Source organism: Battus philenor, unplaced genomic scaffold (assembly GCF_028537555.1).
Source record: "Battus philenor isolate CCGP_79_NKW_IND1 unplaced genomic scaffold, ilBatPhil1.0.hap1 SCAF_28, whole genome shotgun sequence".
NCBI lineage: Eukaryota > Metazoa > Arthropoda > Insecta > Lepidoptera > Papilionidae > Battus > Battus philenor.
The window spans coordinates 10,799,201-10,943,379 of record NW_027181691.1 but is presented as its reverse complement, the minus strand read 5'-3'; the positions used below and the strand labels follow the sequence as shown (position 1 = coordinate 10,943,379).

At 36.1% G+C, this 144,179-nt stretch overlaps 2 protein-coding genes across 2 annotated transcripts; one reads left to right on the top strand and one right to left on the bottom strand.

Moving 5' to 3' along the window:
- The first annotated feature begins 37,856 nt into the window (after window positions 1-37,856).
- Window positions 37,857-138,094, top strand: mbc (myoblast city). The gene is made up of 37 exons (XM_068769328.1): window positions 37,857-37,970; window positions 70,332-70,503; window positions 79,269-79,371; window positions 80,505-80,650; window positions 81,733-81,856; window positions 83,162-83,401; window positions 84,285-84,376; window positions 85,111-85,245; window positions 86,745-86,868; window positions 88,906-89,115; window positions 90,868-90,966; window positions 92,068-92,244; window positions 95,059-95,248; window positions 96,798-96,946; window positions 98,433-98,596; window positions 99,389-99,575; window positions 100,539-100,669; window positions 101,688-101,862; window positions 117,901-118,092; window positions 119,021-119,229; window positions 119,630-119,868; window positions 120,915-121,067; window positions 122,052-122,364; window positions 122,960-123,131; window positions 123,843-124,091; window positions 124,619-124,754; window positions 125,927-126,070; window positions 127,262-127,360; window positions 129,167-129,331; window positions 130,019-130,168; window positions 130,642-130,754; window positions 131,158-131,273; window positions 132,008-132,064; window positions 132,315-132,396; window positions 132,791-132,967; window positions 134,423-134,531; window positions 135,198-138,094. The coding sequence occupies exons 1-37, from the start codon at window positions 37,925-37,927 to the stop codon at window positions 135,425-135,427; spliced, it is 5,769 nt and encodes a 1,922-aa protein (XP_068625429.1). The 5' UTR covers window positions 37,857-37,924; the 3' UTR covers window positions 135,428-138,094.
- Window positions 138,095-141,453: 3,359 nt separating this feature from the next.
- LOC137925850 (secreted acidic protein 1A-like) lies at window positions 141,454-141,810 on the bottom strand. Its single transcript, XM_068769313.1, has one exon. It carries the CDS (start codon window positions 141,808-141,810, stop codon window positions 141,454-141,456), a length of 357 nt encoding a protein of 118 aa, XP_068625414.1.
- Window positions 141,811-144,179: the final 2,369 nt, after the last annotated feature.

The following is a 144,179-nucleotide window of genomic DNA, read 5'->3' as shown; positions in this document are numbered from 1 at the left end:
AATAATATGAGGCTTATAATGTAGTCATGATTAATATAGATCGTTCTAACAGCTGATATAAATAAATGGATCCGTAGAAAAATATATCAAGGAGTCTGGCCGAGATAATAACAGTTGCCGACGTCGGAACACGAATCCGTTTTATTAATAACGATATATAAAAGCCGCAAAGCTCTCGCTTGCGTCTGTTTGTTTGTCGAATAAATAATGTTACATGTTACATTAGTGATACTTTTACAAAAATATTAAGACCGAAGAAACATTTTTAGGTCTATATATATATATATATATATGTATATATATATATATATAGACCATGTATATATATATATATATATACATATGTATATATATATATATATATATATATATATATATATATATATATATATATATATATATATATTATATAGACGTTACCAATTACCTTCTATAAAGTGATAGTATCAAATATGTAATATTAATTATTATTTTCTATTGTAATGCGACTGGCCTATAACTCCTCGTAGATCAAAGTCTGCACAGACAGATAGTTAACAATAACCAATTTAAATACATAGCAATCTGAATTTTAAAACACTTTTTCTTACCAAACCATCATTACTTTATTTATTATTTTTGAATTCATTGATTTTGGAAAGAGTAAACCATATAATTTCACAGCAATACAGCTTTTTAAAACTTTTGCACCAAGAATCAATCACCCTGTATATATATAAACTATGTACTGCTTTAATACTTTTTTAACTAAACAAATACGAAGGATTTTCAAATAATTAAACAAAATGTTAGCGCCTACTAAAAACGAATAGCAAAGTTTTACTCTTCGGCGTATTTGCTATTCTAGTTCAAAAGGCAATAGCTTAAACAATTATTTAAATTTCCCGTTATGTTAGATATTATATGAGATATTCAGAGCAGGATTCTGTGAATTATCTCATTACACGTCTTATTGCGTACGCTCTCTGCCACGCTATGCTCAACGAGGCGTGAGTTACACAAAAACATACCGCAAGCGAAACGAACCGGACAATTAGCACAATGTCACACAGAGTGAAGAGCGATGAATAAACATGTATTTTAATAATTATTATTTAATGTGTGAATAATTATAATTGTAGCTGCCACTTAAACTTTCATGTTTAATCGGCCGCTTGCTGATCCATGATTTCGATCCGAACAAAAATAATCATCATATTGATATACGACAGACTGAATACTTTCATTATATAAATAGTGTTCCGTAATGGCGTTCCGTATGAAATAGTCATGTGGTTTATTTCACACAACAGACTTTTATTTCAATTAAGATAGATCCTCTCCCTACTCCCTAAATTCTTTTTATCTAAATCAGAGTTCCCCATACTTTTTTGGGTCGTAGACTCCTTGCCATGTTTTTCCGTGTTGGGTAGACCCCCTACTTACCTGATATTGATTTCCTGTAAATTTCTAACTGTAGTGAAGTTTAGTGTTAAAAACTTAAAGTAAAACACATGTTAATTTATACATTTATTAATTGAATTTAAATTAAAACTACTCAAAATAATTTTTTTTATCTGTTATGTAAAATATACGTAACATTAAATTACCATAAAATAAACTATTAATAAAATAACATAAGCAATAAGTCAATATTTTTAGTGAGAAGGATGAACGTGATGCTTTAATAATAAATTATCAACATTTGGCGTCAATTTTGTAAGTAATTAAAATAATTTTATAAACATATATAATATTTTTTTACTTCATAGGTACTTTTATAAATAATGTAAATGTTTTGATATTATAAGATAGTATGATGTAAGTAAATAGGTACTATCAGTGTATGTGTTAAGATCCACTATCGTGGATCCCCATTTTCATTTCATGGACCCCCAATTTTTTTTCTCGCTATGTAAACCCCTTGCAGGTTGTCATAGACCCCTAGGGGTCAATATAGACCACTTTGGGAATCACTGATCTAAATAATCAAAGAAAGAATATTAAAAAAAAAAATTAGCTCTAAATGGTTTTACGCGTGTTCAGTTTCATAAATATATTGAAAACTTTTCATACGTTCGATTGAATGAAATTCCGACTTATTTCGATTATATTTATACTGAAATATAATACATTAATATATATTTAAGATAAACTCATTGGAAGATACTGGAAGCATGCTGCTTTCATATGGTTTATTTGAAATCTAAGGAGAAATCTATACCTACAATTGAATGTGTGAATAATTGTAATTATAACTGCCACTTAAACCTTCATATTTAATCGGCCGCTTGCTAATCCACGATTACCGATCAGTATCAATATAGAAAGATGATATCCTTTATACTTTTCATTATATAATACATGTAGGTGGATATAGAACCTCGTATAATTCAATACAAGCATTCTATAATAGCGTTCCGTGAGGAACAGTCATGTGTTTTAATTCACATAACTGTATTTTACTCCCAGACCTGTCCTGTGCGGCTAATTACCACCACCATCTGGGGTGTTTCGACCTGCGGTGTAAAATCAGACCAGGCCTTCTACCCACTATCTTTTTGAAATGAAATATATTTTTCTTCTATATATGAGTTCGCTATTTCTTTTCACACAAAGTCGATACTATATGGTATATTGCGAAGGAAAAGCTAAGAGAGTTTATATAAAAAGAAAGATATATATATAATGAGAAGAATAGTATATTAGAAGTATTTTGCTTCCCTGTCCCAATAATAAGACAGAGGGAGAGATAAAAAACCCAGACGCTTTTCTGAGCGCAGCTGAATCATTTAAAAAAAAATTTCCTTCGTTAAATCTTTCCCAATTGTCTCATTCGTTCCTATCGATGGGTATACCGGCCTGAATTTTAATAGACGTTGAATATTTTTGTAAATAATTTAAAAATAGATATTTAAATGGATTTTTTACGTATTAAATTGGATGGAGCGGGGCAGTGACCGGGAAATTTTAATTAAAGTGCCTTACAAGTAGCGCATCGCGTCATCTCAGACCGGCACGTTTCGTTAATAACTTCATTCATTACTCCCTTAAATGTATTACCTTCAACCCTTCCTTGCCTTAATTTTACGGTTTTTGTCCCTTTCTTGGTTACTACTACTACTCCGCTAGCTCAGTGATCCAAAGTGGGTCTTGGCCTCCGAAGCGAGAGAATTCCACTTTCCTCTATCTTGCGCCATCGTCTGCCATTATTTGACATTCAATTCGCGCAAGTCTGCCTCAACGCGATCGATCCAGTGATACCTGGGTCTACTGGTCTTCGACCCCTCGGTTTTTCCAGGTAAGCTACCTTCACGCTCCGATCCGATCCCATTCGCTCCAAGTGACCAAGCCAGCGGATTTGTTGAGCTTTATATTCTTGGTTACGTGAGGAAAATCTACATTTATTTTTAATTTATGGCATTAAGTGTCCAGAACACTGTCACTTCGTATGAACAATTCTTAGACTTCAAGCTCAAGGAGGACCCCTCGTGCTTCTGTGAACCGGGCGTGGGCCAGACCGTGGTCCATCTTGTGGCCCACTGTCCGGCGTTCGGAAGACTGCGCGCAGATTCCGAATGCCGGATGGGCAAAAAGATAGAGGAAAGGAATATCTCGGCCATCATGCAAGACGAAGGGGAGAGAGAATGCTTCCTCAGCTACTGCAGAAAGGTGGTAATAAATGCAATAGGTAAAAATAAAACAAACACTAAAATATAGAAATAAAAGGAATATAGTAGTACCAAAAATAGTGCAATAAATAGTATAAGATGATAATTACAAAGAAAATACGTGTTAAATATTTGAACAATTAATAATGTTGCAAAATAAAATAGTAAGGAAACCTAGAATGTAGTGGTTGACGATGGATATATGGCTAATGGAATGAAAGAGAAAGAATGGGAAAATTGTAGAATGAAAAAAACAGTACGACAGATAAGATGATACATGAAAGAGAAGAATGATAATAATAAAAAATACGAAATTACTAGAATTAAAAAGTCCCTGTCTCACACGAGATAGGGGAACAAAAAAAAATTCTTAGACTTACATAGGTGACCTTGGTTCTTATCATATATATTCATTTCTGAGTCAATATCCCAACGAAATTCCGAGCATATCTCTCTCCATTGCTTCCTGGGTGACCACATCCATGTGTATTTCATACGCTGCCAATTAATGTATGGTATTTATTTTTTTTACACTATTTTATACACCGTAAATAATAAAAAATAAACAATTGATATAAAGGTACAAGATGCGGTCTTATCGCTCGAGGCGATCTTTACCAGACAACCTTTGGATGGAGATGAGAGACATGAAGGAGAGGGCGGTTGAGAGTGTACATACATACAAGTACAAATAATACCAAACACACATACATATATACGCATATATATATATATATGTATATATATATATATATATATATATATATATATATATTTTATATATGTATATTTACGTGAAAAAGATATTATATAAATACGAATAAATAACAAATGCTTCACAATATCCTATCTTAGAGGCCAAGGAAGTTCTCTTTTACCGTTTTTTAAATGCTGACATCGATTTAGCCCATGTAATTGATTCTGGCAATAGTGAAAGATTTCTCCATAAACATAGTAGAATGAGCAGGCTAAGTCAATTTCAAGTTCTACATTGATCTAAGCAACTTATCATATGAGTCGCGTGAGAAAAGAAATCTAGATTTAAGGTAAGAGGGTGTAAGCGAAGTTAAACAAGATACTAAAGAGAAGGGAAAAGATGCGGTCATTCAGGCGAAGTCGTATCGGCAAACACTAGCGTATTACGAAATTTAAAAACATTATCATATTTGAGGAGAATAAATATGAACATATTACATAAATTCTGATGGCGTTCAAGTATTTTAAGTTGTTTTTCAGTGATAATAATATAACTGGTATCAGCATAATCAAGGATTGGAAAGAGATGGGGTTGTATCGGTGAAATCTTGGTAGTCAGATGTAGAAAGTTGCGTAATAGTCTCATTGACGCCGCACACGTAACAACCATTCGACTAATATGATGTTTTCGTTCCACCCCTATTTATGTGGAAACAGGAATTTTATTTTTGTTATTAATTTTTTCACTCTCTTTTATTATTTACTTTCCTCTTATTCCATTCTTTACAATATATTCGTACTCTTTCATTCCACAATTCGTTCTACTTTTCTCTTCCATTCTAATTACCTTTTATCCATCCTTAATCACTGCAGTTAGGTGTATTTACAATTTGAAATATCACAGATTTGTTAATTTAATTTTCCGCTTATATATATGTATCACATATCTATTGAATACAGGCGTTATTTTGCGGAAGTCCGTCCTAAGTAAGAAAAGGACCAATATATAGCTACTTCCGCTATGTAACAGTAGTCGTGCAATAAAGTGCACCGCCTGCCAGCCCGCTGATAAATGCGCATGCGGCAAACAATGCGAATCACACAACTGCCACCGTTAAATCACTCAACACTATTCCACCCCTCCACGGGGTATCCTCAGGTGTAATGTTACACCAACCAGTGCCAAACATAAAGTCTAGTCGGTTTCTTTTATTTATCACGGTAACAACATAAGTATTATTTACGTCTAGTTTGTTCCCTACTATATTTTAATTGTAATTTACATTTTATTCTTAGATTGTTTTGCTTACTTCTGTATAATGGGTTCCCAATTAATATGGTGTACTACATCCAAAAGTAAATGATTTCAGAAATAATAAATTACTTAATTATTGTAAAGTTAGAAGATTTATTTTCAAAATTCGAATTAACATATTTTTGTTTATTTTAATTTAAAGTGAGGTTTTTCGGCAAACTTGTAGCATCGTATTCCTCGTCGAGAATACATAGGTACAGTCGCGGCGTGTTGCTGCATACAGGCAGCGTCCAGTCGAGGTCATCTTTGAGGAAAGCCTAAAACTTGCAGTGGGCTTTTATTAACTGAAAAGATGAAAAAAAGCTATACATTACCTCCTTTAAAGCCTTACACCTATAAACAATTAGTCGATATAAATCCCTTGAGGATTTCAAATACTATGCTACGCTACTAGTCCCTCGTGATTAAGGCTTTGCAATTAACAAAGTAACGTTCAAATTATACAGGAAATGGGAACCTTTTGTCATTCCCTATTGGCGTTGGCTTTATTCCAATACGCACACAGTGTTCGATTTGCTCGTAGAGCAGTTTTCTGACACCAATCTAACTTTGAAATGAATTTCATAATCACTTTCGTTTCGAATTGATCCAACTTCGGAATTAGACACTACTATATTTTGTATATTATAAATTTATGTATTTTTGGACCTTGTTGAGCTTGTCAGAAGCTGGATGTAGGACGCTTCAAACCGGTGATTTTAAAAGTGTGTCATGCATTAAACGTTATATGACTGAAATTATTATATTTTAAGACGATCGATATAGCGAAATCAAAAACAAAATCAGAATTGAAAAAACGATCAATATCAGATTCATACTCAGTATCAGAATCATACTCAGAATTACAATCGGAATAAGAATCAGAATCATACTTAGAATCAGAATAAGAATCAGAATCATACTCAGGATAAGAATAGAACCAGAATTAGAATTAAATCAAAATCAAAATATTCTAAATTCGAATTAGGCTATTACAAGCACTTTCAAATCATCAATTATAAAAGTGTTAAAAATCTTTCTTCTTAGTTTTTTTTTCAACCTTCCAATTTAGCGTAGCTGTGGGTAAACTTGTCCCTAAGTATACCGGAAACATAATTAAGGTTGTTAAATGCAAGCAACGTTTGACTTGTCGTCAAAGCGATCTTTGGTTGAAGCCTATATCTTACTTAAATGCCTAACTAATTTTCAAGTCCTGGTCAGTGAGAGTCCAGTTTCTGACCGCAATTGCATATTATATTTCTGGCATTGTATATTATATTTCTGGCATTTTTCGTGGCCTTTTCTGGTCGTGTAATCTGATCAACCAATTCCCGCTTTTTTGCCTTCTTTTTAGCGTTCTGAACATAATCTGGGATCTTATTATAAAGCTTTATTTTGTTTTTATTATGAAACTATTTAAATGTATCCTACGTGTACAATAAAGATTATTAAATAAAAATTTAAAAAAAATACTTCATATAGTTCATATACAGAACCATACCATTTGTTATAACGTTGTAAAATGCAAGTTGCCTCATTCGTATGGGAAAATGAAACCTTTTTTCCTAATGACTACTCATATTTATCTATTTCCACCATAATTCATGACATTTATACGCTATTATTACTGGCAGTAGATATACAACAAAGCGGGAACGAATCCTGCATCCGAGATAAATGTCACGTATTTGTTAAGAATAATATTTTCTCTTTATAAAAAGAATAACAAAAACATTTCGGATTAAAAATAAGTCGCTACAAATTTTAATGTTTCAGAGTATAATTTTCATCTTAAAAATAGAGTTTTGTGGAGAAAAAAAAGAGGGAAAATAAATGGCATATATTAAATAGAATGAGAGAGGATCATGACAATAATATTGAATAAAAATTAATAATTGTATAAATAGTACATGCTTCACCCTGGTAGGGGACAATAATAGACAATTGTGATTAAAAACTCACTTAGAACTCTGAGATTCTATAAGATGACTTCTAATTACAGTTGAACCAAAATATAAGATAGATAAAGATAGTAATTGTACTATCAGGTGGAAAACTATTTGACCACGAAATTGAGTCGCCGCCCCCTCTGGAGTTTCACTACCGCCCATATTTCAGTAAGCCGATACTCGCGGGCCTACACTTGCGTGCATAAAAAACTGGTACGCACTAATATCTGTAACAAAATTTAAAAAAAAAGTGAAGATATTTTACTTACTTGTTTATGTTTGAGATTGTAACATGACGCAAGCTTTAAGCTTGTTTTGTAAGATCGTCGGTGTTTTTCAATGAAGAAGCGGATATCATGACTCGACCCGCAGTCTTCATTCTCCTGGAACCTAAGATCAAACAACGCCTCTCCGACATGATTACTTCTTTATGTTTATTTATTTATTCAGACATGACAATGGAAGGGAATTCATCATAATGATGTAATATAGTTTCGACTATATAACAACAGAAACAATTGTATATATAGATATGTATATTTATACATAAAAGATAGGAAATTAGACCTATGTCTTGAATCATCATGATATCGAAACTTAATAATTGTTAGGAATATCCTTTTGTACAATTAAGGTTTGTATCAAAACCATCTAAGAGACAGTTGCAAGAGAGGTTGAGGCGGCGGATAATTAGGCTGCTACATAATAAACTTTAATATTTGTGACGGGACTCATTGGAAGTTTCTTATCCTATCCTATGTCCAGCTATGGACGCGGTATTGTTAGTAAAATAATACATACATAAATATATATATATGTGTGTATACATATATAAATATATATATATGTGTGTGTGTGTCTATGTATGTATATATATATATACATATATATATTTCCTTGACATTTAATTGCCTAGTCAATGGCATATCACAAGAAATATATAAACATAACATATATGAAAAGATTATTATACTACATTATACACATATACTAATAAATATATTTATTTAACCTATATTCCACAAACATTAGCGCCCGTGCTTTTTTTCTACAATTACATTTTTTTTACGTCTTTTAGGCTATTTTCCAACTTTAATCATTTAAAAAATAAAAAAAATTGTATATAAAAAATAAATTTAACTCAACTTATTATTATTTTTAATTGATTATTAGTGCTTTATTGTTTATAGGCGACTAATCACATCAATAATAAAGGCTTTGAAATACAAAACGTGTCTTCATGACACGACTATTTCCCATTGACATGTGTCAAAAAGGGCGCCTATAAAATTAAAAAAAAAAACAAAGCAAAGGTAACATAATGTTCAGCCTAATCCCTATATATGGCTCAAGTTATTACTATTATTCATTCAAAGTGGATGGATATGAATTATTGATGTAGTCATGAGCATGAATAAAACGTTTAAACGTTTTCATTGTCTACTGCTGTACTTTTTTAACTCGACATTTTTATACGAAAGAAAAATTGGTATCGGATTTCGAAATTTTATCCTTACTTCGGTGGAAAATGAAACTGCTTTAGTCCTAATATATGAAGAATTTATGATCTAAAAACTAAAAAAAGAGTTAGCTTTTCAAACATTAAAACTTGATTATTATAAATCTGTTAATTATATACCTTTATTATCCTAAATTTAGTGCATTTTTAATTTCTTATATATGACACTAGTATTTATATGTCAACCATGTTATTTAATAAAACGAGAATTTTATTTATTGTTAATATTTTATTATTTATTATATTTATTTAAATATTATATGTAGATATTTAAATATATATATTATGGTGTGTTTATAAATAATTACTGTAAGTTGTAGATTTTATATTTATATATAGTGTTTTGTGATTATTTTTCTTCCCAATTTGACTTTTCTTGTTTATTACACCTACCTTGATTAATTTATCTCTGCACTGTCTTAACGATTAACTGGTAGAGAATGCCTTCGACACTAAGTTCCTCGTTATACATAAAATAAATAAAAAGTGTTTTCAATGAATTATAAATACATTAAAAAAACTTTTAAGTTAAACGGTTTTTTGATACCCATATTGTGGTGGTTATGGAAAAATATGTACCTAGTCCGCCATATTGGAACGGCGTCCATCTTGAATTTTAAATTTTGACATAATCATCGTGTTTTACTAGTGTAGCCCTTTCATTTGATACTCATATTGAGGGGGTTAAAGAAAAATATGTAATCCGCCATTTTGTATCGGCGGCCATCTTAGATTTATAATGTTATTGATTTTATTATATTGTATTGTCATTTAAATTAAATGTGTGTACCAAATTTCAGATCAATCTGACAACGGGAAGGTGCTTAAATTTCAATTTCTTATTTTGACCCAAATAAATAAACAAATAAGTTCCGTACGGGTCGAAATAAATAAAACCGTTTAAAAAAATAAAACCGTTTAAAAATAACGAGCCAGTAGTGGTGATATAGTTAAGTTCGATGAATGAAGGCAGCGCAATCGTGGTAAACATTGGCGGAGGCTTTTGTATTGCGGTGAACGGCTCTCGGCTGACATCATTTATGATATGATCATCTAAGTATACTAGTATAAGTTAGAGGATTAGATGGTGACTACGAACCAGTAGATGCGACGTGGGTAAGCAACCCACTACTTTGCCCACTCGTAGGGTGGTGAGTGACACTGTTAATAGAAACAAAACATATAAGATAAGTAGGTACCTAATAAACTGCACATACAATAACTAGTTAATTATAATAGGAAAAATGGAATAAGAAAAGAGTAATAACGTATTAAGAAAGCACAACCCAAAGAAAACTGTGATAAAAAAAACAATATGTACATAATAAAATAAAGAATAAAAAAAAAGTACCTAGCCACCTAAGAGTAATAAGATGATGGAAGGAAGGCGATGAAAGCAAGAAGGAATGAAAGAACAAAATGAAAGATATTGTGATGGAAATAAGGTAAGAATAAAAGAAATTGAGAAGTATGACAGTGAGTGAAGAATAAAGACAAAATTTTGAAAAACTTATTTGCAAACAAAGACCCTGATCCCAACAAATTAGGGGTACGAAAGGCCTCCAATAGCGGGGACCATAAAAAAACCAACCCACTACGTGAAACAAGAATATAGACGAAACTCGCGGAAAGTCACTTAACACTGATCACGCAAAACCGGTCGTGGTGATATAAAAGGGAGGTCTACATCTTGGGTTAGACGTCTACCGGCAGAGATGATGATGAAGTGATAAAGTTTTAACGTATATTTACAAATGATCTTACAACAACTTTCTGTATTGTAAATAGGCGTAAAGGTAATGTTAAGAATTTTTAAGATGTAAATGCGATTTATAATTTATAACATTTATAATATATATACACACACACACACACACATATATATATATATGTGTGTGTGTGTGTTTTAGTGTGGGTGTATGTACATATATATATATATATATATATATGTATGTATTATCTTATTAACAATAGTGCGTCCATAGCCGGACAAAGGTCTCTCTAAGAAACTTCCAATGAGTCCCATCTGAAATATTACGTATTGAAATATAAAAATAAAAAGTATACATTAGTTTTTTCATTAATAACAAAAATAACCTCTGCAATTAATTATTTTAACGTGAAATAAAAAATACCATATTTTGAATCCCAGAGCGATAATTCAAAAGATTAAAAAAAATACCTGCAGCCTCGATTCGATCTAATCGCGTAACACTTATGTTAGCGTATGCGTAAAACCTGCGCGTAGCGGAGCAATGAATTTGCCACTTTAATACCGACAAGCTACGGTGCTACGATTCGTAGCACGCTGTTGAAAAAACTTCAATTTATCTACAGGTTTTTATGAATATTTGAAACATAAAAACAAGTCAAAGTAGGAATTTAATACAAGAAAATCTAGAACTTTTTTAATTAATCATCATTAAATGTATTTTGTTGTTATATGAGCAACAAGAAGAAATGCCTTTAAGTTATACGCTAAAGGGCGGCTTAACTTATAGTGCAAGGTGTACAATACACACAGGCGCCGCTTTCTCAAGGGGCACCGCGGCGCTCCCTGAGTCAGCTAAGAGCGTTATCTTGGACCATCATGCTCGCTTAGTTGTGCAACAGAGATGTGCTGCAAGCATAAAAACAATGAGTGTTATTCTGCTGTCATAAGAAGAAAGGCCGTAACTATTACCATACTATAAGCTATATCTACTTATAAAATACCTTGTTTGAATATGAAAAAACTTTCTTGTTACGACGGCAAAGGTCAAGCTTAGGGGGCGTTACCTCGCGGAAGTCCATCCTAAGTAAGAAAAGGACCAATATTTAGCCACTTCCGCACATGCAGTGGTAGTCGTGCAACAAAGTGAACCACCCGCCAGCCCGCTGCAGAGACTCTGTGTAGCACTATGTACCTAATAGATTCAGGCGTTACTTTTCGGAAGTCCATCGTAAGTAAGATAGGGACTAATATACAGCTACTTCCACCGAGACACTTCGCGGTTGGCACTGGTCGGTGTAACATAACTCCTGAAAATGCCCCGTGGAGGGGTGAAACACGTGTTGAGTGGTTTAACGATGGCCGTTGAGTAATTCGCAAAGTGGCTAAATATTGATCCTTTTCTTACCTATTTGCATTGGTCATATATCGCCTAAAAACAGAACAGAGGGTTGGTTTATATAGTGAAATATCAAAAAAATTTTTTTAGTTTTTTGATAATAGAAAAATAGTTTAGTTCAGATAGTTTCAAAGTACAAAACGTATCTCAATGACAGAGATGTCAGTAAGTGTGAACGAAATAATTCGTCAAAGGCGGACGAGGCAAGCGGCGCGTGAAATTGACTCCTAGTCCGTCACCGACTGAGCGTTTCAAATGGTACGCATATAACAATAAATTTTCGCATCCTTCCGTGATATATAGCTAGCTTACACTACCCGCTGACTGTAAGTGACTACTTCAATAAAAACAAAGAAATTGTAATAGGTAAGGTATGAGAAGAAAGAATGGTATCGAATAATAGGAAAAATAGATATGAAAGAGAAAGAAAGAAAAATTGTAGGAAGAAAGTAAATAAAGGAATGAAAGATCATAAGAAAGATAGAGCGCAAAAATAAAAAAATTGCATGAAAAAATTATTTTATTAAAAACAAATCGCTTTCCCACAATAGATAAGGGTACGAGCGGTCCCTATAGCGGGGGGGATAAAAATAAAGTTACTCCTCCACCGTTTTACTAAAGTAATCACTCTTATATATATACATATATATATATATATATATATATATATATATATATATATATATATATATGAAATACACCAAACCTCACTTTTCGTCGTGTTTACGTTCCAAAAAAACACGCAAATTTTTGTAATCAGAAACTGCGCGTAAAAATGTATATAAATTTATTATTCTCTTTTAAAGCACAACACCCTACGTTACAGCACATTGCGTAATTGAAACTGAGCTCTTAAAATTAGCAAAACAAATTGAAAATAAAACTGTATTTAAATTGCGTTGATTTTTAGTAAGAAAGGGAATCCCTGGGTTTTGATGGCATGGCGCAATTAGAAATAAAAGTGTTGCCATCTTTTGGAAAAAAAAGAAAATTAAAAAAATTAAAGATTCGAACCCAAAACAACGCAACCTCGAAAATCTAACGACGCACAGTGTAAATTAGTACTAATTAAGCAGCGACGCAACTTCGAAAAAAACACAAACAGAAACACCGCAAAATGAGGTATTAGCGTATAAAAAAACGATAAAAACGGTACATAGTCCGAGACTTGCGATCCTAGATCGCGGCTTCAATTCTCGGAATACAATCTTATATAATTCACACTTTGTACATTAATTATACAGAATTGCCACTGCTCACAAAAAATCTCCAAAGGATGGACAGTATCGTCCTTTGCTAGCTAAGCCGAGTGTGGCGATTATTGTGTATCCATAGATAAAGGAAGGTAAGGAGTAACGGTCAGTTTACCAACGAAGCCTGAAGAGAAAGGTTCTATTTCAGATTCGTGAGCTATCAATGGTAACAAAAATCTTCTGTAGAACTATGTCGTAGACACTGAGAGGAGAAAAAGAAATAATGTTTCATAGTTAATCATTTGTTTACGTAATATATAACCTTCTCAATGATAAAGTTGCCCGTTAGTTGCAGGGATAAGTGGGCAATTAAGTCGACGACGTGAAACCCTTCGCTGAAATCCGTGAAAACATTTGTTACCGGATAAAATTATAAGGAATGGATACGTTTAACAGTAAGTCATACTAAATTATTACATTTTAAACTATGATTTAATGTGCATAAATATACGTAAACTATGTATTTAAAGTTTATTCGAATAAACACATAGCGTTCTGTTATTTTAATACTCGTTACCCCTGCTTTGTTTATGATAGTTACAATTCTCACCAAGTTCTACCGGATCTAGAAAGAATCCTACATTTTAATATATATATATATATATATATTAAAATGTAGGTTTATACTGCTGGTATATATAAATAAACGAATAAATAATACCACATTGCAATCGCCAATCTACCCGACAAGCGTGGCGATTATGATAAATCCCCCTTTAGATATCTTTGGGGCAGATCTATGCCAATGGGCGTCTAGACTTAAACTAAAACAGAGAAGTAAGTACACCTATAGCTCAGCGGTGAAGATGACTTCCTATCTCTCGTTGCCTGCTATTATACAGGTTTCTACACTTAAAAATATTTGTGCTGGCCATGTTAACTGTTCGGAACTATTGTCCGAGGTAAACTTTGGAATTCGTGCAGCAAGAACGCGTCCCAGATATCTCTTTTTTATCAACGTCTAAGACAGATATCGATAAACGTGCACCCTTATACAGAATGTGTAATAGAATATTAGTGATATTGATATATTCTCGTGCTCTCTCGTATCTTTTAAAAGACACTTTCGAAATTATTGAATACACACAATAAAAATTCAACCTCATTGGAACGTGACAATTTACCGCGATTCGTAATTATTGCGGTGTGATCTGCAGAATACGTTGGATCTTTGATCCCTGTTTAGTAATTTTTTTCTTTGTTTAACTTTAAATCATTAAATGTTCTTAGTAAGATAGTTATAAGGTAACAATTGTAACTAATATTATATTTCTAAGTTTCTAAGTTTATACTTTCTTACTGCCTTTTGTTACTGTTTATCTCCAATAAAGTAAATAGTAATAGTTTCAAATGTGTGGGCAACCATAGACATAGATTTCTCATATATTTATTTAACTTTATTTTAACCTTTACAATAAAACTTTTTTATTATAATTATATATGTTATATACGTATGTAGGTATGTTTAAGTATGTATGTCTATGTATGTTTATGTATATTTATGTTCATTTGTTTGTGAATATGTATTTTTTGTACACGTGAACTACTCATTATAAGTACTATTATTTTTCCTTACTATGGTTGTCTGTAAGAGATTGCCTTGTGTGATTAGACCGCCCATTGTACTTTTCTGTATATTATTGTATCTATATATTATGTTTCTTATCGCGTACAGTAAAGAATATTAAATAAATAAAAAAATACAAAAAACTGGGATATAATGTTAAAAAAATAAAAAGTAAAAGGAAAAGTAAAAAGTAAAAGAAACATAATTTTAAATGTATAAATTATATATAAAAGCAAAGAAATAGAAATGAACCAAATAAACAAAATGTACTACTTTTAATATATATAATTCGGGAACGAAATTCTCGCAAGTACAATAGCAAGAGCGAGTACGATGTTATTCGCGAGAAAAATGTTCCAGAAGTTTCCAATAATGGGTATCACTGGCCACTTTTGTACTTATTTATGTATATATTTACGTTAATTTCTTATTACTATATATTTTCGAGAGTCAATCACAAACTAAGCCAATATGACAACAAAAAAACTGTAAAAAAACTATTGCGATGAAGTTGGCAGAAATGTACACATTAATAAAATCGTTTTGCAACTATACTAATGACGATCAATATAAAACTTCGCGCGAATACCATCGTAAAGGACTGTCTCTCAAAAATATTTTTAATTTAATTCCAGTAAAATCTATATTCCGTATTAACTTATATAATTATCAGAATATATAAACAGAAATAATAGCTTTAATTTAGTATATAAATGGCCTTTGTAGATTTTATGTTTCTCTTATAAAACTTGATCTTTGCAGTTACGGGTTTATTCAGAAGGGGCGACGATGTTACAGTAACCGGTGTTTAATATTACACATCGATGTTTAGAAAGAGACAATCGGGTAATTTAGGCTTCGTAGAGCGTTATCTCTGTCGCACTAAATACAACGACTAACAAAACCTCACACAGGTAGTGTGGGACAGAGATAGTGCTCTACGAAGCCCAAATTACCCGATTGTCTCTTTCCAAACATCGATGTGTAATATTTATAGCCGGGTGCTGTACGTACAAGTGTAGTCGTACGTATTTAAGATACAATTCAATCGACGTGTTTTAAAATCAATTACAAAGCCCGCTGAAGTTAGATCGTTGAACGCAATCTAGATGATATATGCGCCGAATCTGCATTCTGGAATCGAGCCAAATGAATCTCGTTAAGCTGTAATATCTCTGTATTTTATTAATTTGGTCAAGCTAGCTTACCTGACATTAAATTATCTTTTTATAGTAGAGGGAGATAGAGCTGCTATTTATCAGAAGAGTTTCCACCTACATACTGACTCATCACGATATATCTAGAAACATAATACTCCGAGAGTTGAAATTTAGTAAAAATATTCCTTATACTAGGTATAATTCAGCTAAGAATGGATTTAACGAAATATTACCCAAAAAGGAAGTTAAAAATGCTTTTTTTCAAGTTCAGGAAGCAGGTTAGGTCAGCTAGTAATTATAGAAAAGTACAAAGATACATAACATATAACCACATATAGTCAAGGTTGCGGGAAACCATTAGATGTAAGTAGCAAAAGACAGATCATCGTGAGGATCTTTAGGCAAGGTATATACTTTGCAGTGGGCGTCTATCAGCTGAGATAGTAAATAGCCACATACATATACTTATTATTAGCATATGTGTAACTCCCTGAACACCCTCAGTATTCACGCGATTTCAACTAACGGAGAGAAGTCAGACTAATAACTCCCGGCCTTGAGACTCGTCTTTTAGTACTGTTGGCTGGAAATTTCTGGACTATTCTACGCCATATGGGGAGATGAGGTAAAAAAACAATATAGCCACTTGAAGGATTAGCCTCTATTGTAGTCCGAACTTTATTTCGTTTTACAGGTAGTAAATCAGCTGCTAAAAAATGCGATTAAGCGGGAGACGCTTAATAGCTAATGATGTTTCGCCGTCAGCCCCGATGGGCTCGATTATGGAATTTGTCCTTTATGTCAGATATTTGTGCGATAATCACACAATCATACAGCAATGCATTAATTAGTGAATTTACTACAATTGCGAAATAATTAACGAAGTCTTCAACCGTAGGTTTGAGTAAAGTAGTAAGACGAGAAGTAACGGCGCTCGTAATTAGATTTCACGTAATTTGCTCAACGTTGTTCGTGTAGAAAACATTTTCGTGTAAACTTTTATATATATAGCTATTAGTGTGTTTTATGTAGCTATTATTATCATAGCCTCTTTATTTATATATTGAATAATATATTAAACAAGCATATCATATTATTAATTATTACATAATATATGAATGTATTAAAAATGAAAAATTACTGTTATTAATCATTAAATTTAAATTCCAATCATAGTAAATAATTACAATATGTGTACATTTTAAATAATAAATAAATTAAAAAGGATCAAAGTCAAAATTCATTTTTATAAATGTTAAATCAGTATGGACCCCTCTATGGGTAAAGGCATCCTCCATTTTGCTCTACATCTGTCTTTCTTTTGCTTTGGTGATCCAGTTTTCACCAGCTTTTCTTTCTATTTCATCAATCCATTTTCCTTTTATTCGTTAGTTCTTGCTAGGTAGTTACCCTTGGTGTCTATAGTATCTAAGCAAGAAAAGGACCAATATTTAGCCATTTCCGCACATGCAGCGGTAGTCGTGCAATAAAGTGCACCGCCCGCCAGCCCGCTGATAAATGCATATGCGGCAAACAATGCGAATTACACAACTACCACCGCCAAATTACCCAACACTTGTTTCACCCCTCTGCGGAGCATCTTCAGGAGTTCTGTTACACCGATTAGTGCCAAACACAGAGTGTGACACTGTGTTTCGCTCTGCATGTGCGGAAGTCGCTAAATATTGCTTAGGATGGACTTCCGCAAGGTAACGTTTGATTCCATTAAATCTATAGTATCTATTATTTTTCCTTTTTTCTGTATTTCTTTTACCATGTTGTCTTTGTATGTTTAGTAGACTCCTTTTCATCACTCTCTAGCACAATTGTCTTTTGTTTTTTGGTGCCGTTATTGTAAATCTATGTCTGGCTATTACATAAAGGAATGTTATTAACGATAAAGTTTAAAGTTATAGACGACCTAGATACACAAGGGTACAGGCGTGGATGGGTACGAAGTGTCATCCAAAGGTACATACAGATGCTTGCACACAACATTCAAACAAGTAGCTGGAAAAGAAACCATTTTATTATAAACCTAAAAATATCGATAATATTGATGAACGAGCGTTGAACAGGGCGACGGAATTTAAATAATATAGCAGTGATATCTCTGCCATAACTTGCATATTTTGCCATAAGTAGCATATTTTTCCATACGTGGTATCACTCGTGGCAGACTCTGTGTTTGGCACTAATCGGTGTGGTATAACTCCTGAAAATGGCCCGTGGAAGGGTGAAACACGTGTTGAATGATTTAGCGGTGGCAGTTGTGTAATTCGCATTGCTTGCCGCATACGCATTTATCAGCGGGCTGACGGGCGGTGCACTTTGTTGCACGACTACCACTGCATGTGCGGAAGTGGCTAAATATTGGTCTTTTTCTTACTTAGGATGGACTTCCGCATGGTAACGCCTGATTCCATTAAATACGTGGCATATCTGCTAAAAATAAAATATTTTGCCATGAGTTTCATATTTTGACATAACTAGCATATTTTGTCGTAAATAGCATATTTTGCAATAAGTAGCATATTTTGCAATAAGTAGCATATTTTGCCACTGAAAGCATTAAGAATAAGCACCACGATTTAGATAATGGGCATATTTTTTGCTGTAAATACCATATTTTGAAATACGGTACATACTTTTATTTTAAATTCTATGACATATCACAAGTGATGTATGTGCTATGTTTTTCCATAAGAGGCACATTTTTTCTGTAAGTGGCATATTTTTCTCATAAGTACCATGATTTGCTGCCAGCTATTCGATTTGTGACAATATTTTATTTACTTAGAGTTATTTTTTCATGATTTTAAACAAATTTTCATGACAGGTTAATTTATTTTCGACAAAAATTAATTATCTTCACATATTTTTTGAGTTTTTGAATATAGTAGGAATATAAAGACAAGTCCACGTGATACAGTCAAAGTTTTAGAAGTGGTCTATTAGAAAAATGTTTGAGAATCTTTGGTTAACATATAGTCTTTTTATCTTATATATTAAATTCAACCGTGAAACACTACGAATCCTCTTATAAAACAAAATCAACAATGATTACTTTTTTCATTACTTATCTGTTTAGATCAGAGTTCCCCAAACTTTCTTGTGTCGTAGACCCCTTGCCTTGTTTTTCCGTATTGGGTAGACCCCCGACTTATCTGATATTGATTTCCTGTAAATTTCTAACTGTAGTGAAGTTTAGTGTTAAAAACTTAAAGTAAAAACACATGTTAATTTATACATTTATTAATTGAATTTAAATTAAAATGACTCAAAATAAAATTTTGTATCTGCTATACCAACTAAACCAATCAATTATACCAACATCCTACAATTTTATTAACATATATAATAATGTAATGTAAATGTTTTGATATAATAAGATAGTATGATGTAAGTAAATAGGTACTATCAGTGTATGCGTTGAGATCCACTATCGTGGACTCCCATTTTCATTTCATGGACCCCCAAATTTTTTTTCGCTGACGTAGACCCCTTGCAGGTTGTCATAGACCCCTAGGGATCGATACAGACCAGTTTGGAAATCACTGGGTTAACAAATCGTCTTTTTATCTTATATATTAAATTCAATCGTGAAACACTACGAATCCTCTTATAAAAGAAAATGAACAATGGTTACTTTTTTTAATTACTTATCGGTTTAGATAAAGCGATGTAAATATAAAAAATAACAACAAAAACCAGGTTTGTTGATCAGCACAAAGGAAGATCGAGGGTAATCAATTAAATCAACGTGGTCTCTTTGTGGCGACGTCAAGGCTTTGTGGGGAATACGATTTTGGAGCAAACCCTTAATTACCTGTTCACTTTAACAATCAATTGTAAAGTGAATTGTAAGCACCTGGAGAAAAGGTATGAATTTATAGAAAATAACAGTTTTTTTAATAAATTAATGGGACGCTTTAGTACTGAGAGTAACTGATTTTGCGACTATAATCATTTCAATGCTACACGGCGAAAAAGCGCTTCGTTATTTTGTCTCTAAAACTGCGACGCAGCGCTTTTGCGCTGTAAGTTTTAATGTGTTTTTGTTGTTATCCAAAACAAATAATTTATTTTTTACCACATCACTACTTGAAACAACCATAAGAGAAAATCGTATGAAATGAGTTATCAAAATTGATTGATATTTGCCAAAATGAGAGTGTTTTATTTGACAACATTAAATCTAAATATGTCCAGTAGTTTTCAGTTTTTCTTTTAGCAGAAAATGGTCAAAACAATTGTATCCTTTCATCACCATCGTATCACCATGTGACCACCACGGTGATTAACTATGTCGTGTGTCCACCAGCTTCGACTGACGGTCAGCAGCCTTTGAGCAACTGGCTTGTTTATCACGCGATGATGCACTTCGAGAAACTCCGCCGAAACAGGACATTACATTCACAAACGTAGCCACACCAAATAACGTGCCATTTGATACGCCGCGCGACTTTCGGAACCCTTTATGATTTTATTCCCGTGAATGTATGAACAACTCTACGATTTAAATCATACGAAACTAGTTACATTGTGGTTCATATTCTTAAGTTGTGTTTCGCATTATTGGTCGCATGCGCATTTATCAGCGGGCTGGCGGGCGGTTATTTATTGCACGACTACTGCTGCATAGCGGAAGTATCTATATATTGGTCCTTTTCTAACCATATCTACATCTTAACCACGCTTTTCAAATCGTACAAGATATTACAATCTTAAAAAATGCTTGTATTAAATAAATAAAAAATAACTTTCGTTTTCCTTTCATCTGTTATTGCTATATTTATTCAGTTTATGATGTGCAAACAGCAATCTGCCCGAATGACAGAGCGCTCTTTATTCTTGTGTACCCGCCCCACATTACGGGGGGACACGGCCAAATCTTATTAAGATAATAAAATGAGCCGCTTTTACGTTATTGCGTTCATATATATTATTATATATCCCTAGTGTCACAGTGACTTGTATTATTTGGGGAGTATATTCGACATTCTATTATCATATATAAACATCTTATAAGGAATTAGGAGATACAAAAGCTCAGCAATAACAACTTGAAGTGGCAGTGGTCAGGTCACATAGCGAGCCGAACAAATGACCACGGAGGCTTTAGTATTTTGGAGTGATGACCACGGACCTACAGGGATAATATCGCAAGAGCAACTTAGGTGCTCAAATTGAACTGGACAAGGTTCTGGTAAAAATGTCCACGCCGCACAGGGGATTCCCCGAGTACCTGTATAGGTTCAAACTTCGTGATCCGTATGTGAACCAGACGGTAGTGCACCTGATCGCCGGCTGTATTCGGCTCGGTAAGAGCAGAATACCAGTCTTGGTTAACAGAGAGAATAGGGAAGGAGACCATCGCTCTACTAGAGTAAAGAGTGTCGCCAGATCTTTTGGGAGTTCTGCAATAACAATAAATAAATAAATAAAAGAACAAGAATAATAAAAATAATAAACAGGAGTGATAAAATAGCTATGATATTAGAAATGTAACTATAAATTAAGTTCGATATATAGTAAGAAAATAAACAGTGAGACGAATAAAAGTATGGAATGGAATGGAAGATGAAAGACAACGAAAAAGACGAAAGATGAGTTTGGCAATTAATTGAAATTATAGAATAATTACATTGTAAATAGAGACCCTGTCTATCTATGATAGAACGAATGATGCGGCAAACATTACTCCTGAAGATGCCCCGTGGAGGGGTGAAACACGTGTTAAGTGATTTAACGGTGTTAGTTGTGTAATTCGCATTGTTTGCCGCATGCGCATTTATCAGCGGGCTGGCGGGCGGTGCACTTTATTGCACGACTACTACTGCATTGGCGGAAGTAGCTATATATTGGTCCTTTTCTTACGCGTGATAATGAGGAAACGGTGTAGAAGAAAAACACATAATGTATAGAAGTAGAAAACAATGATAAAAGCACGAAGAAACTGCGATGAAAGATAGAGGAAAAGAGCGGAAGATAATGTTTTGTATGGAAAAAGTAAAGTAAACAAAATAACTTATTTCTGTAAAAAAATAAAAAACACACTGAATTTAAAAGAATCTAGAATCAACTAGAATTCTTTCATAATGACTTAATTAAAATTTAAATAAACCCACTATATAGTTAGTCGTAACTTTCGTTAGTTATTTGTTATCTGTTGTTATCGTTGTCTTTGATATTTTCTAGCAACATAATTATATATCGAACTTCGCTTTCATAAATGTTTTGATACATTACCGCAAAGTAAATCTTAACAATTCAAGAATCGAAGTAAAGTGAGGGAGACACTTAGCTGTGGTCATCAATCATGGCGAATCAAAACTGCTTACGTCATCTTCGAGTCCTTTGTTTACGGTTGGAGCCCTAATGACGTAAATCAAAGTTGGAGAGTTATTAAAACGAAGTAAAAAATATGGTGTTTTATTTCTTAGTTTTCATCTCTAATATACTAGATAAAATCTTTTAATGTTGTTGCTTTTAGGTTATGGAATGAATTTCCAGAAGCAATAAGATGCATAAATCGCTGTCAGCTTTTAAAAATATGGTAGAGTACACCTTGGTTTCTAAAATAAGATATAGTAGAGCATTTTTTATTTATTCGTATGTATGTATATTCGTATATTTGTCCTTGTGTTAGGGACCCGGAAAATAATGCCGCATTCTTAAGTTAAATTCACACGACTACATTTGTAACAAGTTATTATTTCTAATCAACAATACATTCACCTTCGTTATCAACAACCTTTTGCCATCTAGCATGCAAATTTTCAATGCCGGAGAGGTAAAAATCAATCTTTTTTTTCTGTAAAATATAGAAACAAACAGAAACGAAAATATTTTCCGGTTCCCCTAATATAATATGTATTGGTAATACATAGTACTATTTTATCATACTTCTCTAAAAATCTACTAGATGGTGCTAGTCAATATGACTCACAGACGGCACTGATTTACCGACTCTTTTTAAAACTAATCTATCTATGTGTAATACGTACTCCACAAAATTTAAAATATACATATCATAAATATTGTGTATCTTTATTCCTAAACATTGAGGAGCATCCTACCATTGTCTTTCTGCTTTCCTAATACCACTCAGTGACGGTTGTTATAAGTGACCTACTTTTTGAACTTAATAACTTGTTACTAAAACATACACTAAACCAATCTCCTCATTACTCCCGCCTTTCTTTCCCTTTTACCATCGCTGCCTTTTCACGCCTTTTTCCTCTTTTATTCTCTACCTTCTTTCTCCAATCACTTGTACCGAATTGCTGCCTAGGATATGTTAAAGTAAAAAAAAATATGTATATTTATCAATAAAGCATTAGTGTGAAGAAGGCCTGGTCTGACTTTACGCCGCAAGTCGGTACTTCTCTGATGGTGGTGGTAGGCAGCCGCGCGGTTTTCCGCAACTGGTGGTGCGACAGATTCATCCTCAATGATTGAAGGTATTTTAATAATCAAACAAGCAGCCTATTGGTTTGAGAGACGATACAAACTTTGTGACGTGAACTGAACGAAGCCTGGAATAAAGTTGAAAGACCGAAACGGAAATATACAATGTAAATTTGAGTTGACATCTGTGAGTAAGACGTGACATAGCTTGTGAAGGCGACCGAAGCCAGGGTACTTCTACCAGGCAATGCATCTACGCTCCTGTGACTAGCGCGCGGCGCATTAGAATTTCTGTTATATACAAAAGTCCGCTGAATTACCAGTGCACTTCCACATCTTCACGCTACTTGTTAAAATATGTTATCTGTATTTCAGATTATATACATTCGCTTTTATTTCTAAATTTTTACTTGGTTATATATTAATTTATACATGCAACGTTACACACTACTACTATACTCCTTTCTCCCTTCAGTCGCTCTCCTAGTGTTTTTCATATCCCTTCTATCTCTATCTAATATTTCGGGTTTTAGTCGTTCACCTAGTCTCTACGGTCTATCTGCTATCTCTATCTGATCTTTTTTTCCTTCAGCCGCTCTCCCTATCTTTTTCCGCTGCCTTCTACCTATATCGTCTCTCTGCTTTCGGTCGCTCTCTCACTCTCTTTTAACCAACTTCTTTTTTATATCTTTGATATCGGTCACTCTTCCACTCTCTGCCGACTCACTTCTATCTCCCTCCTCTCGTTTATTTACTAAGTGGAATTTATACTCCAAAGATATTAGCATCCGCGGTTTTGTTTTAACAAATACATTTAATATTTATAACATTTTTGCATGGAAAAATGTTTACTAATTCTCTTAAACTATCCACTTTCTTAAATCATAAACTACTTAAACTTAAAGTTAAATAATTATTTTTAAACTTAAGCTCCTTTAAGAATATAGAACTTTACAACCTTTAATCACGTATCTCTTGTAATAAGATATTTTAACACAGAATTTAATTTACGAAAATTAAAATCAAATTTATGTAATTGGGTAAATTTGGTTCAATTTGTTTCGCACGTTTGGATGTCGCAGGTCGCTAATCGTTATTACCTCAAGTGAGATTACTTAGATGAAGTTATTCCGCACTTTGCGACTGAATTGCGAACGTTCAAGTTAAATTATTGAGTTAAGGAGACGAATATTAATGTGAATTATTGATCCAGGTAATCAAATTGGTTTCCCGTCGGAACACGAAGTTGGACCATGTCTTACAGTCACTCGACTTACATAAGCGATAATTAACTTGATTTTATACACTAAGTTTAAAGTTCAGTCTATCTGTTCGGTTTTATTTATCCTGTAGGAGCAACATTACGTCCTCGTCAACAGACCATTGAAAAGAGGAATTCTACAGAAATATAGTTTAGTATTTACATCAGTATTATATGAGCAACTTTATGCCAATATTAGCAGCGCATGGAAAAAGGGAATTTCTCAGAAATATAATTATTTATTTACAACGGTATTATAGGTGTAACAATACATCATAATCAGCGGCGCATAGAAAAGGGGAATTCTACAGAAATATAATTATTTATTTACATCAGTATTACAGGAGCAGCTTAACATCATCATCAGCGGAGTATCGAAAAGACGAATTCCATAGAAATATAATTATTTGTTTACATCGGTATTATAGGAGCAATATTGCATCATCTTCAGCGGCGCATCGAAAAGGGGAATCCCACAGAAATATAATTCTTTATTTACATCACTATTATAGGAGAAATATTACGTTATATTCAGCAACGCATCGAAAAGAAGAATTCCACAGAAATATATATTTTATTTACATTTATATTACAGGAACAACATTACGTCATCTTCAGCGGCTCATCATAAATGGAAATTCTATAAATATAACTCTTACATCGATATTATAGGAGCTACCCAATATGGAATTATTCCTAGGGCTAGTAAGTCTTAGATAGTAACAACACATTCGCAGTAGAAGTGTTTATATTCATTCGCGCTTCGCTCATATTAAACCAATCCTTCATACCATTATTTATTTATAAATTTTATCCAAAGGCAAATTTCAGAAGAAACTTTGATAGAGATTAGAACAAAATTGAGCTTGCCTATAATTGTCCTGGATCGGCAGTTTTCAAATTTTTTCATGTCAGGGCATGACCTGAGCCTTTCTAAAGTTCTTACGAAAGAATTAACCTCGTGTGGAATCAGCTTTCGAATTGCCCTCCTTAAAAATTAAATTGCCCTCCCCCCCCTGTGGGACATGGATCCACGTTGGTAAAAACTGCTTTAAATGGACTTACGATATAGTTAAGGTAGCTGGAATGCATTGAATACGGACAGTGCGAGGCCGGTCATTGTGGTGATTTGGAGGCCCATGCTGTGGGCGTCTACGGGCGGAAACTACGACACAGTCTAACTAATGTTAGCTGTGAAACGAGATCATAATTAACAAGACGCACATGAGATATTTTAGAAAAGACTGATTAACGTTTGTGGGACTCCCCTGTCACGTCGATCATATACCTCAGGTAAGTTTCTCTTAGCGCATAATGTACTATCTGATATAATATAACAGTGAGACAAGGAGAGCATGATTAGCAAGACGCACATGAAATATTTTAGAACAGACTGATTAACGTTTGTGGGACTCCCCTTTCACGTCGATCATATACCCCAGGTAAGATTCTCTTAGCGTATTATGTATAATACTATCTGATATATGTAAACAGTGAGACGAGGAGAGCATGATTAGCAAGACGCACATGAAATATTTTAGAACAGACTGATTAACGTTTGTGGGACTCCCCTGTCACGTCGATCATATACCCCAGGTAAGTTTCTCTTAGCGCATAATGTACTATCTGATATATGTAAACAGTGAAACGAGGAGAGCATAATTAGCAAGACGCACATGAGATATTTTGAGAAACGACGGATTTATGTATGTGGGACTCCCCTGTCACGTCGATCATATACCCCAGGTAAGTTTCACTTAGCGCATTATGTACTATCTGATATATGTAAACAGTGAAACGAGGAGAGCATAATTAGCAAGACGCACATGAGATATTTTGAGAAACGACGGATCTATGTATGTCTATCTCCTCAGTCATTCTGATTATATATCTCAATTAAATTTCACTTTACTAGGTGTGTACCATCCGATTTATCTATACAGTATGACGAGGAGACCATAATTGACAAGACGCACATGAGATATTTGAGAACAGACTGATTAATGTTTGTGGGACTCCCCTGTCACGTCGATCATATACCCCAGGTAAGTTTCTCTTAGCGCATAATGTACTATCTGATATATGTAAACAGTGAAACGAGGAGAGCATAATTAGCAAGACGCACATGAGATATTTTGAGAAACTACGGATTTATGTATGTGGGACTCCCCTGTCACGTCGATCATATATCTCAGGCAAGTTTCTCTTAGCGCATTATGTACTATCTGATATATGTAAACAGTGAGACGAGGAGATGATTAGCAAGACGCACATGAGATATTTTGAGAAACGACGGATTTATGTATATCTATCTCCTCTGTCATTCCGATCACATATCTCAGGTAAGTTTCTCTTAGCGTATTATGTACTATCTGATATATGTAAACAGTGAGACGAGGAGAGCATGATTAGCAAGACGCACGTGAGATGTTTTGAGAAACGACGGATTTATGTATGTCTATCTCCTCTGTCATTCCGATCACATATCTCAGGTAAGTTTCTCTTAGCGCATTATGTACTATCTGATATATGTAAACAGTGAGACGAGGAGATGATTAGCAAGACGCACATGAGATATTTTGAGAAACGACGGATTTATGTATATCTATCTCCTCTGTCATTCCGATCACATATCTCAGGTAAGTTTCTCTTAGCGTATTATGTACTATCTGATATATGTAAACAGTGAGACGAGGAGAGCATGATTAGCAAGACGCACATGAGATGTTTTGAGAAACGACGGATTTATGTATGTCTATCTCCTCTGTCATTCCGATCACATATCTCAGGTAAGTTTCTCTTAGCGCATTATGTACTATCTGATATATGTAAACAGTGAGACGAGGAGAACGTGATTAGCAAGACGCACATGAGATATTTTGAGAAACGACGGATTTATGTATATCTATCTCCCCTGTCATTCCGATCACATATCTCAGGTAAGTTTCTCTTAGCGTATTATGTACTATCTGATATATGTAAACAGTGAGACGAGGAGAGCATAATTAGCAAGACGCACATGAGATATTTTGAGAAACAACGGATTTATGTATGTCTATCTCCTTTGTTATTCCGATCATATATCTCAGTTAAATTTCATTTAGCTACTTGTGTATCGTCTGATATATGTAAACAATGAGACGAGGAAATCATGCTTAACAAGACGCACATAGGTCTTAACCCTTAATAGCCTACAGTTTCAATTTTGATACCAATCTTTTAAACCGAATGTTCATATTACTATTAGTTTTTTTTTTTATACATTGGCTGTACGAATTTTACTGTTGTATAATATTCTTTCAAACGAAATTAAACAAAAATCTGTTTTTCTCTTTATCTAGATCCTCAAGCAAACACAGTAATATTTAAAAAAATCACTTTCGTAAATCAGGCTATTAAGGGTTAAGACGTGTGTTATACATTGTAATGTTTTCTTATGAAATTTTTGTAGGTATACTATTTTATATGGATCATGTAAACATTTTATTCCTTCTCATTATTTGCCCTTTTGATCTGATAAAAACTGCAGATTGGCCTCTCCTTTGATGCCGTTTTTTCAACTTAATACACTTATATTGATTTAATTAGATCGCATTCCGTAGCATCAAGCCGGACAGTCCGTCCAGATGCTCACAGGGCACGAGAGATTCTCGGAGTACCTTCACAGGCTTAATCTCAAGGAAAGACCCTGGTGCTCCTGTAAACCGCGTGTGGACCAGACCGTGGTACACCTGTTAACCAATTGTCCTGCATTCGGAGGACTCCGGTGTGATTCCGAGCTCCTGTGAGGAAAACGATAAGTGACGACAGCATCGCCTTACTGATAGACAGTGACGAAGACAGGCCTGCGTTCCTCAAATGTTGCAGAGCGATAATTGAAAACGTAATTAATATGAATAAATTAGAAAATAGTACAGAAATAGGAGAAAAAACAAAATACTAATGTGAAATTAAATAACAATTTTATTATAAATGCTATATGTTATAAATAAGATTGTAAAGATATTTTAGGAGAGAAAGTGTAGCAAGAAAGGTTACGAATAGAGGAAAACTTGTCAGCTAAGTGAAGAAAAATAGAGGAACGTATGACTTAGATTGTGGCGAAAAAAAGGAGTGTAAAGAAATGAAAATAGGATTGAAAAAAAAGTGCTGTACCTCCGAAGACAGGGTTGAATGAGATGTCGACAATAACGAGGACCATTAAACAAAAGTAAAGAGTGTTTATAAAAATATTCTTAATAATTAGTAAGTAAAACATGCCGTAGCTTTATTTTCATTTAAATATTACAATACAATAGAATTCTTTCACGAAACTGTTTTATTACATATTTTGAGAGAATACACTGAAGATAAATTCGTACAAAGTACATAGTTAACTACAATAAGTCACTAACTTTATAAGGCCGAGAAAATTATATAACAACAATACTGTTTATTTATATTTATTACTTCTTCAACTTCTATTCAACCAATAGAAGTAAAAAAAGTATAAGCCTCCCCCAAAGAAGGTCTCAATGACTTCCCGTGACCCTGACTATGTCTGTGCACCTATTGAAAAGCAAGCCGACGTTGTCGCATACGCATTTATCAGCGGGCTGGCGGGCGGTGCACTTTGTTGCATGACTACTCCTCCATGTGTCGAAGTGGCTAAATATTGGTCCTTTTCTTATTTCTGATTCAATCTCACAGCGAAGTTACAAGCATGATTCTCTACCTCAGTTAAAATGTTATTCCATAGCTTGTAACGTTCCGGCAATGGCGCGGCGTATGAAATGTCACGCTGTTTGCAATGTATGTCGTAACCATATATACACGTGACCTCGAAATCATATGCCAGACATTATTTATTAAAAAAATAGTTGGAAAGTAATGACGCTCTCGTAAGTTAAATTCACGCGACTACAATTTTGAACAAGTTTTTATTTCTAATCAACAATATATTCACCTTCGTTATCAACAACCTTTTGCCATCCAGTATACAAATCAATGCCGGAGCGATAACAAATTAGTCGGTTTTTCTGTAAAATATATCAACAGAAGCGACATTACTTTCCGGTCACCCTTATATTAGCACCGGCATATACATGTAGATTAATTTTTTTTCTACATTAAAACAAAGTTTGACGTATTGCAGTAGATAAAAATACTTAGATAATAATAAATATTAATAAAACTTCACAAATTTGCATTCACATCATCAATCTTCTTCTTGAAAACAATTCTTTTGTCGCGTCGCAAATTTGGAACAGCGGATATCAAATGAACCGCAAACTCACAGAAACTTTCTGTTTATTTAAACATTTTCTACGTTATGCGACATTTACATTTGTTGGAAAATACGCTCGCGCTGATTTATGATATCTTTATTTATATGAAATAACTTTTTGCATTAATAAACATATTTTTATTATTTTTACCTAAATTCCCATTTACTTCCTTCCTAAGCCTTAAATTATAACCTTTCGTTCCCTTTTACACCATTCTCTTCTTCTCTATTATTCACCTATGTATTCTCTACTATTACCTATGATTCTCTTCCATTCCCTTTTATACCCATCCATTCTCTGCCATTCTCTTCTACTCTGTTGGCTACGTATAAATTCCTTTCAAGTCTTTTTCATTGTATTGTATTCTCTACTATTTCCTATGGTTCTCTTCCATTCCGTTCTATACGCTTCCTTTTCCTGATATTCTCTTCCACTGTATTCTTCGCTTGTCTACTCTTTTCTAGTCATTTTCACTGTGTTGTAATCCCTACCATTTCCTATGGTTCAATTCCATTTCCTTTTATACCCTTCCATTTTCTGCCATTCTCTTCCACTCTGTTCTCTACCTATAAACTCCTTTCAAGTCTTTTTCATTGTGATGTATTCTCTTCCATTTCCTTTTATACCCTTCCATTTCCTGCCTATCTCTTCCACTCTTTTCTTCACATATCTTATGGTATCTTCTAGTATGTATCTTATGGTATCTTCCGGTATCACTATATTCTTATAGTATCCTCTATTAAAAATTATAACTTTTATTTTTATGATTAGAAGGCGTATCAATATTTCATTGTTCTCCCTTTCACTTTATTTTATCTCTACCATTACCTTTTATTCCTTTCATTCACTTATTTTCCCTTTAATTACGGAATTAAGTTCAAACTACTCGACTCAACTATTAACACTGCTAGCTACACATCCAAAGGTCCTATCAGTACTTAAAAAGCCTAATACAGCCATTATCAGTTCGTTCTTAACAGGCCTGGAACCTTCATCGAATTATAGACTGCTGTCATAATTATCTCATAACATGACATCCGATATTCGACAGTGAAATTTAACAGCAACCGTTGACTCTATTTTTGATTACGATCTAAATTATACTGAACCATCATCATTGCAGCTGTAAGACGTCCACAGCTGGACGTAAGCCTCTCCAAGGTTAACAAGGCTTCATCCTTCATTATCCGTGGTATTCGTTTCAGGTCTTCAAACCTTAAGACTTCTCTCTGTTCTGGTGTATGGCCTCTTAAACACCATTTCAACTTCGTCAATCCGTTAAATTATATCAATTACGTCAATTTATTGTATTTTATATGTTATAGTGAATAAAAAATGTTGTAAAGTGAATTATTATTCAATAAAAATTTTGTTTCTAACGAGGAATCGATCAGTTATTCCGTCGGCGCTCCATTTCAAACTGTACGGGCGTATATACGTGCAATTTGGCCGCCAGCCAGCGCTCAGGTGTTGCCAACGTTCATGCAATAAGAGAAAAAAATAAATGTGTCCAAAAATTCACTTTTAAATCTACATATTCTTCTTTTTTAACTTATACATACTCCTTTATCTTGTGATGAAGTATTTAATCATTTTATGGCCTATTTTCCACTTTTACTCCACCAATGTATATTGTAAAATGTTAGATGCTGCCAACAGGTCTTATTAAAAATTCGTAGAGGCGGCCCATTTAAAGCAGTAATTTTTTTACGGCTTAAACGTGGCAATGTCAAACACTTCATAAGACGTTTTAAATTTAGTTAACTATGCAGATTTCATGTTAGTTATAAAATGCAATTAAATATTTCATGCTAAAATGGTAAAGATACAATATGACAGAATAGTTCAGAACTGTCAAACATGATCGGAAACATAACCTGCAAAATTTTAATTTTTTTTTTTTAATTATTTTCTATAATTCGCGATACATTGATTTAAAGTATTTAAATACAGTTATTAAATAGTTTTTTAATTTTCACGTTCATCGGCAGTCGTTATGAATAACTTATTTTTTATCAATTAATATATGTATTTGTCATAAACCTACTCATTTATTTCGTAATGGTACATCACTATTAACACGAACATTTAGATAAATGAAGAAATGATGAATGAAGCAGATGCTTCATTTAAATCAGTCAATTACAAGTAACACATTTTTGTTTCATTACATGCACAATCCGTAATATATTAACCATCAATGAGACGTGTAAATTATTTATAATAACAGTTAAAAACTTTTGAATGTTATTTCAACAAAAATTTACAACTTGTAAGAAGACTTGGATGGATGCCAATGATATACAGTAATTTCAGATAAGCTATACATTCTCTTTTATATAAGGACGAAAAGTTTACTTTGGTAAACAACCTGAAAGATATTATTAAAGATAGAACGCCTGTGAGAAAATAATAGCAAAAGCGTATGATACCAATTTATGGCTATTTTTGATTTTGATTTTTCAACAAAATGCAAACAAATATGCATTATGTTTTATCGCTATGTTTTTCAATAAAGCAAAAAAGGTAATTAGTTATAACTAATTTAGTTTCGATTACTAATCCCTTCTATTCTTTTTCATTCACTTATTTTTCCCGCTATTAGTACTTTCTGATACCATTGATAGATTGATAGAGTGTACCATATATTGATACACCTGACCAATCATTCTTTTTAATAATATACGCTTTATACGAAACAATTAAGAATTCGGAACGATTTGAACTAAGAGCGGGAGATTTAAATATTGTCTCTTATATAAAGGAGAATATTTAAAGAAATAAAAATTAGGTCAAAATAATAAGAATTAGTGAAGGGTCGGGTAATACCATAGGAATGCAAAAATATGTAATAATAGATAAAACAAAACTTATAAAGATGTATAGTAATTTAGTTAAAGAAAACAAAAATTAGTATACAAAAGTCAAAACATGAAACAAGTAAATAATAATGTGATAAATAATCTATGGTACTTTGGAAATGGAGAAGAAGGATAAAAGGCGATGATTGAATGAAAAGAACGGTTAAAGAATGAAATATTTCATGATGGATAAAAGTAAGAAAAACAAATCGAAAAAAAATCGGGTGCTATAAAAAATATTGTCTAGTATATAACGAAGATACCAGAACTCCGACATTAATCTCTGGCCACTGTAAATGGACCGCGAAACGTTTAGAAACATAAATGTATTATCCTTACATTAATTAAAAACTAACGCGAAGACCCACTTGTAAAACCCTTTCTCCGTTTTCCGACTTCAACGTTTAAACTTAAATAATTAGTACCTGATGAAAAACGGTCCGAGGTAATTAAGGCAAACTCAAACAGAACTCTCTTTGAACTTGAATTTTACATGGCGTTTGCTACATTCTATTCGTTACTGTAACATATAATAATAATTAAACCTTTCTATTCCAACATCTTTATACATTTTAAATGTTCTGTTATTTAGAACCGGACTTTTCTTTTCAAGTGGCATTTGCAGATTCCGATTCGAGGCCGCCTGCAAGGTATAGGCCTCCCCCAAAGATATCTATTTATGGCAGGATATACCATAACTAAGTAAGAAAGGGACTAATATATAGCTACTTCCGCTATGCAGCAGTAGTTATGCAATGAAGTGCACTGCCCGCCAGCCCGCTGATAAATGCGCGTGCGGTGAACAATGGGAAACATAATTAACATCTATTGTTTCTGAAGATGTTAATGCTGTTAGCTCTAAAGCTTTTACAGCTTCATCGGTACTGAGTTCACGGAACGGAAGGGTCCGTGAACTAGATTTAAAACTAGAAACTAAAAGCTGGGGAGGCGTCTATCAGTTGCACGGTGACGCTTGCAAGTTGTTAAGGCTCTTCGCGGTAGAGCTTTGACGGGGTGTGTTGCTGGAGTGTGCTTGCGGGTTAGGACGGCAGCATGGACCACAGGCGAGTGAAGGAGAGATCCGGATCCAACCACGGTTCGCCCATGCTGTTCGCGGTTAGCAAGCGGGTGGCCGCTCACTAAAAACGGGTGTTGTGGCGTGGTGGGTGATGTTTTGTTTTGTATGAAGAACAAGTGTGTGCGGTGTGGCGAGAGTTCTTTGGGAACCCTCTGGTGGGCGTGAGGAGAACGTCTTTAGGACGTCTCTTGGTCTTTACTGAGGTGCGGGGGGAGTAGCGTAAGACGCTAGCTATTAGAGGATTGGAATGTGCGGAGGCCGACATAAGTACCACCGTTAATTCACTCAACACGTGTTTCACCCCTTCACGGGGCATCCTCAGGAGATGTTACACCGACCAGTGTAAAACACTGAGAGTCTCGATGGAAGTAGCTATATATTAGTCCCTTTCTTACTTAGGATGGACTTCCGCAAAGTAACGCCTGAATAAATTAGGTATATAACATAACTGCTACGTCACGATTTGACGATGGCAGTGTGGAATTTTGGTGCGCAGAGGACGCTGATGTATATCCTCTGAAAACTTGTTAGTGAGCAATGGCAATGCTATATACTTAGTGCACAAAGTGTGAATTATATAAGCTTGTATTGGTGGAACTTGTGATCGAAGTCTCATGGTTCTGCTGGACTACCATTTTTTTGGGCCCCGCTGTTGGGGGCCTCTCGTACCCCTAATTTGTTGGGACCAGAGATTTTATTTACAAAATGAATTTTTCTATTATTTTATCTTTATTCTTCACTCACTTTCATACTTCTCAATTTCTTTTGCTCTTACCTTTTATCCTTCACAATATCTTGCGTTTTTTGTTGTTTCATTCCTTCTTGCTTTTATCGCCTTCCTTCTATCATCTTATTACTCTTAGGTGGCTAGGTACATTTTTATACTTTATTTTAATACTTACATATTCTATTTTTTATATCACAGTTTTCTTTGGGTTTAACTTTTTTAATACATTACTGCACTTACTTGTCTATTATTCTATTATTATTTGACTAGTTTTATTATATGTGCAGTTTATATCATATTTAGTTCATATTTGACTATTCTGTTTTATTCCTTTTAATAGTATTCCTCACCACCCTGCGAGCAAACGATAGGAATGATGGGCGAAGGTTGTCGTCACTCATCATTAAGACGATGCTCTCCATATCTACTTTTAGTTTCGCTGAAGTACCTTATTCAAATGCTTCCGTAGAAGCCTCCGCTGGGGTCGTGTAGAACCTACCGGCAATACCGCTGGTTTTCAGCCAATTACAACTTAGAAGTCAAGGAGTCAAGTCAAGAGTGACTAGGTTTCTCCTAAGCAAGCATGTAACATTGTAGGCCTTGTCATTGCTTAACATCTAGCGAGGAAGAGATCGAATGCGTCGCCTACAAAAAAAAAATATGTTTATTTTACATTAAAAAATTTATCATAAAAACTGTTTTAATATTGTAAAAATGTTTAAGAAAAATGATATGATATCTTCAAAACTGACAGCATTTTCGCAAATTCGCTACCGTGCTGATTCAAGTTAGTCCAAGTTAATTTTGGCCCCCACGCCTCGGTTTACTTAGCCTAACATTAGATTTTTTTTTAATTTTCCCGCGCGAATGACATATGACAGCAGTATGTTATTTTTTTAACCGCGTTAAAGATTGCAGGTTTTAACCACCAAGTATTTTAAAGAAAATTAAAAAAAAACTAGCATAATTATAATCAATAACGCCATAGGATGTCGGTATACGGTATTTTTTTTTTCAACCTAATGATGGCAATATGAAGTAGGGATGAGGAAATGGTCGCACGAAACGTAATGTCAAAAACTGGACATTGTTATGGCGTCGTTAAAATAGATTAAGTTTGTGTTAAAATAATTACTTTTTCACTTGTGAGCCAAAAAAAATCAAAAAAATTGAATGTAAATGTAAAAAAGGCACGGATGATAATGTCTGTAGAACATGGATAGTAAAGAAAAAAAAACTTTAAAATTCCATAACAAACTACCAAGCGACACTGTAAAATATATACTTGTTAATCAGTTACCTGCCAGTATAAGTCCTGCCAAAATCGGTCCAGCCATTCTAGAGATTACCCGTAACAGACGGACAAAAATTTAAAGAAAAATGTTATTTTGTTATATATACCGTATATATATTCGCATGTAGTAAAAAGCGGTTATTTTAATATATTACTAACAGACACTCATGTTATATATTTGTATAAATAAATTTATTGTTATTTAATTTTTCGTTTTACTATTACATATTTTCTTAAAACGTTTTTAAATAATATATATTATATAAATCCGAAGAATCGGTGGCGAAAAAATAGTGAACGTAATAGAAATTGAGTACTCTACAATGTAATAGAATTATAATGTTTTACATGTTATAAATAAAGAAAGAATAAATAATAAAGCTGTAATTTGAAGAAATTGTACAGAAAAACCTTTATCTGTGGAACAGAGATTATATATTTCGCTTTTATTGGTAAAAAGTCGTAATAAAATCTGGTTGACGTTGTAACTTTGATTCTAACATACAATATAACATTGCTTTGATTAGTTTATTAGTATTAATAAAAAAAAATGAGTAGACTTCGAGCTACTGATTTATATATTATATAGTAGTCGGGTCGTTTCAAACGCATCTCTTAGATTGACAACAAAATGACAGCTGTCAAGAGTGACTTTTAGTTGAGATGACTTTTCTCTAATGAACGCATTATGAGCTACATTTTTGACGAATAAAGTCATTCCATATTAATTAAAAAAAAAACCACCCACATAAGTACTTTATATAAAATATAGTTGAATTAATACGAGTATAAAACAGAACAGACAAAAATTAAATGAGTATTGTAGTTTGAGTTTTTCAGCAATTTATTAAAGGATTCTCTTTTAGATTAAAATATTTAAAAACAGCAACAAATTTAAAATATGAAGCAGAATAACAGAAATTAAAGGTAAACTAATTTATAAATAATTGCTGAAAGGGTGTAAAATTTTTTATAAAATTAAAATAATACTTTCAATTGACGCCTACAGAATATGAGCTTTATTCGTCAAAAATAGCACCAGATAAGTAATTTGACTTGAGACATCTATGAGGTCTATTTGATGGTATCTTATAATTGATATAATGCTCTATTCGTTGGACGGAGAAATTTCATTAGTTAGTACTAAAGAGTTAAAATCGGGTTCCCAAGTATTCTTCATTAGCATGGTTTAGAAGCAGTTTTCTTCACAATCAACATTATGTGACACATGACTTGATCCGTTATGTGAATGGCTTGTAAAGATATTGTGATTAAGTGTATTCTAAGATAAAACGAAGTAATAATAAGGCAATTAAAACCATAATAATGAATGAAACGGACACGTTTATTAAGGGTAAAAACTGAAAGCATTTTAAAATTTATTTCTAATTGGCTTCTGCTAAATTACGTCAGAAAAGGGCATTAAATCTATTTGGTAAATAAAATATATGTTGATTACACGCTTTGTATATCTAATAAATTAATTAAAAATTGAGAATATATAAAACAGCGGAATTTAAAATTGAAAAAGGTTTTATAATCCAATAATTTATTAACAATTAATTTTATTGGTTATTTAATAGCCCTGATGAATGATTTTATACAGATTATAAAGTTTATAAAAATTTCCGTTGCAGAAGGCACTTTCAAACAACCGGTAACTTGGCATAGACAAGCGTAAAATGGAGTCACACATATCATTGCGCCGCACTACGGTGATCCATAGACGTCGTGTTTTGACAAAGTTTTCAGTGAGATAAAAATGACGAACCTCGTAAGTTAAATAAAAATTACCAAAAAAAAATTAAATCGGTGTGATTTAAACATGACTGTGTGGAGAAAACTTGAAAATGAGGAATGTTATGCAGTCGGTGAGTAATTTTTTATATGTTTTAATTAGTTTAATGGGAAGTTTTAAAAGTTTTTGAGTTTCCTAATCGTTAGAAGTTCCCTCCCGCGGAGTCCAGATAAATATAAACATTGTCTCACTGGCTGCGCCGCCGTCCTTGTTCCGGTGCACATTTTGTTATTACTTTATGTAATAACTTTTATATTTTTATTAATTATTTTGTATTATAAAGGGAGTGGCCTTTGATGTATGATTAAGTCGCTTGATAAGTGATTTATAGCAACTACGGACTATGTTTTTACAGTGACGTAAATTTTTTATATTTATCTCAAAATAATACTGATATTATTGTAATAGAACTTTTCAAAATAGAAATATTCAATACATTGTTTTTATAAACATAATTTTTTTGCTTAAATTTGAAAGGCTATTTCTACATTATGAGTAATATTTACCTTAACAAATTATTTATTACAAATCATATACATCTTTCCTTAATACTGTACATATATAACCTATATCCTTATTTTAAAGAAATTGTAAATTTGGTTGGATATATTCAATGATATCTTTTGACATGTATGAATTTATACATATGTACTTATTTGTATCCTGTACTAATCAATCCAATGGACTATCCTTTCTTAGTTACATATAATCAATTTAAACTATAATAAACTTAAAAAAAAGTTATTTAAAAAACCTAGAGTTTTTTGTAGTATTATTAGATACATAACTTTGTAGGTTTTATTTTCTAATGTATAAACAAATATTTTTAATTTATTTCTAACATGGAAACTGGCAATGTAGCATTCGGCTTTTAAAACATATATTTTGAATTGAGATTCATACACTCAATGGCTGCCCTTGCAATCAATTATCTTTACAAATCAAGCTTCACTGGAATTTTTAATTTTTACATCTACTCTGTTTAGACCAGTATTTTAAAACCTTTTTTGTCCCATGCCCCTAGTCTTGTCTTATCTCAGCAGGTTGATTTCGGTAACTAAGTGACAATTCACTCTTTTTGCATCGCGGTTGGCCTTAATCGAACCAACTTAACTCCTCAAGAAATATCAGTAGACCATTGATGTTGCTGGCAATCTTGGAGAGGTACCTTGGATTTTCATGATGGGTAGCCCTGTGGGGTGCTACTCCCTTACACAGAAGTAGTACATTGTCATGCCATGTATGGTGCCTTTCTAAAATTCTTATGCCCCCCTATATAACAAACATAATTTTTATATTAAAGTGAGAGGGTTAAACTCATGTCGAGTTCACTACTAAATTGCCCCCTGGTGGAGTTTGGTTGATAGGAGTGTTTCTCAACAACCAAATTTTCATTTTATAAATAAGTTCATGTTACATTTTGATCACAGTTTTATAAATACTGGATCATAATAAAAATTGCCATAATAAAAATGTGTTATATATTCACTGTCCAACTCAAATCTAACTGACCCATTTTTTTACCACACTGACAAAAGTCATTGTTAGTGATTCATTTGTTCACTTTGCGGTCAATGAACTAGATTTTGTTAATTTTAAATATTGTTTATTTTAGACAAATATTAAAATGAATTTAGTTGTGGTTGATTATTGTTAACATTGTCTACAAAAAAAATTTAATAAAAAAGTATAAATCCTTTTTAGTAGAGAGCCGGAGAGAAATTAGGAGACATGTAACTACCAGGTTCTTCTGTTTGTAGAGATAGGGGCTGGATACTATGCTTGGGAATGATGAGCAAGTACCCCTGGACTCTGGCTTCAGGGATACCTGCTTTCATTGGCATAGACCAGGGGTGGTTAAGCTCTTTGATAGTGCAAGACATTTTTCGATATTTGACATTTTTTGTGAGACGCAATTGAATACACATTTGAAACAGGCAAAAGAATGTTTTTTTTTTTACAAAATTCATATTCATTGAAATTATTTAAACAAAAGTACAAAATATGTGTACTGAAGTTAGATATGAAGAATACAATGGCGCATGTATATGACAGTGCTCCTAATAATATTTAAGATGCTAGTTAGTTAATTGTGATCAGTCTTTGTATTTCTCTAATTTTATGTTGCACTAATTATACTCACACCAGTAATTTGTGAATTTAAATATTGAAATAATTCAACAATCAATCGGTGCCAAAAGTAATTGTTCAAAGAGCCCTATGTGGCATGCGAGCCATAGTTTGGTCACCCCTGATATAGATATTCACCTACCATTTGTTTCCATGCTTTACTAGATTATCAATATTGCTGCTAGTACAAATTTAGAAGCTTGTTCCAGAAATGAGCTGATGTTCATTCTTACAGACATACATCCTTCAGCGGGTTATATAAAGGTTACTTTTTTATTCTTCTCGCTTTGGACTTTATTGTGTCTACCCATATAATAAGAGAATTAGTGTTACAGTTATGTGTAATTTTGTTTAATGTGCCTCATGGCATAGGCCTCCTGTAACTCCTTCCACTGACATGTGCCTCTTCCTTCTCTTCTCAGTGGTGTTTGACCATGAGTTTTAGATATTATCACCTCTATATTGGTGACCTTTGCAGTATTGACCATTACCAGGGTACCGCTGCTAGGCAAAGGCCTCCTCCAAAGATATCTATAGGGTATATACCTGGTTGCCATGCTTGCAGGTGGGTTAGTGAATGCGGTCTGTCTCTTTCTCGTCTTCTCAATGGTGTCCGACTGTGAGTTTTAGATCTTATCACCACATGTATTTGTGATTTTTGCTGCGTTTTCCTTCTCTAGGGTACAACTGTAAGGTAAAGGCTTCTTCCAAAGATATTTATGGGGGATAGATCGGTCTCCACACTTATACGAGGGTTGGCGAATGCAGTGTGTTATTATGGTATGCAGAGGATGCTGCTACCTATCCTCTGGAAACTTGTTTGTGAGCATTGGTTTCATATATAAATATATGAAACCAATGCTCACAAACAATCACAAACATTAATATACAGTGAGAATCATGCAAGAATAAATTCCAGGAATCGAACCCCAGCCTATTATAGCTAGTCTCAGTTGTCTACCATTGAGCTACCACTAATCATATATAATATTAATTCACAATGAATTTATTATTTTTTAATTTTTTTGAACAGGTCAATAGTGCTTTTAATTTTGGTTTTATGGTCTTTGGGCATATTTATTTCCTAGAGGACAGTAAGTTTTATCTACTTAGAAAACTTTATAGATAAAATATAATGTATATATTTATTATTTATACATTAATGCTCTGTTAAAATACTTTAAAGCTGATTACATTATACGCTTATTATACGGACTTAAGAATATATAATATTATATATATATACATATATATTTGCATACATGTTATTTTCAGTGGTCTTACTTTTTGAAATGTAATATTTGGTGGTATGGCAATGAAGGGTGGTAGTAGGAGGTTGGAAAAGGAAAATGTAAAATTTATTTTATGTATGGCCTCTTATTTCAAGATACACAAATCAAATATTTCTTAGAATTTTTTTTATTACTTATTTACAAAGTTAAAATAATTGATGAGACAAAAGTGCGTGTTATTTAATTAGTATTAATGTAACATAATGAATGAATGTAAAATCGACCTTATTGTTATGATTTTAAAGATCATCAATTTGACCACAGATAAAAAATAGACGATATTTATCGTTTGCTTTTATATTTGTTCTGTCAATAGATGTCACCGCTGTCTGTCGTAATGGGGCTCGGTTTTGGGGTCAAGTACGGGACCTTGCGCGCCGCGCTTAATGAGGAAATGCCTTATGAACATTTGTTTGACTTAGCGATACAACGTCTGGCTTTGATTTATGCTATCATATCAGCTTACACGCTAATTGCTGAATCGTGAAGCTATAAGCTATGCTATATGCTTTTTTTGAACCTGACTGTCAAAAAATTAAAAAAAAACTGATCATTATAATTTGTTAACTTTAACTTGGTTTTAAAGTTTACGATTTAGTTAGTAAATAGTTTAAGTTTAAATAAACCGTAAGCAAAAATGTTTTAACAAAGGCACGGAGGTCGTGTGTATATAGCATCACGTATGTATAATATAGATCCTAATAATAAAAAGAAGTTACTCCAATAAGCTTACGTCTAAGCGATTTAAAACTGCTGCCTAATCCTGAAAAGCTAGCATGTAGTGGCCCTTGCTGAAGCTTCAGGAGAAACCGTGGAAGCCTGACCTTGGAAGTTGTTTCAGACAACCCGCCCTCTGCACATTCGAACTCGCGGAACTTGGTCAGCAAAAGGTCTAAAAAATAAGTTAAATCAATCTCAGATATCTCGTGTGCGTTCTGCAAATCGATAATAGTAAGGTGACTAGCACGTCTCGTCACTATAGTGCGTCGGTAGCCTTAAACGTTAGTGTGTCGCCGTCCTTATATACGACTTGTCATTTTGAGCAGAACGGGCGACGTTTCCTGTTGTATTTCCTTCTATTATCGGTGCTATGCGATTGGTGAACTTCTTTTCTGGCCTGTATTGTAGACATATTTGCAAGCTATAGGTAGCCTGTTATAACTATAGTTTGGATTGAAATTGTTTCGCAAGATGTTAATTTTTTTTTTTTTGGGATCGCATTTTCACCTCTACTCAAGTAGCATATGCAGATTCCGAAGGTTCGAAGCGGTATGACATGGAAAGCGAGCCTGACTTGTAGACCTTGATGCTGCAGTCCGTGGGCTTTCACAGCTTCATCAGAGCTGAGTTCACGGAGTTGAAGGGTCGCATACCAGTTGCATGAAATAGTTTGCATATAGTAGAGCGCTCTACCCTAGTAGAGCTGTGTAGTGTTGATGTTGTATGCGGCTTGGGACGGCAGCATGGACAACAGGTGAGCCCATGATGGATTCGGATCTAACCTCGGCTTGCCCATGCTGTTCGTGGTTAGGGAGCGGGCGGCTGCTCCCTAGAAACGGGTTTTAAAGTAGCGATGTTCGAAGGTTCCCGAGGATTCTAGATTTTTTTTATGGCCTCCGCTATTGGGACCTCTCCTTCCCCCCCCTATTTTATTGGGAACAGGGTTTTGTATTTCTTAATAAATTTTTTTTCACTAGAATTTTTATTTTCGTTCTCCTTTTCCATAGTACACAATATCTTTTTTCCCCCTTCTATCATTCTACACTTCCATCTTCCTTAATCAATCATTGCATTCCTTTCGTACATCCTCAAACACTTCAGTTATCCATTTCTATTACAGTATCACAGATTTAATTGGTTTAATTATTTTCTTGAGGACCCTCGAATGGACGGATTGGGAGGCCGAGCTCTTGGAAGTGATTATTTCCAAGGGCCCTCACTAGGGGGTACATTAGAATGGGCTGTCACTCGTCGAAAGTACTCGTCTAGCATTCCGATACGGGGGCACGCAAATTTACAATAGTCTTGGCATTCTATAGAGATGGTTCCACTGAATTTTTATGGTGACTTAAATTTGCTTATCTGTTATCTTACCGGTTCAGTCATTATCATAATGTCAGGAGTAAGACGTCTTCTGCTAGACCTTCGCAAAGATTTATAAAAGAACAGGCTAGAAGCGACTGGTATCCAGACTCTTCCAGCAACATTATATAGATGTTGGTGTGCCTTTTGAGTGGACATATTACGTCGCGTTTGGTCTTTACTTCACAACCTTAAGGTTCTATGCAGCTATGTGAGCTGTCCACCGACTGGAGAGATTCTTCTTCAGTCGGTTCGCAACTGGAACTACAGGTCTGATTGTTTGGTCTAGAGTACCACGGAGACCAGTAGCATGCCTTCTGTGGTAGAGACTGGTCATTGGTGACGGATTTGTATGGCTATGTGGTTAATTTCAGACCTCGGACATGTGTGCCTGGTTTGGTCTGTAGCCGGTCTTGCTAACGGAACACGTGGTGTGTGATCGTGGGTTTGCCTGCTCAGGCAAAGGTATATGCTAGATATTACCCACCGGAGCCGGATGTAGTTTAGACTAGATCCCGTGATGGGAATCAGGAAGTGAATGTACCAATAACTTCGATACCATATCTGGATAATATGGGAGCCAGCTGACCTTGCGTCCGGAGCGATGATTGAATCGTAATTGCATTGGTGACGTATGGGAAGCGAGTGTGCCTTACAACTCCATCACCTGCTAGGAGAATCAGGGAGTGCGTACGCGCATGGGACAACACCTTAAAGAGTACTGCTGTCAGAGACGGAAGAGGCAAGACCTACCGTAAATAGGTTTCTGCCCTCGAGCAGCTGTACTTGTACCAATTTGTACAATCTAATGGCTAGGAACTTTGGGGGCAGTATACACAAATCTGAAATAGGTTAGAAAGGTGTTAGGGTATGGTTGCACAGACTTATTAAGACTAGGGGCCACTCGGGCAAATCATGAACTGATGGCGGGCCGGCCGCCAGAAGTATAGGTAAATATTTTTTTTGGATTTATTCTGGAATAGGACTCAATATTTTTCGTATGTACGAGAGTATTATTTTTGCCGTCGGCGGGCCACCAGTAATCGACCGCCCCACCACTCCATGTGTTAGGGGGACCGGAAAGTAATGTCGTTTCTGTTGACATATTTTACAAAAAAAAAAAGATTAATTTGTTACCGCTCCGGCATCGATTTTGTATACTAGATGGCAAAAGGTTGTTGATAACGAAGGTGAATATATTGTTGATTAGAAATAAAAACTTGTTATAAATGTAGTCGTGTGAATTTAACTTTAAGCGACATTATTTTCCTGTCCCCCACATACATTAATAGAGTATCTATCTAGCCTGTTACAGGCTCTGATATAAGAAAGTTTATTGCTTTCCCTTTTTCTTCGCGACTCGATGTGATTCTATACATAGAACCCGTTTGTAGTTTTAAGGCAATGCCAGGAATACTATGTCTTGTTTTTACTTTCAATCTGTTTTCTTGTGACTACAGGATGATTATATATTAGTTTAAAAGATATAAAGGGGTGAATGTATGAATCATTTTCTGTCTATTAGTGCACAGTGATAATAATATGAGGAGTGGTAGCATAGATAGATAGAAATGAGATTTGCGCGGCTTCGAATCTCGGGATACAATTATGTATGTATTCACATTGTGAATTGATCCGAATTAATATATATTCAAATAACTGTTTGTTTTGCGTAAAATGTATATATTTAATTTATTACTGAATAATTTTTTCAAACAATTTAGTTTTTTTTTTTTTTTTTTTTTTTAATTATATCTTCGAAAATAAAAGTAGCCTAAGTTACTCTTTATTACATCAGCTACTTGCCAATGTAAGTTTCGCCAAAATCGGTCGAGCCATTCCCGAGATTAGCCGGATCAAACAGACAGGTAGATAAAAATTATAATTATGGTGTATTTACAACATGTATACTTATATGTGTGCAGTAAAAAGCGATTATTTTAATTTTACAAACAGACATTATGTTGATTATATATATGTATATGTGTGTGTATAGTAATGTGTGTATGTCTATATATATATGTACAAATGTATTAGACTAGACAGTGTAATATGTTTTAAAGTTTTTTTTTTTATTATGTACATCCTAAACTGCCATCTCCTTCATGTCTCTCATCTTTATCCAAAGGTTGTCTGGTAGAGATCACCTCAAGCGATAAGACCGCCTCTTGTACCAACAGTACATAAATTATTTAAATTTAAATTATTATTTTTTTTCCTTTTACATATGTTTCTTAATTTAATAATTTTGGTATACATTTGTTTAATATCTCCCAGAAGTTATCAGTTCATCGCGTACCAATAGAAAAATATGTAAAATATTTCAGAGTGATCACTTTATACAGGGTGATCGGAAATTAAAAAAAAGGTGTACAATATTTAAGGCTTGCTGACAAATGAGCAATACATTTATATTTTTAAAGCTTTTATGTATGTAACCAATCACCCTGTTTATACAAGGAAAATGTGTTAATAATTTTTTTTATTGAAATGTTTCTCTGGGATTCTGTTTACCCCGTATCGGGATGTGGGTGTAAGAACATCGTTTTAATATAAGCTGAAACAGGTTTAAAAGTTATTAACTCAAAAGTCGATTGCGTAGGTTGTGAAAGTAGGTGTTCGTGGATTTTGCAGTATTAAGTTATTTCTCTTTTCTGCAATATTCATTTTTGTACGCTACGGTTAAGTGAGAATATATATTAGTATATTATTCAAAACCGGAATTAATTACCTATGTACAATACCCGGCGATAAATATTGCACATCGACCTTTGGAAAGAGACAATCGGCTAATTTCGGCATTTTTAGTCGCACGATTGACAAAACGTCACATAAGTAGTAAGAAGAGATAACGCTCTACGAAGCCGAAATTAGGCGATATTCTCTTTCCAAAGGTCGATGTGCAATATTAATCACCGGGTACTGTATCATTTTTTTTATCATAATTGACTAATTAAAAAATTTAAATAAGCGCAAATTTCTGACATCTGTTCTTAAACACTCAGATATTTGTTCTTATTTTATATTTATTTAATCGTAACAAAAACATACATTTAATAGAGATATTACTCTAACAGATATTTGTTCATATTTTATTATTATTCGTATAACAAAAATATACATCTAAAAGAGATATACAGGGTGCTTCGTATATAAAAGCTTTAAAATAATTGAATGGATTAGTCAGTAAACTTTTAGCATGCTATTACACTTGTTTCTAATCAACCTGTATAAAGCGATCACTCTGAAATATGTTAATATATTTTTTTAGTGGAACACGCCAAGTACTTTCAGCAGCAAGTCTTAAAAAGTGTACATTTGAAGTTGGAGTAAGACGCCAGGTATATCAAGGCATATGATAGACCACTCACTACTGTAATTATAAAATTACTGATTATTATTTCTTAAAAAAAAATGTCATAAAAAAATAGAAATAGATTGCGTCAGGCGTCTAATTGCCTTTGGCCCGTGCAGAGGTCGCTTTGAGCTCAGGGTCGAAACAAACAGCAAAGGTCATGTCTCTCCGTGTTTCGATTTAATTGACCCACTCCGTTTACCGTATATCTGCGGTTACGTTGGCCTGTTTCGGCGACGGGGGACTGGTTTCCAGACCCTAATTGGACTTCCTCAGGTGGGGAGCGGCTGGTACCATGGGAATGAACATCAGTTGGGCGGCATTTGTATCTAGATTTTGCAGCGGCTTTTTTACCTTTGATGTCGCTAGTGAGCCAAGGCGAAGGAAGATGTTTCAGTTTGATCAACCGAAAAGGAGCGTGGACGTCATAAAGTTCGATCAGCTTATTGTTGAAAAAATGTACTTTATGGTCGATACAGTTTGAGCCGAAGAGCAGATTCCAATCAATTTTCTTAGCATCACTGTGTAGTTTTTCTACATTCATACCATCAAAATTTCGTCTAAGAAGTGTTCTATGAGTAGCCTTTGGAGGTCGGATACGATAGGATAGGAAAAGTAAATCGTGATATGAGAAATTATCAGCAGAGCATTGACCACAGCAGGACACAAATATCAGATCAAGAAGAGAAGGAAAACAGTTAGGGAAGTGGTGAGTGGCAGCAAGTGGGAGGATAGAGAGCTGAAGATGAGAATGAGAAACGAAATTACGGGAAAAATAAAAAAAAATTTGGTGAATTGGGCATTATATTCTATGGATTGATGCTTTGGGGTAGATGTGCGGATATTGAAAATATATTTGTTTCGCATAATAGAGCTATGCGAGTTATTTACGTCTTAGGACCGCGAATCTCGTTGTGAAAGCGGTTAAAAGAGGTCAATATTCTTACAGTGGCGTTGTAATATATTTATGATAATATTTTGTACAATTACAATTACTCCAATAAATTAAAAAAATAATAGGGCACGTCCGTAGTGTATTTACAAGGCACCATATAAAAATACTAATTCATTTTAGACCATCATTTATAGAATTCAGAGTGCAAATTAATAATAAATTGTCGAAAAAGGCTTATTGTTCATTAAACGAATATTTAAATGACAAGAATCCTTGACGGTGATGTCGCTTGATTATTATGTCTTCATTTAGGTTATATGTTTTATAGTGTATATACAAATCTGTGTTGTTAAACTATTAAAAACGTGTTGTTGTAGAGTTTCTTCCTGCTTTTTCTCCACAACTATAACACCTTGTGAAGCAGAGTAGAGTCAAAAATGAAATAGATTAAAAAATAACTAAGTTGACAATCAATAAGAGTTCTTAAATATTTAATGGAAACAGGCGTTATTTTGCGGAAGTTCATCCTAAGTAAGAAAAGGACCAATATTTAGCCACTTCCGCACATGCAGTGGTAGTCTCTATAATAAAATTTTTTTTTTTTTAAATATACAAATAATTTTATTGTATTAAAATCTATATTAGGCACATTTATTACACAAACGTACCCGAGTACGACACCATCGGGCAGCGGCGGTGTCTGCATTATAAAGCGATTGTTTATGTTTCACATCAACTGCCCAATGAATAGATCTCGTTTATACAATTACATAAAGTATGTAACACGAAAATTATTAATTAGCCTAGTTTAGATTGTTTCATTTTGCAAATCAGCTGTAGTGTTTACAAGTAAAAATTGAACGATTGATTGTTTTTTAAGAGCATACTTTAATAAACAAAACGCAAGTTATTAATATTATTTCATAAACACTTTCAATTGTAAAATGTAACCTAGAATTTAATATCGTATTTAATATATTATTTGTTAACAAGTCAATATAGCAAGTGAGGTAAGTAAATATATAACTAGTAAGTATCGGTATTAAGATTTTAGTTCGGTATTGTAAGCCTTAGATATAAGGGCGTCTGAAAGGGCCGAAGTTTAGTTGGTTACTATTGTAAAAAGAAATAAGCGAAGTTACAAATATATATACACTAGCTGATCCCGCAAACGTTGTTTTGCAAAAAAAAATATTTTTAATTTTCAATTTAAAAGTAAGGGTTGATCGTAGAGGGGTAAAAATTTAGGGTTGTATGTATTTTTGTATGTTGTATCATAAAAAAATAAAAACAAAAAATTTCGTCAAAAAAATTAAAAAATTTTTTTTAAGGTTGAACAACCCTTATCACTTAGGGGTGTGAAAAATAGATAGTAGCCGATTCTCAGACCTACTAAATACGCATATAAAATTTGGTAAAAGTCGGTCAAGCCGTTTAGGAGGAGTTCAAGTTCGAACACCGTGACACGAGAATTTTATATATTAGAAGATATATAGGATTAAGTTTTTAAAACATTTGCGTAATAATTTTTAATCTGTGAAGTAGTACTCGTTCAGTGTGAAAGCTGTTGGTAATTTGTACATCTGTTTAAATTTTACCCGCTCACGAATTTTTACCGGTTTATGACACAATTAATGAATTGAGTACACACTGTTACATCTCTCTGGTAAAGGCACATATACCAAACGATCCGAGTTCGAATCCTGTCGTGGTGATATTGTGTACAGTTGGCAATGTGTTTGTTTTCGGTGAATATACAGGTTGATTGAGGTTTATATATACACACACATGTATATACATACATACATATATACATATATATGTATGTATGTATGTGTATATATATATATATATATATAACTTCAAGGTCACGCCTGTTTACGGCACTTCTTTTAGGGTTCCGTGTTTATTGTTTAGAGGGTTCTGTAACTCGTGCTTTGTAACAATAAGTCGTTCGTAACTACATTATCTTCCGGTCCCCCAAATATATACAAGGACAATTTAAGCCATTACATTGAACCAAACGTAATTGCAAAAATTAATAATTTAGTAAGGTTTGGTTTGTAGGAAAAACATCTTAAGTAAGAAACTTTGATTCGGTGTTTGGCACTAATCGGTGTAACATTACTCCTGAGGATGCCTCGTGGAGGGGTGAAACACGTGTTGAGTGATTTAACAGTGGTAGTTGTGTAATTCGCATTGTTTGCCGCACGCGCATTTATCAGCGGTCTGGCGGGCGGTGCACTTTATTTCACGACTACTGCTACATAGCGGAAGTAGCTATATATTGGTCCTTTTCTTACCTAGAAGCAATTTCTGAAGTGGAAGTAAGCGGTGTACATCGTTTTGGCTGCACCGTTAGGACTAGAATGTTCGTGGCGTGCATATCGCGCGCCACTCAAACACCAAGCTCTTACCCACGTGACCGTCAATCGTATGGCGGCGGCGGCAGTGAAACAGATACATGACTGATGGCGCCACAGTAGACGCAACGAAAATCTGCATCGCGCTGTTGAGAGTCTCCGCACTCATTATAGGGGCTAGCGGAGGTGCGGTCAACGCAGGAAGAAGCAATTGAAGATCAAGAAGCAACCGACGAACAAGAAGCGATTGACGAATAAGATACAACCGACGAACTACCGAAGCACAAGAAGCTACCGAAGAACGAGAAGCTACCGTACTACGACCACTCCTACATGTTCTCCAGTAGCGTCAAAAGGGGCTAAAGTCCCAAATAGGTGGACAGGCAACATAGTCCAGATTCCAGGAAGTCGCTGGATGTAAACCTCGCAGGATCAGTCATCGTCGCGATTTTTAGGTAAAGCATGTCTTGTTCTATGGGCTGCTAAGGATTAGGAACGCGACCTCTGTAATAAGTATTGAATGTAATTGTTAAATACAACGCAGTGTTTGAATGTAATCTCTTGTGGTAGCGGGCGTGCTTCCGACCATTTGTGTCGAATAAACAAAGGATTTATTGCTGCTCGCTATTTTGTAATGATACGTCGACTCGTTTTATGTTGTTGACTGTACGTTGTACATGTGACGTCAGATTGGCGTAAAAATTTTTAAAAGTTGATATATTAGGTCGCGTGCACCGTGAAGAAGATGACCCATGAAGAATTTATTTCTATTTTTTATGAAATAACAATCAGTAATTTTATAATTACAGTAGTGAGCGGTCTACCATATGCCTTGATATACCTGGTGTCTTACCCCAACTTCAAATGTACACTTTTTGTGAAGACTTACTGCTGAAAGTAATTGGCGTGTTCCACTAAAAAAAAATATATTAATATATTCCAGAGTGATCGCTTTATACAGGTTGATTAGAAACAGGTGTAATAGCATGCTAAAAGTTTACTGACTAATCCGTTCAATTATTTTAAAGCCTTTATATACCCAGCACCCTGTATATCTCTATTAGATGTATATTTTTGTTACGATTAATTATAAAATATGAAAAAAATATCTGTTAGAGTATTTAAGAACAGATGTCAGAAATTTGCGCTTATTTAAACTTTTTAATTATTGAATTGAGATAAGAAAATAAATGATACAGTACCCGGCGATAAATATTGCACATCGACCTTTGGAAAGAGACAATCGGCTGATTTCCGCTTTGTAAAGTATTATCTCTGTCGCACACTACCTATGTGACATTTTGTCAGTTGTACGACGGAGATTTCGACTTCGTTGAGCGTTACGAAATCGAAATCTTTCCAAAGGTCGATGTGCAATATATATCGCCGGGTATTGTAAATTCTTTATGGGTAAGTAAACTAAATACTTATGTATATTGTGTGTACTTATATATAAAATAGATGAAATTGCAATGTCCGTTTCTAATATTAAAATAACCGCTTTATACTACATACTACATATGAACATATATACGGTACATATATCAAAATTACAATTTTTTGAATTTACGTCTGTGTATATGTTCCAGTTAATCCCTGAAATTTCTGGGCCGATTTAGATAAGACTTATACTGGCTGGTAGCAGATGTAATAAGGAGTAGCTTAGGCTACGTTTATTTTAGAAAAAAATTAACGAAATTAAAGTGAAACACATAGAATTCTATATTCTATGTGTTTCACTTCCTCCTCCCTACTTCACATTGGCATCCTTAGGTCGTGTGCCAGTATGTGCGGCGGTTGCTGTATTCACATCGATGAACCATGCGATCACATCTTGAGTCTCGTCCGTGCAATACACGCACGTGTGCGACGTGATATTGCTGCCGCCGCAAGGACATTGTTATACAGCCCGAGGGTGTAAAAAGGCCTTATGTAAACAAAAAGGTCAGGATTAAAATCGGTAGCGTTCGATAACAGAGATATGATAATGTAACGTTTTATTTACGTGACCTTATCACGTTACCACGGTGTCGTATGGCCGGTGCATTGAAGCCTTATGTCACTGAGAAATAACTTATAGAAGAGGCATTAAGGGGCACACCTAGTGTGAAATTTTCAAAAAATCGATTTTTTTTTGATTTTCATATTTCGATAGGTTATACCTTTAAAAATAACATACTAAAATTTTGAATCGATATCTTAAATAGTTTTTGAGTTACAGCCATTTAAAAGAGTAGCCGCTCGGCAGTTAGGTAGTTGCATTGGCTACGGGACATACCTGAGCTACTGTTCGGAGTCTACCGTCTTTTCCAACCTTTGCAAATAGGATTCAGGTTTCTATTGTGAGCCTTAAGGTATCAGCAATTTAGTGATGTGCAAAACTTGTCACAAGGAAATTACTTTTAATCAAGCAAGTCCAAGAGGCCTGGGGTTTAAAATAGCTATCATTTGTAAATGTGGTGGTAATTCGTACATTAATTCTGGACCAAAGGTCGATAATGCATTTGAAATAAATAGACGTCTTGTTGCTGTGATGCGTCTTTTGGACGTCGGAATAAATGGGATCAATCTTTTTTGCGGTCTAATGGATCTAGCAAGCAAATTTTACCATCAAACTTTTGATGGATGTTTTAAAAATTTGTGGACAGCTTCTTCAGCTCAACAAGCCCTTTTTGAGGAAGAGGAAGGTGAAACATATGGGCCTGGACAGATTAGCTGTAAGTATGACTTTAATCCATTTATAACAGTGAAAACGATCATTTTATCTTTAAACGCGTTTTTCTCAAAACAGCATTTTTCGAATTTGCTGGAGTGATTACTCGGAGACAAATGATCTGATCGCTATCAAATTTTTTTTACATCTTCTCTATATAGTTCTCCATACGATGACCCTCCAGTTTTTTGATCTAATCAAAAATCGGATTTTGGTAGGCCAAAAACCACCAAAATTTTGGGTAAAATTTAACTTTTTTTTTCAACATGTCGTCCTTTTGTCAAATTTTGAATTTTTGATTCGTCCGAGGGTCATCGTACAGACAATATGTTTTTGTTTAACGAGAATTTTTTTTTTTAGGTTTTATCAACGGAGAAGGCTGCAATCACTCCAGCAGTGGAGGACCTTTTTTTTTTGGCGCCGCCGGAGATCGCGTGTTATTTCAAAAATATTTAATATAATATTCTAAAAATTATACTGTGTATTCTCAAAACATGTATAAACATACCCTCAATATTTTAAAACGATTGATCCACTAGTTTTTTTTTTATTAATTCCCAAAAATCGCCTTTTTTTCTGGCTGTCACACTAGGTGTGCCCCTTAAGATACATTACATTAAGAAATATCATTGGCGAATATAAAGCTCAACGAATCCGCTGGCTTGGTCACTTGGAGCGAATGGGATCGGATCGGAGCGTGAAGGTAGCGTACCGGGAAAAACCGAGGGGTCGAAGACCAGTGGGTAGACCCAGGTATCGCTGGATCGATCGCGTTGAGGCAGACTTGCGCTAATTGAATGTCAACCAATGGCAGACGATGGCGCAAGATAGAGGAAAGTGGAAGTCTCTCGCTTCGGAGGCCAAGACCCACTTTGGGTCACTGAGCTAGCGGAGTAGTGGTACATTAAGAAAAGAAAGAGAGGCAACAAGTCCTACCTATTGCCGTTTCAATTGTATTGCGTGTTTTAATGCATTAGTAATCTTCGTTTCGCTTATAATTTTATGATTTTTCCCATTAGAACACTTTTCTCCAAACCATGTTGAGAGTTCCATATTCGAGATATATACCTATGCAAGTCCATTGCTACGCTCGAAGTTGCAGAAGGCTATATATACCTGGAACAAATTGTCCAGATTGATAAGTCCAACTTCAAGAAAGAGATCACTCGCCGAAACCAAGCTCTGAAACCTGTACTCCGTCCAAAACACCGCAATGTTTGAAGACGAAGGTCTACATTTAATGGACTCAGGCGTTACCTCGCCGAAGTCCATCTTAAGTAAGAAAAGGACCAATATTTAGCCACTTCCGCACATCCAGTGGCAGTCGTGCAATAAAGTGCACCGCCCGCCAGCCCGCTGATAAATACGCATGCGGCAAACAATGCGAATCATACAACCGCCACCGCCAAATTACTCAACACGTATTTAGTGTCACCCCTCCACGGGGCATCTTCAGGAGTTATGTTACACCGATTAGTGCCAAACACAGTCTTTTCTTACTGTCGAAGGTTATGGTCCATGTGTGTTGCCGATGATACGGATCCGGGACGTGGTCACTTAAAACGGGCATCATCAGAAGGTTCAAGGTTAACTAGAGAATAATGGAGAGGGCTATGCTTAGAGTTTCCGCAGAAGGACCGAAATCACCGACGTAGCTCGAAGGATTGCTCGTCTGAATTGGCAGTTGGTCTTGCAAGTGGCCACCACGAGCCGCTAGATGTGGCACGGGTAGGCCTGCAGCACAGGACCCATCATCGTGGCGATCCTTGGAGGAGCACTATGCCTTGTAGTGGGCGTCCATCAGATGAAAAGAAGTAAAAACCTTCACTTAGATTTATTCAAAGATTTCTAATGGATTCAGGCGTTATTTTGCCTAAGTAAGAAAAGGACCAATATATAGCTACTTCCGCCATGCAGCAGTAGTCGTGCAATAAAGTGCACCATCCGTCAGCCCGCTGATAAATGCGCGCTGCAGCAAATCAAAGATCGTAAAATGTCTCGTACGGATCGCCTCGTGCGATAAGACCGCCTCTTGTATCTCCATATAAATTATTTCTTTTTTTTTGTTATAATTAACGTTATTTTGTTACATTTCATTTCTGATATAGAGTTTTGGTATACAAAAAGTGTAAATATATATATAAACAATTATATCAAGTGTTTTTGGCTTATATAAAAAAAGGTTGAATAGCTCTGTAAGAGAGATATTCCTTTAAAGAGATATTACGTATATCTCTTTGAAGTTGTGTCATTTTTAGTCTATGTAGGATCTGTGACGATCCGATCGGCATTCAAAGCGTGTAACGTTGGTTTCGGTTGCGCGCGCGCAAGGCCCTCCTCCCGCCCCCTTTGTTACCCCTCCCACGCCGCTCGCATTCCGGCGCGTTGTGTCACATTAATTGTCGCCTTGTGCGTCCCCCATGTGAGATGTATTAGGGGAAAGAAGGATCAGGGGAGGGAAGAATGAGGAAATTTTTTTTAATAATGGGCCTTAGGCCTTCTGTACACGCACCTGAAATTCGAAGCTTATTTCGACATATGTAGCACTGTGAAATTCATGAAGCATCCGACTTATATGCCGTGAAAGCTCCCCTAGCGTCTTTTTCTAGTTTTCTATACATAGGAAAATTTTACTTTTAAGGATTCGTGATGAGCATGTTTGTAGCTTAGTGGAGAAAAATCCTCAATGAGCGGCACTCCGCCGTTGACTATAGGAGCTATATGACGTCATCATCAGCGGCGCATGAAAAAGGGGAATTCCACAGAAATATAATTATATACAACGGGTGAAAGAGAGCGCTATATAATACTTCTTAATATGGCTGTCGATTTTTATTGGTTGAACATTGTTTTCATAGTTTTATATTGGTATAAATATGGGTTAGGTTTGATGAATGTACACACTTCTACCTTGGACTTTGTGTTGGTATTATCTGCAAGACCTACAGGATCTAGGAAGAATCCTGCACTATGTACTCTCAACTCTATACATGGTAGATACGTTCCTTACAAAAACATGTTAAAAATAAACTTATACACCTATCCCCCGATTTACACGGTAGATACGTTCCTGAGAAAAACGTGTAAATCGAAAGTTAATAATTTTCAAGTCAAAACCGTGTAAATCGAAAAACTTGCTGAAAATGCATAATTTTGCTATTTAACAGGTGTGATTTTTTTTTCAATAATTTTAGGTGTACACAGAAATAAAAATAAAATGCATTGACAAATTAAATTATTTAATATATTACGGAAAAACTGTTTTTTTTATTTATTTAATTATAACATATTAAACGGAAGAACAAAAAAGAAATTACTCTCATTCTTTTTTTCGCAATCGAAGGTTTGAATTCACTTTCATCACTCGAAGTTATTTGTGCCGATTCGATGTTTGAAGCAGAAATATTTACATTATGAGAGATGGTAATAAAATCAGTTATTAAAACAAAAAAAAACTTATTTGGAAAACCGTGTAAAAAGCGAAAACGTGTAAAACGAGTACCGTGTAAATCGGGGGATAGGTGTAGTTATTTTGGAGGTGTACTCAACAATTTAAAAGAATCATGCAATAATTAAAATTCATTTAACCAAAAAAAAAATAATAACAAACTTCAAAGATGTTTCTCTGTTTCGGGATATTTCTTACACCATGTACAACCTGTACCTAATTCACATCCAAGCTGATGAACAAGTTCTCATTAGCCAAAGCTACGGTACAGAGTCAGTTTCAAGGTCGCTCACCATCCACGAGGCTCAGGGGCTGAAGTGGTCATCTTTGAACAACAGACACCCTCGAGCTGTATAACAGTGTCCATCACGCGGTGGTAGCAATATCACGTCAAACTAGCTGGTGCGTTTAAAAAAACGCGCCGTGTAAACCGAGCCTTAGGCGTCTCGTTTTTTTACAGTATTTGTGTATTCCGTTGACAGAATGTGTGAGTCATAACTTAAGGGAGCATTATGAATGAAGAGGTTTTATTGTTTTTTTTTTTACTACGCCTGTGAAAGAACAGACCGGCTTATCGGCTGTGGTTACTTGGTCTGTATTTAGTGGTTGACACGCAAAAGCATAAATTTGTTGATTAGTGTTTTCATTATGCTATTATAAGTTATATATTATATTTGTAACTAGCTGTACTCGCGATTTTGCTCGGAGTTTAACAAAAAAAAATATTTTTTCGTTTAAGATTTTTTTTTCTTTAGTTACTCTTAACATCAGCTATCTACATCAGTGTAAATTTCGTCAAAATAGGTCCGGAAATTTCAGAGATTAGCCGGAACAGACAGATAGATAAAATTAAAATGTAATTTTTGTATATATGCCGTATATATTGTATGTACGACGCGGTAATTTTAATATTACAAACACACTCTAATTTTATTTATTTGTATAGATATTGACATTAATCTTCAAATAAAATTAATTATTCTTTTAGAGTAATTTTAAAAATTATAATTGATATTGGTTCCAATATTTTATATGTAATCAAGAATAGTCTGACGGGAATCTCTGTACCACTTTATTGAAGAGCGGTAATTAGTTTATTCTAAATTCAAATTTCAAAATTCATTATTCGTCAAGTTGATTCTACATTCAGTTGGGATTATAAATGCCTCAGACGTGAGAATAGGGATAAGATATTCTTCTATTCTACACTATAAGGCATAGGCCTTCTCCATGATTACCGGTATCTTGATGCCCGCATCCATCGACTTCCCGCGTCCTTGATTATGTTGTCGGTCTACCTAGTGGGGGCATACCCACGCCGCGTTTACCAACTCGTGGTCAAAAGTCAATTGAGTTAAATATTCAACCCAGTAAAGGCTTACACCTATAGAACGTGAACGCTGTGCGCTGCCAGCATCCATCGACTTCCTGCGACCTTGATTATGTCGTCGATCTACCTAGTGGGGGCATACCCACGCCGCGCTTACCAACTCGTGGTCAAAAGTCAACTGAGTTAAATATTCAACCTAGTAAAGGTTTATATCTATAAACGGTGGACGCTGTCCGTTGCACGCATCCTTCGACTTCCCGCGACCTTGATTATGTCGTCGGTCTACCTAGTGGGGGAATACCTAAGCCGCGTCTACCAGCTCGTGGTCAAAAGTCAAGTGAGTTAAATACTCAACCCAGTAAAGGTTTATACCTATAGACGGTGGACGCTGTCCGTTGCACGCATCCAGTGACTTCCCGTGACCTTGATTATGTCGTCAGTCCACCTAGTGGGGGCATACCCACGCCGCGTCTACCAGCTCGTGGTCAAAAGACAACTGAGTTAAATATTCAACCCAGTAAAGGTTTACATCTATAGACGGCGAACGCTGTGCGCTGCCCGTATCCATTGATTTCCCGCGACCTTGATTATGTAGTCGGTCTACCTAGTGGGGGCATTCCCACGCCGCGTCTTCTAGCTCGTGGTCAAAAGTCAACAGAGTTAAATATTCAACCCAGTAAACTTATCTCTTAGCTATGTCGTCGGTCCATCTAGCAAAAAGGCAAACTACGCCACGGCTTGTGGTCACGACTCGAGAATCTTTTGGCCCCAACAGCCATACAGCCAACAGCCTTCAGACGAGCAGTTCGAGTTTGAGGATCTTTGTGCTTTTGTGGGTTTTATTTCTTATTCTGAATTATTTATTACGTCCGCCATATTATTTTAGTTTCAATATTTTATGATTTTTGGTTTTTAACTATGATATAATAATATTTTTTTTGTAAAAAATTGACAATAAGTAAAGTTAAAGAGAAGAAAATTTTTTGGTCGAATAGTTTGATAATTGTATTATATACGTTTAAAATGTGTAAATTTATTAAAAAAAGGATTTGTTTGGCCGGTACTGATACGGTATCCAGCGATGAATATTGCACATCGGCTTTTGGAAAGAGACAATCGGCTTATTTCGTTCGCACGTCTGACAAAACGTCACATAGGTAGTGTTGGACAGAGATAACGCTCTACTAAGCCGAAATTGATGTGCAATATTTATCACCGGGTATTGTAGGTTTAGCGGTATTGTATAACTTTAACCATTACTCGCTGGGTAAAACGACTTAAGCAGTTATAGTCAAATTAAAACTCATCGTTTAACTAACTAAATAACAACGAGGCGAGGCTGCAGTTAAGAATTCAAGTGATTCTTAATTAGCGCTCATTGTGCCCGCGCCGGGCCCCGGCTGCCCGGTAAATGTGTCGTTTAAATTAATCTGTTGTTTAACACCCGATTAAGCTTTGTTAACTTGCCTTTGTTGGTGTTTCTCTAAAATAAATGCCATAATCATTGTCACACTAAAGAACTCGCTACTATGAGTAAGTATATTACACATATATACTGTGATCAAAAAATAAGATGTAATTGTCATTTAAAACAGGAAGGTTCAAAAAATCAAAGATTTGGTGCTTGAAAATCGTCGATTGATAATTAAAAACATAGCTGAAAGTTTTGGGATATCATTTACCTCAGACCAAACTATTTTGAAGGATGCTTTGTATTTCAAACGCATCAAATCTACTGGTCGATGTCATACTGTATTGGTTCTTCGTGAATTTTTTTGATAAAAACTTGATTTGGCTCCGTGCGACTTCTGGCTATTTAGAAAACTCAAAAGGTCAATAAAAAGGCTCCCAATAATATAGGGGCCGGGGGGGGGGGTTCATAGTATATAAGGGGGGGAGTAGGGGGAGTCATAATATGAAAAAATATAATTACTTATAATAATTACTTTGCTTCTAAAATAGTTATTTTAGTACTTGATTTTTCATACAGATAAAAAGATTCTAAACAATAATAAATTATTACATTATTTATTTTTGGATAGAGTGTACTATATATTACATTTACATTCTGTTTTTTTAAGCTTTTATATATATATTCAGTCATCCTGTATATATATATAATTGCGATAGGCTACATCAATGGTTTTTAATAAATTCCGACATGCCTAAAATTCCTTATTGCTTAGAGTATGTCTACATTTGAGGATTGATATCCTTGTGTAATTTTATCTCTTATATGAATAAAGAAAGGAAAAATCTTTATCGTGTATTAAGCAGCGCATTTTTAAATTTAGAAAACCTTTCTCCGTGACTTTATCTCTATTAATCACAGCGGTAATCCGTTTCGACGACCATCGCTATAAATAATGTTTCAAAGCCCCCCCTTCCCTACCGCTCCCCCCCACGCTCACGCTATGCATATCTTAGGCTAGCAGTTTTTGCGGCAATAAATTACAGAAGGCTTCGGCGGAGTGTTTCAGAGATGAAGCAAATCCCACCTCTATGGAAAGTAATATAAATTTTCATTTTGCTATGATAAAATGTAAGGCTTTTATTTTTTATCCATGGGATATATAGTAGATGTCGACTTATATAGTGTAACATAGATTCACGGTACAATCGAATAGAGAGAGATATCCCAATACGGGTCGTGTGTCTTCATGAAGAGGGTTGAGTGACGTCACGTACGTTTATTTTTGCGTTCGGAAACTTTTAATATTAAATACGCGAGAGAGACAGACATATTGTAGCGGCCCCAGCGAAGCCTTCCTAGGGAGTCCTACAACTTTGATACCTTAAAAGAGGTGCTAAGCTAAGCGCCCTGTGCACTCCCACCGGCAGCATCTGCAAATGCCATTTGGGCAGCAGAAGAAGTCAGAACAAATACGTAATAATAGTATTTTTCCGATATAGCCTTTAAGATCTTCGAATTGGTTTTTATCTCCTCAATTTTGTCAAAACGGCAGAACTCGCACAGAGCTAAATCAGGTATACGGTGGTTTCAGAACGATATGAGTTAAGTTTTAAAATAAGTCGCTAAGAACCAATGCATAATGACACCGACCAATAGAGATTTGACACGTTTGAGATACAAAGCATCCTTCAAAATAGTTTAGGCTAAGCTAAATTATATTAAAACACTGCCAGTCTCTAATTGTCGATCGACGATTTTAAAGCGTCATATCTTTGATTTTGGATGTGGCCTTTGTCGGTTTTAAATGACAGTTTCACCTTATTTATTTAAAACTTTTTATAGAACACGCTACAAAATATATATAAAATTTTTTTCGGTTTGGGGGGGGGGTATTCCGTTCAAGACGCCATGCCTCTGAGGAGAAGACAGGGGTATTCGTGTGGGTTTTAGTGGGTAGGAATCCCTACCCCCTAAATTCCCCCTTCGTGATCGCCCTCTGCGCTATACGGGGGACCGCGGTATCTCCCGGTCAGGGATCGCCACACGGTCTTCCCTCGTGCTGTGCTATTTTAGATAGCCCGTCCCGGGATATGCGTGTATGGATCACGCCACCCCCGAAACCGTCGTGGTGCTATCACGATGGTTCGACACCACATCGAACCGTCGTCCGCCTCAGTGTCGCCGAAGCTAGTGGGAGTTTAGGGCCCCTACCCTAAACTCCCGCGACTCCACAGGCTCCATTTATGGTAGGGGAACACCGTTCTCCGGAGGGCCGTCGCGAGAGACGCCCCTGCGTTGACGGCGTCGTCTCCGAGCGGGATCTGTCCTCTACCGATCCCGCCTCCTTTTGGACCATGACGGTCTTACAGAAGGAGCTATGGCCCTCGACGCTAATAACTCGCTCAGCATCGTCATCGACACGACTGCTGGCAAGGAAAGGTCCTGATCGATCTTGTCCGCCAGAACCCGCTGCTCCGACTGCCACGCCGGGCAGTTCGCGAGCGTGTGCGAGGCGGAATCCTGGGCCGCCCCACCGCAGTAGAAGCAGACCGCCGTCAACTTAACCTAACAGTTCCAAACGTGTAATCAAGAGCCCAAAATAAACTTAGACTAACTTAGACGTTATTTTTGTGGTAACTTTTACAATATCCTTACTATAGTAGCAGTAATCCATTCCCTAGCCTTATTATTAGTTAAAGAACCCTTCACACTATGGTGGGATTTAAAACATTATTTTAATATTCAATATTCTTTATTGTACACACTAGAAAATATATACATAGTTGCATAATAGTTAAGAAAAAGTACAACGCGGTCTTATCACACGAGACAATCTCTTACAGACAACCATAGTATGGAAACAGTAGAAGTATAAAGATAATGGGTAGTTAACGTATACATATAGACAAAACATACATACATACATATATATATATATATATGTATGTATATATATATAAACTGGTAGCGTATGTATATGAACATGTATTTATATATACTTATAATAAACACCCTACTTTTTAAACACATTATATGTCAGTTTTTGTACAAATCACACATGTTTTAAAATATTAAATAAGTTGAGCTTAAAATAAATATGATAATATATTGTTTTTGTATTTGAAACATTTGTTATCGGAGTAAAAGCGGCGTCCAGTATGGTCGGACGATAAGCCAGATCTGCTTATGTATGAGATTACTACATAAAAGCTTTTTGCGTATGAATTTTTATTTAGAATCCTCACAGCTGTTTATTTATTTAATTTATAGTGAACATTTATTTACGCCATGAAAAGAATATAAGGGACCGTAGAGGTCCGAATGTCATAGCCAACTACATGGAGATTTAAACTTATTTGAGGGTATTTCGTAAAAAAACTGCGGTGTTACTTAAATCGTTTATCGAGATATATAAAGTTTGAGAAGAATGTCAGAAAAGCCCAGAGAACTGAGACTAGCAATATTAGGTCGCAGATTCGATTCCCGAGATATAGTTTCAAAAAAACTAACTTATTTGCATATACTCATGCTCGTAATGCCACTCCAAATAGAGACATGTTCTCTTTTATCCGATCAGTAATAGTCCAGCGGTAAAATGGTGAGAATTACGATCGTAGGTCGCCGGTTCGATCCCGGGATACAGTCTTATATAATTCACACTTTGTGCAATAATTATGTAAGATTATCACTGCTCACAAACAAGTCTTCAAATGATGGGCAGCAGCATCCTCTGCGTAATACCACCGCTCTGCGATCGCCAACCCGCCTGCCAAGCATGGCGATTATAATCCTTATCCTTATATGGCGATTATAGTCCGCGGACCTCATGTTTCCTGGGACTCAATTTAGATGAAGCTGCACAAAGCCTTAATCTGCTAGCGGCAAACCTTCAAACGCATCAAACCGTTAGCTTAAAATTAACATTAACAATATTTAGTAATGCGCCATCTATTGGGATCTACCAACAAACTCAGTGAGATTAATAATATTTAAAAAAATTGTTTAAATTTCGAACAATTCATTTCCATGTTAACCCGAATATATTGTCTATTCTACCTATGTCAGTTTATAAGAATTGCATATATAGTATATTTTTTGTGGCACTTATCGACCGCAAAACAATACGCATAGCCGAGCGTCGGCTATAGTCGACGGCCGTAATATGAATGCACGGTCAAGCGACGAATATAGTCGTCAAATAAGAAATTGTAACCTATCTCTGCAATTACAGTTTATTATAATAACATTAGGTGATGATAATGCATATCTGTATCAACTTGTGATGTAAAACACTTTCATCAGTGTTTTAAAAAGCGAGACGCCAGCAGTGTCGCAACAGTTATGAGCCGGCTGTGGGCATTCACCTGTGGCCGTCGAATATACTCGACGCTCGTTCCGAAATGATTAATAAGTTTTATTTTAATATCTTATATGATAACTTATAATTATGATATATAAAGTGGTACACATGTTGCGCCCGGTGCAACGATTTTTAGTGTGACATTTCAATAGAAGTGGTTGTAAAAACAATGACGTCATAGATTTGATTTTCAAAGCCTAACATTACAGGTGCAGCTATGATCAGTTAATAGTCGTGTAGTAGCATTGAACTGTGAAGGTGAGGTCGAATTCCCATTGTATGGTTTAGATTCACTGCAAGTATAGTTGTGTGTGATTTTATTAAATCTATGTACAACCATAAAGAATAGTACTTAGTGCCGGAATGAATGGATTGCCAGTTTCGCTGCAGGAAAGTATAGAAGATGGCAACATTGCCGTGGGGTTGAAAGACGAAGAAATATGTGCGAAAAGATTATAAGTGACGTAATTAAAAGAAATAAGTTCTAGTCGAGTAAGAGTAGAGTAAAGAATCAATTGTGAGACTATGTGTATATATAATTAAAGAAGTAAGAAAGATACTAATATATCGCTACTTCCGCTATGTTCCGTTAATTCAGTTTAGTTAAGTTAGTTTATTATATTTAGGACCAATATCTGAAAAAGTATCTAAAATATTAAGACTCGGTGTTTGGCACTGGTCGGTGTAACATTACTCCTGAGGATGCCCCGTGGAGTGGTGAAACACGTGTTGAGTGAATTAACGGTGGTAGTTGTGTTTCGCATTGTTTACCGCACGCACATATATCAGCGGTAAAGTAACGCCTTAATCTGTTAGATACAGTTAAACGAAGCAAAATAGAATAATGTAAAATATATTGGAATGCAAAATTAAACAAAAGTAAATGAATAAATATGCTTGAAGTTTCGCTACGAAATCGAATCAGAAGGGAGAATTAGCTCGAAGATTTGCTCGTCTGGTCACCCAGAGACGTCACCCAACGGAGGAGACTACACTCCGAGTTTCGTTGGGGATCAAATTAAAAGTGAGATCCGCAGAAGAACCAAGATCACGGACGTAGCTCAAAGAATTGCTCATCTGAATTGGCACTTTGTGGTGCACATCGCTTGTGCAACCGATAGCCGTTGGGGCCAAAAGGATTTCGGACCCTTTGAAGATTTTAGACCCCCCACTAGGTAGACCGATGACATAGTGAAGGTCACAGGAAGTCGCTGGATACGGACAGCGCGGGACCTGTCATCGTGATGATCTTTGGGAGAGGCATTTACCAGGAAGTGGGCGTTCGACGGAAAAAAGAAATTAATAAAAATGAAAGCAAAATTTCAATGTAAAAAGACGTGGTGAAAATTTAGAAGGACAGACGAGGATGGAAATAAAATAAATAAATGGAAAATTTATTAAGAAAAATAACGTACTGTGTACCTAAGACAGGGATGTATGAGAGGCCTTCAATAATAGGATCATAAAAAAAACTTTTCTGGATTTTCTCTAATCTTTGAATTTGTAAATGTTCTCGGGGTACAAGGGATTCACAGACTACCCGCATATAGGTTTAGGATAAAAAGAGTCGTGTATCTATGACTCAGAATTGAACCAGATTGCGGTACTGACTGTACATTGTACTCCTAGCGTTGCATGCAGCAATATCGCTTCCTTTTTAAAAGAGGAGAACCGCCACACGTTCCTTACGGTTTTGTCGCAGAGTTGTGGGTGACGTAATTAGGCAAAACAAAACCGTGTAATAGGTGTGGCGAAGGATGGGAGGCGATGCGTAAATGTAATGTGGTTGATGCTGTATGTTGAATGTATGTTGAACAGAGTTCCCCAAACAGAGTTCCCCAAACTTTTTTGTGCCGTAGACCCCTTGCCACGTTTTTCCGTGTTGGGTAGACCCCCTACTTACCTAATATTGATTTCCTGTAAATTTCTAACTGTAGTGAAGTTTAGTGTATGTTCAAAATGTATTGCGACCACAAAGCGAATACCAACATCCTACAGCTTACTCATTTTTATAAACATGTATAATAATTTTTTTTTCATAGGTACTTCTATAAATAATGTAAATGTTTTGATATTATAAGATAGTACGATGTAAGTAAATAAATACTATCAGTGTATGTGTTGAGATCCACTATCGTGGACCCCCATTTTCATTTCATGGACCCCCAAATTTTTTTTCGCTGACGTAGACCCCTTGCAGGTTGTCATAGACCCCTAGGGGTCGATATAGACCACTTTGGGAATCACTGGTATAAAATATCTAAACATGAACAGCTAACTTGGAATCACTACAAAATCTCCTTTATAGTTATACAAAACAAGACGTGCTGCTTTTTTGTTACGTTATCAATGCGTTCGCGTATTGCAGTGTGAGAAACAGAAACCCTATTTTTTTTTGTTAACAATCGTTGCTTATAATTACGATAGTATATATAATAATGATCTATTGAAGAATGAAAGTAAATAGAGATAGAGCGGATTGGCAAGTTGAAGTACGAATGGATAGGTAACAAAACTCGAAGGTTGCTTGAACCATAAAGTTATGTTGAAGTCCATAAAGTGGACAAACAACCTTTATTAAGTTCTTCGCAAGACGCGTCATAGTTGATCGTCGTACAACAGACACTTTCGGGCTGTACAGTGTCCGTGCGGCGGCAGCAATATCACGTCACACACGTGCGTGTATTGCACGGACGGGACTCGAGATGCAATGACAAGGTTCATCGATGTGAATACTCGTACGGCAACCGCCGCACAGATACTGGTGCCGTAAGTGGTTGAACGAAACGTTATTTTAAAAACCGGACATTGTCATGGTGTCGTTTATTTGTTGACTTTAACTTAGTTTTATATAGTTTATGATTAAATTAAGACTTATTTAAGATTTAAACACTGACATGCAATTTTTTTTTTTTTTGGGAAATGTTTAACGTAAATGTAAAAACAAAGGCAAGGACGCGTCTACGGAATATAGATCCTAATAATAAAAAGACGCCGGATGAAATTTATGAGAGAAATCTATGTCAAATGTCATTTTCTTCCTCTCTTTATTTTTAGTCGAAAAGTGCCTATTGCAAGGCATAGGGCTCCCCCAAAACTTCGCCACGATGACTGGTCCTACGCTGCCCGCATCTAGCGACCTCCAAGACTTTAACTATGTCGTCATCATCGCTTTACCATCACCAAAATATTTGAAGATGTAAATGCTAAACTATACAATTTTTGGTGATGTGAAAATGACAGTTGTTCGTGTCAGTGGTAGGTCGTTGTGGGTCAGAACTGCATTACGTAAGCGCCTATGGTATTCCCTGAATGCGTAGGTCTCTTCAATTATATTATTACAGTTTGCGTAAAGATATAACAATGATGTTGCTTTCTGACTCGCGGCGTTTGTACTGCTCGAATAAAATGCGATGTGGTTATAGAAACGGCGATTATCAGCGTGATAGAAAAAATAACTATTATTAATTTGAAAGTATAAATATATTAATTTTATTACTCAACTGTATTTGTCTATAGATCACCATTGACTCATAGTATATATATTGTTTTTTATGGCCCCGTTTTTGAGAACCATTCGTTCACTAATACATAAAAACTTGGTCTACAGAGTTTTAATAATTTTTTTCAGATTATAATTTAAATTTATTATCCTCTTCCATTCTTACATTTTATTCTTTCATATTGTTTATATTTCTTTCAGACATTTCAATTTACTGCTTACCTTCATTCGAAAGGTATTACACTTTTTAAAAATAGTTATTACATTGCTACATGTAATTTTTTGGATATGGTCGTATCGAATCGACGCGGTATGAAAGGCAATAAAACAAATTAAAAATAAAACACTATAACATCTGTAGTAACACATTGTAAATATTATTATAATATACAAAAATACCAGTATGTAGTAGTTAAATATGATATTTTAATTGTACAATTTGAATATTAAAAAATTCTGGCCCTTTTGAAAAAATAAGACGCATTCTATTTTTATATTTTAATGGCATTTATTAACACTAAAAATCATTCATACTGTATTTTTTCATTTGGATTGGAGAAGGACATTACGTTGGACACTTCCCCTCACCTCCACCCCCCACAAGAGTAACTAAGATTATGAAAACAAGTGATATGTACAGCTTTTATTTTTTTTCCAATATATTTTTCTTACGTTTATTAATATTCTTATGCATATGGAACATATTATAAATAAAATATAAATGTCTCCCGCGAGTAAAATAGTATTCAAGTGATTGTGAATATTAACAGGAGCGCTAAACCTTTTTGCATATGCAAACGTTTCACGGTAATGGATTCGGTGCGACAAGCTCAATTTGGCGTACGCGAAACGTAACCGAGCTGCCGGTCCGGTGTGACCCGTTCCGCTCGCGGGTTTAATGGCCCCACACGCGATCCCTTTGGACCGATTTTGGTCGTACTGTTATTGTTAGGCCAAATTAGTTCCGAGCCTTTATTAAGCGACGCTTTGTAATGTACTGCGCGCTGGAATTTGTATTCGTATATGGATTAAATGAAATAATATTTAATGTTTGTTAAAGTAATTATTATTAAGTGTAAATGTTTTAGCTGTGGTAGCTCAGCGGTAAGACTGGGACTTGCGATAGTAGATAGCAGGTTCGACTCCCGAAATACAATCTTATATAATTCGCACTTTGTGCATTAATTATATAGGATTGCTACAGCTCACAAACAAGTTTCAAAATACAGCAGGGTCCTCTGCGTATCACAATACCACACTGCGATCGCCAACTCGCCTGCCAAACGTGGCGATTATGATATATCCCCCCATATATATATCTTTGCTTTCTGCGTGAGCGTCTATGGGCTGAAAACTACGATAGTATTTTGTTTATATATATGTTAATGTTATTATAAGTGTTATTCACGTGTACGTGTAGAAATAAAACATGTTTACTGGGAAATTAATGTATTGTACTTAGACTACACAATTAAAGGTGTATATATATATATACACCTTATACTTATACTTCCGCACATGCAGTGGTAGTCGTGCAACAAATGCACCGACCGCCAGCCCGCTGATAAATGCGCATGCGGCAAACAATGCGAATCACACAACCGCCACCGCACAAATTACTCAACACGTGTTTCACCCCTCTACGGGGCATCTTCAGGAGTTATGTTACACCGATTAGTGCCAAACACAGAGTAGAGTCATTGAAGATATAAATAACTGATAAGTTGACGATCAATAAGAGTTTTGTTAAAAGTTCGATTGTTGGATTAATGAATTTTATCATTTATATTTTGAAAGATTGGGTATATTCTGCATATAGCATCTTTCAAAGACTAACAAGGTCTACTGTACATCTAGTGGGCGAACATTCCAACGCTGCGCATGGCACTTCGGAACCTTAAGTTACCAGCAGACATCTGTTTCCTCGTTATATTGCCCCACTACTGCCATTTCAACCTGTCATTCTGCTAGGCTCTATCGGGTACTTTCACACGTCTACTGATCTCGAATTGAAAATCATCTGTAATTATTTCACTTTAGTTTGATTCTAATGGTATACAGGATGAATATTTATAGGCCATAGCTTTAAATGGATAAATGTATAACTTGTTTTCCATCAATAATGTAGTACATTCAATCAAAAATCAATGGCTTCAAAAATAATTACGTAATGAAATTGTAGTAAAAAGATAGAATTATCTAAGTTCGGATTTATTATCGCATATTAAAATTACTAATAGAAGTTAGTCTAATAAAAACAGTTAATGTTATGTATCTCAAAGTGATCACTTTATATAGGATGTTCTGAAATAGTCGTAAAAAGTTTTGAAGTTTAAACCTAAAGGCATTTAATTGTCTGTAGCGCTTGTGGAACGACTTGAAATACAGTAATGAGTAAAAGTTGTAAATTATATTGTTTATATATATTAGTGGGAACGAAAAGTAATGTCGTTTTTTGTCGACATATAATAGAACAACCGATTGATTTTTACAGCTCCGGTATTGATTTTGTATACTAGATGGCAAAAGGTTGTTGATAACGAAGGTGACTCGTGTGAATTTTATTTAAATATTTAATGGAATCAGGCGTTACCTCGCGGAAGTCCATCCTAAGTAAGAAAAGGACAAATATTTAGCCACTTCCGCATATGCAGTGGTAGTCGTGCAATGAAATGCACCGCCCGCCAGCCCGCTGATAAATGCGTACGCAGCAAATAATGCGAATCACACAACCGCCACCACCAAATTACTCAACACGTGTTTTACCCCTCCACGGGGCATCTTCAAGAGTTATGTTACACCGATTAGTGCCAAACACAGAGTTTAGACTTAAAGCGACATTACTTTCCTGTCCCCCTATTATAAAATTTATCTGTATTTATCTAGAATATAAATTGTATATAATAAAACGATGTCGTGATTCGTGGGAGAAGAAAGATCCGTATCAAATATCGGCAATCATTCTACCAATTGTCTGCGCTTAGTGAATGTAAAAAAAATGTTATTAAAAAAAGCTTAAAAGCTTTTCGTATTTAAATCAAAGACCACCTGTATAAATAGAAATATGTAACCACCTGGAGAGATATAGTAACACATTGCTAGTCAGTTACGTGGTCACTTAGCAAACAATTACAACGATTGACGCAACGCCCCCTGTACGGAGCACTCGCTGCCTACACCGTTTTTATGGTTAAGCGTTATGATATGTAATTAGCGCGGTCGAAGCGTGTACGGTGTCTTGTACGGGAAGCGGGACGCGTGACTGTCACCTATCCTTTCAGGATAACACGGTATTCTATTAAAGGAATTGTGAGTTTTGGTAAAACTCACATGTAAATGCTCAACATGACGTAACTACAATTATTGCACACTATATTTTTTATGGCCCCCTCTATTGGGAGCCTCCCGTTCACACTATGCATTAATATTGAATTGCCATTAGTTATAAATAAATTTCCAAAGGTTTGGCAGCGTCATATGCCAATTAGCTAACGTGATTTGACGGTATATCTATAGTATGGTATAATTAAATACTGTATTTTTGTTCCAGCTGTCTACAATTACACAAGTAGTTCACCAGCCCACCTTCAGCTGGAAGTCGGCGAGCTGGTCCACCTGCAGAGGGAGACCGGAGAATGGTATTTCGGCACCAGCCTGCGGAGAGACGGCAGTGGAGCCTTCCCGAAAAGTTACGTCGTCATAAGGGATTCCACTGTAGATAGGTAAGGTTCTTTCGTAATTTCAGGAATGTAACGCAGGGAATCATTTTAATGTATTAAAAAATAATGCCTTTAGTTTAGGCCTATTAAAAAAAAATTAATGGTGACCAAAATATTTTTTCAAATTATTTTTTAATTCTTCTTTGCACTCGTATATAAATTCTTCATTCACCATACGAAGGATTACATCTTACTGAAATCAACTTGAGTGTATAAACTGTTTGGATAAAATGCCACAGACCTGAGAAGTATATGCGAAGGACACTCGGCGACTTAGCAGGATTATGTATTTTTTAAAAATAATGTCATTGTCGTTCTAGCCCATAGAAGCCCACTACAAGGTAAAAGCCTCTCTCAAAGATATCTATGGAGGGATATACCATAATCGCCATACATCACAGGCGGGTAGGTGATCGAAATGTGGTATTATGGTACGCAGAGGACGCTGGTGCCTATCCTTTGGAAACTTGTTTGCGAGCTATGACAATCCTATATAATTAATGCACAAAGTGTGAATTATATAATATTATATTCCGGGAATCGAACACGAGACATATGATCGTAAATCTCAGTCCTCTACCAATATTTAATATGTATCTATTGTACTACCAAGACCTCTGTACCGCGCCTTAGGAACGCGCGCGGCGAGACAGGGTGGGGGGAAGAATCGGCCGCTTCGTCAGTCCACTGTCAACACTTTCTACACCCTCCTACTTCACCTTCCTTAAGGCGCGGTATAGCGGTATCGGTAGTACTGTTACATACTGTCAGTTCTGACTCGAAACACCACTAGTTCACAAGGAGTCCTTTATTCACAAATCAGATGGTCACCCTACTTTAACACAAAGTATACTTTCGCTTAGTCCAAACTTCGCTTCCAAATCGCTCAAGAAATCACTGTTCAAATAACTTGCCAAATAGTTAATTTGTATCACTGATCTTAATCTTATAACTCAAAAAAACAACACTGAACTGTCTACATGGTGAATAACCTTTATATACTACGGATAAGGTTCTAATAAGTTCGAGATAATACTCGGTTAGAATATACGAGAACCGTACACAAAAATCTATAAATAACTTCAAGGTCACGCGTGTTTATGGCACTACTTGATTCTAGGGTTCCGTGTTTATTTTTAGAGGGTTCTGCAACTCGTGCTTTGTTAAGTTTAAGCACGATATATATCCTCTAAAAACAACAAACTTAACAAACAGAACTACAGTAATACAGATTATACATTGTCTACCTACTTAAATATATTCTCATTTTTACCTCCATTATCCTCATATTTATATTAATACTAATAATCATTTATGTGTACGTATATAACATAAATTTAATAAGGGAAGAAGTTTATTTATGATTCTATTTACGGGAAATTGTTTTGTAATAATAAGCCGTTCCTATAGACTTTTTTATTCCCAGAAGGTAGTCTAATAATAATAAATTGTTGATTACTGCCAGAAGTTACTGGCGTCTCGCATTCCCATGGAAAAAAAAAATGTAACATAATACAGAGTGATAATTTTATTTAGCTGTGCATTTACAGTACACGGCCATAAATATTGCATATCTCTCTATACTTGCATACTATCTCTGTTCTACACTACCTATGTGACAATTTGTCAGTCGTTGTATTTCGTGCGACAGAGATAACGCTCTACGAAGCCGAATTTACTCGATTGTCTCTTTCCAAAGGTCGATGTGCAATATTTATCGCCGGATGCTGTATAAAGGGTTTAAATGTGACACATTTAAAGCGATATGTTACTTTAATACGATTATAAGTGATATTGTATAGTACCGTCACTTAGTCATTTGGAGCTTTATATAGCTATATATAGGTGTATAATAAATCATCCTGTAAGAATCAACCGCTGTATATAGAGTTGACGAATTATTAAATTCAGGGACCCCTTGGCCCCGTTCGAGTAATAACATTCAAAGATAGAACCGAACCCGGGACCTCAGATTTGTCAACGCGGAGCCAATTGGCCGGGTCGATGGCCTTATCAACGGTCCGGCACGTCGTACGTATGATTGAAGCTTATCTGTTACTCGTTGAGTTTTGAACTTGTCACACGATGCAAAATAACATACATGTGTCACTGCATTCCATATGCATTTAATTTATAAAATAATCTACTGTTTGGGTGTATCATTGTTACTATCAACATGGTGTTTCGTTATAGGTGGAGAAGAATTAAATACGTTAACCTTTTAAGTGCCATGAGGACCGCCGGCTACCTCACGATACCCAACAATAGGTGCCGTGAGGGCCGCCGGCTACCTCACAATTTTTCATCTGTACATCTAAGGAATATTATTTTTTTCCGACCCTCCGGTAATTATTAGCTTCATTAGGCACCTAACAACTGGATCACGGGATGGTATACGATTTGCAGCATGTTTTAGAAGCGGTTACCATGGGTGCCAATGAGACCGCGGGCGGCCTCACATTTTATATAAAATTTACATTAGAATATGTATATAGAAACCTTTCTTTGTATTGAATTTTTTTTCAATTTATTTATATTTCAAAGCTGGCTTTGAAAACCTATCGTGTTTTCTGTGTTACAAAAACGTGACCCGCCGGCGACCTCATGGCACACCGAGTACTCTGTTGCCTTTAAGTGCCATGAAGGTCGCCGGCGGTCTCAGTACATAATGATATACATGTGTTATATTTATTCATAGAATGTAAAGATCCCAAATTTTCACATAAGGAAAGCGTACACTTGATATTTCCATTTGGCACCTGGGGAAGTCATGGCCAAAACAGCTTGGCAGTTAGAAGGTTAATGTATAGATCATTTATAGTTCAATAATGTGGTACATGATTTAAAAAGTCAAAATTAGAATTCCTATATTTTAAAATTGATTAATGCTTACATTCTGTCCTGGTAGACTTTTGCAGCTATTGGCCTGTCGAATTTTACCAGAAAAAAGTTAATACACATATTATAGAGCGATATGTTGTATATGGAAATAGATTTTTAATGGAATCAGGCGTTACCTTTCGGAAGTCCATCCTAAGTAAGAAAGGGATCAATATTTAGCCACTTCCGCAAATGCAGTGGTAGTCGTGCAACAAAGTGCACCGCCCGCCAGCCCGCTGATAAATGCGTATGCGGCAAACAATGCGAATCACACAACATGCGTATAATGCACGGACGAGACTCAAGATGCGATCGTAAGGTTCATCGATGTGAATATGGCAACCGCCGCACAGACACTGGTGCACAACCTGAGGATAGCATATAGAGTAGGGAGGAGGAAGTTGTCGGACGAAACGTAATTTAAAAAATAGGTTGCAATGCAAAGACACGAGCAAAAAAAATTCAGAAATATTTTACGTAATTGTGGATATAATGGCACGGATGCTAATGTCTGTGGAATATAGATCTCTATAATAAAATGAAACCTGTAATAATATTTCTTAACTTAAAATAGAGTAAATGTATTAATAATCGCCTAGATTTGCGGCGACGTTCGCGGAGGTTTTATAGGTTTTTTTTTCATCATCTCGAATGTATACTAAATGTAATTGATTAATGAAATATTATCGATGATAAAGGCTATACAGAGACATTACTTGCACTGTTTTGTATGTGACTTAATTTTATCTCAATCGATTCTGGCAAGTGTGTAGGCTTTTGGCAGACGTAGCAACCTAGTTCATATATAGGGTGGGCCAAAAATTTTTGCAAATAGCAACACTTGATTTCTCCAAAACCGTGAGAGTAAGGGGCCAACGGCGAGACGGAGCACATCTCGACGATGTAATTAAAAAAAAAATTAATAAATGATAATTACGGTAAATGAATCATCATCAAAATAGCATTTGTACTTTTATTTCTACACATGTTTCAAAAGTGCAAAAATTTATGGCCCACCCTATATTAAAGCTTTAGCTGGTATCCTATAAGTTAACTAGCTGATCCCGAAAACGTTGTTTTGCAAAAAAATATTTTTAATTTTCAATTTAAAAATAAGGGTTGATCGTAGAGGGGTGAAAATTTAGGGTTGTATGTATTTTTGTATGTTGTATCATAAAAAAATAAAAACAAAAAATTTCGTCAAAAAAATAAAATAAAATTTTAAGGGTGAACAACCCTTATCACTTAGGGGTATGAAAAATAGATAGTAGCCGATTCTCAGACCTACTAAATACGCATATAAAATTTGGTAAAAATCAGTCAAGCCGTTTCAGAGGAGTTCAAGTTCGAACACCGTGACACGAGAATTTTATATATTAGATAAATATCACAAGGAATCGTTATTGCTATCACGCCTTGGCAATTTGTAAAGGAATAACTCGTGTAATAATTCAATGCGATATCACAAGCGGTAGCGGACGTGCTTCCATTCGTCTGAAGTAGATTTTTGAACGTTTCCCTTATCAAGGGACTAATGATGTCGTTAGGAAGGGATGCTGTATCGACGGATGCCGGGGAGTGTGTAATGTTTCATGTAAATGAACCTTGTCTAAAATGTTTCGTTACTCTTAGATAAAATAACGATGGATCGACGTCCAGCTAGAATATAGGAATTAAAATGATTCTATTCCTTAGCCATAAGAAATAATGTAATACGTATTTTCATAATTATGATTTATATATATTAAAATTAATTATTAATTACTATGTGTCCTGTGGACTTTGTATTACCAGAAATAATTGATCTGTTGTAATTAAATGAAAAAAGGCACAATGGAAAAAATAATGTAACGTATTTATAGTAAGAAAAGGACTAATATATAGCTACTTCCGCTATGTAGCAGTAGTCGTGCAATAAAGTGCACCGCCCTCCAGCCATGCATGCGGCAAACAATACGAACTACACAACTACCACCGTTAAATTACTCAAAACGTGTTTCACGGGGCATCCTCAGGAGTAATGTTACAGCTACAGCTTTCAAGCCTATTTTCAATTACCCTATCTGATCAATCGTTTATAAATACCTAATAGATTCAGGCGTTACTTTGCGAAAGTCCATCCTAAGTAAAAAAGGACTAATATATAGCTACTTCCGCTATGCAGCAGTAGTCGTGCAATAAAGTGCACCGCCCGCCAGACATGATAAATGCGCGTGAACAATGCTATAGATACACAACTACAGCTGTTAATCCACTCTACAAGTGTTTCACCCCTCCGTGGGGCATCCTCAGGAGATGTTACACCGACCAGTGCCACACACTGTTTTTAATTGTTTTGTATTGTTTACCGCACGCGCATTTATCAGCGGTCTGGCGGGCGGTGTACTTCATTGCACGACTACTGCTGCATAGCGGAAGTAGCCATATATTAGTGCCTTTCTTACTTAGGATGGACTTCCGCAAGGTAATTGAATCTATTAAATATTTAGAGGTCTAAAGGGGTCGCAATTAAAATATCTTACAATTTTTAACGCAAATAGATATCAGATGACAAAATATCAATTTACGCTAACGAATGTGGTAGTTAAAACCATCTTATCTGAATATGTATTTATAATTCAATTAGTTTTTGTATCGTTGTGACTGTGTTGATACGCTACAGATTACAGAGAGCTTATCAGACGAGATTATCTGTAATACCGTAGGGTGCGTCCGCTGTTTGCGGCGCTGTACAAAAAATACGTTTTTTTTTTAAATATCCGGTCTGCGTCATGTAGATATCCGACCTTTTTACTTTATAGTTTATTTGAAAATTGTAGATAGGTGTTGTGAAAAAGTTAGGCGATAGCAAGCGAGCAAATTAAAGTTGGGGGCCTTTAAACTTAGTATATGGAGTGTCCACCACTATCTTCCGCGGCCTTCGAGGTAGAATAGTGGTGTGTAGTTTTGTTTTATTCTAATTTGTATCGCCAGTGTTTTTTTTTTACAATATTTTTTTCGCTTTTACTACACAAACAGTTGCTAAAAGGTTGGCGATATTTAATACGGATCTTTCTTCTCCCAGCTGCGAGTCACAACAGCGTTTTATAATTATATACAAATTTTCTTACACAATTTTCTCTTATTGTTAAATACAATAAAAATATATACATATTAACAATACAATTTGGAAGTTTTACTCAATTATATTTTAGTTGGTACATTATTTAATTTCAAGTCGCTGCCCAAGCGCTACAGACCGTTAAATGCGTTGAGGTTTAGGACAATGTGCCGGGCCAACTCATCAAAAGATTCTGCTGTAGATTTTTTCTTGAGAAAGTCCGGTAAGTTGAACGGAGGTATATTAAGGTTTTCACATAAGGTCACGTGGTTTGTAGTGGTGTGTAGTACCAGAGGTCTCTCGGGAGACCCCACGCTACCTTAAAATAGGTCTTAGTCTATGCGCCCTCTACGACCCTGCCACCTCGAACTTGTTGAATCTGAAAAGATATTAAAATATCTATAATAGTATAAAAATAAAACTAGAAATAAAAATTAGAATAAATACTTAAATGTAAATAAAATCGAAAATTGAGTCAGAAATGTAATATACATATCAAACTGTAGTCTAGGAAGATGACACATTTTGTACTGCTAGAAGTTTTCTGTCGCGTTCAAATAGAAAAGTTAATAAATGTGATATACAGATTGATTGAAAATAGAGATAAAACCTTTAAGGCTTTTGTACATATAACTAATCTGTATTCGCAAGGAAGAAATGATAATTTTAATATTTTAAAAAGGCACCCAACGAGATATATCATATATTTCTTCCTCATATGATAAATCGCTCTCTCAACTTATATCAAAGCTTCTTGGTTATTTCCCGAGAGGATTTTTGGTAGCGAACGCCATAGGCGAATATCAGTTGAAAAAATATTCCGTTGGCGCGATAATACACTATTGTTCCCCGGGGCATAATATATCTTATATCTCACTTCCGTATGCCGTGTATGTGTCGTAAATGAACGTAGAGATATAGATTTTATTTAAGTATATCTTTATTCAATTTTTATTATTAGGTGTGCAACTAAGTTGTATGTTGTATAACTAAGTATGTATTAAACCTTTATTATAAGTATATATGTTATATACGTATGTATGTCTATGTATGTTTATGTACAGTACTTTTATCTTTTCCTTACTATGGTTGTCTGTAAGAGATTGCCTTGTGTGATAAGACCGCCCATTGTACTTTTCTGTATATTATTGTATCTGTATATTATGTATCTTGTCGTGTACAATAAAGAATATTAAATTAAATTAAAAAAAATAAGTTCTGTGTTTTTATAAGGTGATTAAAAACAGGTGTTGAAATTTTAAATATGTAAATTAATAATAATTCAAAAATTAAATTTCAGGAGTAATTAATAACGTAATTGTAATATAGTAAAACCACGGGTTAACATACACCAATAACTCACTTTGCGTCGTGGTTACGTTCCAAAAAAAACATGACGCAAATTGAAACGCCGCAAAGTGAATTAAGATTTTCTATAGCAAACCATGTAAAGATTTAAGATAGGTTCCAGGGTTATGAAAATACTACTATTTAAGAAGAAAATTGAACAAAGTAAACATTTAAAACAGAAAAATATATACCTTTTTTGTAACCAGAAACAACACGTTAAAATTTATATAAATTTATTATTCTCTTTTTAAAAAAACACAACACACTACGCAATTGAAACTGAACTCTAAAGTGTAAATAAAACTGTATTAAAATTGCGTTGATTTTTAGTTAGAAAGGGAATCCCCGAGTTTTGATGGCATGGCGTAATTAGAAACAAAAGTGCTGCCATATTTTGGAAAAAAATAAAATTTAAAAAAAAAATAAAGACTCGAACTCAAAACAACACATCGAAAATCTAATAACGCACAGTGAAAATTAGTACTAATTAAGCAGCGAAGCAACTTCGAAAAAAACGCAAAACGAAACGACGCAAAGCGAGGTATTGGTATATGTTAAAATGTTAAAATTTGTATAGCTGGAAGGCATAATTTCTAAAATTCTTTTACCCCCTATGTAACATATATAATTTTTATTTTAAAGCGAAAGGGTTAAACTCATGTTGAATTTCGAACTGTCCCCCTGTGGGGCGTGGGTCCCACGTAAGGAAACTATTCTTGTCTATCTTTATCACCTTTCCTTTTCTGGCATTATCCACAAGACATAAGTCATTATTATAATCGATTTAAATAAAAAAAAATTATTATTAAAATGATTTAAATGAATAAACATCACTTTTATTCTCCACCACCTACCACCAGTTACCAATTTTCATAAACTCCATAATACTAACAATAAAATTGTCCCACTGTGAGGCGTGGGATCCACGCCTCACAGTGTTGTTATGATAAAATTGTTTGAGTCTATTCAGTGATCAAACATCATTCGCTTCTTCGAGTCTTCCATATGAGCGGAATTGCTGACTTGCCAGGCCATGTGACATAGGATTCGACTCCTAGTGAAGAAAGTACTAACCTCTTGGTAAAATATACAAGTTATATATATATATATATATATATATATATATATATATATATATATATATATATAGACTCTGTGTTTGGCACTAATCGGTGTAACATAACTCCTGAAGATGCCCCGTGGAGGGGTGAAACACGTGTTGAGTGGTTTAACGGTGGCAGTTGTGTGATTCGCATTGTTTGCCGCATGCGCATTTATCAGCGGGCTAGCGGGCGGTGCACGTTATTGCACGACTACCACTGCATGCGCGGAAATGGCTAAATATTGGTACTTTTCTTACTTAGGATGGACTTCCGCTAGGTAACGCCTGATTCCATTAAATAGTTATATATATATGTGTGCTGTATTGTTGCTTCAGATGCGGGGACACGGTAATCGCGTCAGCGGGCGGCGGTGGTGTGGTCCACGACATCGCCGTCACGCTGCGCGAGTGGCTCAAAGACTGGAAGAAGCTGTACATCGTGAGTTTAGTTTGTAATACAAATAAATATAGTTATTTACCGACAGCAATGTAAGCGTTACATTTGAAAAGATAACTTATAAACTACCATTTATTCGTTTAATTACACACACACACACATGTATATATATGACTCAGTTCGCATTTACAGTATACATTGAGATATGTAAGCGAGATGGAGAGCGTGAGAGGAAAACGCACACGAGATTTTTGGGACAGACGGTCTGACGTTTGTCTCATAATTATCACATCAGTTTAAAGACACCCATTGCAAGGCATAGGCCTCCCGCACAGGTCGACATGCCACCGACTTCCGAAAACCTTGACTAAGTCCTCGGTCTACCTTGTGTGATGTTAAAAATTGAGGATGTTGAGAATAAACGACGTGGGTGGAAGTGGAAAGGTGAAGTTGGTGAATAGTGGAGTATGTGGTCCATCTAGTGGGTGGCCTGCCCACGTAGCATCTTCCGGCTCGTGTTCACTCAAGAACCTTTAGGCTACAACGGATATGGGTTGCACGAGCTACGTCATTGACCTACGAAACTTTGTACACAGCTTTCTCCATTCCTCTCTCATGTCCATCTACCTCTCAATAGTGCTGTATAAAGTTTGTACTTCAGAATATTTTTGAGGTTTATACTTGTGTTTTCAGATTTCATAGTAAAATTGATATATAGTTCATCAAACTCGTCATAGTAACTGATGATAAATTATAGGTTCTGATTTAATATGAATCGTATCCTCGGCAATGACCTTCATTTTTTTAAACGGTTTTATTTAGTTCGACCCGTACGGAGTTTATTGACCTTCCGGTTGTCAGATTTATCTGAAATTTGGTACACACATTTAATTTAGATGACAATACAATATAATAAAATCAATAACATTATAAATCTAAGATGGCCGCTGATACAAAATGGCGAAATACGTATTTTTCCTTAACCCCCTCAATATGGGTATCAAATGAAAGGGCTACACTAGTAAAACACGATGATTATGTCAAAATTTAAAATTCATGATGGACGCCGTTCCAATATGGCGGACTAGGTACATATTTTTCCATAATCACCACAATATGGGTATCAAAAAACGGTTTAACTTAAAAGTTTTTTAAATGTATTTATTGTTCACCAGTCCAACAGCGAGCACTTCAAGTTCATGGAGGTGAGTATGAGAGCGCTGTTGGAGCTGCGAGCGCAGGCCGCCTCGGCAGCGTTGCCGCAGGACCAGCTTCGCAAGGTCACCAGGACGGCCATATTCACCATCGACAAAGGCAACCGGTGAGTAACATGTAAATCCGACTGTGATATAGAATAGATAAAAATGTGATACAATAAAAATAGAAATTAAAAAAATGAAAAGAGGATGAAAGAAAGGTAAACAGAGCAAAAGGGAAAGAAAGCAGAATTGTGGCATAAAAGAATAGAATGAAAGATTATGTGAAGTATGAAAGTAGAGAATGAAAATAAAAAATAATTATGTGAATAAATAAAATTGCCCATAAAGTCCCTGTCCCACCAAAGATAGGGTTACGAGAGGCCCCCAATAGCGGGGGCCATAAAAAAAATGTAAATCCGAAACTAAGACAAAAAGAGTCGAGTCGACCCAATCAAGTCACAAATTAAACAACATAGGTATAGTAAATAAGAAAAGATATTAAAATATCTATAGTTGTGTGTATATTAAATTGAAAAATTTAGTCAAAAATGTGATAATGTAGCAAACTGTGGTCTAGGAAAGAAGATCAGGGAAGAAAGATGATGCACGGAAGACGATTCGAATGTGAAGAAAGAAAGATATTATGGAGGTTCAAATGAGAAAGTGAAATAAAAGTATAAAATGATAAAAATATTTGCGAAGGGGGTCTCCCAAGGGACGGCGGAGGGAGGGGGGGTTGATTTAAATACAATTATATAGGACTGTAAGCTTTCATGGTATCTGAACTTGATCTAGAATTTAGGACAAATATAAAAAAATCCACTAGGTGGATTGATGACATGGTCAAGGTTATGGGAGGTAGCTGGATGCACATGACAGGGTACCATGTGATGAGCGTCTATTAGCGGGAATGATGATGACAGAAATTGTAAAAATTCCTCAGAACACGAGTGTGCTGGAGAATTATGGTTCAGGAGTGTGGAGACCATAGTAAAGCGTAATATAGGCGGGAGGAGGACCTTGGTAAGCTAGTCGAAAGATGCTTCAAGCAGACAGCTTCTTATTGGTCCTATTACAAATCTACTAAGGAGGCCTTCTCCTGCACTGGACATCTTAGGGTAGAGATGATGATGATAAAATAATATCTAGTGTATAGCACACTAACCAGGTGTGCGTAGTAATGTGGGTAATCTTTTTTTTTCAGGACGCTGGGCATGGAGCTTGCGGTCAGGACACCGAGCGGTCAGTTGGTGGATCCTCTTACGACTTCAACGTACAGGCTCAACGTGCTCCACGACGACGCGAATGCCCGCCTCGACAAGAACATGGTACGTATAAATATAGATTAGATTTTTTATGGTGGGGATAAAGACCTTTCAAAGAGAAAGAGAGAGAGAGAGCCCTCGATTATATTAGACAGAGACATTGCTGGAGATTCTTCCACCAGTTCTTCAGGCAATAATGCTTTTCGAATTGGTAGTAATGATATAAGTCAGGCAATAGCATCTGGTCAAGTTAGGGTTAGATATCCTGGGGCGCCCTTACCTCGGAATGCTATGTAGGTATTATCGATATATATATAATCTTTTATAATATATCTTTTAAAATCTAAATAATATATGTAGATTTTAAAAGATTGAAATTCTTTAAACGTCTTCTTCTTCGTTCACGACCAAGTCTTTCACCACGCAGGCCGTTAGATTGTAAAATGAGTTACCGCTGCATATAAGACGTGCTAACTCACTGCCTATTTATAAGGAAATGGTTAAGAAATATTTACTAGACCTATGATTATTTATCCGTTAATTTATTTCTTTTTCTTTCTCAGTTTCTTTATTTTTTTCACAGGCAAGTGCGTTTCAAGTTAGTTTGATGTTTTTATTTATTATTATAATATAATTATTTATAACATGTATTGTACTTTATTTATTATAAGTATGTCGGCGGTTGGGATCCGACCCGGATCTACCGTCCGATTCATCCATCTTGTATGGATAATTTCTCTGGGCGTGGTTAAATGTTATCTTTAAGAAAAACTTTAGATATCACACTGACAATGCAAGTTAACGCGAATTTAATTTCGGTAGAAGGTAAGCGATCCGTCTTCACCGACCGTTGCGCGCTACGTTTAATCTTGAACTGTCCCATCATCATCTCTGCACGGTGATTTTAACGTTTCACTAGAGTAGGAACTTCCGGTCAGTTCCACTCTCGTCCACTTCCGGAAGGAACGTTCTATTCTCTTGTACTAGATGGCGCCAACGACCCGCCGTCAAGTATATACATATGTTTGTATGTTTGAATATGTGCAAGTTTTGTACACGTTGACTACCCATTATTTATACTTTTACTGTTTCCACACTATGGTCGTCTGTAAAAAATTGTCTCGTGTGATAAGACTGCTCATTGTACCTTTTTGTTTATTATTATCTATATAGCGGGTACAATAAATAATATCAAATTAAAATAGTCTTTGTAGACATGTAAATATACCATCTAGATTACATACTGACTCTAATCTCCCTCATGAAGAAGGAATAAACAATTGCTTGAGTGGTAATTCGACTCCTCCCGCTAAATGTACAAAGATGTATGAAAGCTAGACGTAGTAGTATATTAGTGATTGTTTTCAGGACAGTGCGTCGGGTAGCGCTAGCGGTGGGGGCGTGTCCGGGGGCGTGTCGGTGTCAGGGGGCGTGGCACGCAGCTACACGGCCGTGGTGAGAGTGCACAACTTTGTGTGCCGCGTGCCCGAGGGTGCTGAGCTACTGTTAGCGCTGCACGACGCGGCCGGCCTGAAGCTGACCGAGCAGCTGGTGCTCCGCTGGCCACCAGCCTCGCACCACCTGCACCCGGCGCTGCTCATGTTCACTGTAAGTATCCACATAATAAAATTCTTTTTTTCACCTACCTGAATCCAAAGATTTCCCGCAACCTTGAATCTGTCTAAGAAAGGAACTAATATATAGTTACTTCCGCTATGTAGCAGTAGTCGTGCAATATAGTGCACCGCCCGCTAGCCCGATGATAAATGCGCGTGCGGTAAACAATGCGAATCACAACTACCACCGTTAGTCCACTCTACACGTGTTTCACCCCTCCACGAAGCATCCCGAGGAGATGTTACACCGACCAGTGCCAAACACTCGGTGTTTGGCGGTGCGCTTTATTGCACGACTACTGCTGCATAGCGGAAGTAGCTATATATTAGTCCCTTTGTTAGTTAGGATAGACTTCCGAAAGGTAACACCTGAATCTATTAGATTCTTAAATTTGTCGTCAGACGATGTAATAAGGGACGGTACGGGCTCGTGGTCGCCAAGGGCTATCGGTTGCAAGAGCAATACGCGCCCCCTACTGCCATTTCAGACGAGCAATTTTTCGAACTACTCTCACAGCCAAGCTTCGAGCATAGCCCCTCTCCCTTACTCTCTGGGTGACTAGCTTTTGTATTAGGTTCATTGTAAACAATCACGTCTCAGATCTGTATGTCATTACTAATATAATAATAATATTTAATCTTTATTTAGTACAAAAATACACATAAAAAAATTTTTAATAGTTTGAACTATGTTGAAAAAAATCCTTTCTAATGTTGAAAGTGTTTACAAATATATTAGTTCTGTAGTTTAAATCTGGTACGCGGGTCGTCAGCCCCGATCGCACTAATCGCCCCGTCTATAGCGTTGGACCCGGCACCCGCACGTTGTTTCAATAGAATTGTACGTTACGTTTAAATGTGACCTTCATTTGCAGGACTTGAGCAGCGATATAAAGAAAGAGAAGGTGTTCCTGGTGTGTCATGTGGTGCGGATAGGGTCCATGGAGGTGCAGAACTTTGACAATAGGTGAGTGAACAATTTGTGATGGGTAATTTATCGACATAATAGCCTGACGAGTAGGTTATCAGGTGAGATAGAATTTGGATATGAGGAGATCTGTAGAAGAAACAAGATCACTTATGTTACTCGAAGAATCGCTGGCCTGAAGTGAGAAGGTTCATGAGTGAAGACCAGAAGCCGGTAGACGCGGCTTCGGTAGGCTTCTACTTGGTCGACCGACGATATTATTAGTCGGGAAGTAGATGCGGACAGCGACGGAAGGATCATCGTAGCGATCCTTGGGGGTGGGGGAAGGGGCATATATATTGCAATGGGCGTCATTCATCCCTTCAAAGCTTATATATCTATAATTAATCATCCTGTAAAATTTAGAAGTTCACAGAAGTAATAATAAGTAAAATAAGATCAGGTAAGAATTGTTCACGCGCCGGTAGACGCGGCGTAAGTCCCCTCCCCCCCCTTTCCGGGGGGAGGGTTGAACGACGACTTAGTCAAAGTCTCGGGAAGTCGATGGATGCGGGCAGAGTAAGACCAGCTATCGTGGCAGTCTTTGGTCAGGCCTATGCCTTACAGAGGTCCATCTGCAGAAAAGAAGAGCAGGTTATCTAGACTCGTATAGAACACTGTCTGTGGCTTGAATTAATTTAAATAAAAGAACTTTCAAATTAACCTTGATTATTGACTATGTTTAAGACGACGTATAACAATTGTATGTTAGTAAATGTCACTTGTCCCAGCAGGCGCAGTTCTGTTGCGGTTAGCGCTTCGCCCTCGGGTCATCCAATGCGGCGGCCGTTCGGAGTGGCAGCCGCCGACGTCACGAGGTACCTCACCACCGACTGCCCCGACAAGGAGTTACAAGTACCTTGCTATGCGTGAGTAAAGGGTTTTTGCGCTATTTTATATATGTATATATATAGTCATAAACACTTAACATACGGAGGAGTCAATAGCCTCCCTGATAAGCGGAATAGATAAAAACTCATTCATAGCCCTCTGCAAAACAATTGCAAAATGTGCCATTGAAAGGAACAAAACGCAAACACAATAAATAAATAGAAAATAGATAAAGAAAAGGATAAAATAGAACCAAAGTGATACATAAAACTGTGATAAAGAATAGTTATAGGATAAGTAATAATAATGTAAAATAAAAATGTACAATAAAAACAAAAGTAAAATGAAAAATGTAATAACAAAAGAGGAAAGAATGAAAGATTGAACAGAGCAAAAGAGAAAGATAGAAGAACTGTAGCATGAAAGATAGATAATAGACCGAAAGAGACAATAAAGTACGAAAGAAGAGAAAGAAAATAAAAAAACTATGTGAAAAAATAAATTACAAATAAAGTCCCTGTCCCACCATAAATAGGGGTACGAGAGGCCCCCAATAGCTGGGGGTCATAAAAAAAAACACTTAACATACAGGTAAAAACATTCGAAAGGAAGGGAGGTGGAACTCATTAAATAATTTTTATCAGCCAGTATTTCCATGCCATGTGGAGATCAACAATCAGCAAGTCCAGCATAAGGCTTCCACCTACAAGGGTAAACGACCTTGTAAAACTCTGTGTTTGACACTAATCGGTGTAACATAACTCCTGAAGATGCACCGTGGAGGGGTGAAACACGTGTTGAGTGATTTAACGGTGGCAGTTGTGTAATTCGCATTGTTTGCCGCATACGCATTTATCAGCGGGCTGGCGGGCGGTGCACTTTATTGCACGACTACCACTGCATGTGCGGAAGTGGCTAAATATTGGCCCTTTTCTTACTGACTTTGTAAAATTAGGAACACTAGATGCAGGCCTCTTTGGTTCTGGTTTCTACATCTAGCAGTGGACGTAAAGATAAATGTTTATATTTTTCTTTTTTTTTATGATGACCCCCGCTATTGGGGGCCTCTCGTACCCTTATTTATGGTGGGACAGGGACTTTATTTCCAATTTAATTTTTCACATGATTTTTTATTTTCTCTCTCTTCTTACATATTTTACTTTCTCTTTCGGTCTATTATCTATCTTTCATGCTACATTTCTTCACTCTTACCCTTTTGCTTTGTTCATCTATCATTCTTTCCTCTTTTCTTTTTACATTTTTTCATTTTACATTTTTATTTTACATTTTTACTTATTTTCTATGATACATTATATGTCACATTTGAGTTTTATTTTATCACATTTCTTATTGTATATTTGGATTTTTATTTTTTTGTATAACGCTTTTAACTATTTTCTTGCAACAAGCGAGGAATTCTATTCTAGTATCTTTTTTGCCTATCAGGGAGGCTATTGTCTCCTCCCTGATTTTAACGCCAAAATGTTTATATTAATAGACTCTTTCAGTGTGTACTTGATTAAGAATTTATTTTCAGCTGTGAAAAGGATAACATGGATACGCTGCTGAAAAAGGTGATCTCGAACCGCGAACTGAAAGACGCGAAGAATTCTCTTGGATTGTGGGTGTCGCTGCAACTCATCGAAGGTGATTTAAAAAAGGTGAGTATCATGTATACAGGATGATGGATTAAGCCAATTTTAGGATATAAGGATCAGTAGGTTGCGTGTTCAGATCACGTCGGGGTCATCAGTTGTGGTGTTTAACAGGTTAGGTAGGCAATGTTAGAGACAACACCTAGCGAGCTGGAGCACGAAAATTAAAACGCTAGGATGAAAGATAGACACAGTTTATTTTAAAAGTTATCCGCCTACAAATTATTTGTCATACGAATGAAATAATTTCTATATAAAACTTTCACCACTCATTTGTACATATTAAACATAGATTAAAAATTAATATAAGATTGTATTTAATTTAATATTCCATCACAGCACTAAAGATTTAATACAAATTCACAAACAACAACACATATGTCACTTGACGCCGTCCGCCATTTTTATATTTCATAATATTTTTCGGCGTGAGACGCGGTTTTGACAACCGCCTACAAATCATACGACGCGCGTTCTTACATTTTGCGCATGCGCAGACCGATGGATTGACAGATAAGCGAAAGCATCTTGACAACTGTGATTATTTCGCTACAAAGTATATGATACATTTCTGTACAGTATGTGAGCTATACATTCATCACCTATCCCCTATATTTATAATCAGTTACTCTATTTGTAATCATGAATGAAGAGAGAATACCCATAGACAAAAGAAGGAGACCGACATAGACTTATTTATTATGAATATATATGTTATATTAGCTGATCCCGCAAACGTTGTTTTGCAAAAAAATATTTTTAATTTTCAATTTAAAAATAAGGGGCGAAAATTTAGGGTTGTATGTATTTTTGTATGCTGTATCATAAAAACATAAAAACAAAAAATTTCGTCATAAAAACAAAAAAAAAATTTTAAGGGTGAACCACCCTTATCACTTAGGGGTATTAAAAATAGATAGTAGTCGATTCTCAGACCTACTAAATACGCATATAAAATTTGGTAAAAATCGGTCAAGCCGTTTCAGAGGAGTTCAAGTTCGCACACCGTGACACGAGAATTTTATATATTAGATATTTATGTTCGTTTGTTTGTAAATATGCATGTTTTGTAAACATAAACTATCCATTATTAGTACTTCAACCTTTTCTATACTATGGTTGTCTGCGAGATTGCCTTGTGTGATAAGACCGCCCATTGTACTCTTTGATATATTATTGTGAAACTTATTAAATGTATCCTAACGTGTACAATAATGAATATCAAATAAAAAATAGCTCAGTGAATTTGCTGTGGTCAGGCCATATAACACGCAGAAGAGATGGCTTCTGGAGATTTGAGGTTCTGGAGTTGAGATGATAAACCGGCAAGGGTAGAGTAGGACAACAACACATAATGTGAATAAACGAATTTGTTAAGTTCGTTGAAGATGTTAAGAGCATTAGGTCCAGCTGTGGACATCGTAGCGCTTAAAGCAGAGTTCCCCAAACTTTTATGTGTCATAGACCCCTTGCCATTTTTTTCCGTGTTGGGTAGACCCCCTACTTACCTGATATCGATTTCCTGTAAATTTCTAACTGTAGTGAAGTTTAGTGTTAAAAACTTAAAGTACAAACACATGTTAATATATACATTTATTAATTGAATTTAAATTAAAACTACTCAAAATAAAATTTTGTACTGTTATGTAAAATATACGTAACATTAAATAAACAGAAGGATGAACCTGATGCTTTAATAATAAATTACTTAGACATAAATAGAACTATCGTAGACTCCCATTTTCATTTCATGGACCCCCAAATTTTTTTTCGCTGACGTAGACCCCTTGCAGGTTGTCATAGACCCCTAGGGGTCGATGTAGACCACTTTGGGAATCACTGGCTTAAATGATTTTAATGAGGAAATATATATATATGTTCTCCAGTAGAGTCCAAGAGCCCGTAGACGCGGCATCACCAGGTCACCCATTAGGTCAAGGTTGCCGAAAGTCGGGTTCTTGGCGAATTTTGGACGAGACCTGTGCCTTGCACTGTGTCGACATGATGATGACAAAGTACTGAGTGATATAATCCTGTATACAGGTGAGAGAGGAGAATCCACACTTGGTGGTGGGTCCCCGCGGCGTGGCGCGCAAGATGGGATTCCCGGAGGTGATCCTCCCGGGCGACGCGCGCAACGACCTCTACGTGACCCTGTGCTGCGGTGCCTACTCGCGCGGCGGAGGGAAGTCCTCCGAGAGGAATATCGAGCTCACAGCGCGTGTCGTCGACCGCCATGGTCGCATAGTGCCGGTACGTACATACGATATACACACACACACATATATATATATATATATATATATATATATATATATACATACAAATATATATATATATATATATTTATATATATATACATACAAATATATATATATATATATATATGTATATGTATATATAGAGAGAGAGAATAAAAAAAGGTACATGCATTGTTGGATACACACATACATGGAGAGATACAATTTTTATTTCATGTACAAACCTCAATTAATGAATACACCTATCTAACATTTGATGTTAACCGAACCAAAAATGGTGTAAACCATGGTTGCACAGACTTATTAAGACTAGGGGCCACTCGGGCAAATCATGAACTGATGGCGGGCCCGCCGCCAGAAGTATAGGTAATTAATTTTTTTTGGTTTTATTCTGGAATAGAATTCAATATTTTTGGAATGTACGAGAGTATTATTTTCGCTGTCGGCGGGCCACCAGTATTCGACTGGCGGGCCGCGGTCTGTGTATCCATAGTGTATACCATAAAGCATTAGAATGAATATATTGTTTCGTACTGTGGGTTCTGACTCGAAATGGAACACCACTGGTACAAGGAGTCCTTTATTCACAAATCAGATGGTTACCCTACTTTAACACAAAGTATACTTTCGCTAAAGTACGCTTTCAAATCACTCAAGAAATCACCGTCCAAATAATTTACCAAATAGTCACTTTGTATCGCTGATCGTAGATCTTAATCTTATAACTCGAAAAACAACACTAAACTGTCGACAAGTGGAGTACACCTATTTATACTACGGAGAAGGTTCTGGTAAGTACGAGATAGTACTCGGTTAGAATTTCCGAGAATTGTACCCAAAAATTTATAAATAACTTCAAGATTACGCGTGTTTACGACACTTCTTGATTCTAGGGTTCCGTAACTGTTGCATTGTAACAATATGTCAACGGAAACGACATTAATTTCCGATCCCCCTAATATGTACAAGGACTATTTAAACCATTACATTGAACCAAACGTAATTACAAAAATTAATAATAGTGTACTATCTGTCCTATGTCTGTAGTGTACTTTGGTTCTGCAAGACGTTATTACTCAAACCCATTCTAATAGGAAAAACATCTTACACAAGATGACTGGAAACAGGTGGAATATTCCGTGTTTATTGTTTAGAGCAGTGATTCCCAAAGTGGTATATATCGACCTCTAGGGGTCTATGACAACCTGCAAGGGGCTACGTCAGCGAAAAAAAATTTGGGGTCCATGAAATGAAAATGGGGGTCTACGATAGTGCTATTTATTTTTTAGTAAATTAAAACTACTCAAAATTAGTAATTTTGAGTAGTTTTAATTTAAATTTAATTAATAAATTTACAAATTAACATGTGTTTTTACTTTAAGTTTTTAACACTAAACTTCACTACAGTTAGAAATTTACAGGAAATCAATATCAGGTAAGTAGGGGTTCTACCCAACACGGAAAACATGGCAAGAGGTCTACGACACAAAAAAAGTTTGGGGAACTCTGTTTTAGAGGGTCCTGTAACTCGTTCTTTGTAACAATATTATCACTTATTACTAGTAATGCAAGTGTGCGAAATTCAACACTTACTAGTAATTGTTTCTTTTTATTATTAAGACATTACGCAATAGCAAGTGATCACTTTAAAATGTGTATTATTTAATTACTTACCTTGACAGGTCAATGACTCACAGTACCAAGTCTTAGGAGAGATGGTTTGAAATATTTCTTGTTTGAACAGGGCGTGATATCGATTGGAGCCAATTTGCCGCTGGTGGACGAGTATACGTCCCTCGTGTACTACCATGAGGATAGACCTCGGTGGCAGGAGGTTTTCAAGGTAAATTCTTCTCCACCTTCGTGCTAGCTTAATAACTTAACCCCCCCCCCCCCTCCTCCAAACCCCCGTACGATAAATTTCGAAAGTGAAAGTAGGTGGAATTTAGTGAAATCTGTCGTTTATAGTTTGTTTCATGTATAATTTATAATCTGTGGTAAACTATGTAAAGAACTCTGATGTATCTTTCCTTCATGATCTACCTTGGGAAGGTGGGTGATAGAAGAAAGAGGATTTAATGATAATAAAAGGCAACTTATGAAAGAAGGTATAAAAGACAATGTGAAGGAAAAGAATTCAGAATAAAAATAAGGAACGTAATAAACCTTTTTTCTCCCGATTTTGTAAGGTCCCTGCCTCACATAAAGCAAGAGGAACGAGAGACCCCAAAAACGCGGGTCATTATGATAAAATCGCTCGTAAAACTATATATATATCTATATAAAATATTGGCGAGCGTGTGTTCTGTATAATATATGTGATCTGAACAAGTATAAAAAACAATTAAAAATAGTCATCAGTCGTCAACATTTTGGGCCCCTAGTAGAACACTAAACCCTGGTAGCAACTAGCTGGGGTTCGGTTACCTTCGGTAAGAGTTTACGGACTGGTCGGCGCAAGGTGCCTCCTTTAGTAGTCACGTCGATGACGCGGACTAGGCCATCAGGTCCTCTAAAAGTTTTGGCTACCAAGAAACCAAAGCCTCCTTGGTAAGGAATTGTCCGCGATCAGAAGTATTTCACCTTCGCTCACATCAATGTTACTCCTGTTTCGTCCTCGTGGAATTAACATTGGAAGGTAGTCGATGATCCACCTTTTCCAAAAGTGACCTGCTAGCCTGAGAGCGTGCCTCCAATCCAGGTCCTGATAAATAGAATTACCTGACAACATTCTATATAATTAATTTCCTGGCAATATTAGTTGATCAACTTTGTACTAATCCTAAACACCACGTAAAATTTATACAAACTGGTTTTTTTAACAGCAACATGGATAGTATAGTGTAAATAAAACACGCCTTATGTCCAAAAAGATTCGGTCTTTCATATCGAACTAGATAAATAGATTCGCAGACGACCAGCATATAGTTTTCTGTTTCCACAGGTGTGCCTCAACATTGAGGACTTCAAGGAGGCGCACATAGTGTTTCTCTGCCGCCACCGCAGCTCCAACGAGGCTAAAGATCGCGCCGAGAGGAACTTCGCCCTCTCGTACCTCCGGCTCATGCAGCGTGAGGGTACTACCACACCAGATATGCAGCACACCCTCTGCGTCTATAAGGTACTGTCTAGTATACCTTCATGTTCCCACAGCTTGTTTCATATAAGTACTAGCTGATCCCGCAAACGTTGTTTTGCAAAAAAAATTAAAGTTTTTAATTAACAAATGTAAGATAAGGGTTGATCGTAGAGGGGTGAAAATTTAGGTTTGTATGTATTTTTGTATGCTGTATCATAATAAAATAAAAACCAAAAAAATTGTCTAAAAAATTAAAAATAAAATTTAGGGGTGGACCACCCTTATCACTTAGGGGTATGGAAAATAGATAGTAGCCGATTCTCAGACATACTGAATACGCATGTAAAATTTGGTAAAAATCAGTCAAGCCGTTTCAGAGGAGTTCAAGTTCGAACACCGTGACACGAGAATTTTATATATTAGATAAAAGCTCAAAGTTGCCCATCGAAGCATTGGTCAGGGTTTATTTACGAGACTGAATCAGGAATGATGAGGTTCCAAGATGCCAGCCCAGCGTATTGGAAAATTGAAGTGGCAGTGGTCAGGCCTCAGCTGGTGGACACTGTAGTCGTAAGGTTTTGGAGTGCTGACCATAGCCTAGGACTTCCACTCACAAAGTGCACCGGCTACCTTGTTAATGACTAACGAACTTCGTCGTTGGGTCACCTGTCAGACGTCTAGTCCAATGTTTCCCTACGTGGGGCCCAGGCCCTCAGGAAAGCAATTCGGAAGTAGACTCGACACCGGTATACCTTTTCGCTTTAATATAAAATTATGTATGTTACATAGGAGGGTGTAAGAATTTTAGAAAAAGCTAAGGGAATGACACAAAAAGGTTGGTAATCTCTGGTCTAGTAACTTCGCAGACTGGTTCTAACCGGTCCTCTTGGGAATCTCTGGGAGTTTCTAGCCCAGCTATGGACTTCTTCCGGCAATTTACATTGTACTGGAAGTAAATACGAAGACAGTTATATTAAATTTCAAATGCACATGCTACTATGATCTAAAAGTAATATGAAGTTTACATTTAAAACTCCTGGGGATTACAAAGGCATTTTTTCCTTGGTAGGTCTGTCCATAACAGAGTTCCCCAAAGTTTTTTGTGTCGTAGACCCCTTGCCATGTTTCGTGTTGGGTAGACCCCCTACTTACCTGATATTGATTTCCTGTAAATTTCTAACTGTAGTGAAGTTTAGTGTTAAAAACTTAAAGTAAAAACACGTGTTAATTTATACATTTATTAATTAAATTTAAATTAAAACTACTCAAAATAAAATTTTGTATCTGTTATGTAAAATATACGTAACTTTAAATAAACATAATTTTTTACTTCATAGGTCCTTTAATAAATAATGTAAATATTTTGGTATTATAAGATAGTATGATGTAAGTAAATAGGTACTATCAGTGTATGTGTTGAGATCCACTATCGTGGACCCTCATTTTCATTTCATGGACCCACAAATTTGTTTTCGCTGACGGTAGACCCCTTGTAGGTTGTCATAGACCCTTAGGGGTCGATATGTACTACTTTGGGAATCACTGGTCTATAATATTTGCCAAGCGTCTGTATGTCAAAAATTGGAATATCACTTGGCTCAGTCCAAACCATTTGCTTCTCATCGTCATGTTTTGTCTCTAACGCGTCAAGACTTTATTGGACGATGTCATGCTGTATTTGGATCTTCAGGACTTTTTCTTTTTATTAAAAACTAGATTCAATTCGTTCCGCAACCACCGTATTTTTTGGCTCCGTGTGACTTCTGTTTAGTAAACTCAAAAGGTCAAATTGAGGGTCAGTCTTGAAGGCTTTACCGGGAAAAGATTATTTTGACCGTTTCCAGGACTGGAAAAAACTTTAGTAGAAGTTAGTTTTACCGAAAGGGGATTACATTGAAGGTGATGAAATTGACTTGGAATATATGTATATATATATATATATATATATGACTTCACATAATATTTATTTTTTATGACCCCCCCCCCAAATTAGAGGCCTCTCGTACCCGTAATTAGTTGGGATCAGGGTCTTTGTTTACAATTAAGTTTTTCAGATTTTTCATCTTTATTCTTCACTCACTGTCATTCTTCTTAATTTCTTTTATTCTTACCTTATTTCCATCACAATATCTTTCCTTTTGTTCTTTCATTCCTTCTTGCTTTCATCGCCTTCCTTCCATCATCTTATTACTCTTAGGTGGCTAGGTACATTTTTTTTATTATTTACATAATCTATTTTTTTATCACAGTTTTCTTTTGGTTGTGCTTTCTTAATACATTACTACACTTTTCTTGTTCTATTTTTTCCTATTATTAATTGATCAGTTATTTTATCTGCAGTTTATTAGGTACCTACTTATCTATACTGTTTTGTTTCTATCAACAATGTCACTCACCACCCTTCGAGCACATAATTATTTTTTTTTATGGCCCCAGCTATTGGGGGCCTCTCGTACCCCTATCTTTAGTGGGACAGGGTGGTTATTTATTATTTCCATTCTCTCCTTTCGTTCTTCACATATTCTTTCAATCTATTCTTTCATGCCACATTTCTGCTATCTTTCCCTTTTACTCTGTGACCTTTCATTCCTCCCTCATTACGTGTTACATTTTATCTTTATTTCTTTTCGTTTACATTTTTATCACATTTTGAGTTACGTTTTATTACATTTTTTCTTATTGTCTATTTAAAATCTTTCTTATTTTCTTTAATTTTTATTTTTTTGTTATTGAGGAATTCTTCCCTAGTATCCTTTCCGCCTATCAGGGAGGCTATTGACTCCTCCCTGATTTTAACGCCAGACCGGCACTCGAATTCGACATAATTATTATTTAATGAAATGTTTTTTTTTACAGATCGATAATAAACGTTCAAACAGCGAAGTTGAAACGGAAGCGGCCGCAGTTTGCCTCGGCCTGCCGTCCAGGAGGGACGAGCTCCCCGCTGGAGCAGAGAAGGGTCTCACCAGGGGTCCGCTGTCGCTGGTCTACCGCGACTCCCTCACAGTGGCCACCAAACTGTGCTCTACCAAGCTAACACAACGAGGTAAGAGAAATTTTTATTTAAATAGGGTGGGCCATAAATTTTTGCACTTTTGAAACGTGTAGAAATAAAAGTACAAATGCTATTTTGTTTATGATTTATATATTCGCTGTCGATCCCGTTAACTCGGACTTCTTAATCCAAGCTTTAATTAAATTAACACTTGGACACTCACACGTTGTAATCCGTATTCAACTCTAAAGAGGCGTCGTACAGTAACGTAGGAATCGTTGTTTTTGTAAAATAGTTTTACGCAAAAAGCACGCTGTTGTCCCGTGAAGCGGTCCATCGTGACTAAAATTGCATTAAACGACGCACTGTGGGAGACGTATATACACTGACGTGATGTCTGAATGAATAATAGGTGTAAGATTTTGTGGGCGAGCATAGCCGACGGGCGAACTTAGTGTGCCGAATTAGTGCAGCGGGCACATGCACGCACCGGTGACGCGGGCGCAGACCTTTTGTTACTTTTGTTTCTTTTATTTCTTTTGCGCCTTTGTTCTATTGCCCGCTTTCACTCGGTCGCGGAGCACATTGCGCCCCAGAGTCCTGCGACGAATGCACGTCCTTTTTGCTCGCACTCAAGCGCTAATAAAAATTTGTTCGTGTGTTAAATAAATTGATAAAGTGTTACAAACGTCTTTTAATAAGACGCTAACTCTTTAGCACAATTCCCCGCCACCCGCGCGTCCCTTACTCTCACTGTTTTGGAAAAATCAAGTGTTGCTATTTGCAAAAATTTTTGGCCCACCCTTTATTTCTTATACAGACGAATTATTCGTCTAAAGTGGCAGTGCCACCAATCGGTCAACATGCGAAATGGTTAAAGTTGCAAGCAGCGCTAGCCCAGGTGTCTGTTGGCTGAAAAGAAGACGAATATTACTGTCTTGCGTTTACAAAAATATAACATGTGAAAAGATAGAAAAAGATAAGATGTTACTTTCGTTTGTAGTATTGTGGTTATTCACGTGACAAATAGAATATATAATAGATTCAGGCGTTACTTAGCAAAGACCATTCTAAGTAAGAAAGGGACTAATATATACCTACTTCCGCTATGCAGCAGTATTCGTGCAATGAAGTTCACCGCCCGCCAGCCAGCTGATAAATGCGCGAACAATACAAAACACTCAGTGTTTGGTGTCTGGAGGTGCGAAACACGTGTAGATTAGATTAACGGTGGTAGTTGTGTTTCGCATTGTTTACCGCACTTATATTGCATTTATACTGCTGCATAGCTGAAGTAGCTATATATTAGTCCCTTTCTTAAATAGAATATATATATAATATGAAAAATTAAGACGTTAAAAGAGTAACTATAGATTATATTGCCAGATTCTTCGCTATAGAACCAACATTCTTAACCTGGCAGTGGTGATCAAGATCATATCAGCCGATGGACCTCCCCCCCTCCCTCAAAGATTGCCACGATGACTGTGTCATCCAGCGGCTTCCCGCGACCTTAACTATGTATATATATATATATATATATATATATATATATATATATATATATATATTAATGGTTTAACTAACGAGGTATGTTCAGAGGAGATCCTGGGGGTGCTGAAGTGGAGTACTTGTTACGAGTCTGGAACCCTGCGCGCTGCGTTGGAGAGATTGTTGCTCGTGCCCAGCGAGGAGTTGGTCAAGTTCCTGCAGGACATCCTCGACGCCCTGTTCTGTATACTTACACAGGTGACTTTAATTTTTTTTTAGATTATTATATGACATGTAAACATAGCCCTTACCAATTTATGTTTTTTTTTTTAATGATATCGCATAAACAAGTCAACAGTAAAGGTATGGTTAGACAGTAAAAGCAGAGGCACAAAATAAAGAATAACATAGGCCTAGTGGTTTTTATTAAAAATTTCGCGGTCAGATCAGACAGGCTAGAATCACTGATAATAAATCTAAAAAATCGTATGTGTGTTTTGCCAATATTGCAATAAACTTTTGTGTGTATTTAATGGAATGAGGCGTTACCTTGCGGAAGTCCATCCTAAGTAAGACACCGCACAAGCAGTGGTAGTCGTGCAACATGCTCCGATGATGCGAGATGCCCCGTGTTGGGGTGAAATACGTGTTGAGTGAATTAACGGTGGCAGTTGTGTAATTTGCATTTATCAGCGGGCTGGCGGACGGTGCATTTTGTTGCACGACTACCACTGCATATACGGAAGTGGCTAAATATTGGTCCTTTTCTTACTTTTGTGTGTAAACATAAACTTCCAATTAAAAATTGTACCTCTCACCTGATGTTAAGCGATGACGAGGCGATGCTTACATACTTGCCTAGAAGATACCTATTCACCCTTGTCTTGAAGACTCCTAAGTTATAATAGGATACAATGAAGCCGGTAGGTTGTTCTACTCCTTGGCTGTTCGCACTATAAAAGCATTAGCAAAACTCTTAATGCCGGTGGAGGGAATTTCAATCGTACAGATTATTCGTCTTATCTGATGGGAGAAAGGAGATGAAGGAATTATTTGGTGTAATTCCGCTGTACAATCTCCAAAATGCAGTGTGTAGAATGCATATAAACTGGCAACCTTTCGCCGATGTTCCAAGGTCTGATGCTCACCAAGGTATTGTCATTTCAGACTCTTACCTCGTCTATGTATGGAGTTCAAAGCTTCGAGCTGGTACTTCTATCCAAGTTTTATAATCTCTTAGAATTTGAGTTAGTTTCACTTCAAAATTGCCTGAAATGCGATTATAGCTGACCAATACTGTGAGAAAGGTATATTCCTACTAAATTTCAAGTCTCTAAGTCTTGTATTGTGAGGAAAGGAATGGAAGATATTGTTAACCTTCCTGTACTCGCGCTAAATAGTGTAACACGTGTAACCGGTCTCTGGCACCGAACGACGCTCAGTTCACCCAAATGTGGCCCCCACTCAAGGTCACATGTCACGTCAATTTCAAGGTCGTATCAAATTAGGCAAGTACTGGAAAGTTCAGTAAACTAGCATTATTCGTTCTTTATTTAAAATCGAAAAAAATCATTCTGTCGGTCTCTCAGACAAACGCGCGGGTATAGGAAGGATAAGAAAATTAGAGGAACGAATGAAAGACAGAGAATGACGAAAGAGGGGTATGAATAGCAAAAAAAAAATATGTGGAAAAGTAAGAGAAATGTAAACTTACCTTCTCTTTCTAATAAGTATATTGTGTCAGGTGGAAGAACCTCAGGAGGGTTACTCGGAGCAGAGCTATGGTGTGCTGGTGCTGGATTGCCTGCTGCGTGTGATCTCGCTGCTGGCTGACCATAAATACCAGCACTTCCAGCCCGTGCTCCATGTCTACATCGACGAGAGCTTCTGCGACGCCCTGGCTTACGAGTTAGTGTTTCTAATTCCAAATATATTGTAGACCAGTATAATACAACCTTCCATGTGCCATGCACCACTTTGGCCTTTCTAAACTTACATACCCCTATATAATTTTTATATAAAAACGATAAAGGTTAAATTAATGTCGAGACTATTTTAGAATTGCCCACTCGTTGGGCGTGGGTCTCACGTTGAGAAACACTTGTAAGTCGTTTAAAGTTATCACCTTTAATCTCTTATGGTAGGTATCTCTACTTGTAGCTTTTGTATGTATCTAAAAAACAAGGTCAACTGTTCACTGTTTGCGTGAACTTTAAAAGTTATCATAAAAAGCTGAACGAGACCTTATTGGAAATTTGGGGGGGGGGGCTGACATATGTCCAGTTGTGGACATGCTTCATCTGATATGATAATGAGTGTGGGAACTTTTGGTAGCGATTATTCTTCTATTTCTTCTCATCAGATAGATCCCTCGGGTCTCCCCCAAAGATCGTCAAGATGACCGGTCTTGTGTAACCAGCGAAAAATTGTTCGTCTGAAGTGGCAGTGACCACATAGCTCGTGCAACCGATAATCGATGGGTCAGAAAGATTCTCTAGTAGGAACCACGTGCCAGTAGACGCGGCATAGGTAAACCCCCCACTAGATGGACTGACGACATAGTTAGAGTTCTAAGAAGTGATTTTACCTTACGTATAAAAGCAGATTTTAGTGTTGTAGTGGGTTCTATAGACTTAACTAGAATTCTAATATCAATGGTGTATTTTATTGTAGTTGAATATAAGTATGAATTTTGTTCAGGAAGCTGATATCGGTGATGAGGTGGGCGGTGTTGGCTGCTGACGGCGGCGAGGCGGCTCTGAAGCGGTTGCTTCTGTGCATGAAGTGCCTGGAGAGTCTACTGCGGCTGGTGGTACGCAGCTGGCAGCTGCGGGCCTCGCTCGCCACGCGACACCGGCAAGAGGACCCCGTCTGCTACCAGCTCGAGGTCACCACGCTTTCTTATCAGCCGATGCAAAAACACTGCAATGTATAGCAGTGGCGTAGCTATGGTATTTGGGGCCTGGGGCAGATAGGGGCATGGTGCCCCCCCCCCCCCCCCCCCAAGAGTCTAAATAATTTCAAAATGTAGTTAATATATATTTTTTTTTTGGTTCAAAATAATAAAAAATGTGTATAAATGTTTGTAACCGTTTACTTTTTTTTAATTATCATATTATTTAACAACTTTTTTAGCACAAAAATCGTAAAATTCGATATTCTTTTTATGTATTTACTTTAAATTCTGGTTTTCATTTTTCTTTTAACATTTCATTATTCATCATAAAAAAAAAAACGATTTAAAAAAATTATTTTCAACTTTGGTGCCCCCCCCCTGCTTGTGGTGCTTGGTGCGGCCGCCCTGTTCGCCACCCTCTTGCTACGCCACTGATGCATAGGCCTCCTACTAAGTCCGCTTCCAGCGACATCTCTCGACCGTGGGCGGAAACTTTTGCATTTGGAAGATATAAGCAGGATGCAGAGTCCATAATACATGTGAAAGGAGAAGCACCATGTTTCCGGGATATCAATGCGTTTTAGTTCTATGTTTATGTTCCGTAAATCTAAGTAATTTGTTATGCTATTGCATCGGATATTTTCTTCATATAAAAGCTTTGAAGACAGTATTCTAATCATCGTTCCATATTTTCTATATATTTTACAGTGAAAATAATTCATATGTAGTCTGTATATAGGGGGGTAGTATAGCAGCAGTGGACTGCTGGAGATAAGCCTCCATAGATTTCCAATAAGACCTATTGGATATGGTCTGTATCCAGTGTCTTCCGAGGTCCGAAGGGAGTCTTAAGATATTATCTTTATGTTTAGTATTACAATACAATGAAGTCACAAGTCGAAAAGTTCAAAAGTATTATCCGCTTATATTTTACTTGCAACCTTGATATTACAGGAGCTTCTGGAGTCGTTGGTTTGGCTGATGCGGTGCGGCGACCACGCCCTAACGTGCCAGGGCTCCGCCCTCAAATACCTGCCGCACGCCGTGCCCCACGCCATCAAAATATTTCCAGAAGTCGAACTTAGGTTGGCATAACCTGTTTTTGTTCTATGAATAAGAACAGTAAAGAAGAACTTCACGAATATTCTTCTTCTATATTTAAACTTATTCTACCTTTTCGTTAAAAAAATAAGATTATTGTTTGACTATTTTATTAGAAAAAAAAAAACCTAAAAACCTGACCAGATATGAGTATGTAATATGGTGAAATGTGTGAAAATTAAAAAACAAATGGACGATCAAATCTAATTTTTTTAGTCATATAAAAATACATATAGTAGTAGTAAATTATTTATTAAAAATAAATTATTTTTAGGTAGCTCATGTAATAAGTAGTAACTTAGGCTACTTTTATTTTGGAAAAAATCTTGAACTAAAAAGTAACTAGATATTTTTTTTATTAAATTCTGCGCAGACGAATTCGGGGGGAACAGCTAGTTATTAATGTTCTGTATGTTAATTTTTCTATTATTATTATTTTTTGGATTTAAGATGTAGTGTTCTTTTTTCTTTCTTTCTTTTTTAGTCTTCCTTTGCCGAGAGAATAAATGTGACCTATGTGACATTTATGGAAATGTCATGAAGCTCACATTTATTCTCTCTCCATTTCTCCTTCTTTTAGATATTAAAGAAGAAGTAACTGCCTGTCATATTCATGATCTCATTCCTCTATCATATTTGTAGCCATAATACAATTAAATTTTTAACCATTGATTAAACAAAACTTAAGAAAATATACTATTATAGTATAAAGAATTATTATTTAAGTGATAATAAAGCTGTTTTAAATAAAAAACATATACACATGTTTGTATAGTAATGTATGATATTTGTAGATATGTACACTCTAAACTGCCCTCTCCTTCATGTCTCTCATCTCCATCCATAGGTTGTCTGGTAGAGATCGCCTCTTGTACCTCTTTATAAATGGTTTCTCTTATTTAGTTAGTATCTATGATGTACAAAAATAAATAAATAAAGCCTATCTTTTATTAAAAATATTGTAAGAATTACCTAAAAATCTTGATATACATTTTATCGCAGCGCTTACTGCGTGCGTGCATTAGACGCGCTGCCACTTGGCCGCCTCAGCAAACAGCGGCTGTTGGCACTGCTGGAACTGTCACGTGGACCACTGGGTCGCGAACCGGCTGCGAGAGCTCGTCTCATACCGCACCTGGCTGCCACCTTGCGCGCTTTACTGCGCGCTTCCGCTGAGGTATTTATACTAGTCCAACACACACAAACACACAACACTCATACAAATACATACACTCTCATACATGTGATCATAAGTTAAGCACATCAAGGTGCAGAGTGTAAATTGATGCGTATATAATTTTACATACATACATACAAATACATACACATTCATACGTATAACGACATGTATGTAGAAATATATGTGTGGTTATTTGAATGGGTACCTTCATACAAATACATGCAGTCATACACGTACACATATGAATATATTTGAACGTACCCTCAACATGTAAGCAAATCTATAAACAAATAAATTCGCATTCATACATACATATATACGCCTACATTTGAACTCAAATGGATTTTTTGTCTCACTTGTACATGTATGTACAACAACTACATACAACATATATTTTCATTTACAGCAATACATACAGTGATCACCAATAGATGCATGTGTACTATTACATGTAAAGACATACACGTATAAATATTTAGTCACCATTCATACATGAATTGTATGGGAGACGAAGAAGCGACGACTAAATAGCTGATTGGTGTATTTTGTATGTTTTACATGTCAGTTACAACACAGCACTCGTTTTTTCACTAAAATAACACTAGAAGGTGTTGTATGAAGTTTGTATGGATTTTGTATGAACTTTGTATGACACTCTATCATCATACATGCAGCGTAAGTTCACCGACATTGGGTTATAGGTTTATTGTTACAGCTATATAACACTAATTACAGTTCATACATAACACTTAGCCACGTGTCCATACATACAATGTGGAATTAACGTTGTGTTCGTCAGTTAAAACAAGTCACCTGTGATGGTATGTACGCACACGCACTATATCATCCGTGCGGTGCGGTTTTGGATGGAAATCAACTTTAAAAAAAAAATATTAAAAACTAACTTTAACTTATGAGATTGAGACTTGAAACTTACTTTTTTGAAAAATATTCAATTAAATTACGATAAATGTAATTATTACCCTAGACCAGAGGTCCCCAAACTTTTTTGTGTCGTAGACCCCTTGCCATGTTTTTCTGTATTGGGTAGACCCCCTACTTACCTGATATAGTTTTCCTATAAATTTCAAACTGTAGTGAAGTTTAGTGTTAAAAACTTAAATTAAAAACACATGTTAATTTATACATTTATTAATTGAATTTAAATTAAAACTACTCAAAATAAAATTTTGTATCTGTTATGTAAAATAAACGTAACATTAAATAAACTATAAATAAAATAAACATAAGCAATAAGTCAATATTTTTAGTGAGAAGGATAAACCTGATGCTTTAATAATAAATTATCAACATTTGGCGTCAATTCAATCTAATAAATAGGTACTATCAGTGTATGTGTTGAGATCCACTATCGTGGACCCCCATTTTCATTTCATGGACCCCCAAATTTTTTTAGCTGACGTAGACCACTTGCGGGTTGTCATAGACCCCTAGGTGTCGATATAGACCACTTTGGGAATCACTGCCTTAGACCTTCGTATTGTAAGGTTACGTTGTTATTTGACAAAAACAGCTTTTATTATATAATGCTAATTTTACAAACGTTTATATAGACGATTATAAACACGATTAATTATTTAAAAAAATATATCAAAAGAGCTTTGAAATTTAAGTATTAGTATATATATTTTCCATTAGTTATCTCCTCAATACTGTGAAAACGGCGTCCCCGCGTTGGTCTTTTGATTTTTCTGAATAAACAGAAGCCAAATCAGGTGAATACTGTAGTTGCGTAAACACGCGTCGAGTTTCTGCCAAAAAAATCACGGGTTGTGACATAAAACCTTCAAAAATAGTTTGGGTTAAATTTAATGATATTTCAACTATGAATAGACGTTTGGCAAATGTTATAGACAGTCCTACCAAGGAAAAGAAATTACCTTCTTTATACCCGGGAGAATCAACCCCCTACCGGATATGCCCGGATATGAAAACCTTTGCTGTCCTCGGACATGAATTTACGCCCGAGATGCTTGTATTTGATTTTTTCCTTTTTTTGAAACTAAAATAATAAAGCCTTTATTTTTACTATGATAGGATTTAAATCACTCAGTCTAATAGTAAAAATATTTTAGAATCTATTTTTGTCTATTGTAAGTATATGTTTTTGATGTCAAGTAATGATAGCGGGCATAAGGCGATAGGTGCCTTTTTTGCCGGGAGGCCTTCAAAGTTTAAATGACAATTTCACATTTATTTATCTTTCTAATATATAAAATACTCGTGTCACGGTGTTCGAACTTGAACTCCTCCGAAACGGCTTGACTGATTTTTACCAAATTTAATATGCGTATTCAGTAGGTCTGAGAATCGGCTACTATCTATTTTCCACACCCCTTAGTGATAAGGGTGGTCCACCCCTAAATATATTTTTTTTAATTTCTTGACGAAATTTTTCAACCCTATATTTTCACCCCTCTATGATCATCCCTTATTTTTTATTTGTAAATTAAAAACATTATTTCTTTGCAAAACAACGTTTGCGGGATCAGCTAGTACACTTATAAATAAATACCTACGGTAATAATTACAAATTATATATCGTATCAAATGAAGTATGTAAAAGAAATTTTGGTCCAAAACTGCACCGCGATGGATCCGATGCAGCTGGCGGTGGTCCTTGCTGCTAACGAGGTAAGCCGGCATGTGGATGCATGACGTAACGTACTACGCCTTCATGTTAATATAATATGAAATTTTTGGATTTAAATATATCACCTATTTGATATACTGTAGGCCTACTGGAAGAAATTTCTGGTTAGAAATAAGTAGTGCCTGTTGTGTCAGTTATATTTGTATTGTTACTTTAGTGTTTTTATTGTGTACAATAAACTGTTAAATAAATAAATAAATACTTTGCCAGCCTTACAAACACAGGCTTACAAACTAAGTAACTAATAGGCTTACTAAGTTACTGTTTGTCGGGAGGCTTTGATAGCTTCGCTAACTTAGTTCACGGAACGTAAGGAACCGTGAACATTTCAAAAGATTACGGCAAATAGCTGCTCTACCCGGGTAGAAGTGAGAAATGTAATCACTCGGCAATCGGAGGTGGAATTGAAATTAGGGTGGGGGGTGGAGAAGGAGGACTCCCCCTGGGGGGGGGGTGGAGAAGGAGTACTCCCCTTGTACCCGATTCTATCATGTAGAACTCGGTAAAGTCAGAGATGTACATACTAGTGTTACTTTACCAAGGTAAGCAAGTGAAAGAGATAGATGAATATAGCAGGCGTCAACCATTGTTAAGAATAGAATAGAATTCTTTTTATGATTTACATCAAGATGCGTTGTAAGAATACCTTAAAAAGGTAGTCTTAAAACATATATCTATAGAGTTATAGCAAATATACGGGGTGATTTGTAATAGATATAAAAGGTCTATAGGTCATTTGCCGTCAAGTAATATATGGTGCAGACTATCCAAAAATCAATGGTTTCATATATAAAATATATATACACATAGAGAGAAACATTAACTTTATTCGTATGAATATATATTGAAATTAATTGTAGTTTACCATATGTTACTCTAACATTGCAATAAAAAATAATGTAATATATTTCAGAGTGACCACTTTATACAGAGTGATTGAAAATAGGTGTAAAATATTTTAAGATGTTATGTCTATTAGCAATCACCTGTATATTAAATGTCGAACTTGTGGCATTCTTCCCAGGGCCAGCAGGTCTTGAGGTAATAACAACACGAAGTCCAAAGTAGAAGTGCGTATATAGAGCTTCGCCCATATTTATACCGTTGTAAATGAAAAATTATATTTCTGCGGAATTCCCCTTTTCGATGCGCCGCTGACAATGGCGAAATGTTCCTGTCATAATACCGATCTAAATAAAGAATTATATTTCTGTCGAATTCCCTTTTTCGATTCGTCGTTGACGATGACGCAATGTTGCTGTCATAATACCGATATAAATAGAGAATTATATTTCTGTGGAATTCCCCTTTTCGATATGCCACTGACGATAACGTTATGTTGCCCCTACAATGTTTTTTCTTATTTTGACAGTTTAATAAATAAAGCGTTTCTATAGCTGGTGATAAAAAATCGATTTGTGGAAATCCGATATCTCGATGCTATATATCGAATCAGATGCTTTAATATTATATAAAAATGACTATAGACTATAATTTTTAATTGTATATTATATTTAATATAGAATAATTTTGAAATGATCCAAAAGTTTCATATTCATACAAGGTATATACATATATACTTTTGTTAAACTAACCATGAATCTGTCACTAACATAATAAGGTAATTGTGTCAATTAAGCTAAGGTTCAATTACTTGTAACAAGTTAACTGTTTGTTAAAAAGAGTTACCACGAATAACAAAGCTTTCTGTTTTTGTTTACTGTGTTTTTATTGTATCAATTGATATATAAAAGGGTATACGTTTGTTATATAATATAGAAAATAGTTTTTTAACTATACTAAGTCCATTTTGTTATTTTATAAAATTAAAGTTTTTCATTGGCTTGTGTTATTTGGATTATGAATTGGCGAGTTGAAGGTGGCAGTGGGTCCCACAGCGTGGGCATATGATATTGTTGTCGTTATCTGTAACGGAGGCCCATGTCCAGTTGTGGACATATTAAATCTAAATTTATGATCATAATTAACTTAGATTTATCAAAGTGAGTCTAATAACCCTTCTCCCTTTATTGTCTTGTCTTCTCTCTTCGAACTGGTTTCTGCAAACAACCGGCACTGCGGTCAGTCAACCCAACTCCTCGAGAAATCATCAGACTCTTGATATCGCTGGCTATCTCCGAAAGTCATCTCGGTGATCCGATATAGGTCGGCCCCTTTAGGCCCTTTAGGGTGCTGTCTCCGTACACCGTGGACTCTCGTCTCTGGACGGCCGACTGCTTGAAAAAATAACCCAAAAAGGTTTTTTTTTTAGTTAATAAATTAATGTCACATTTATCAGTTTCAACACATTTTTTTGCCATGCTCCTTCTTAGCCTTTCTAAAATACTTACAATACTTTAACATATATATGTTTATATTAAAGCGAAAGGGTTAAACTCGTGTCGAGTTCACTTTCGAACTGCCCATCCACATGGCATCCTTTGGGAACACGTAGAGAAACACGACTAGACCATTGACAGATGATCCAATGACTACGGTCGTTGTCTTAGAAAGGTCGTTGATCTACCCTGTGAGTGGAATTCCTACACTCGTGGTCGCCAGTCCAGAACCTTAAGACCACAGTGATCATCAGCTCAAACCTGACCACTGCCTCTTCAATTTTCCAATCCGCTTGGCTTCGATTACGGAAATTCCTTATTCCTGATTGATTTCTTAGAGAAATATATATATGTATAGAGAAACACTGTCTTAGACAGATCTTTATAAATATACTGTAGTCGTATCGCTTGTATTATGCAATAAGAAATTTATAACTTTTATAAAATAACAATGGACAGTACCTCTCAGACTAAGCCTTTAACGTCGTCGTTCTATAAACACATTATATATCTCTGCCACTCCGTTATAGATAACGGATTGAAGATTCATGTAAAATAATTGTAATTAAAATTGCTAATTGTAATATGAATGAAATTGATATATTTTTAAATAAGTTTTTGAAGGTAATTTTCAAATTAATTGTATATTAACACCCGCGGCGCACAAGCATCGTGAGGTATGCACACAAACCGTTCTCTAACTTGTAATATGCGACATACGGACAGTCAGTTATCTGGTATATATATATATATATACATATGTAGTGTTATCTATGAAGACTTGCCCCACCACTTAAAGATCTTCAAGAAGGCTCCAATCATTGTAAAACTTCAATCATTCATTTAAAGTTGTATAAGTATTTTTCAATCCATTAAGACAGACTCCACTTTCCTATTTATTAACCAACATTACTTACTCCTCTTTCTCTTATTCTTACACTACCGCTATCCACAATCCTCTAGTCCAGAATTATTCAACCTTTTATGTGCCATGCCCTAACTTAGACATTCTAAAATTTTTACGCCCCCCTATGTAACATATTATATCTTTTGAAAGAGTTAAACTAGTATTGAGTCCACTTTCGAATTGCCCCCCTGTAGGGCGAGGGCACCACATTTGGAAACACTGCTCTAGTCCATCATCATCTCCTTTTCTGGTATCATCCACTAGCCACAAGTCATTAGTTAATTTGCCTATTTAAAATATACAGGTGATTAAATGAATAACCATACCCGTAGTTCCTCACCACCTCCCAATAGTCGAAAACTTATCATCAACTTCATATAGCACACGAGGAGCTCAAATACTACAAACCAGTCCACCACCCACTAGTCTATCTACCCTAGTCCACCTCCACGTCCACTTAGCACTTAATCAATTCTTCTTATTACACCACCGCTACCCTATAGTCCACCACCAGATCCACTTTGTCCATTTACCCTAGTCTACCTCCACATCCACTTGTCACTTCACCAGTTCCTCATAATACACCACCAATACCCATTAGTTCCATCACCACATCAAGTTATTCTTCCACTAACTCCACTTAACACACCACCACCCACTAGTCTATCTACCCTAGTCCACCGCCACATCCACTGAGTACTCCACCAGCTCCTAATACACCACTAATTCTCTCTAGTCCATCAGCACATTCACTTAGTTCATCTACCTTAGTCCAGCTCCAAGTCCACTTAGTCCATCTACCTTAGTCCAGCTCCAAGTCCACTTAGTACTTCACTGGCTCCTAATACAGTACTCTAGTCTACCATATCTTATAGTCTACCTCCAATTCCACTTAGTATTCCACCAGTTAGGCCTAGTACACCACGGGCACTAACTACACCACCTAAAACCTACTTCACGCGCCCCTCTCTATCACCGTTAATCCAAAAATAGTGGGGGCCAGTCTTTGTGGAACCTTGGCATTACGCGTATTTATGTGTGTGTAGCATGTTGATATATATGTGCGCAGAGCTGAATTAAACGAATACGTTATTGGTTTATGTTACGTTTGTAAATTGAAAAGAGACGAAAGGGATTCCCCCTTTTGCGTCTCTTGTAATTTTATGTTTGTTCAATCTGGCTCTGTTGTGTGTGTGTGTTGTTGTTGATTTGTGGTTGTCACTTGGGTTATATATACGGGGTGATGGCTAGGCGCGAATATGTGGTAGATTAGTTTTTTTTTAACCAAAAAGACGAAAAAATTTTTAAGTTGTGGCCATAGTTGATCTATGAAAGGAATAAGCCAGTAGTTACAGTTTGAAGTTTTTAATCATGATTCGACTAGAACATTCTATATCTAAAAATAACTCGCAGAGATTTTTTAACAGTTTCATAGGCAAGGTGACAGTCAATCCTCTGGATATGGGGGGGTGAAATGAGGAGATGCTAATTATAGTAGCTGAAATAGTCCAGCACAGTTGAACAGAAGGCCGCTGGGGCTTATGTCCATTAGTGGGCGTCCTATAGGTGTTAAGATGGCTATCTATTTAATTACAGTGTTATACTTAGTCTGGCCATAAATACTGTTACTATTCAAAAAAAGAAAATATTACGTTTGAATTTGGAATCTGTCATTTTTATATGATTGCTTGATGTGTTTTCTTATTTTCGCGCCATTATATTGTTAAATATTTTGTTATATTAAAATGGAGTGGGGTGATAAAGAGAACCGAATCGCTGTGATTGCCTTACATAAAGTAGGTATGGAGAAAAGTGCAATTTTTAAAACCCTCCACCCGCTTGGTATTAGTCAAATGTTTGTTTACCGGGCTATTGATAGGTACAATGATACCTCCTCTGTTTGTGACAGAAAAAGATCTGGCCGTCCACGTACCGTTCGTGTGAAAAAGGTGATTAAAGCAGTTAGGGAAAGAATTCGAAGAAATCCTGTCCGTAAGCAAAAGATTTTATCTCGGGAGATGAAGATAGCTCCTAGAACCATGTCGCGTATATTAAAAGATGACTTAGGACTTGCAGCCTATAAGAGACGTACTGGTCACTTCTTAACTGATAATTTAAAGAAGAATAGGGTGGTAAAATCCAAACAACTACTTAAGCGGTACGCAAAGGGAGGTCACAAAAAAATTTTGTTTACGGATGAGAAAATTTTTACAATTGAGCAGTATTTTAATAAACAAAATGACCGTATTTATGCTGGAAGCTCTAAAGAAGCTTCGCAATTAGTAAACAGAGTACAACGTGGGCATTATCCCACTTCAGTGATGGTTTGGTGGGGTGTTAGCTATGAAGGGGTGACTGAGCCATATTTTTGTGAAAAAGGTATTAAAACGTCGGCACAAGTTTATCAAAATACCATTCTTGAGACGGTAGTTAAGCCTTTAACTAACACCATGTTCAATAACAAAGAATGGTGCTTTCAACAAGACTCGGCACCGGGTCATAGAGCTCGATCCACCCAATCTTGGTTGAAAACTAACGTTCCGGACTTTATTAGCACTGAAAACTGGCCGTCGTCAAGTCCTGACCTAAATCCATTGGATTATGATTTATGGTCAGTTTTAGAGAGTAAGGCTTGCTCTAAACGCCATGATAATTTGGAGTCCCTAAAACGATCCATTCGGTTGGCAGTGAAGAATTTTCCTCTAGAAAGAGTTCGTGCTGCTATTGATAACTGGCCTCAACGTTTAAAAGACTGTATTGCAGCCAATGGAGACCACTTCGAATAAACATTGTATATTTTTAATAGTTATATATTGATGTATTAAACTAACTCACTATGAAAGGAATAAATGTTACGTATAAAAAAAAAATCGTGCTTTTCTTTATAACAATATTTATGGCAAGACTAAGTATAATCACCATGCATTCCTATTAGCAAAAAGTTATTTAACATCTAAGAAAGTATAGAGAAGACACGTCGTTCCTAATAAATAAATTATAAAATGAACTATGAGTGTCTTTCTGCGCACAGAGATATGTAGTTTGTAATCTTGCGATCTATATTCACGAGTGAGTTAAACTCAATCGTATCCTCGGATTTTTTTTCAATACAGAAGTGGTTTCTATAGTTAACCAACACATAAGCTTATACGAACATAATTATTAACATTTGTCAGATTTTTTTTATGAAGCTATTCTTTCTGGTCTCCATATCTTGGTAGAGCCAGGAAATTTTTTTGGTTTTTTCTTTACTTTATTTTCTTTTGTCCATCACATTTTCTTTTGCTTTTTTCATCTGTCTTTCAAAATAACCTATTACATACTTCTATCATTCTTTACCATACATCATCTCTATCTCTCTTCTCTACATTTTCTCCGGTTTCACAATTAAATTTTTTCGTATTCTAAAATCATTGATTTATTTACATATCTCCTTTTGAATTTTATTTGGTACATTCTAATTTGTTGCTATGTTAATTTTAACTTATCTTTTCATTAGACCATTTCGATTCTTGTTCTTCTGTTCAGCGGATGGGCGCCTATTATATGCCATAGGCTTTCTTAACTATGTTGTAGGTCCAACTAGTAACGGGGGCCACGTCTACCAGCGCATGATCGAGTCTTACCCGGTCTTATTATACTTTAACTTTTTTTTTATGGCCCCCTCTATTGGGAGCCTCTCGTACCCCCTATCTGGTGTGGGACAGGGACTAACTAACATTTTTTTTCACGGACATTTTTATTTTCTTTCTTTCCGTTCGTATATCATATTATTTTTCATTCGTTTCATTCTTACCACAATTCTCCGGTCTTTCCCTTTCGCTCTGTATCGCCTTTCGTTCATTCCTCATTACTTTTTACATTTTCTTTTAACACATTTTTTAATTTTATCACTTTATTTTGCTTAGTTAATCTTATTTATTTACGGCTTTATAATTTTTTATTTTTATCTATCACTATGCTTATTATTTTTCTACATAGTGGGAGGAACTCTTCTTTTGTATCTTCTTCTCTAATCAGGAAAGCCATTGATTCCTCCCTGATTTTTACACCAGACCGGCACTCGAAGTCGAACCGGATTACTTTAACTTCTGCGAGTTTTTAAACGGTTTTATTTAGTTCGATCCGTACAGAATTTATTTGTTCATTTATTTGGTCAAAATTAGAAATTGAAATTTAAGCACCTTCCCGTTGTCAGATTGATCTGAAATTTTGGTACACTCATTTAATTTAGATGACAATACAATATAATAAAATCAATAACATTATAAATCTAAGATGGCCGCCGATACAAAATGGCGGATTACGTATTTTTCCTTAACCTCCTCAATATGGGTATCAAATGAAAGGGCTACACTAGTAAAACACGATGATTATGTCAAAATTAAAAATTCAAGATGGACGCCGTTCCAATATGGCGGACTAGGTACATATTTTTCCACAACCACCACCATATGGGTATCAAAAAATCGTATAACTTAAAAGTTTTTTAAATGTATTTATTCAGTAGTCTATATAAAAATAATACAAGTTTGTAGTACAAATCACTTTGGTAAAGAGTAAAATTTGTAAGGTTTAGATGTGGGAAATGTCTGTAGTGATATTCGTTTCAAGGTTTTGCACTATATGTTATGTTAGTCTAATATCACTGTTTGTGTGTGTGACGTCACGATTAACAACCTGTATATGTGTGTTCTGTTTGTATATGTATTGTATATGTTTAGTGTGTTCTATGTAATCATTACACAAATACACATATTACTTATAATTAACCGTGCAACTGGACGAAATAAATTAAGATATTTACTTTTAAAGAAGTTTTTAATATCTGTATGATAATCTTCTTTTAACTGAAGATAAAACCTTTTGACATAGCGATGATATTTACATAAACTATAGACCCCTCAGATGTAATGATAATGTCTACCAAAATGATAGGCCGTTTGAACATAGTGGTGTTGGCTACCTAAACAATAAACAGCTTAGACATAGCGATGGAATCTACTTAAACGATAGGTCATTCAGGCACAGAGTGGATATCTACCTGAACAATAGACCTCTTAGACATTGCGGTGGTATCTACTTAAATAATGAGCTATTTATACATAGCAGTTATATTTACATAAACAATAGATTGTTTAGACTTGGCCGTGGTATCATATATATATCATATATAGCATAGGGAGGATATATACGTAAACGATAGGCTGATGGGGACATAGTGGTGGTATCGACCTAAACGATAGGTCGTTTAGACATAGAGAGGATATATACGTAAACGATAGGCCGATGGGAAGATAGTGTTGGTATCGATCTAAACGGCCTATCGTTTAGACAGAGAGGACAGAGAAAGGATATATACGTAAACGATAGGCCTATGGGGACATAGTGGTGGTATCGACCTAAACGATAGGTCGTTTAGACATAGGGAGGATATATACGTAAATGATAGGCCGATGGGGATCGCATTGGTAAAGGTAACACGAGTTTCGACGGTTATTTTATTTAAAAAAATAATTTCATTACATTCATATGTGAGTCATATCACTTATAATAAGGTGATCGTTTTAAACCATCTACACTTACTACTTCTAACAATAATTCTTACATTCATTATGCTAATATTAAAGCCATTATTAATTTATTTGGACCAGTTGTTGCAGACACATTACTAGACATTTCATAAACACAGATATATCTATGATTGATCGTATAACATGTTTTTTTTTTGTGATTTTATTGAGCATATAAATATATTAATGAAATAACTAGAGATCGAGCTTTCGATGTCCGCTTCCAGCTGGATTGTGTGCAATCTCTTGATGTTGCATGTACAGTCGACTGCGCGTCTAGTGTTACTGATACACTTGATATGTCGTTGACTGTACTTTCGTCTGCTGTCATTTTTCAACTGACAGTTGGCGAATGTAGCGAGCCAATTGCTATAAATGCTATTTTAACAGCTAACCGTTATAGCGCTTGGCTCTATTAAACGCTACCGTTCGCTTATATCGATAACCCATCGCTAAGAGTGTAGAAATGGTCAATATTAAAAAAATAACATATATATGTAATAGAAATCTGATTATTTCTACGCTCCTTAAAGTCTGCCGAGTGAATGTTGATTTGTGTTGATTTTATTTTGTAGGACTTTACGGACTTTGATAATGAGGTTTAGAATTATTTCTTAGATAAGGACGAATATAAATAAATTATTTAAATCAATGACAGTTAACGTCGGGTTATTTCCTTTCAAAATTACTCAGTAAAAATAATTATCCTTTATTAAACAATATAATTTTTAACATAGTTCGATTGCGTTAAGAAAATCCCACACTAAACAGTCGAGGTCAAAGTATCCAATTCATGGTATATCATTTAACGTAGCGATTAATTGAGGACTACTAGATATAGTGCGTCATTAGGCCGACAGACAAAGAATCGTTGCATCTTTAACGCGAACAACCTATTGTTAGCTGGACAAACTCTAAATCAAGTTTAAAAAAATATATTATTCTGTCTAAAACTATTATTCAGGAAGCTGATTATTACTGTGGACTCATTGTAAAACTATATGTCATAAGAACAACTGTTGAGTTTCTCTCCTTCTCTTCCTTTCGAGCCTATGGTAGGACGGATAATACTGACATTTTCTGTTCAATAACGATTTGAAAGTGTTTGTAACAGCCTATTTGAATAAAATTCAAATCTAAACATTCTTTATGTTTAGATTTGAATTTTATATATTTGACAACTTAAATCAGTACAGTAAAATGTGTGTGTCTGTATATAAATTAAATTGCGAATATTTTTATTTTTCTCTCTTGGTGAAATACTAAAAAAGATTGTCTTCGAGAACGTCATGCCGGAGTCTTATCGGCTAAAATTACTCCCTTTTTTCAGCAGCCTTTATCAAATCTATCGAAACATTTTTAATACTATCGTTATGCTAAATGTGTTGATTTTGAACTTAAAAATTGGTTAGTGCCAAAATCAATTCTGCCTAATTTAAAACGTAATCTTACCGAGACAACAAAACCAGAATTAATGCGATGTTACTGGAATTAGCCATGGTCTATGTTATGTGGGGTAAAACCCACAGATCATGGTCACCTTCACCGGGATTCTCAGCGAAGACGTTCACTAAGCCCTGGATGTAAGATGCTCTCAACAAGTACTTTTGAAAATTCAGGATAAAGGCCTGTGTCTAGTATTTAACGTCCAATGGCTATAATAATAGCGATAACTTTCACCGGTGTCCAGATCTGCGGCTGGTGATGAGATACTTGACATCACTAACGCCAGATACATATTCCTCGAATACTGTTTTGAGTCAATATTGCTAAGCAAATGTTATAGTTTATGTTTCACCATTAATAAAGTGTTTTGAGTGGGTACTTATATGATGATGATACCCTCTTTAGGTCTATGGATGCTGATGAAAGGTTCTGATTTGCTTGCTGATTCCCTTCCTGAATACTTTATTCAGTCAACGTTGTTAAAAAAAAATTACAATTTTTTTTTAACTATAAAAAGTTGTGAGTAAGAAAAGGACTAATATTTAGCCACTTCCGCACACGTGCTTTTCTTACTTAGGATGGACTTCCGCGAGGTAACGCCTGATTCCATTAAAAAGAAAAGTTGTGAGTTTATCACAGTTAGGTAAAACGTTATCTATTATACAAACCGTCCGTAAAGTCCAACAAATCGATACGCACTCGGGCAGTGGCGATGGACGGTAGCGGTAGCGTGCGTGCGTGTGGCAGTGCGAGCGAGAGGCGGCGCACAAGTCGCGCTCTGCGGGCAAAGCGGCGCGGCTGCTCGGTGCCGACGCGACGCGCCTGCGGGAGTACACGCACCACGCCCACATTGTACGTACGGACACGCCTCCCACCTCTCCGGAGCCACGCCCCATTTGTAAACTTAGTATACATTCAGTACAATGTAGAACGCCATTAACCTCTTATGCACGACACTTTAAAAAGGTTTCTCAAAGGTGGTCCGAAAAAATATTCTGGACTACCCTTAACCTCTTGGCCATGACACCCTGCTACAGCTCTTCTTTTCTTTACTTTAGGTAGGTAAACCCTGACCTAAGATGGGGATGCCGGGCTTCGATCTGTTAAAAGCATTCGTTCTTCTTTTAAAGTCTGATGTGGAAACCACTAGAACAATTTCCTGCTTACCTTGTGCCTTAACGACTGTGTAGACGAGAAGAATATTACTATCCACTCACGGCCATATACAATGACAACGTATACACAATGCCGGAAAAGCCCAATTTGATAGAAACTAGAATCAGATTTAACTCCGTTCCAATGTCACCATTCATCCTAAAGTTACGAGGGATCCTTACGTGTCCTAATCTGATAAGAGCCTACAACAAAGGTTTATTTGTGGCCACATTTTACAACATTATTAATACGGTAGTAAATCAATTTATTTCCAAGCTACTAATTTATAGAATGTCAGCAGAGTTCTATGATTTTAAAGAAAATCATAAAATACTCTACACCCCGCTCGCGTTAAAAATGAGCTGAATCATTATTGTCCGCAATCCTAGCCACGCCTCCGTACCTACGATTGGTCACTTTCAAACGCAATAGCCAATAAGAAGCGATTACACTGGTTACGGGGCGTAGCTAGGTCGACGGACAATAATGACTCATTGCACAATCTTAACGCGACCGAACTAATTGGAGATATATTCATGAAGCTACGTTAATATGTGAAAAATAAATAAACTTGTATAATAAGAGTCGTGCTTAAGAGGTTAAGTAATACCAGAATGACGTATGTACCAATGGTGAGTGCGGTCGACCGTCCTATGTCAACTGCAGCAAAATTTTTAGTGTAAGTATAGCCTTTAGCCTTGTAAGCCTTACGATGCCTTTTATGAAGTCATCTATGTTGAATAACTTGGAGTACGGTAGGTGAAATAACTTAAGTTCTACGGGAAGATGCTTGATGGAAGAGGTGAAGAATCAGGTGCGTATCATTACTATTTATGATCTCTTTCTCTCGTTATAGCATTTATAGCTTCCCTGAGTGTAAAGCAGCACAATTTTAGCCTTTATACAGTACCTGGCGATAAATATTGCACATCGTCTTTTGGCAAGAGACATTCGGCTTCGTAGAGCGTTGTCCCACACTACCATTGTGACGTTTTGTCAGTCGTGTGACAGAGATAGCGTTCTACGAAGCCGAATAAGTAATTAAGGATATGTGATATTTTAAAATACATTTTTAATGTTATATTTGCTTTTGTGCAGCCAAAATTGAAGGCATATCGAGGTCAGTGATGGTTAGTTATAACTGCGTAGATTATATATATATATATATATTATATGTTTAATAAACTACATTTGATATTTTAAATTTAGACACAATATTTCATGACAATAATTAAAAATGAAGTCATATGAATGAGCGGCAAGTAGGGAAAATTATAGATACAAAAACTTTGTATTGACTAGTTAAACTAATATACTATTAATAGACAAAGGGTTTGATATTCGAGAGACAAATGCGTGTCTAACGAGTATAGAAGAATATTTTGAAAGGATATATATGAGATTTACCAAAGTGCATTGGACTTATGGTGTAGATAGTCAATACAGAAGGTCAGCTCCAGAGCTTTGAATGACCTGGGCCAATTAAAATTGGGCCTTATTCAATACAAAAATATAAAATTTAACTCAAAATAAAATAAATAGTGAAGAACTTTGTAAAAAATTATTCATATTAAATAATAAATAGTTATTTACAAATGAAATGGCATAAAGTGCATATTTGCGATTTAAGTTGTGTATGTGTGTTTGTATATAAAAAATAATAATAGCGTTCTAGACAGTCAAACCTGATTCGTCTGCTCATACTGTTATGGGTCCGCGTTGAGAAGCCTTCTTAAAAAATATTTAGTAATAATGAGATATGAATTTTAGGAAGAGGTTTTGTGTAAATAGAGTTGGAAATAATATCGCAAAAATTTGGTGCAGAGAGTATGATTGAAGATTGACTTTCGTGTGATGCTGGGAAAAACATACGTAAGAGTTGGCGACATTAAGATGAGACTCGAGTCTGTTGATCCAGTAATCCATTATCAAGTGAACCAGGTGGAGCTCTGCGTGGAGACCATGGGCGAGGTGGTGTCGCTGCTGGCGCGTGACGACGTGGGACCGGTTGAGGCCGACCGGGGGGAGTTCGCGAGAAGGTTGCTGCCCACTGTACTTAAGACCACCTCCACCATGCTGCGAGATAGAGCAAAAGCTAAACACGCGTCGGGAACCTCTGATGATCCTCTAGTTGTGAGTGTTCTTCTTAAAGTTCATCATCAGGTAATAAATATCCAATGCAAAGCGTAGGCTTTCCCAAAATGTCACAATGATGACAGGTCTTGCCAGCTACTCCAGGGACCTCAACTGTATCCACGGGTCCACCTTTTCATAGTTCATTAAAAACCATGTTCAGAACTGTTGTTGGAAAACTATGCCAAGATTCACGCTTAGTCTTTTTTTCCACATATGGTAACAGCCACCACTTTTACGTCGTGTAAATACCAAGAAGAGCCTAATTTAATAAAAACTAGAAATTGTTACTATATAAAGACATTTTTCTAGTAAAGCTACAGGGGTTTCAAATTCGAACAGATCTACAAAGAGCCACCATCTGATAAGAACACGTCTGTCAGAATTCAAGGTGGATGTTCTACGATGCGCTGTGGTATTCCAGAACTTTAGGCCCCTATGGCCATCTGTTCTATTCTCATGAGGGAGGCTTTTGTACAATAGTGGACATTCTAAGGCTGAACAGATATTTATGATTTGATGGAATCAGGCGTTACCTCGCGGAAGTCCATCCTAAGTAAGAAAAGGACCAATATTTAGCCACTTCCGCACATGCAGCGGTAGTCGTGCAATAAAGTGCACCGCCCGCCAGCCCGCTAATAAATGCGCATGCGGCAAACAATGCGAATCACACAACCGCCACCGCCAAATCACTCAACACGTGTTTCACCCCTCCACGGGGCATCTTCAGGAGATTAGATTAATGCCAAACACAGAGTCAGTAATCGGCACTAACTGGCACTGGCTAAATGTTGGTCCTTTTCTTACTTAGATATTTATGATATTTGACCTTCAACTGTTATTTACTAGGTCAAAAGTCTTTCTGGTTAATGAATGAACTCCAACAGGTTTTTTGGTTTGGCGTGACGTGGTCATATGTGAATTGCAGAGGAGGATAGTGTGCGTACTGCTGGACATGCTGCGGCAGATGTCGGAGGAACAGTACGCGCTGCTGGTGGAGGCGCTGGAGGGGGGCGGAGAGCCTCTGGTCCGCGACGCGCTGTCCCTGTTCTTGGAACTGCTGCAGCGGCCCGTGTTCCGATCGCACTGGGCCGACATGCTTCATTTGCAGCACTACGTCATGCTGCACGCCTTGAGGTCATTGCTCCCATTACCTGATTGCTATAGAGTAGAATTTTACCATGTTCTAGCCTCATATGTCCGTTGTCCCTTCGCGTTAAGATTACAGTGATTTATAATATTTGTTTTGGAGTTTGATAATGAACGTGACCTTGATATTATAGAAGATGAGAGACCTGGATCCAAAGCATCCGTAACATTATTCTCAAGCATTACGTTCTTGAACAAGGTTGTAAAGAACAAAAGGATATTTTAAAATTTGATAAAGGGGAAAAATCTAGCCGACGAAATTGCGACATGAACCGTCAGCCCCGAGATCTATTTTGATAACTCTTCTATACTCTCTCTCTATCGTTTTCCGTCTAAGTTTGACGCCATAAGCAACGACTTGAATATTAAATGAGTTTAATATATGCAGGTTGTTGTCGACGACCCTGCGCGAGCGCATCCAAGCGGAGGAACCTGGCGAGGTGACGGAAGCGACTACACTCCACGCGAGTTTGCGTGAGTGGTTCGCGGCGTGTGCACGGCTAGCTGATGCACCAGCGTTGCAGCTGCAGCAGTTGCCAGCTACACGTCGTCGTCGAGCGCTTACGTTGCACGGCGACGTGCGACGTGATGCTGCGCGTGCGCTTGCACGCATGTGGCATGCGCTCGGTGGGTGTTACAAATAGAAGGTTTATTATATCAGAGGATAGACCAGTAATGATTGGCTCTGTATTAGTTGTACTATAAAATGTCACGCCATATAAACACCAGAAGAGTCTAATTTGACAGGAACTAGTATAAAAATGTGTTACCTAACACATCCTTCAAGTAAAGCTATAGGTGTTCTAAATTTGAATAGGTCTGCAAAGAGCCAGCTTCCAATAACCTTTATATGGACGTCTGTCAGCATTCAAGGTGGACGTTCTATGGTGCTCTGGTCCGTGGTACTCCAGAACTTTAGCCTCTGAGGCCATCTGTTCTATTCCTACGAGGGAGCCCTGTGTTCAGAAGTGGACATTCTAGAGCTGAACTGATGATGATAGACCAGTAATGATTTCTCCTGTATTAGTTTTACAATAATGTAAGAGTATCTTGATCGAACAATGTAATCGACCCACGTACATTTAGACAAGTAAACTTCCAGACCTGGACTATGTCATCGATACCCTTAGTGGGGCGCCATGGTGGTCCATGTCTACCGGGTCGTGGTCGCTTAATAACCTACCAATGGTCGTCAGTTGTTCGTGCGATGTACTGTACATGATTTGGAGACCAATGCAGTGGACGTTTTTTTTTTATGGCCCCCGCTATTTGGAGCCTTTCGTCCCCCCTATCTGGTGTGGGACAGGGACTCTTGTTTACATATATTTAATTTTTCACAACCTATTTTTTATTTTCTCTCTCTTCATTTATGCATCTTATGATCTTCCATTATGTATTCTTTCAACATTTCTTCTTTCATTCTCTTTCGCTCTATGACCTTCCATTTCTCTCTCATTACACATTAACATTTTATTTATTTTGTTTCTGTTTGTTTTACATTCTTTTTATTTTACATTTATTTCACATTAGTTTTATAGTTTTATTTATTTACAATTTTATTAAACTTACTTAGCTTTTGTTGCAGTGAACGGTTATTGGCTGACGTGATGATGAAAAAGATCACCTATGTATAGGTTCAGAGATGTCAGGAATCATGTTAAATTTTGTCGCAGGTGAACACAAGCGCTCGTTTATACCGTGCCTGGTGGGTCCGTTCCTGGAGGTGAGCTTCCTGCCCGATGACGAGGTACGGGATATCACCATACCCCTGTTCTTCGATATGATGCTCACGGAGTACCAGCATAACATCGCCAGCGGAGAGAGCAGTGAGTAGATTCTTTCTTTTATGATGCTTTCTCTGGTTGATCAGCAAATGAATACCAATTTTGAACAGTCCTAGATCTTTTCTTTTCTTATTACCTCAACATCAAGGTTTTGGTATAATAATAGGTGGCGCAAAAGTAATGTCGTAATGTGAATGTGCCTTAATTTTTACAAATGGCGTCAGATATCACTATGCTTTGACATTTATGACAAAGACATATAGATAATTAGTTGTCAATAAGTGATGGAGTGTATCTATTTATCAACATCATAAATGTCAATGTGATCGTGGTCATGGTCCAGTCGGTCTTGTCCTCCTACTGCTTTTGCGAAGTTAGGTGTACCAGCAAATCTCATCTCTGTTGGTCCATTTGTCATCTTCACCCGCATGCATGGTGATAGGTGATATATTCGGCGTTAAGATGCCATCTGCTAAACAAATGACGACGCTGTGATCAGAGTGGAGTTACATGCCTGGAAGACGCGTCTGTGACCTTGGAGTCCAAATACTAAATATCGATCAGTTGCAAAAGGCAACAGTAAACCATTGCATTATTATCTCACGAAAGTCATATGAGGGTTAAATATTTGTTAAGTAAGAAAAGGACCAATATTTAGCCACTTCCGCACATGCAGTGGTGCTAAACACAGAGTCAAATGTCACTAATCGGTGTAACATAACTCCTGAAGATGCCCCGTGGAGGGGTGAAACACGTGTTGAGTAATTTAGCGGTGGCGGTTGTGTGATTCGCATTGTTTGCCGCATGTGCATTTATCAGCGGGCTGGCGGATTGTACACTTTGTTGCACGACTACCACTGCATATGCGGAAGTGGCTAAATATTGGTCCTTTTCTAACTTAGGATGGACTTCCGCGAGGTAACTCCTGATTCCATTAAATATATATTTGTTATATTAGAGTATATAAGCGCGTTGTTCAGACCCGATAGAATAAGAGCATAAGAGGCTATCGTGTGTGTGTGTCAGGCGAGAGTCCCCTGCGCGCGCTGGAGAGCGAGCTGATCGACAAGGTGGACGTGCTGGCGGCGCGCGGGCGCGGCGACGCGGCCTGGCGGGCGCGACTCGTCCGCGCATGCGCAGCGCTGCCGCCCGCAACGAACACTGCGCACGACCCGCACGCCGCGCAAGCTGCGCACGCGCTTGTTGCTGCGGCTGCGCGCCAGCTGGACGCGCTGCTGCAGTACCGCGCCGCCGCGCCGCATCGCATGCACCGCATGCACCTCACCGCCGGCGTGCTGCGCTTCTACGAACAGATTCAACGCCCGCATATGTACATAAGGTCAGTACATTACATTTACCTACTTTTTTACCTCTTCTATTGTCTATCTCTTTTTCCGTGTTGTCCAGTTTCTTCCGGCTTCTTTCCTGCAACTATAACACCATGCAAAATAGAGTCAAATTTATATATATATATTATTAAAAAAGTTATTAAAATAAATAGATATATAATAAGTTGATGAACAATAGGCGTTCTGTTAAAATCTCCATTTTAATAAACGTATTCTATCTTTATCATCATCACTATATGATTGGGTTACAATACTGGTGTAGAAGAGAAAAGATTAAATAAATCCTACTTCACGGCCTTCTTCACTCATACGGTCAATGGAGATATTTAAATCCATCAGCCAGATACAAACAAGAAGAAAAGAACTAGTACCAGCTCACTACTCTGGTCCTCGCGGTCATCCATAATTTAGTTATCGCCAAGACTACCACCACAGTTCCCCTCTACATCGTCAAGCCTAAAAAGCCATTCGAAGTCTAGACGTTACCCAGGTCAAGAGGAAGTTTAAAAAAACTAGTATAGCCAGACCTCGTTAAAAATCACCACAGTTGGCCTTTGTGATTTACGTGTTACTTTAAATAACTAGGTACGTCCACAAGCTCGCTCAAATGCACCGCGAGGCCCAGCAGTGGGCAGAGGCTGGGCTAACTCTACGGCTGCACGCGAAGCTTCTGCAGTGGAGTGACTGTCCGCTGCCCCCGCGGCTGCGACATCCCACCGATGACTGTGCGGAACACGTGACCCACCGAGATCTGAAGGTAGTTCCAAATTTTAACTCAAATTTAGATTTGTGGTAAAATCACTCCGAAGAATTTTAACTGATTACAAAGTTATGCATGACCATATCTATATATATACTAGCTGATCCCGCAAACGTTGTTTTGCAAAAAAAATTAAGTTTTTAATTAACAAATTAAAGATAAGGATTGATCGTAGAGGGGTGAAAATTTTGGGTTGTATGTATTTTTGTATGCTGTATTGTAATAAAATAAAAACCAAAAAAATCGTCTAAAAAATTAAAAATAAAATTTAGGGGTGGACCACCCTCACCACTTAGGGGTATGAAAAATAGATAGTAGCCGATTCTCAGACCTACTAAATACGCCTATAAAATTTGGTAAAAATCGGTCAAGCCGTTTCGGAGGAGTTCAAGTTCGAACACCGTGACACGAGAATTTTATATATTAGATATATATATATATATATATATATATAGAAGACACACACATGTGTTTGAGTGCTGGGTGTCTTTCAGCTGATGCCCTCTGCAATGCATAGGTCTCTAAGCATCACCATGACAACCGAACTTCTGCTGCTCGCATCTAGCGACTTCTCTATGTCTTTGACTATGTCGTCGGTCTATCTAGTGTGGGGGGGGGGGGGGGGCTTTCCCACTACCTGGAAAATTCATTTTATATTCAATAATATTTATTTGATTGTCTTATTCCAAATAAAACCTCTAACTACAGGAAGCGTTGTACCTGGAAATAGCGAAGCTACTCAACCACGGGCACCAGTGGGAGCTTGCGGTGGAGATCGTGAAGGAACTGGTGGGGGTATATGAGGAAGAGGCCCTGGGTTACGGACCCCTGGCCGACCTGCACGCTCAGCTCGCTAGCCTGTACGAAGCTATGTTACGCACACCCAGGTCGCACCCTGGGTACTTCAGGGTCATGTACCACGGCACCGGGTTCCCTGAGCATCTCAGAGTTGAGCATGTAAGTGGTATTGAAATTATTTACCATCTTATACAGGTTGTGCCGTCGTTATGGATTTTAAAAATATTGTAATTACAAAGCCTATGAAATATATTTTATGTTTATTTTTATCGTTTACAATGCTGGAAGGCTGCATAGTAACTAAATTTTCTAGAACCAAGCCTTTTGCATATTCCGTCTTTAACTAGCTATCACAACAAACTATTTGTACTATCAAAAGTTATTGACAAGAAATTAAATAAAAAAACACGTGCTTTTTTCTCTATTTTTCTCAAAATTCGTATGATAATTTTACTATTCTTGAAATTAAATTACTTGTACTAAAAAAAATGTAGGTCAAAATCAAAAGAAACCTGTCACAAGAACCTAAACTGAAAAAATAGAAGCGAATTGAACTCTTATCAATAAAACTGGTTGTCAAACGCGTCTAAACCTGAAAAAAGCCTTTAGCTGTCCGAAGTGTGTGAAGGATGGTTTCGAATACTTTTTTCTATGACGTCACTTAAAATAATTCCTTTTCACCCCAGGGTTTCGTGTACCGCGGCCATGAGTACGAACAGCTGCAAGATTTCAAGGAGCGTCTGTTAGACGAGTGGCCCGAAGCGGAGGTCCTGCCCAAGTTGGACCCGCCCGGCGACGAGGTCACGCAGTCCGATGGACAATGTATCCTTTTTTCAAACACGGCTCCTCAATAATACCTCAAGTGCACCCTGAATTGGACTTGACAATTCAAGACAAGATCCCCTTGAATCTAGTCACCCCATGGAGCTTCCTGTACATAAACGACTTATACATAGTATTATTACGTTTCAAGATATGAGTCAAATTTAAAATGTCACTTGTACTTTGCATTTAACTAATAACAATGAAGGAATACTGATTAATCGCTTACAATTTCGTATCTATGCGAACACAATACTATAAGTTGACGAACACTAGACTATATCTCTGCCAACACCCTCAGTAGTCACGTCAAAAACTCTAGTATCTACCCGCGATAGCTTGAGAGGTCAGGCGAATAAATTCAGGCCTCCCTCGAAGTCTCTTCTTAAATACCACAGCCAGGTTATTTCTGGACTCATCCACGCCGGAACTACCTGAAGGATTAGCCTCTATTGTAGTCTGTACTTTATTTGATCTCACCGCATGTTTCACTGAAGTGTAAGAATAAATAAAGCCAGGGACGCACAGTTTCCGCATCTTTTTATTGTCGCACCGTCAGCCCCGACTGGCTCGATCGTAAAAGGTTTTCCTTCCCGGTTTTGTTTAGGCTTAATATATTTTTAAGCGATCATTTATTACTTAATTTCCTTCATATACTGCCTGATTCAGAATTTTAATTACGTAAACCTGGGGAAAAAGCTATAGTTACATATTTAACGCCAATTTGATTTTTTATTTATAAATCTTTTTGTTATGTAATAATCATCATGAAACTATTCTATAAATAATCATAAAATTTTTTTCAATTATATTGGCATCTTCAATCTTAGAACTAAAAGGGTCCCAAATGCGCCCCGATCTGAGAAGCGCCCACAATAAACTCTGACAGGTTTTCTGTGGTTACTTTTACAATCTTTAATACAGTAGTAGAGCAATTTGGTTTCCAAGCTTTATTATCCGATAAATACCTTCACACTTTAAGACTATTTTAACGAGATTGTATTTCTTGATTTTTAAATTTTTTCAACATAATTTAATTGTAGTGTCTAATTTTATAAAGCCTAGAAAAACAGCTATAAGGATAAATCGACCGTCGGTTTTTTATATGAGGGAGTTATGGCATTCCCCTAACCATAATTTGAATTACAATATACCTTAACCAAAAGAGCCAGATTTGCAAATAAACGCTGTTGAACCGGTGATGGGGGACAAGCTGAAGCGGTTATCAGGCAAGCCGGTATCGGAACAGATCCTGCAATACTACAAGCACAACAACGTCGACAAGTTCGTCTTCTCACGCCCCTTCCATAAACCTGGTACGTTACCATCCACAAAGACTTACTCCCAATATACGGTCATCACTTATCAACTTAGCTTGGTGATCAGATGGCGATTAGTGCTCATTGACGCTCATTGTATAAGCCTCCAATAAAGATCGCTACCCTCCCTGATAGGCGGAGAACATAAGCAGTCATTCTTATCCCTCTGCAAAGAAATTGCAAAAAGTGCAATAGAAATAAACAAAAATTAAACATAGTAAATAAATAGATAAATAGATAATAAAATGATAAAATAGAAATAATATACAAAACTGTGATAGAAAATAATTATAGAATAAGTAATAATAATGTGAAAATAAAAATAAAAAATGGAAATTGTAATAAGAAAAGAGGAAAGAATGAAAGTTGAACAGAGCAAAATAGAAAGATAGAAGAACTGTAGAATGAAAGAGAGATAATAGACTGAAAGAGAATGTGAAGAACGAAAGAAGAGAGAGAAAATAGAAGACAATGTGAATAAATAAATGCTAAAAAAGTCCCTATCCCACAATAAATAGGGGTACGAGAGGCCCCCAATAGCGGGGGTCATAAAAAAAAATAAAGATCGCTACCATGACCAGTCTTCAGTCTACCTTGTGGTGGGCACTCATACGCCGCGTCTACCGACTTGTGGTCGCCATTCAAAAACTTATTTATAGTACTATTCAAGTAATGTAACATAATGCGCACTCAATAAAAAATACACACAAAAACACACACAACAACTACACAAGGACATATGAATGTGGAGATCGGTCGAAATGGTGAAAATAGTACAGGTCCGGTACGAACAAAGGAATAGGAGAAAAAGTGTTAATTTTTCTAATGCGAAATAAATAAAGCTAGAATATACAAAAAAGAAACTAATGTTAATATGCATAAGTTTTTTAATAGTGAAAGTAATTAAGGAATGAATAAGATTGTAATGCCCTGTCCCATAAATATGATAGGGAAAAGCGAGAGGCTCCCAATAGATGGGGGGGGGGCATAAAAACCTCCATATACGAAAATTTTAATTAAGAATGTTATATATTATGAATAAGATTGTAATGCCCTGTCCCATAAATATGATAAGGGAAAGTGAAAGGCCCCCAATAGGGGGAGCATAAAACCTCTATATACGAAAGTTCCTTTTGTAAATCTATGGAGGAGGCCTATATAGGTGATGAATTGTAATTTTTCATGCAGATGAAACACTTAACGGCTCCAGTGAGGACGTGAGCCAGAACGAATTCGCGACGCGGTGGCTGGAGCGTACAGAGCTAGAGATCGGCGACAAGCTTCCTGGTAAATTATTCATATTTTTATTTACAGCGATCACTTACCTAGTGATCACTTGCCTACAGCGATCACTTGTCTTCAGTGATCACTTATTTATAGCAGTCACTTGTGTAGGTCAGGAAAATGCCAGAAGTTGTTTAGATAGAAACTAGAATCATATTAAACTCCCCCTAAAAGGGTGCTTTTAGCTGAACCTTACAAGAGTTCCAAACACCGTCTATTATTTATATATTTTAATTTACAGCGATTACTTACCTAGTGATCACTTACCTACAGCGATCACTTGTCTACAGTGGTCACTTGCATACATCAGGAAAATGCCAGAAGTTGTTTAGATAGAAACTAGAATCATATTAAACTCCCCTATAAGGCAGCTTTCAGCCTAATCCTACAAGAGTTCCAAACGCACCATCTATGAACCTAACAAACTCGATAACCGTTCACCGTCCGTGGGAGTGAATTCACTACCGAATAAGATATTTTTAACTTTTCTTTTTATATAAATTTTATATAAATCCTTTATTTCTTACTGCAATATGATTATACGTACTTATTGTTAAATTTTCTGGAATCTAATACAAGTAGTTTATTTTTTATCTGTTAAGCATAAGTGTCCAAAGTCAAGTATCACGTGTGTTACGACGTAAGGGCCACGGGCATTAGGCTATAACGGGGGGCTGTCAATGGTCAATCCAGGAGTTGGAGCAATTTGATAGAAAGGGGACATATTACATGTTCACCTATAAGGATATCATCTAAATAAAAAAACATAGCTATGTTTTTAGGTTCTTTATGAGAGTCGATAATAAATAATATTATCATTTACTTACAATCCATTTCTTAGCTATACTAATTTTGTATTTTTTTTTTATTTACTCCATAATTCAGAGACAATACACGAGAGTCTATGGTAATGACGTCACTGTTCTCCACAAAAGTGTTGCTAATAAACGAAGAACTGATAAAAGTGTAACAAGCTTATCTTTAACCCTTAAACCCCTCGTCCCGGAATACTAAAACATAAAATTTATCAAAAAATGTATACACCAAAACCACGTGCAGACAATGGAAATTAGCGCTAGACAAGCTAGAGTCATTCAGACAGCTTGCGATTTTTGTACATAACCTCAAAGCCAAACGCATAAACAACGGCCTGGTACAATTTCCACTGAAAACGAGCGATCATTTTAGGTTCCAGGGGTTTTCACACATTTATGGTACGTGTACGAAAGGGTTAGTCCTATCCTTTTTTGTCTATTCATTTCACACTTTATTTTCGTTGTAAGTTAATAGGGCATTTAGCACTAATCTCTTGTATTCACCAAGATAGAAGGTTCTCTCGGGAATCTCGACTCAGTTTAGTACACGGTATCACTTTTTGGTACAATCGCCCACGGCGCGAGGCAATTGACTGCGAACGCCATCTATCGGCGTCGTTGTAAACTGCCGCGACACGAGCGCCATCTTCATATTTTGCAACAAAAGTTTAAGGTTGAGCCGCTTTGTTGATGTATTGTAAGTAAGAAAAGGACCAATATTTAGCCACTTCCGCACATGCAGTGGTAGTCGTGCAACAAAGTGCACCGCCCGCCAGCTCAATGCGAATCACACAACCGCCACCGCCAAACTACTCAGCACGTGTTTCACCCCTCCACGGGGCATCTTCAGGAGTTATGTTACACCGATTAGTGCCAAACACAGAGTCTACCACTGCATGTGCGGAAGTAGCTAAATATTGGTACTTTTCTTACTTAGGATGGACTTCCGCGAGGTAACGCCTGACTCCATTAAATAATGTATTGTACCCTGCAGGTATACTGCGCTGGTTCCCGGTGAACAGCGTGCGCACGTACTGGGTGTCGCCGCTGGAGGCGGCAGTCGAGGCGCTGAGGGAAACCAATCGAGCCCTCAAGTCGCTGGTGCTGGAGGCTCGGACCAGCGATGCGCCTCTGCATCAGCTCTCCATGCGCCTAAACGGTACCATCACATGGCTTTCTCAACCATATCATCAACATTTCAGTCAATTCATGCCCACTGCAAGGCGTGTCTCCTTTAAATATTGCCACTTTGAGTATGTCGTCGGTCCATCTGAAGGGGGGGGGGAGTCTACATCTACAAATTCCATCAGCTTGTGTTCGTCTCTCGAGAAGCTTTAGATATGAAGCCCGAGCGACGTGCAACTGACGGGCGTTGAAGCGAGCTTCGCTGCCACTTCGCATTTCTGATTTCAACTCGCAGCCAAGCACCAATCGTAGTTCTCTACATTCTTCTCCCAGTCATCTTGAGCATTCTTATAAAGACCACTGCGAATGACAAAGTGTCAATTTCATAAGTCCTAAGACCTTCGTCTTTATACATTGCGGTATTTTGGTCGAGAAGATATGAGCTTCCTGAACACGGTTCAATCAGAGTTGGACATGACGAGTGATTTCTTTCTCAAAATTGGACATACCTAGAGGGACATATTACTGCCTTTTACTAACTCAGCTAACCATGCTCGATACCACAGTATCAAATGTAATGCACGCAATTACCGGCAGAAAGAGGTAGGGGCAGGGAGCAACATGTGACTTTGAAAAAGGATCATGATTCTCAATAGTGAGGGTTGCGCCTCAGAGAAAGAGGAATATAAAGGTTATGTGTAACTTATGTTGTGGTGTCTAGGTATCCTGGACCCGGCGGTGCAGGGAGGCATCGTCAACTACGAGCGTGCCTTCTTGACGGCCGCGTACGAGACGCGACACCCCGACCACCTGCCGCTGCTGGCGCAGCTGCGAGATCTCATTGCCGACCAGGTGCCGCTGCTCAAACTAGGTCAGTATCGACACTTCAACATCTCGCCACTATCTTCTCGTCACCACCAGCTACATCTTACCACATCACCGTCTACCACCGCATCCACCTCACAATCTACCTTATCACGTTATCCACATATTCACCACCTCCGTGTCACTACCAACTAAATACAACCATATTTCACTGTTTCTTCTTCACTACCATCTTCACGTCTCCACCTTGCCATCTCTTTACTATCTCCACCTTATCATTTTCCCATCATCTACATGTCTTAACCCTCTCTACCTCACAATTATCACCCCCTTCTTCACCATCGCCACCCATAAAAACCTTGATAATCAGTGTCGTGTCTGGACACGCTAAAAGTTTTTATTTACTATTAAACACTAGTCAATGTTTTCTCTATCGACAATTATTTCCCTTTGCCATTCATCAGCACAATACTTTAGTAAAAGTGATGACTCCTAGATAAATGTGATGATTTAACGCAGGTCTGGAGGTGCACAAGGCGCGCATCTCGCCAGCGCTGCAAGGCCTGCACGAGCACTTGGAACTGTGCTTCCATCGCGTGCAGAGCCACGTGCACCAGCGCTACGGGCGCAAGGTACCTGTCTGCAAAACCTTAGTCTAATGCTCGGCATTTGATTTGTCACGTCGGGCTGAAGTAAGACGGCAAATATTGCCTTAGTTCCGTTTTGTAGAGCGTTGTTTTTGTCGTACAGTGCTCCAACAGCTTCGTATATATATATACATGTGTTGATCAATATCTTCACATAATCGTTCATCCATTCTTCTATCGTACATCACAAAATCTTGCATTCTTTTTATTCTTAGAATTTATTTTTTTATTTCTACCACAGAGGTTACGTTTATCACCATATTCATTCGGATATGTTAAACGTGGTTGTAAAACCAAAGACACGGGACGCTAATATCTGTGCAATGTAGACCCTAATGGAAAAACTAATATTGTGTGAAGATTTTAAAATTGTTAATAAAAATTACAGAATTGCGACTTTGACACGGAGCCCGTGGAGCGACGTAAGACGTTACGGGACAGCATACAGACGGAGCCGGGTAACCTCAGCAATAACCGGATATCTGACATCTCTACCGGAAATGAGTAAGTTAAAATACCCTTAGTACTTCAATAACTAAGTACTTTGATCTCTCGAGGAGGGCTATAATCAGAATTGAGGTATAATAATAATATAAAACAAATTTTAGACAGAGACAAAAAATGTAATAATAAAAGTGTAAATGTAGATAATAAATATGCAATATTATGAGAAATGTGGCGACGGATAGAAGGCGATGTATGTACAGAACGTAAATAAAAGTTTAAAGAGTGAGAGATATTGTGTAGAAAAGCAGAAAAATGAAGAACAAAATACTGAGAAATACATTTCGTAAGCCCCTGTCATAAATTAGGATAATGGAACGAGAAGCCTCGAAAAAAATCGTTGAGGAGACCAACAGAAAAATCAACGTCACTCGAATAATTACTTGTCTAAAGTAGCAGGGGGCGGAGCACAGTTAACCATAGTATAGTATAGTCAAGGTAGTAGGAAATCCAGATGCGGGTAGCGAAGGACTCTTAAAAAGATCTTTGGGGGAGGCCAATGTCTTGTAGTGGGCGTGTATATGAAACTATGAAGGTACATCGACGTAAATACAAACATACTAATGTCTTAACTACAAAAAAGTATAATAAAAAAAATGTTTTTTATGAAATAAAGACAAGACTATATATATATGTGTGTATTTAGAGTGTGTGTATATATATTCAATATTATATTATATAATAATATATCATCTGTTACGTAATATTAATCTATACACTGCTTTATGTTACAGTACCGGGTCTAAATCCAAGTTCTTCAGCTTCAACAGCGCCATCAATCCGCTGACAAGGTGATTAATATATAAGTCGTTCAACTGGCTTGTTAATACATGTTCTATTAACTGGATAATTAAATACCTGAGTTTGTAACTGAGTTGTTCAATTCCTGTGCTATTGAGTAGTTCAATACCTGTGCTATTAACTGAGTAGTTCAATATCTGTGCTATTAATTAAGTAGTTCAATACCTGTGCTTTTAACTGAGTAGTTCAATGATCGATTAGTTAACTGGGTAGTTCAATAATAGCTATTTTTTTTTCTAGGAATAGCAGCGGAGGAATGGTGAGCTACTTCGGCACGCTGCAGAACTCACCGCGACGCCGTGAGAGGAAGCGTGCTAAGAAGGTACCTGTGACGTCACTTCATGACAGTCGATGTCTTGTATCTAGTAGACACTGATTACCCTCTACGTAAATTTCTTCCTTGTGACCAAGGACCCACTTAATCAATTCTCTGTTAGTCGTAGTCGTGACTTCTCACCGATGTTGGGGAGGTGTCCTTGGCAAAATAATAATACCGGTGGGCTTCCACGATCTTCAGGGTCCTTATGACCAGACCTTATGAGGCTTAATTCAGGTGTTTGGATAAATGAAAGGCTCACACCTCTTTCGACACTTCGGTTTAGTGACATTTGAAGTTTCAGATTGGTTGTGGCTGTGGTGACCCTAAGCCTTTATGCTTATTTTTCTAAGTTCTGGCGGAGGAGGAGGAGGCTATATATCACGTGTATATGTATCAGGAGGCGTCGGTGGATACGCCGGAACGCGGTGGGAGCCAATGGTACGCTCCCAGCAGCACGCCCAACGGCTCCGCTGGTCCCAGCCCACAGTCCAGCATTGGACTTCTGCTCAGCCAGCCGCCTACGCCGCAGCTCGATACACCCTCTGCCTCTCCGCTGCGAGAGCTCACGCAAGAGGTAACTCATATACATGTATGACAACAAAAAAAATATTATTACAAGTGTTGCCATCTATAAAATATTCTGGGGTACATTTAAACATTGTTTCTATTATTTTAACGTTATAAGCAGTAAGTTACCACCAGAGGAAAGCTGATCTGCTAACAGTCGTTCAGAAACTAAACAGTTACTCTATTAAATGAAATTTAACAATTTTTTACCGTGTGTGCATTTTGATATCGACCATGTAAATGTGTCAATAAACCAGGTTAGATTTAAAACTAAGAAAAGTCTAATATATCTTGTGGAACTTTATTATACATGCATACACGCAGACCCATAAAGGTATATATGTATATATATATATAACATTGCATCTTATCACACAAAGATCACCTGCTGTTTTATTCTTTTTCTGTTTGAATTTGACGCTGTTAGCCTAGAGAGGCTGTTGAAGCTTCGACAAAATGAGTTCATGGAAACAGAGTACTCTGCAGCAGCGTCGTCTTTGGGAGGGCTGGTGGAACGTTTACAACCCTTGCAACGCCTATTTGAGCGCTTTTCAAGCATCCCCTGTATTTGGCAGGATTGCTCTCGCTCTTACAGAGGACACAAGGCAGTTTCTCTGCAGCAGAGTGGCTTGCGCACTTAAGACTCGTTAAATTATTGTTTGATAAGACCATATTATGGCTGTGGGAAGAAATTCGCATTTTGCGATATAAACTTTTACACTTCTTAGCGTCTCAACTGTTTTTTTTTTAATATCCTGCATGTCACTTGCTGTCTCGTATTCGAAAGATCCAGAGTAGTGTGAACTGGATATTGGGAGAAAAATAGAGGGCGTAACTATCGCCTTCCTTTTGGGCGACGATGAGTGTCATCCACCATTACTAAAGTATTGTAAGGCAATTGTAAATGAGGTTAAAAGGAAGAAAAATTAGTAAAGGGGTGTAAGACCAAAGTAATGTAATAGTAGAATTGAATTTAAGGTAAACCGTAAACTAGCAATACAAGCAAATGTGATGCAAAAATTGTGATAATAGAACTAGAAGAAACACTTTAATGTTTTGGAAACGGAGTAGAGAGATGAAAGACTACGGATGAAAGGATGACAAGAATGCCGAAGGAGTGGAAGAATTTATGAAGATAGGAAAGAAAAACGAAAGATACTGTGAAAGAATAAAGAGCTAAACTGTAAATAAAGAAATAAATGAAAAAATAATTATACCCGAAAATGTGAAGTCCTTGCTCCAACAATATGATAGGGGGAACAAGAGGATCCGAAAAACGGGACAAAAAATATCCTATATGTCCTTCAATAAAGGGAATGTAGGGAATTAAATGTAGAAGTTTGAAACAGTCCGACTCCGGATTTGATTTATTTACATATATTTTTTAAAATAATCTTAATAATGAAGACAGGAATCGGTAGGAAAAAATATTAGATTTATTTGATTTTATTTGTCATTGCAGCTGGTGACAGAGAGACCGCTGCGAGCGGATGCAGAAAGAGAGAGAAGATTATCCCAACGCGCCAGTCTTCTCAACTCTTCTGCCCCGCCCTCAAATAGAGATTCTTTGGGTAAGTTTTTTTTTTCTACACAAGAGTCAAAAACATTTTATTTATATATTTAAGACTTTTCTCAAGTTTTAAATCACTTTCAACTTTTTTGTGAATATTTCGTCAATTCCTTTTTCGGTCTAGAAAATTCAGTCATTTTGTAAAAATCAATCTGTTTTAATAGTCACGTCATCTGCGGCTCAACTGCCACGGCCAAACTGCGGCTCTTTGAATAATTATTTTTTGGTCCGATTGATTGTCGAATTGTTTTAACATTTAAATTCATATCACCTATGTCAGCTCCTAGGAAATTGAAGCAAATTACTAGCGTGAATAATTATTATTATTATTCCACCATAAAATTAGCGAAATTCAAACACCGATAATAATTAACTAACCGGCATCTTAAGTATTATTAGGAGTGCTGTCAATATACATGTTCTGTTATATCTAACTTCAATACACATATTTTTTACTTTTCTCATATAATTTTAATAGAAATGATTTTTGTGCCAAAAATCTTCGTTTGCGTGTTTTAAATGCGTATTAAATTGCGGCTTACGAAAAAATTTAATTTTCGAATAATGGCTCGAACTATAAACGAGCTTGACTACCCCTGGTATATATCTTTCTATCGCTGTGAAAGGATAACTAGGAAGTCAATGATGAAATTGTTTTGGTCGACAGGCACCACGGATTCGAACCAGGAGGAGTCGGAGCCCCCTCCACTGCCGCAGAAACAGTCCCAACGCTGCGCTGACCAGGAACCAGACGCAAATAACAATCCTGAAGCCGTAGTCCCTGTCCGTCATAACTATGACACCGTTTGTTCTCCGCGCGGATCCTTCCTCTACGGGTCCGCACGCAGGCCGCCCACACCGCCGCCCAAGAAACGTAACACTCACGCCGGGGCTTGAAGCCCACGCCCACACCTGAACACCGTCATTCCAACTATACAATGTTCAATACAGGTAACCGAAGGACATGTTTAATTTGTTCAATTTGAACCGGATACTGAATTCTGTTTCTAAATATATTTTTTTTAATTTTCCAGCATATACAGGATGATTAGATATAGGTGTGAATATTACACTTTTAAATAATCTGTGAAAATGTTCTGGATTATATAATAACTTAATCCTTAAAGAATCCTACTTGTAACTAATGTACAGGATGATTGTTTATAGGTGTAATAACTTAGCTGTGAATATATATATAAAGCTAATTTGCAATAGATGTACATCCAATAGTCAATGGTTTTAATAATATGATAATATGGAAAAGTTTTTACAAAATTCTTTTTGGTAACTATATACAAGATGATTGGACAGGGGTCAAAGGCTTTAAAGATCTTTGCTGACAAATGATGTATATATTCATCCATTTAAATTTTTACATATATAAATAATCACCTATATAATCATTTTATATTATTTTGACTGTTACAGTATAAAAAAATACGTTATATCAACTAAATATACATAATCTTAAAGTTAAATACTTTGGTTAAATAACCAGGTTCTTATGTTACCGTGTTTAAGAATTACTCCTTAGTTCATGTTTTGTATATATAAAGTGTAAATGACATTGGAATCAATTGAACCACATATATGACAGGCATATTATCAATAATAACCAGTCAGTTGGCTCTGTAATGGTTGAACCATGGTAATTCTCACATACTAAACTATTTATAGCCCATGAAAGATGCATCTGTAATAATAATTTACTACAGTCAACTTGAAAATAGTTAAACCAGCAATACTAGCATCTGAAACAATTATATTCTACATATAATTATATCTGACATATAAATAATTAATATTGGATATCTTTATGGGAAATGGTTCAACCAGTATTTCTCGCCTCTGTTATACCACTCATCAAATAAATTGTGTTTGGTCTTCTATTTGTAAACGAGTCAATCGGCATACCCTCATTGGCAGAAAAACTCGACTCACAAAAGTTAGTGATATAAATATATCCATTACTCGAAAACAGTTCAACCAGCCACACCCAAATTGACTGAACCTGTTATTGACTCATAAATGTCTATATTAGATATATAAATATATCCGATACTCTAAAACAGTTCAACCAGCCATACCCTCATTGGCTGAACCAGTCATTGGCTCTTAAATGTCTATATTAATGACATAAGTATATCCGTTAGTCGAAAACAGTTCAACCGGCTATACCCTCATTGGCTGAACCAGTCATTGGCTCATAAATGTCTGTATTAGACATATAAATATATCGGATACTCGAAAACAATTCAACCAGCAATACCCTCATTGGCTCACTTAATTCATGATATAAATATTTCATGTCAAATCTTTTACTCGGTAAAGGTCCCTAATCCCTTTTTAATTTATCATACATATAATACCTTTTAAATCCGTCACTTATAGACGATTCGGTAGATTTACTGTCGCATTAGCTGTACCACTTGTAGCTTAAACTTGTTAAATGTGATAAATGTGTCATATTATAAATAATTCTTATCAAACATCTGAGATGGTTATTATAGTCCATCTGAGATGGCTAAACCAGTAATTCTCTACGTCAATTATCTTATAGCCCACTCCTATTTATATTTATTGTATTATACATAATTAACATAGTCAGTTATTTGGAAATGGTTCCAGCATCAGCTCAATCTGTTACAGTGTACAGATATATTTAATTACTCTTATGTCTCTTACTTTGAGGCGGTTCAACCAGCCATTGCCCTATTGGTTGAATCTTATGCTTCAAAAATTCTATTAATATATTAAAAATTTTATAAATAACTCTTGTCAAGTCATTCCCTTTACTACAGTTCAATTGGTAATTCCTACAACGGTTGAACCAGCAATTACCCCATTGGCTGAATCTTATGCCACAAACATTCTATTATATTTATACTTTTGTATGTGACATATTATATTATTTATATATTTATACTTTTGTATGTGTGTGTAACATTCTATTATATTTGTACTTTTGTGTGTATGTGGACTACCTTTCTTGGTAACGGTTGTACCGTTTTTCCAGTAACAGATCAACCACTTTTAGCACAAAACATCAAACAAAACATTATTGTTTTCATTATATAAGGAATAGGAACAGTTTTGGAAATGTTTTAAAAATTCATTAGACGGTTAAGGTAGTTATGTGGTCTCATACATATACACATACTTTATATATATCTAAAAATATTAACGCATTATTGTGTTCCATTTTGAGAGCGATGTATCGCGTAATTTTATATTGTTACCGAAACCTCTGTACCACAACTTAAGAAAGCGCGGCGAGGCGGGAGGAGGCTAAAGGAACATGTACACCGTCGCGAGCGTTGACGAACAATAATCTGATCGGTTGGATACACCCCCTTTCTCGTCTCGTCCCATCCAAATCTAAAGCGCGGTACAGAGGTTTCGGTAGCACTACTGTATACAATGAAAATTGAAACAGTACCCTCCTACAATAGTGGTGAATTCAGAACTGCTGTGCCATTAATAAAACTAAACTTGTGTTTATTGCGTTACCAGAAAGTTTAAGGGAGAAGGAATTGTTATATGTCTATATTAATTCCGACCACATATACATACAGACATATAGACTACATTTAATATATGTGATTTATGGTAAATATTAATTTTTTAAAATATAAAAAATAATTTTATTAGGTTTTGAACCTCTCAGATTCCCCTATTCTTTGAGTTTACAGCTATTTGTTAATACATATAGCAAATATTTTTTTAAATTACTGGACAGAGGTTTATCAGCAAACCATTAAATAAATAAAAGTTTAAGCTAATTATTTATTTAAACACATTACATTGCTATTCTTTGAAATAGCAATTTATGTAACTTAACAAAATGGCGAGATAATAAATATTTAAACTAAAAAACTTTATAAAGTAGAAAAAATATATTAAAAATTGTATCTGCAATTATGCTAAATGAGACTGTGAAAAAATTAAATTGTTTAAAACAGTGTTACTCAACCTTTTTTGTGCCATGCCACACCTAAATGTTTCTAAAATTCTCACATCCCCATGTGTATCTACTGTTGCGCCCATTTTCGAATTGCCCCACCATTGGGAAACACTGGTTTGAACTTGGTATGTGAACATGTAAAATTCATATTTGTTAATGTAATAAACATTTTAAGGAAAAATTTAAAATCAGGAAATGATTTAAAAGGTTTACGATACCTGGATACTGAATTTGCCAGAAAAATTTCTGATGGAAATAAACTTCGGAGATGATTTATATGCAAATCAAATTAATATAGTCTTTGTAGATTGAGTTGAATGTCGCAGACAATGCGAGAAATCGAACAATTAAGTTAATGTACCGTTGAAATGTGGACGTAATTTTCCGACATTTAGGAAAATGTCTGAACAATTGTACGTTGTATTTAAATAATTTAAGCGCATAATATAGTACCATATATCATACTTCGGTTACCGGTGGTCAGAGAAATGTAAACCTTATGTCTATACACTTAAGGTCAGTTATTACATTCGTGATTTACAAATGAATGTTTTCATACAAAACGATAGTGCCATACAATGTTGGAGAAATTGTTGATTTGTTTATTGAAATTGTATAAAATCGATATTAAATAGTTTATATTGTTTTTTTCTTTGTAATTTCGGCTAAAGTGAACCAAAAACTTGTATCCTACCTGAAGTGTTATGATATATTTTTTGTTATTATTAAATTACTGATAATATTTGTTTGTTTTTTATTTAATTTAGTTTTTAATTGCCCTGAAAAAATAGTTTCCAAAAAACCTTTTAATTAAATACTTTCTTTAAAACCTTTTTTAGAATAACATGCTATTTTGTGATGGCCAGTTACGATGGGCTTTAAAATAAGCTTCAAAGTCACCTAGAAAGCTACGCTCAAAGAATTGGTCGTCTAAAGTGAGAATTAGCAGGGCACAACGCTCTTGCAATCAATGGCGTCGGGGCTGACGGTATATGCGGCGCATCTTGTCCACCACTTGGACTAACATCATAGTCTTAATTCTTTAAGTAGTATCTCCCCTTTTAATTCTTTAACCTGCTCAGACATACCACTAATCAACCAGATCTTATCAATTTTTGCTCCTGACATCTTGGTGTCACCCTTGTACATTGGATAATGTTGCATTCTTATCAATTACAGCAACAAACAAATCTATTAAGGATTTGAATATGGAGAAATCTTTGCCAGAAAAGTTGATATTTCAATACCGGGAACTTTAAAGTTCTAAAAATTCGTATTATGCTAGACTTTCTCCAATTACTACTTGTCTTCAAAAATTTTAGCGCAAACTTTGTAGCGTTTAACGATAAAATGTACGAATTTGTTTCCTCATAATTAAAAAACTTACAAGTCTGTTCTTCTGTGTTTGCAACTAATATTCCGTTGCCTGAATAAGATTTTTTTTAATAAAAACTTCGATTCTATCAACTCTTCTTCTGCCTTACCGAGCTACATTTTATGGAATATCTCTTAAAATAGAGCTTAAATGACTTGGCATTTTAATCTGTATATAGTGCAGATTATGGACAAGAAATTTGTGTTAAAAAATCTAAGGATTTGTTACCGAAACAAAAAACAGTGTATCCAAAGTTCGTAGCCGAATTGGGTGTGCGTCTGGCAACCCTTTGGCGTACGAGAGGTTAATTGCATAAACGCTTCAATTACTCCGAATATTAATAATATAACAATTAAAACACAAAACCGCATGAATAACACTCGCAAATATACACAATAAGTCCACAACACATATTACGTACAAGGTTATGTTATTGTTTACAACCAAACGTCAACTTGATTGACATTGGCCCACCAGGTGGCAGTCTGTTTTCAACTGGCCTTGTCTATGGAACATCTTATCCCTCTAAGTAAAAAAATCACGAGAATCGCCGACCGTCGCAGACGAACAAGCGAACGAACACGAACGAACACGAACAAAACGAACCAAACATCAAAGTGTAGAATATCGCGACGAGCGAGCGTAGGTGTAAATCTTGACAACACCGTGATTTCTCCAACAATAGGATAAACTTGACTAATTTCATAGAAAATAAGGCTTGGTTTCTTCCGCCGCTCTGGCTATAGCCAGAGAATACTAGGTCCGTTCTCCTTTGAAAATTTTTGCAGATAGATGTTTTCGCTATAGCCGCTCCCACCTGATATATGACCAGCCATGAAGGACCACAGTGCTACTTTAGTCAAACAAGCGTATATTTAGCAAAAAACTGCTCATTATTGTTTAAATTTACACAAAATTGTAGCACTTTATGTACATAAACAAAATGATAGGTGAAAGAAGGGAAAGGATGACAGATTATTAACCTAAAAATAATATTACCATGACTAAACTTAAAATAGCAGCATTACATGTGCTAATTGAACAATATTTTTTTCATTTTATTAGTTTATTTATTTAAGTTATAAGATTTATTTACTCTTCATTGTTTATTGTTAATTCTTTTTTTATTTCTCACTGGCTATGCCACAGATAAAGTTTGTCACGATTTTAAAATTTAATCACAGATAAAAAAATTTCATCACTTTAATTTGTACTTATTATTTATTACTTATTTTTATTGATCTTATAACCGTTTTAGAAATCCAAAAAGTAGAAATTCTCGTCATTGCTATTAAGACAACGTCTTCTTTTTTATACTCTGTCTATTCTCTGCCGCGACTGGCATATACAGTACCCTTTATGACATAAAATAAACATTTATATTTTATTTTCATTATTTTTTGTTATAACTCAGAATTTTCACAATAAGTAAACAATAAAACAAAAAATATTTGTCTTAATTAAAGGAAAATATAGCGAAATAATCCGTTTCCTATATAAAAATGACAAAAAAATTAATGTTTATTACAGTGAAGGATGTTACTTTAAAAAATTTAACCTCGGCGATACAAAAGGAATTTATTTTTATTTTTTTTTCTCAATAAAAACATCATGATTAACACCGTCTTCAATACCAATATTATCATCAACACCACCACCAACGTCATCATCGTCAACAACATCATCATCAACACCATCATCATCATCAACACTATCATCATCATCAACACCACCACCACCATCATTTTTAACATTATCATTATCACTGTCAATACCACCACTATAATTTTCAACACCAACATTATTATTGTCTACACCACCACGACCATTATCATCAACACCATCATTATCGTCATCAACGCCACCATTATCATACTCAAAACAACCACCACCAATTTTAAGTTTATTATCGTCCCCCTCCCCTTTTCCCCTTAAGGCCATGTTTGATCCACCACTCTTGTTACATCCTGTATATTCTACGAAACATTTTTAAGGGAAGTTACTAGTATAACAGCCAGTATTATGTTTAAAAAAAACAGTCTAAGAAGGTCCCATTGGCTAAAGGTTGTCTAGTCGATATCACAGTTTATAACGATTTTTTTCCGTTTAATAAAGTGCATATCGGCACGCAATCGTGTAATAAAATCATCTGATTTGATAAATTATTCTTGGTTTAGGAATATTAAAAGGGGCAATATATTCCAGCGTAAAATCACTCATGTCAACAAAGTTATACATACATCCCTTCTGAGATAAAATTCGAAGTTCATTATTTTTAGCAGACCGAACTTGCAGAAGTTTAATAATCATTTCAGATATAGGTCGTGGACTGGTTGACATGGATTTGCAATACAGCCTGTTGAAAGCCTGCGTCAGTCTTTTCAATCGTCTGTCCATCTTGTGAGATCTAGGACACGTTATGCGTACGATATGGCTGGATTAAATCTGTTAAATTTTTTAAATAGTAATCCGTGTTTGACCACCATCTTGGCTGATTTAAAGCTACGATATGATTGAAGAGAAAGCACACTGATTCAGTGGTTATCTATTTCGTTATTGTACTGATATCCACATATCTAATTCGTTCAGGCGATATGTATCAGGTGGTGCAAAAGTAATATCATAATTTGAAAGTGCCCTAATTAAACGGTTTTGTTTAGTTCGACCCGTACGGAATTTATTTGGATCAAAATTAGAAATTAAAATTTAAGCACCTTCTCGTAGTCAGATTGATCTGAAATTTGGTACACACATTTAATTTAGACGACATTACAATATAATAAAATCAATAACATTATAAATCTAAGATGGCCGCCGATACAAAATGGCGGATTACATATTTTTCCTTAACCCCTCAATATGGGTATCAAATGAAAGGGCTACACTAGTAAAACACGGAGATTATGTCAAAATTCAAAATTCAAGATGGACGTCGTTCCAATATGGCGGACTAGGTACATATTTTTCCACAACCACCACAATATGGGTATCAAAAAACCGTTTAACTTAAAAGTTTTTTAAATGTATTTATTTTTGCAAATAACACCAAAGGTCACTGTGTTTTGACTTTTATGATGTAGATATATACAGATATATTTCTTCTTGTTGACAGCTATTTATCTATGTTTCGCATTATGACAATACTTTTGGTCCGTTATTTTACTCTACCCATTCGGTTTGGAAGGCAGATTTGCTCTTTTCAAAATTACGAGAACAATAAATAAATTTTAATTACATCGTGTATTATTATAAACCTAGTGAACAGTCAGAAGCGGAGACAAATTGTCTCCAAGAATCTTTATCATCGAAATCTACCTTATTTGTATAAATAACCTTTATTGTAGCAAGCTGTCGATTTATTTATTTTAGTTGAAATTAAGTACAGGCTTCGAAATCAAGTTGCTAAATCTCAACCTCGCGATATAAGTTTGCGCTTATTCTATTAAGTGAAAATTTGCTTCATCCTGCTCAACACCGGAATTCCTTTTTCATTTTCCTTCTTATATAAGTAAAAGAAATAGCTTGCTTATGTCATCCACTTTATGCAGGGGATCTGGTGGCAGATTTACGTTTTTAAATACGATTATTAAAAAAAATAATTACTGGTGCAGGGTGCAATTGATGTTATTGGAATAATTGAGTATGCGGAATTTTGATGTTAGAGGTTGAGAAAACATTATGTGAGTACCGTCAAGATATTTTTTAAGTTTAAGGATTCTTATTTAACAACTTAGATGTATTAGCGATGAATCGAATGTAAATATATTTCGTACCTAGATGCAGAGATTACGGGTAACTGCTTCGGCTTTGAATACGCCACGGCCTAGACCCTGTCGTTATTCAAGAAATTCTGGAAATGTAGAAATCTTTGTAAGCAGTTTTCATGAAAATCTACGACTTTCAATACGGAAAAAAGCAGCCTCACTGGGATTTCCAAGAGAGAGTATCCACGAAATTTCCAAAAAGGACCGTACAAGCATATATCAAAGATTCTTTTAAAATTCAAATTGTTCAAGAAATAAAATAAAGTGACTTCGTTTTAAAAAAATTGTCGAAAGATGTTGGAGCCTTTTAAAAGTTAAAATTTTCTTTATTGGAATAGGTTATAATAATAAATGATTTATTTAATTTTCGAAGATGTAAACTGTAGGAGTGTGCAGCCTATTTTTCTTCTTTGTATTATCATAGTGTCTATCACTATTTTTTTTAATTTTAGAAGTTTTTGCAGATCATTATTATAGGTATATTGTGACGAAATTCCAAAATAATACCAGCTTTATTAACACGTTCTCTGCCAGCGCGGTCAGTGC

What these genes read in the sequence shown, in the direction of transcription:
- mbc (XM_068769328.1), top strand. Translation starts at nt 37,925, where the DNA reads ATGACTGTGTGGAGAAAACTTGAAAATGAGGAATGTTATGCAGTCG. An exon ending in GTGCAGAACTTTGACAATAG is followed by an intron (nt 84,377 to 85,110) that starts GTGAGTGAACAA and finishes TTGTCCCAGCAG; the next exon opens with GCGCAGTTCTGTTGCGGTTA. An exon ending in CATCGCCAGCGGAGAGAGCA is followed by an intron (nt 121,068 to 122,051) that starts GTGAGTAGATTC and finishes TGTGTGTGTCAG; the next exon opens with GCGAGAGTCCCCTGCGCGCG.
- LOC137925850 (XM_068769313.1), bottom strand. Translation starts at nt 141,810, where the DNA reads ATGGCCTTAAGGGGAAAAGGGGAGGGGGACGATAATAAACTTAAAATT.